The sequence below is a fragment of the Corythoichthys intestinalis genome, chromosome 6 (assembly GCF_030265065.1).
Source record: "Corythoichthys intestinalis isolate RoL2023-P3 chromosome 6, ASM3026506v1, whole genome shotgun sequence".
Taxonomy (NCBI): domain Eukaryota; kingdom Metazoa; phylum Chordata; class Actinopteri; order Syngnathiformes; family Syngnathidae; genus Corythoichthys; species Corythoichthys intestinalis.
Window position 1 is genome coordinate 32,725,227 of NC_080400.1, and position 110,179 is coordinate 32,835,405.

Sequence of the window (110,179 nt, forward strand, 5' to 3'; positions counted from 1 at the left end):
GAAAGGGGAGGGGCATTTGGAGACATTTTAATAATTACTGAGAGAAGGAGCCGGATCAGCCCGTCCAAGTTAAAGTATTTAATTTTCTTGAATGCAAATTTAAAATAAAGCAAGCAGTAGCTTATGTTTGTTAAAATAAAGCAAGGAGTAACTTATGTTTGTTTTGTTGGCTGCTGCTGTTGCAGTTACTACTCACTATTTTTGTTACGATGCAGCATGTTTGTTGTTGAAGTTTTTTTTTTTTGCTTGTTTATTTTTTGGAGCCTTTTTAATGTTCAATAAAATAAGTAAAACCCTTTTCTTTGCTTGATAATTGTTGCTATTTGCAGTCAGTAGAGTGCTATATTTAGTTCACCAAGTCATTTATCAAAATGTATGCTAAATTTGTCATAAATATTTAAAAGAAAAGCTAAAGTTAAAAGAGCCGTTTGAGAGCCAAAAAGAGCCGGCTCTTTTCACTGAGCCGATCCAAATGAACCGGATCACTGAAAAGAGCCAAAAATCCCATCACTACTTGGAAGTCCTCCTGGCGAGTGAGACGAGCTGATTGCTATCGGAGCGTGGCAAACAATTTGGGAGACTCCACTGGGTCCATTTCTGGCAGAAGTGTTCTGTCAGGCTGTGGTGACGAGACTGACTCAGTTTCAGAGTACAGGCAATAAAGCTTATTAATGAAAACTAAGGCAGTGTTGTAGATTTGGAGCTTCATCTTCTGTGAGATGGCTTGGTGCAGCCAGTGTGGTTTCCAGAGAGACTGCACGTGTTGGGCAGTTCTTTTTCTGATCAGTTTCATAACAAAAAGGGGGGTTCCCTTGGGTGGGTTGTTAGCCCTCCACAGGACAGCCGGTTGGCTGGGCTGCCACCTCACAGTGTACCAAAACGTTGGGGTGTTGTTTGTCTAGAACCTACCTGGAGACCGTCCCGCCAAGGGTGACCCTACCAGGAGCGAGCTCCAGACGGTATCGGTCTCTAGGGTCACTAGAACGTGCAAGTCCCCTCACCACATCAATGCCAAGTCCCAGAGGGGGAAACAAACAAAGGCTACTGTACCAAATGTTAACATTCGTTTTCTCAGGTGTTCAAATACTTATTTGCAGCTGTATCACACAAATAAATTATTTTTAAAAATATCATACGTTGTGATTTCTGGATTTTTCTTTTGAGATGATCTTTCTCACAGTGGACATGCATTTAGGATGAAAATTTCAGACCCCTTAAAGATTTGTAAGTGGGAGAAGTTGCAAAATAGCAAGGTGTTCAAATACTTATTTTCTTCACTGTAAGTGTAAAACTTGATTTAAATGTTATAACTGGATGTTTGCGCTGCACTTGGATTATGGATGCAGGTCTAGGCTTGGCGTTCATTGCATACCCTCTGGCAGTGGCCATGATGCCGTGGCCTCAAGTGTGGTCCATCTGCTTCTTTGTCATGCTGATCCTCCTGGGACTAGACACAGAGGTTAGACATACATCTTTGGACTCCCTTTTGCTTTGAAGTAACTTTATGGCTTTGCTCTCTCTGCAGTTTGTTACCATTGAGGTGGTGATGACGTCTGTCTCGGACATATTTCCCAAAGTGATGCGTCAGGCAGGCAAGCGGGAATGGTTCCTTCTACTGTTCTGCATCATGTGTTTTTTTTTGCAGCTCGTCATGATCACCGAGGTAAGAATCTTGTATCTAATATTTCTATCTATGACATTAAAGCATATATTAATTAAGCACCGTGCTAGCTTATTATGAGATGAAATGTTTACTTCCCATGTGCAGTATTTCACAAGCGCACATATGCAAATGAAGAAATGGCTCTTTACGACAATGTGAAGTCAAGTGTACCACTTGTAAAACAGGGTAATTGTACTATGCCCCAAAATAATTTATAAAATATACAAACTAATACTCACATTGGACATTCTAATCTTCACAGGTATATGGGATAAAAGATGTATCCGTTATGTTGCACAGATTTAATTAATATTGTGGCCAATGAGTACCAATAATTCTCCCCGATGTCATCCTTAGGGAGGGATGTACTTTTTCCAGATTTTTGACTACTACGCTTGCAATGGGGCCTGCATCCTCTTTCTTTGTGTGTTTGAAAGCTTGGCAATGGGCTGGATATTTGGTAGGTTAATGTCTGTGCCATTTTCTTATTTTTATGGTCCTTAACATCTTAATTGCAAAAAGGATCTAGTAAACTTTACTCATACTCAACAGGCATTAATTTTTCATGTTAATCAGTATGGTTAAGAACATGAGCGGTAAACAGTGAACTAACTCCATTGTAATTCTCCTGATGGTAAAAGTAAATCAACAGACACACACAAAAAAAAAACTAATTAAGTGAACACCTATTAGCCTGGAACTCCAGGCGACCCTCCGGCGGATCAAATTCCCAGGACTGAACAAGCCAAACAGACAGCCGAGTGGACCAATCAGCAACGGACGGACATGACGTTGGTAAATCGACAAAAAACTAGCCAAGCGGAGAATGGAGAAGTTTATTCAACATGGCTAGTGCGAGAAAGGCTGTTGTCAATGACTTGTGTCGATGTGTTTTTGGTCATTTAAAACTGATTTTACCGCGGATTGGAACATATTCTTGCCTCCCCCGTTCGCCATCTGTGTTGTTGTGGAGACGACGCGCAATAGTGACGTCACGCAAATAATTGAATCTGATTTCGTTCGCCTCGAGAGGCCATTAAGGAGCTGGGTCCCAGACTATTCTCACAGTGTTTGAAAAATACAGGCAGAACAGTCTGGCCGTGCCAGGCAAAACAGCTATTATAGTGGTACCACTACTTACAAAATGAATTAGTTCTGAAAGTAGTTTCGAAAACTGAAAATTCGGTTAGTAGAGACGCGTTTACCATGTAAATGCCTCCATCTTTTCCGAGCTTCCAAAATTGAGACATACAGTAAATCTTTAATAAAGCATAAAAATGAATCAAAACACCTGTTTTGATTCATGTTTATGCTTTATAGAAGACAAAAGATGAGAGTTGTGCATAATGTAAAATAGAAAGAATAGAATAAAAGCTGTTGGAACACGAGGGGCAAATGCAAAGGACGCTGGGATACAACACAAAACTTTGGGAACTTCCATTAGCAGGCCATACTGTATTTTTGCCATTCGTGACCTGAAAATTCTGTATGTAGAGACGTTCGTAAGTAGAGGTACCACCGTATTAACCTTTACTATTATTTTAATTAATTCATTATTCATTTGACTGCTGGAAAGTTTTTGTACTAGTTCCAGCGTTGGCATCAGCATTAACTGAATTTCTCCATTAATTAAGGTGCAGAGCGACTGTGCAGCATCATAGCAGACATGACAGGCGAGCATGCAAATGTGTACTTTAAAGTCTGCTGGCGCTTCCTGACCCCATTTGTTTCACTGGTGAGTGGGATTTCAGTACGGTATATGAATGGTCAAATGTCCATATCCCCCTAAGTTTTTTCCCCTCCATTTTCCCGCAATTTCAATGCATCTGGGTCAGTGGATCAAAAGCATGACCAAACAGCACCCACTGGCCCTGTTGCACTGCGTGAAGCAGAGAAGAAGCACTTGAGATATTGCTGATATTACGTGATCGGATGGGATCTTAACAGATCTCATGTTTCTGTGAGATACTGAATGACATCAGCGTTGTATGCACCCCACAGTGACAACCGCCTTTCAATTCTAATTTTGTTGGATGATTTCTGAATGTTTTCATTGTGCTTTGTCTGTTTTAATTTGCATTTCTTGTACAGTGTTCTAAAGCCTTTTAAAAGATGTTTTGAAATATGATATTATATTCTAACCACCCACAAAACACATCACACTTTTGTTTTAGTAAGATGCATAAATGATTTTTTAAAAAATTTTCTTTTCAGGGCTCTTTTGTATATTTTCTAGTTGAGTACAAGCCACTTACATTCAACCGCAGGTACCGGTTCCCTACCTGGGCCCACGTAATGGGCTGGATGATGGCCCTCTCTTCCATCCTGCTGGTACCAGGTTGGGCGCTGTTCAAGCTAATCACCACAAAGGGAACTCTCAGTCAGGTAAGCTTAGTCATCAATTGGTTAATTAAAAGGAGTATTTTTTGCATGTTTCAGTGAAATAGTGTCATTTATCCAATTGCTAGCGCCTCCATCGTTTGTGCTGGCCCGAGCCAACTGACTGCTTGAGGGACCCAAACAGAGACACAGTGCTGCAACACATCACTGAAGATGAGCCAGAGGAATTCTGACAGAGAAAATAACGCCAACAATTAACAACAACAATTAACAAAAATTATCAATCATCTACAAAAAATGGATAATGACTTGTGAACGTTGCAGTAGTGTTACTGAAAGTAAGGTGAATGATCAACATAATTAGTAGAAATACATTTATTTAAAAAAAAAAAAAAAAAAATTAAAGTCCAATGTAGGCATGAGCTTTTTTACACACATGCCGGCATGATACATAGATGTCACTCCACACCCCACCTTATAATATATTTAGTTTAGTACATGCCACTGACATTCAACCGCTGGTATAGGCCTACGTCATGGCCTCGATGATGGGGCTCTCCTCCATTCTGTTGGTGCTGGGCTGGGCGTTGTACAAACTAATCCCAGCCACAGGAACCCCTAGACATGTACGGTAGTAGTAAATTGACAACATATTGTAAAAGATATTTAAATGATTGTCTATAAATAAATAAATAAATAAATAAAAATGAGTATCTTCAATGTTGCACTTAAATACGACAAAACATATTTGACAATAGACCCCACTCACCAACGTCACACAATGACGTGTCGCTGTATCCGGCCACCATATTGTCCGTCATTGTTTGTCCGTATTCTCAATGGTTTCAATTTGTCGTGCAATTTATAGTGCAATTCATGGAAGCCCCGGTGCTTTCAGACGCTGTGAACTCATTGGATGCGTTGCATAAAAGGCGTTATGTGGAAAAGCTTCAGTCTATCGATATTTTTCGACCCGCTGTCTTCGCCGTCTCTGCCGTCTCTGCCTGACATCTGCTACCCTGATATCTACAACTATCTTGTCCACAGAAACTCAGCCTATTCTCACGAAACTTTGAAAAACTTTAAGAGCAGCACTCTAAGCAACATTACCCCGTGTGACCCTTTACTTTCAATTTTCTAAAATGGCGACAATCAATAAAAAAAAAGTTGACTGCGATGGCCGACGCTTCAAGGATAGGTGGATATTGGACTATTTCTTCAATACAATACGCAACAACTGTGTCTGCCTCATTTGCAAAAAGACAGTCGCTGTTTTCAAAGAGGTCGATGTGAGGCAATATTTCCAAACAAGACACGCTGACATGTACGACAACATTACAAGGAAGATACGCAGCGAGAAATTATAGCAACTTGAAGCTAGTTTAATTTCATAGCAGCAGTATTTCGCAAGAGCCCGAGTGTCGAAAGAGAACGCCACAAAGGCGAGATTGTTCAAATTATGAATATTTAAAAAAAATAATAATAATAAAGCAAATGTAACACACAGAAGGGCTTGCTAAAAATTGTTTAAATATATTGTTCTACGTAAATCAGCCAAGGTAGACCCCCACATTTTTACCACACCAAATCTGGCCCCCTTTGCAAAACGTTTGGACACCCCTGTTTAACTGATGATCCGTAGATGAGGCCAGCTTCTTTCACTTGGTACCAGCTAAATATTACTCAAATAATAATGATGGCGGAAGAAATAAACATCTTGAATTTGAAACTGTATGTTGTCGGCGATTAGCCTCGCAATGATCTTAATCGTGGTTGTCAGCCCAAAACCATCTAAATATATATTAAATGCATCTTACCAGGTATAAAATGACTACTACATAGTCTGTGGTGACCGTTTGGTGCCCAGTTTTCTCGTCGAATTGCAGCAGTCCATCTCACTCTCCTCTCCGGGTCTCTCGGAATACGGGAGAACTTCAAGTCTCTCCGTCTATCTTTTCTGTTACTGTAACCAACCGCCACACACGCCTTCACCATTTTGATTATTAATGTTAACGAGCAGAAAAACACGCCATAATAGGAGGAATTTACGTAGCGGTAATGCGTAAACACGACGAGCTGACGGACAATATGGCGCGGAGGCGTGGTTGTGACGTCATGTGAGTGGGGTCTATAGTTCTTCTGTCCATTTGCATGCGCATCCACTGCCTTGCTGGCCTGAGACACTGCCGGACCCAAAGAGAGATAGTGCTGCAACATAACACTGAAGGATTTGTGAGAAAGCAAATGACAACAACAAAGATGAAATGATCCTAAAATTTACAATATAATCATTTATGTACAGCATAATATACCACTCCATTTTTTTTAAATTAGGGTTTTGTTTTCTAAATGGTAGCTTGCATCCTTCACATCGTAAGAGATATTAGTTACTCAGCAAAGTAACTGATGTTACTTTTCATGTTCTACACGTTATTACTGGGGTTGGGAATCTCTGGCATGAAGCCGATTCGATATGTATCTAGATACACAGGTTACGATTCGATTAAAAAATGATACATTTTTAAGGCCGAGCGATTCGATAAGGTTCGATACAGCTTAAGAACGATACGGTTCGATACAGAGTGAAAACGATACGATAGTAAACATTTGTGTGTGTTCGTACAGTATTTTAAACATATAAAAAAAATTAAAGATTAAATTAAACAACAAAATTTCATACCAATGTTATGTTGAATTTTTTTTTTTTTTTTTAATGAAAAAAAAATAAAGCTTACTATATGACCATCATTTTGTTGGATGGAATTGATAATAAATTAAAACTCCAGTGACAGACAACAATAAAGTTTAATTACTGTATTTCCTGGTGTTTTGAACACAATAGGTAAGTAATTGAAGTGCAAACTTTCAACGTAAACATCTTACAAGAAAAAAATAATTATATGCAGCAGCTCTACAAAAAAAAAGAATTAAACCTGCTTGTGTTATCATAAATAAATAATAAATTATGCTTTACCACTGGTATAACTGGGGGAATAAAAACATGGCATTTTAGACAGACGGGTCTATAATCCTTACTTCAACCGTATACACAGCAAAGTCTTATGCCTGTGCTTCCACATTTTTTTTATTCCTCATCACTGTCTATATCTTTTATGAAGGGCAGATTTTTCTTGAGGAAGATCAACTGATCCGCATGTTCATGTTTAAGTAGACTGCGTTTCGTGGAAACAATATGACGCCCTTTCCACCATTGTAATGGGTTATTTTTCAGGGTTAAAAACTCACGATCTCTGTACCGCTTCACACTTCACAGTAGCTCTGTCCCATGCGAACAGATCTGGCTGCCTTTGTCACTTCAAAGTCCGACTTTTGTTTTCCTGGGTACGTTGAAAATCAATCGCTGCACGTCGCTGGCGTGGTGCGCAAACTGTCAATTGTTTTAGCATGTTGCTTTGTTGCCACTACTAGTTTCGTTTTGGGTTGTGAAGAAAACGCTACGGGGCGTGCGTTTCAGTGGTTTTGTTTTTGTTAGCTCTCGTTGTTATGACACGCCCGTGATGATCGGGTAATAACGGCGACTACTAGCGGTTCTGCCGAAATGAATGGGAAGTTGAGGCAACCAAGACGGTGGTCACAATCTAAGTGGGTTGTGTGGTGAATGACACAAGCGCAGCATGTGAGGTAAAAGCTAAATTATTATCATATTAAGCAATCAATTAAACTAGGCATTAGAAGCCGATTCTTGTGCTCGCGATAGCCGAATTCTATCTCTACTATTGGTTTATTGAATATTTAATGGCTAATTCCTGTCGAATGGTAACTTTATTATCGATACAGCTGTCTCTCTCACCTGTAAAACCGGATATCCGGTTGTAAAGGTTTATCGTTCTCAAGCTTAGTTATTACATGATCCATTCTATATCTTCCACATCAAATATGTTTATATTAACTGATTGAACTTTTTCATTCTCCCTCAAAAAACACAGGTCACCCTTTTTACATTTTCTTAAATTTCACCTATATAAGAGTATAATGGTATATAAACTTTAACTTTTAAATGCTGTGAAAAAAAAAACCTTTTTGTTTTTCCTGTTGTACTGAACCCGCACCAAAGCGTGACCCCTTTCCAGAGGTACTGTACATACTGAACTGTGACTTGTGTGTACCGTCACACCCCAAATACATATATTTTTCAATATGCATGTGAGGGTCTGAATCTCTTCCCTCTTTGCTTTCGTTGTTTTGATTTAAAAAAAAAAAAAAAAAAAAAAAAAAAAAAACCACAAGGTTTATGGATACGTCATTCAAGAAAGGTTTACAGCAAATGACTATTTTATGTTATAAAAAAACAAATTATCATTACCTAGATAGCAGACCGATGTTGAATAAACGTTAATTTTCCATCAAAATCATCAGCAGTGTTGTCAGTAACAGTAACGCGTTACTGTAATCTGATTACTTTCTGTCAGTAACGAGCAATCTAACGCATTAGTTTTTCCAAGCCAGTAATCTGATAAAAGTTAGTTTCCTCAGTAACTGTGCGTTACTATTTTGTTTTAGCCTCATACTGTATGTAGAATGAAGAATACTGTAGTCATGTCCGAAGAGCATTTGAATAGAAAATACCGCATTTGAGTTTGGGAGTGACATCACATCTCACGTTTTCTCATCGGAAAAAAACGGTATGCGCGCCGTCTGCCACATAGCCTGGCTATCAGGATGCTAACAGTAAAGGAGCCGGAGAGATACAACAAACGCCTGCATTTGCTCACTGGAGATACAGCCATTACTTCACATATCCGTCCAGTAAAGATGGCAAAAATATCTCCGTGCGTTGCAAACTCTGCGCTGGCTCAGATGGACTGTCGACCGCTATATACTCGACATCCAATTCAACAAGGAAGCACTTGGAATTACAGCACAACGCGTCGCGAAAAAAACTCATAACAAGACGACAGGTAACGAGACAGCCAGCAACTAGCCTTTATAATATGTGTAATTATGTACATTTTATAGTTAGAGTTTGTAATTGTAGGCGGAGTTTTACATTTGTGGGACTGGGGGGAGAAGCATATTGAAGACTGAAACGAAAGTCAAAAGTTTGGACACACGTCATAATTTTTGCGTTTTATATATTTTCACTGCTATTGTAAATTCTCACTGAAGACGTCAAAACTATGAACGAAAATGTGGAATGGCAAAAAAAGTGAAATAACTGAAAATAGGTTTTGTATTCTACATTCTTCAAAGTATCCACCTTTGAGGTGTCTCCAAACTTTTGGCCAATACTGTAAAGTATATTGTATGTATATATATATATATGTATATACATATACATATATATATATACACACACACACACACACATCTTGATACTGTTCGAGTTCAATCAGCTGTTGAAGTTGTTGTTGCTAGCATTTGAAAGCTTAGGTTTAAAGAAATTCTAAATATCCATCTTGCCTCCTCTGGTGTAGTTTTGGCTAAGCAAAGCAAAGGATAGTCTCAAGGTGCTAGTCACATGATCTGTTCGAAAAATGATTTTGACACATTATGAAAACTGTACGTTGTAGGATTTTTGTTAATTTCATAATTTTTTGTTGTTTTATTGCTTTACAACTTTTATAGACAACATTTTAATGGCTAGGTCTTTATTTCAAAGGGGAAGTTCAGAATTTTTTACATTGGGCTTCATCTTGGAGTTAGCAGGGATTTAATTAGTCGTTGGACTTTATTTAAACAAATTTGGTGCAGTTTGTCAGTTATTTGTTAGTTTTAAGGCTCCGGGATGGCTAAGCTAGGGCGAGTCAATGGTGGTTGAAATCAACTCCATCGACTAATTAAACCCCCGCTAACTCAAAGATTAAGCCTTAGGTGAAAAATCTCAATTACACGTGATGAAATTTTTCTGTTATTTTTATGTTGAAGCAGCAAAAGGAGAAAAAGTGGTAAAAAGTAACTGATAAGTTACTTTTTACCAGTAACTTAGTTACTTTGATAATAAAGTAATCAGTAAAGTAACTAGATAACTTTTTTGAGGTGTAATCAGTAATTAAATTACTTTTTTAAGTAATCCGTGACAACACTGATCGTCAGTATGGTTGGCATTGAAATTTTCGACAATAAACAATGTTGAATCAACACCATAACACCATACTGATGACACCTGACAATGACTTTGAAACAACATTGTTCTATGGCAGGGGTGCCCAAGTCCGGTCCTCGAGAGCCCCTATCCAGCTTGTTTTCCATGTCTCCCTCCTCCAACACACCTGAATCAAATGATCAGCTCATTAGCAAGCTCTGCAGGAGCATGATAACGATCCTGATTATTTGATTCAGATGTGTTGGAGGAGGGAAACATGGAAAACAAGCTGGATAGGGGCTCTCAAGGGCCAGACTTGGGCACTCCTGTTGTATGGTGTGTCAGGTGATGGTGGGGTTAACATTTATTGTATGTTTATTTAATGCTGACAAATAGTTGAGTTTTAATTGACCTGGAAATATGATTGAAAAGTCATCAAATTATGGATGAGCGGGATTTATGGTAAAAAAATTGTGTTCGTGGCAGGAAGACAGCGTAAAACCTCAGACAAACTCCACTGGAAACGCCTTTTTTAAGGATAGCCATATTTAAAGGTAAGCCTGTTGCTTTTCTTCAGAGCCTTTACCAGAGAGAATGTCTTACGGTTGAATAAACTGCGTTTGTCATCAAAGTTGTATATAAAACAGTTTGCCTGACACAATGTGATAAAGTTGCCGAAATTGTAATAAACGGTGCATTTGCTTTGATTGGCATATAAGCGAAGACCTACTTAGCCTGGAAGTTAGCTAAGTAGAACTTAGTTCAGGCAAATGTAATTCTTTTTCTAATTAAAGCGCTAAAATCACTAGATATGACACTATCGAGCCTTGTCTAAACTAATTTATTGAACACCAAGACAGTGCGGTCATTTTTCCATCGTAGTTAGCTAACTAGCTCGCTCTGTTCCCATATGTAGCCCTAATTTGGTTTGGGATTGGTTGAGAAACTCATTTCACCACAAAATACGGAATTATGTTAAACTACTGGTAACCCATGATAACTGCTCGAATTCCTTGATATGAATTAATTGTGAATGCTGTTTTGTTTGTATTTTTCAGATTCACTGAAGAGACAGATATGGATGGACGCCTCGTAATATGCATTTGCTGCTGTTGTGCAGAAGTGGCTACGCTATGCCCCAGACCGCGTTAGTGGAAAAGTTCGCAGTGAAGCTCATCAGACTGAGGAGGAGGCATGCGTTTGAAATAACTTTACTGAGAGTTAATGAAGTTTTCTATTCTTGTGATTAAATTAAATTAATCAGCGTTGTTCCAATATTATTGTAAATGCAGCTAATCTGCCTCCCAACATATTATAATTTGATAATATGTATAAAGTTCAAAAGTTTGTTTTGAATGTAATTATTCATTTATGTCTGCTTGTCATTCTGTAATTTCTTGTAATTCCCATAAGCGCCATAGGGTGGCAACTTTGCGCAAGCTTCCCTCGTTTATCTGCGCGAAGTAGAAGTAGTGGGGAGGAAGGCAAAAGCTTCAGCCTGGTTCAGATTCAGAATGCGGGAGGCACCGCTCGTTGCGGCTGTAAGTTAGACAAGGCGGCAAAAAAAGTTCTAGAGGCGGAAGAAGAGATAAATAATAAACCTATAATAGTTCAAGGTAACCTTATTTAATCAATATAACATATTTTGTTGGTACTGTGTCACATTAGGTGCTCTATTTATTTGTTCAAGTACATTTTTGCCTGCTTTTTGTTTTGTCTAATGGCGCCCATTGTACATTTTCTCAGTGTCAGCTGCAGACCCAGGTCACATTGTTTTTAGCACCCTTGGTCGGCGGAATAAGGTATTAGATAGTGAATTATAATTGAAAATTTTATGTCTTGTTTGTGAATGTATGATTTTGTTTGCTCATAGTATTTTTGTATGTAAAACTGTCTAGCTTTCACGGTGCACCAGGTGCTTACGGTGCGAATGAGAGAGGAGAGAAAAATAAAAAACTGGAGCATCAGTCCAGACTTTGTCTTTTTGGACCGAGGGACAGCTACAATTATTAATAATCAAAATGACGTTTAGGTTTTGTAAGAATTTCAACGTTGAAACAACATTAATCGAGGGTGCAAAACTGATGACAAATAAACGTCCGGTGTCAACGTTGATTCAACGATATAAGATTGACAGCGGAATGTTGATTCAGCATCATTTCAATGTCTGTCTGCTATCTGGGTATATTGTAGCATCTACAACAGGGGTGGGCAAACCGGTCCTCGAGGGCTGCAGTGGGTCCTGGTCTTTGTTCCAACTGACCCAGCACAGATAGTATAACCAATGAGGTTTCAGCAGAAATGAGAAGCACCTGACTGCAATCGACTGATTGCATTTGTAAAACAGCAGATTGGTGAAAATGTGTCCTCTTAATGGGTTGCAACAAAAACCCGCACCCACTGCGGCCCTTTGTGGAATAGTTTGCCCACCCCTGATCTACAAGGACAACGACCACTTGATGATAATGCACACTGAACAGGAGAACAGTCCATTATTTTCCCCACCTGAACGCCACAAACTGAATGTAAAAGAAAAAAAAAAGCTCCCTGAGAGTTTCTCACCACATTAGCAAGAACGCGAATGTTGTGCCAACGCTCCGAGCCACATAGCATCGCGTTTCCAGCGGCGTCACAACCCCCTTCCCTCCTCCAAAGGATGACAAGCAAACTCGCGAAGCATTCCTAATTTTGTCAGACGCTAACACGAAGAACAATGAAGTTTTGAATCAGAAAGTCAGTCGGAGAATCATCACTTACAGGTGCTGGCCAGCAAATTAGAAAATCATCAAAAAGTTGAATTATTTCGATATATATATATATATATATTTTTTTTTTTTACATTGCAGGGGGAGTTGCAGTAAGAAGGAAGGAAGGAGTAGGTAGAAAGTTTTTTTTTTTTTGGGAGTAAGTAGAAAGTTCTCGGTCATGTGCAGATGAGCAAGGTATTTCTTGTGTCGCGTTCAAGAACTGCTCGGATTTCTAGCCATCAGCGACCTTGCTGTCCGCGACAATGTGGACCCCAGCAAGTCTACTGCACATCATTTGGTTAGATTTGTCATGTGTCGATATACTCGAAAGTGTCCGGACACGGCAACACGAACTTTACTCAACTAGCTATCGAGACGAGACTAAACAGCATTAATCCGCTACAAACATAAAAATCTAAGTACATAACACTATTTATTGTAGCTTTAAAGCCTAGGACCTGGGCTATATTATTTAAGCATCGAATGTATCCAATACATCTACTAGTATATCATTCCATAATAAGCAATCCAAACGGCAGCTGGGGTCGAAAAGATAATAGATAGCACACTAGTCAGCCTGCTGTGTCCATAATTCTTGCGCCAGCGTTCGACTGCAATGTACGTCGTTTTGTGGCTTTCCAGGAACTCAGGTGCGAGAATGAGTGAGCATAATTAAAGACACAGATTTTGACAAGATATCGCGCACTTGCCTTGTTTCGATCCAAAAACTCCACATATAAATGGTGGAAAACTAAGACAGGCTGAAAAAACAGTTTCTGCTCTTGCACCCCTCTTTAAAATAAACTGCTGTATTTTTAGCCATTTTCCCTCCAAAATGTCATGTGCCTTGTTACAGGAGTGCTATCAGCATTGCTGCAGAGATTGAAAAAGATGTGGGGTGGGGGGTGGGGGGGGGGGGTCATTCCCACCACCATGCTTGACTGTAGGCATGACACACTTATCTTTGTACTCCTCACCTGGTCACCGCCACACATGCTTGAGACCACAAAAGTGTCACGTTTTGAATAGTGATACAACAGTATAACCTATTTTTGTTAACATCGGTCATTACCTGCTTGGGTACAATATTGTTGATATAGGTGGGCTGAATTGCTTGGTCTTTTAGAATCCATTTAAAATAGCAAAATATTCCTTTTTCACAATCTTGGCTTTGGTCAGACGCAGCAGGCATGTGAGCGCTCTCTCGCATCTGGCATTTATTAATCTGCTGATCAATCTGCTGCTAATCTGAGCCATTGTCTAAAATAAAGGCATTTGGAGAAAAGATAGTATACTTAAGTATTACTGCAAATACATTCAGTGTCATGGTGAGTTGAATTTGTATTCGTTTCTGTGCCAGTCAGAGAAAACGTCACATGAAAACGGTGAGTGGGTTAAAGAAGGTTGGGCATTGCTCACTGCTTTAGATGGATTTCTCCAGTCATCATTCATGAAAAATAGCAATTACTAACAAAACAAAAAAAAAGGCAGGTGATTTAAGTAATCTCAACGGTTCCTATTCTTAACATTTAACTCACCGGAGTAACCAGTCTTTTTCTGAGCTGCAGCGAAAACCACATTCACTGCAGTCATGAGCGTCCTTTGTTTCTCTCATGGCCCTCAGAGTCAAACTGTTGCTCTTTTCTTTGGCATTCTTGTTGATTACAGGATGAGAAATGCACCCACCCAGGTGGAACATCTTTCATCATATTGGCTTCTGATTTACAAAACAGACAAAAAAAACAGTATTTATAAGCCACAATTAATTACTCATTTTCTATATCAAAGGGGCGTGCGTGTGCTAAAGCCCATCCCAGCTGGGCAAGAGGGCACACCATGGTGCATGGTCGCAGGCACACAGGGAACACATTCATCATTATAAATTGTATTCAATGTCCTCCTGATCATAAACTCTTGCGTAAAATATTCAGTATGCTTGGCGATATGAAACAGACTTGCATTTTACCCCTCAACGAACTGGAACAAATTGCCTGCGTTTTTTTCCTTTTACAACAATGTTACTAACAGTGAGATACATTTATAGACAGAAACAATCTGTTAAACCATTTCCTTGCCTCCTCCTACAGTGCATTGGTCAACCTAAGTCTGCATCGATAATGCTTAGGTTTGCAAAAGCACAGTAACCATGGCAGCTGTTACAGGCGTTTACATCATGTACTTAGCAACTCACTGACATGTTAACAAGAAAGTACAAATAGTTTCTTTGCATCACATGTAGCTACTAAAATTATTCCAAGCATTACAAGTTTTTCTCAATTTTCTGGACAGGTGCACCGTCTTGACATAATAGGATAGCACCTATGTATCGTGCATAGTATCGATTCCAGTGGATACTGTATCTTAGCGAGAACACCATGTCCTCATGTGTTCTGTGTAAATGTATTACGAATTGCACAAATCTAGCAATTGTCATGCATGCACCAGTCACAAAATGATGCACAACAGGGCCATGTCATCAGATGGAACAAAACTGCTGCCTCTACCATCTTATTTCCTAATTTAATGGTCAATAATTTTACCAAAGTATATTTATGTGCTTGTAAACTTTGTTACATTTAATGTAACCTTTTTTTTTTTTTTAATCTTGAATATTTGTACTGCAGAGAACCAAGAGGAAGAATTGCAATTCAGACTGTTGAGGTGAAGAGGAAATCTGCCTTTTCAGAATGATTGATTATATGCCTTATCTTCGTGCAATCCCCAACATTGTGGGTATGACAATCTTTTGTTACTATATGATGACCAGTTGGTCATTAAGTAATCTCTGGCTAAACTCAGTGGGGGTAAACAAGATACAACAAACGTAAAACCGGAAACAAGGTTCAAAGCAGCGGTTTTTTCGACAATGATGACAACATGTCGATGTATATTTCATTGAGCTCAAGGCATCCTATCTAAAGATGTGCCAAAGAGCCTTATTCTAACAGCTGCACACACTAGCTACACAGGTACAATGTTTACACCACAGGAGAAAAGGCAATCATGCAAACATGTTGCTGACCCCGAAACGACAGTGTCAGCGATAAAATTAACGTACAAGATATATACTCTGATAGTAGCTTAGCCCATGCTCATACATACTGGAATCCCAGCTGTGTGTGTGCATGCATGAGCGTGTGCGTTTTTCTGTCTTACCTAGTGAAGAAGTAGACACAGCTTTTTTTTTGACCGAATATTCCAGCCAGAATCTGTCCTCAGGTGGTTTTGGCTAAGCAAAGCAAATGGCAGGCTCCAAGGTGCTATTCACATGTGTTCGAAAAATTATTTTGACCCATTATAATTATTTATTTTTGTTCATTTGTTTTATTGCTTTACAACTTTTATGGACATTTCACCAGCAGCCTGAATTTTAAATTCATATATAGGAGTCAATTACATGCAGACATTTTTGCCACCAGGGGCATACCTCCTGCCCCCTCCCCCCCCGATCTTCGTGTTTGCTATTCACGTCCAATTATTTTTAGAATGTCAGGAGAGTAAAGAGATGCGGGAGTCAATCGCTCGTTTCATTGGTCAGTTAAGCAGCCATAAAAAAAATAAAATAAAATAATGAGCTTGCGTTTAAAAACAGTCTGACAATGCGACACTCGATTACAATTTGGTCCTTCCGTTTTTGATGACCAGCCTCTAGTGGTGGTGGTTGTGTAGTGCATATCTTGAAATGACCACGCACTGTCTCTACAAACAAGCCATACATTCATGGGTGAGGTCGTTTGAGGACAGCTGGTTCACCATGCTGCACGGAATCTCGGCAAGACCATTGTTGACTTGTTAGGTCACCGAATGCTTGAGTAACTCCAAAGCTGTTTGCAGCAGACACTTTATTTTTACATTAAAAGTTATACAATTTGACAAACAGCCCACATCCTTTTCATACAAATACAATTCAAATATTTTCTAAATGAGCTGCAATATAAGATCATAAAACAGAGTGCAACATTAGGCTAGTAACAATGTTTGCTATTACATTAATCACAGTTCTTCCTCTCCTACTCAGAGGTTTAAGAGTTAGGACTTGTGTCTAACCATTGTTTAGCATTAAGGACAAATGTCCGTCAAATGCAAATGCCCATCAGAGTAGAGACATTATTAAGACCAGGGTGTCTGCTAACATGCATTGTTTCTCGAGAGGAGAATTTGATAAAAGTAGGACTGGTCTCTCTGGTTTGAGCTCTGGCTGCAGCGCCAGCCAGAATTTGGATTATCCTCAGCAGGACGGTCTCACTATAATAATAGCAAACACCGATTACAATGACAGTGAATGTCAAGAATGCAAAAACAAAATAGCTGCATACCTGCCAGTGTGAATGCCAGAGGCGAGACACCAGGCAGCCTCACCCTCCGGGGTCTGGGGTTCCTTCAGGACATGCCGGGCCAAGCAAAGGGCCGCTCCCGCTAATTGCAAAGGCAGAAACGCCACACAACGGCCCTCCAGGAGCGACAACTCAAGCAGGTAGCGAGCCATCCACACCATCTGGTGGCACAGATCAGCGATGACACGATGCAAAGCTTTGATAATTGAAACGTCATTTTTTTTTTTTTTTTTGTATAACCTCCGTGAAGTTGCCCCCCCCCCTCCCAATCAGACGCAAACCTGTACAAAAATTATGTTAATCGTTTGTGCTGCTATCATTGATATATTTAGAATTCTTTTATAGGTCAATCAGTTCCCCATTTTGATAAAAAACTGGCTAAAAATGGTGTCAATCGTTTGTGCTGGTTTATAAAAACTTTCGTTTGTACTGCAAGGCTTTAGATATTCTCTCAATTTGCAGTGCTGACATTACGCAAATGTGAATTTCAATGGTGCCACGGTTTTACAATTTTCATTTTTTAAATTTTTTTTTTTTTTAAAGAAAATCCACAGTTCACCCAGCGCCCCATACAATGAATTGAAATCAGCATAAACTTATTTGTGGTGCAACTGCATCAGTGAGGTATGTTTAAAGTCTCCGCAAAAATTCAGCTGGGGCATATAAAAAAAATTGATAAGCATGCATGTGCCATTAGAGGCTGAAGGCAATAATTCTGCCCTGCCCTCTACTTGCAAATTCCTAACCAAGAGAAAGCGGCCCTTTACTTGCTAGCTGCTAACTATAATTTCAAAGTTAATCAACCTTGATACAAAATTAAAAAACTTTTTTTTTTTTTTTTTAGATTGGTTCATGAATGATGCAGGAGTAATACTTTAAAGTGCCTGTGACACAAAAAAAGCATGTTTATTTCATAATACATGCGGTGTTTTATGCTCCTGAATGAAATGGACTGCTTGGATGTGTGTGGACTGTGGAAGCGATCGCTATATTTTCAGTATTTAGTTTTTTGAATCCCGCACCATGAAAATGAATGACTTCCGGCAAGAGTCTCGAGTTGAGAAAGAAGGCGCTGTGACGTGTACGGAGGAAGGGGTCCTCTTCACTATATAGCCGTACTGTTGTATGAGAAGGACTAAGAATTCAGCGGATTAATACGTTTATTTTTCGCAAGACGCCAGCCAAACGGCTGCAGAAAAATCTTGCTGTAAGAGGGAGAGGCATGTGCCCTTTTCTGGGGTTTCAAAAGGTACTCATTTAATGGTGGATATTGGCCAAAACAAGCCCTACTACTGTGGGACCATTGGACTTACTAGGAAGTGAGTAAACATTGTGTTTTGTATTATGTCAAATACTGGGATCATTTTAATATGTAGGTGGCTTGCATTTTGTTGCTAACATGGTCCTTGCCCCTTCGGCGGCTTGCTGCACATACCCCCGCCGGGAGAGAGCTATAGACCCTACTCACATGACGTCACAACCACGCCTCCGCGCCATGTTTTCCGTCTACTTGTCGTGTATATGCATTACCATTACGTAAATTCCTCCTATTATGGCGCGTTTTTCTGCTCGTTAACATTAATAATTATAATGGTGAAGGCGTGTGTGGCGGTTGGTTGCAGTAACAGAGAAGATAGACGGAGAGACTTGAAGTTTTACCGTATTCTGAGAGACCCGGAGAGGAGAGGGAGATGGACTGCTGCAATTCGACGAGAAAACTGGGCTCCAAACGATTACCACGGATTATGTAGTAGTCATTTTATATCTGGTAAGATGCATTTAATATATATTTAGAGTGTTTTGGGCTGACAACCACAATTAAGATCATTGCGAGGCAAATCGCCGATTAGCCTCGCCGATTAGCCTGTGGTAAAAATGCGGGGGGCTACCTTGGCTGATTTACATAGAACAATATATTTAAACAAATTTTAGCAAGCCCTTCTGTGTGTCACATTTACTTTACTTTTTTTCATTAATTCATAATTTCAACAATCTCGCCTTTGTGGCGTTCTCTTTTAACACTCGGGCTCTTGCGAAATACTGCTGCTGGGAAATTAAACTAGCTTCTAGTTGCTATAATTTCTCGCTGCGTATCTTCCCTGTAATGTCGTACATGTCAGCGTCTTATTCGGTAATATCGCGTCACATCGAACTCTTTGAAAACAGCGACCGTCTCTTTGCAAATGAGGCAGACACAGTTGTTGCGTGTTATATTGAAGAAATAGTCCAATATCCACCTATCCTTGAAGCGTCGGCCATCGCAGTCAACTTTTTTTTTTTTTTTTTTTTTTTTGATTGTCGCCATTTTAGAAATCACACAGGGTAATGTTGCTTAGAGTGCTGCTCTTAAAGTTTTTCAAACTTTTGTGAGAACAGGCTGATTTTGTGTGGACAAGATATTTGTAGATATCAGGGTAGCAGATGTCAGACACAGAGGGCGAAGACAGCGGGTCGAAAAATATCGATTTAGGCATCAAATATGGATCTGGCGAATGGATAGACTGAAAAGCTTTTCCACATAACGCCTTTTATGCAACGCATCCAATGAGTTTACAGCGTCTGAAAGCACTGGGGCTTCCATGAATTGCTCTATAAACTGAGCGACTAATTGAAATCATTGAGAATAGGGCTAAACAGAGACGGACAATATGGCGGCCAGATACAGCGACACGTCATTCTGTGACGTCAGTGAGTAGGGTCTATACTCAGCTTATTCCCCTCTTCATGCACCCAGTGTTCTGTCAAATTTTCCGATCAGAAATTGCAACTTTGAGTTAAAAATAGCTGCGAATACAGCGATTACAAAGTAAACAGTAGAAACTTTCTTTAAATAAAGTACTTACGTTTGATCATGGATTGACATGTCATTGTCATTGATTGGCAGCGGTCATTGTCTAGCTGATTCCCCTGCGAGCTCCCCTGTCCGTAGTAGCTAGGAACTAGCTGTAAATTGCTCTCCGCCGGGCGGTTTGCCGATCAGCGAAGACAATCGACAAACCAGTCATCATGTGAAATTATCCGGGCTAGTTATGTTTTATTTTCCGCTTCGAAGACTTTGAAACATCACTCAGTTAGGGTTAGCATGTCGGCTAGTTTTCACGCCTCTTGGTTTGTTTACATTCTCAAGCCGGGGAAGGGAAATGACATAAGCCTGATTTAGGTGGCATAAAATATCGTTCGGGAGGTGCAACAGTAAAGGTGAAGTCGACAGTTTTGACCATTATGAAGTAATTTTGCCATGTCGTCTTGAATAAATGCATTTTTATTATTTCATATTCCATTTAGCACAAGACTTATTTGTCATGACCATGCCATTTATTTAGCTATTGGGGAAAAATATTTGGATAAAAATAATATCCTGTAAAAATATTGGAGAGACAAACAATGACATTTTGCGGCTCTCGTCACGTTTTCCTCGTTCTGAATAATCCCCCCTCAACGGGCTGACTGGTCCTTCTCAAGCCATTTATTTAGCTATTTGGGAAAATACTTGGATAAAAAGAATATCCTGTAAAAATATTGGAGTAGAGAGACTGAAACGATGACATTTTGCTGCTCTCTTTGTCGTGTTTTCCTCGTTGTGAATAATTCCCCCTCAGTGGGTAGCATACTAAATCAGATGAAATCGTGACTCCGCCGACGTCGTCCACCTGTTGGGCACGCTAGAGCCCTATAACGGTAGGTGTGGCTAACCTGCAGATTAAAAGACTAATTTCTCGTCATCTGCGCTTTGCTAAATTGTTGTATATAGTCGATTCATTTCAAAATATGATTCTGATTCACATAATAATCCTATTTAGGACTTCGTGTCGTACGCACTTTAAAGTTGGTGTCTACAACAACAACAACCTTCCAGCACTAAATAAAGAAAAATGCCTTCGTGTAGGTACTTTTAGAAGTGGGGTCACTCAATTTTTTGTTATTTTGCCAGCAGCAGTTTGGTACATGAACAACCCCTTTATTTAAAAAAAAAAATTAAACAAAAATAGAACGAACCATTCGTGTTGTCTTTAAGTGATATTTGAAAATTAAAGCTAATCTGCCAAATTTCCACATCTGGAATCTTATGAATCATACTGGCCTCTAGCGGCCAACGCATATAAAGAGCAAGCCAATGCCTACTGAATGAATTTTGTGTGTCATCACAAAAGCTACAGAAAAACAAATTGGCCAACATTTGTTGCATAAGCTTTTTTTTTTTTTAACCGATTGTATCCAATTTTTAGTCACCGATTTCAAATGCCATCACTTTTTTGTCTGCTTTAGTTTTATGCCATTAGCATTTTTAACACAGTTTTCTTAGATTCTTCATACATTTTCACTCAGTACCAGTTCAACTTTAACCTATTCCACATAGGGCCGCAGTGAGCACAGGATTTCATTCCAACCAAACAAGATGACACCTTTTCACCAATCCGGTGTTATAAAAGTACAATCAGTCGTTTGCAGTCAGATGGTGCTTGTTTTAGCAGAAACGTCATTGGTTCAACTATGTGCTGGATCGGTTGGAACAAAAATAAGGGCCCACAACAGGTCTATAGGACCAGTTTGAAGAGTCCTACAGTACAGCACGTCACATTGTCCATTGTTGGTTGTTTCTGTAGGTATTTTTACAACAGTTTCTTTCAAGCTATACACCCACTTGAAAAATATTGCCTCGCAATAATTTTACATCACATGAAAAAGAATCTTGATTTGGAGAGGAAAAACGAATAAATAAACTAGACATTACTAGACATAAAAAACTAAGGTCAGGATTGGATAGGGCACCCCGAAATTATATAAAAAGTTTATGCACCAAATTTTGTCAAACGCGTTATCAGAGTCAACGCTTTGGGGTTTCTGGAGGGTAACCGATAACTTGTGAGTAGCTTCTACATTGACCATTTCTGAGTTTGTGCTTGCCAGGGTAAGAAACAGTGAATGAAACCTTTTTAAAAACAAAATAAATGGATTTTCCAGACGGGTTATTAATGGCCTCTACAAGTGGGAACCAACTAGCACAAACAGGTTTTTTCACCTCATTACCATTTGCTCCATGTAAAGGTCACTGCACAATTTAAGCAGACCAATGAAAAGTATAATTACTTCAAGTGAACTGAAATGGGTGTTTCGATGCATAAATTGATCTTTTTCCACAATGCCGTCAACCAACAAAATCTAAACCTCATGATTTTATCTTAGCAGAGGTAATAAAAAATGAAAATTAACAGTCACCTGAGCACTGCAGCGGGCAATGGAGGAGAGCAGCAGTAGAAAATGCAAAGGCGGACAGTAGGACAAGTTAAACTTCAGGCCGGTGAGGACTTTTCTCTCCATGCGTAGCAGTTGATGCTTAGTGTAGGCATGATCCATTAGGTAGCAAAGTCCAGACACTTCAGGCAGGAGGCACTCTTCTTTCTTAGCTGCCAAGAAGAGACAAACTATACCAAGGAGCTGCAGGTTTGCTGTGGTGACTTTGACCAGACGGAGGGAGCGGTTGAGGAGGTGAATGGCCAGATAGAGAGTCTCCTCCTGGAAGTGCAACATCTCCTGATGGGAAACATGCATATATGGCTGGCATCAATTAAAATGTATGAATTACAATTTAGTGTGGTTTTCGTTTGACAAAAAAGGCCCAGCATTATCTGCTGTTGGCTTTTAATCCCAACTGAAATGTGATTTAGAGGCACTTTTCAAGCAACGGCAACAAAGTGCTGTACATTAACACAACTCAAATATAAGGAGAAACATTTTCAAAAGAAACCAAGTTACTAATAGGAAAAGCCTAAGCCTAGAGCTGCAACCAACCATTTTTTTTTTTTTTTTTTTTTTTAAATAGTTGATTAATCAAATAAATGTTACCTTTTCCAATTACCTTTACAATTTGAAGTTTATTGTTACTTACAACATACCTAAAAGACAAAATGGATGACTATTTTCTTCAAAAATATTTTATTACACCTTCCTGACTTAACTGTACTGAGTCAACAACTGTACCGTTTTAAGTACATAAACTTGCTTTTAGGTGTTTTAAGTTTTTAATAAAAGGTTCCGAGTATTAAAAAAAAATCTCAGTACACAAATCAGACAAAAGTCCTGCTCATTCAAATAAAAATAAAGTGCTGCTGATTGACATTTTTTTCTTCTTGGGCAAAACGCGGATATTAATTTTGTCAACGACTCATTTTCTTTAAACAAACTAAAAAAGTCGAAAAAAGAGGAGGCAGACTAATGAATCAGTTTTCTTCATCTAACAGTTGTTCATAAATACAATCCAAATCCAATTTTAAAGCACACTCTTGGATGACCATTTACAGTTTGTGTTGAAGGGAGACCAAGCTGTTATATGAATCTGTTTATGTGTGGTTTTTGTATAAAAACAAATGAGACAACTTTACTATCTAACAATAACTCAAGTGCTAGTATGGATCTCCAAAACAATACAAACGGACAATTAAGACACTAATTAGCATAATTGCTTGCTAGCTTAGTGCTCTGTGCCAAGTAGTCACATCACATCGGCAAAGAATACAAACAATACAATTGGCTTATTTAATCACCACTGACTGACGTACACTGGCTCAAACAACAACAAAAAATAATCCAATTCTCAACACTTTTGTCAGATAATTGATTCAGCAACCAAACAGCAGCAGTTGCAGTAGTGAACTCCCTCTCTCTTGTTGTAATCATTGACGCGGTTGTGGCCTTACACACAAACAATGACCCAAATGGCACTGCTAATAGCTGCCGGCAAAAAAATCAATTATCAAATTAGTTGGCAACTAATTTTATTAGTCGTTGCTGCCTTACCCAAGACTACACTGTAGTTTAAATTAATCAGGAAGTGTGTTTCTGTGATGAGGAGAGTGGGCTCTGTGGGAGCAGTCCTATAAAGAATGAGGACGCTTGCAAAGCATCCTGAAAAACACAGGGTACCTGCACTGCCCAACTCCGTCTGCTTAGAGGGGCAATCACTGTGACAGGTTGCCTCTCATCGGTGCAGATTCACTCATCAATCATGAAATCATTTGTCCCTGCTGCTATAAGACTGTACAACAGTTCAGACTTGATATGCGCATCTTTTTTTATCATCTTTTACACGATTACTATTGTCAGGAGCTTTTACTTATGCTGAACTGAAAGTTCATTTGTGTAATTGTATGACTGAAGTATCTTTACCTTACACTTTATTGCTATGCCTTCTTAATTTATCATTGAAGTTAAATCATGTAAGAAACAAGCAATGTTTTAACATTGTTCAAATGAAACCAAAATTAACTCACATGCACTTGAATGAGCCAGTCAACCAGTACAGCTCGAGTCACGTCACTGAAGTGTCTTGTCATCTCTGTGTTAGGTAAGGTTTGCCATGTTTGACTTCTCTGCACACATCATAAAGTAAATCTTTAAGAACACATACTAGAAGAAATCTTGTTTAAGTTTATATGCAGAGACTCACAGAAAATTGACTTTTTACTTGCCGTTACATAAACAGACTAGGGCCTGGAGTAAAAGATCAGACATCAGGTGTGCTGTGTAAAATGATCTAATTTCATTAAATGTTTTAGAAAAATAAAACTGACCAACTTAATTAAATTTGATAAACTACGCCAGCGACATGAAAGGCAAAACAGTTCAATTCTCTTCCATTCAATGGAAGTTGGATTTTGAAGAGTAATTGAATTTGAGTACATTTTTGTCAGTGAAGTGAAAATTGGGAAACACTGTACTACATTGTATGAGGCAAATTGACAAAGTCAAACCCAACACCACATTTTTTACCTTGTCAATTTAAACGAGGAACCCAGTGTGTCGCTCATCAGAAGCTGCTAATTGGCAAATGCTGTACTGCGCAAACAACCAAATCTCAATACAACTATGCATAAATCTTATGTTCTGTAAATTTGTTCAACTATTTTGTAACAGTAAAACAAACATCTGGCTATTAATGCATTAAATTCACAGTACGTCTGTTGGGAGTCACTAATGCAGTGTATGAAGTGCAGCCTTCATGAATGCTTTTGTCCTTAACGGTGCAAATAGACGGCAAGTCTACCACTAGTAGTCATTAGAGTTGTCTGACAAAAAGTTTTTAACCAATAACCCGATATTGTCCAAGTCCAAAAATCTGATACAGATATGGATATGTGCGGTCATGCACTTAACGTGTTACTGCTAATAGAGTACCGCACGAGTGCTATTTTTAGACCGCAAGCCAGCGTGACGTCACCATCGTAAACTGGACGCGGGTCAACATAGAAGCTCCCTTGCATACGACCCATGTTAGTACTGCTTGTTTCCTGCCAGTAATCTTTCAATTGTTTTCTTTCAAAAAAATAACATGCCGAGTAAACACTGCTGCTATAGAACTTGTAGAAACGACTAGACATTACTACCGTCCACATATAAAGGATATTTTCTTCATTCGTTTCCCGAAGCCAAAAACTCAGAAGGATAAATGTACGATGGATCAACTTGCCCGAACGTCGAAAAGACCAATTTAACGCCAGCAAGGTGAATTCATTCACCTTAATATGTAGCAAACATTTTTTTGGAGGCGATGGTCCTAAAGATGACAATCTTGATCTATTGCCTGCCCAAAAGAGGTAAGCCATTTTGATAATTTTACGTATTTTTTAGCTTGGTGTTTTGCCGTGCTGCTTCGGTCTGACAATGAATGGCCTGGAAAAAAAAAAAAAAAAAGTGACTGCCACTGTTGTTCTGACCCATGTTGCCAACAGTCAGATTGTTCATAAATATCAAGATTGATGTGTGAGGCAATCTTTTCTATTTAGCTGTTGAGAATTGGGAATTAAGAATTTGTTTTTGAGAACTAAGGCCTCACCTTCAGTGACATGTTTGAGAAGTTGTGTTTTTGTAAAGTTCTGTAAAGAATTTTGGTTTATTGTTGCAGATTGAACGTATTGTAAGGCGCAAGAGAAAAGCACTAACACCACGGCCATTCTCAAGCACTTTATTCTCTAAATTCTTTATTCGGCCAATGTTATCTGGTAGCAAATAATTTGGGACAACTCTAATCGTTATTGTAATAAAATTTCCAAGCAGTGTACAGACAACGGTAAACAGTGGCTCACACGAATGAAGCAGGGATTGGCCCTTATAATGAGTGGATTTCAACACAGAAAAAATGGTGTGTTTATGTAATGTAATTCTTGATCCATGAGTTGTGATTTTCGCATGTCATTTATATATATAAAAAAAGGGGGGAATTGTTTTGTATGGTAAAAGTGAAGTTCAGCCTCACCATCATATCCAAGAACATTTCCCAAGCAAATGTGCGGTCCCATACAAGTTCCAGCTTCTCAAGGGCGAGCTCCACTTCATGGCGCAACAGGCTGGGCACCAGCGCCTGGAGGCTGTGGAGGCCTGGCAGGCTGAGATTGTGACGAAGCAAAGGCTCCTCCAGACATCCATCTGTTACACTCGGATCAAAAGGAGGACACGTAGGGGGAAGTATAAACAAAACAAGCACATTATTCGACAATCGATTGCCTTCATTTTTGTTTCAACACCTTTAGACGGAACGATGGTACCAGAAGAGTATGTCCATGTTTTGTCCATGAACCCTACAAAGACACTGTTGATCATTTTGGCTGATAGTATCCCATCCTACAAGTAGAAAATGTATTAAGGGGTGACTCCCACAATAAAAATTGCACAATTTATGTAGCCATGTACAATAATATTCAGAACAAAATCAGGAAGGAATAGATTTGTAATTTTCCCAACATTTCTGGAGATTCATACATACATAAATACAGCAATGAGGGCTTTTAAAAGTAGTAGGCCATTATGAAAGTGACAGTACACCCAAGTGTTAAAATGCTATTAACTAGTCACCTACTCATTGTTTTGGAACCTTAAATTTAACAGATTTCCCCCCCCTCGTTAAAAAAGTATGATACGAGTTAGATCAAATACATCCAGACTTTCATTTAGTTTTAATTATTTATTTTAAAAGTGATGTTATTTGCCTGAATTTTTTAGATGGGGTCAGTTTGACTAAGTATGAAGTAACATATTGAATATTTTTTCAATTGGAAAAACCTTTTAAAAGACATCACAGGGAACATTGCAGGCATAAAATATGGCTAAAGTACCACATAGCGGGAGGGCAGAACAGGTATCCATCTGGGTTCTGGGTCCTTTTCTGGCACTAGCCTGGACTCAGACTCCTCCACTGGCTGCCAGCGATCAGTGGGCCCACAGGCAACCTGCAAAGTTTTTATGAGCCCTTGCCTGTCGTCCGCCTGAGGGATTTAAAAAAAAAAAAAAAAAAAAAGGCTACAAATAGATTGTTTTTACAATTGTTTAAAACACAAATTGCACTATTGCCAATGTCATCAGTACCGATCCGAATAAGGATTGTTTGGCTTGGTAGGGGTCAATTTAGTGCCACACGCTTGTGTAGTACTATAATTATGTTGTTGTAAAGGTGTTGAATGTCATTAGCCGGTAAGCATAGAAGCATGACGCCATGCCAACATGAACCTGATTCATACACTACTTATAGGACCGTGCTAAAACCAGCCTATTTATACTTATGTTTTATTTATTAACCTTATCAAATAAATATGAAACTAAAGTAAACACATGAGACATAACATTAATGCTTAGATTTGCTAATAAATAATATTTAAACAACAACAAAAAACAGACCACTATTTCGGGGTAAAAAACGCTGATTACATCCATTAAAGTTTTAAGATGTGAAAACCTCTGAGAAAACGCGGTCAATATTCTTAGAAACTCTGACCTTGTGTAAGTCCAGCAGAGGCTTGGTGTCACGGAACCCAGTCCTGGCCATGTTCACAGCCTGAGACGGAGTTACCTGGCGGGCCACTGCAGCTACTTAAGCAAGGCAGGCGACGGAGGCTCGGAAAACAATGAGACGACATGACCCGCTACAACTGGCGCCAATTATGATGAAAAAAACCTCAGGTGGGCCAGCCAGGACTGATTGCTGGGTGTGACGTCGTTTGCCAGTTACCAGAAAACGACTTCCGGGTGACGCTTCGCAAACTCATTTTTATTCATGCATCCATATCTGTATCACTTAACCATAAACATTTTTGCTACATTTTATTTTTATTTTTTTAAGTAAGCATTTAGGTTAATTCCCTTTAGAACAGACATTTTTCTCAACGATTTTATTTTTAGTCCCCCGTGCCTTTTAACAACTGTAGAAGAACACATGGTCCACCAGTTATACAACTATACCCGTGTCCACAATGACAGTCCACCAATCCAGTTTTAGTCTTTTATCTATCTTTTAACCCATAAGAACCCAGAAAATGACTATCTTTTAACCCATAAGAACCCAGACCCATTTTTCCTTGAAGGAAAATTATGTGGACAACATAAAGCACATTTTGATGTTTTTTTTTTTTTCCAAAATAAGAGTTTTTCATACCAAAGATCTGCATTGTTACATATTCGCCACATTTGGCGTTAGTAGTAAAGATGTTCTTAATGGCATACCGCACGCATGCTATTATTTTTAGACCGTGACGTCACATCGTAAAGCGGAAGTAAAGCCGAAGTGGGACATTATAGACCCGCCCTCGCATAGACACAACGTAATTTGTGCTACTTTTCTCCGGTAATCTTTCAAAAACGAACATGCCGATCACGCATTGCTTTTTTGGAACTTGTAGAAACGACTCTAGACATTACGACACATGAAGGATGTTTTCTTCATACGTTTCCGGAAACCAAAAACTCTGGAGGGAAAAAATGTGAAGACCGAATCAACGGACTTTAACACCAGCTCGGTGAATCCATTCACATTTCATATGCAGTAAATATTATGTTGGGTTGGCATGGTCTTTCAGAGGACAAAGAAGTACGCCATTTTTATATTTTTAACTTATTTTTATCGCTTAACGTTGTGCCGTACGGCGTCTGTCTGACAATGAATGACCTGAAAAGAATTATAATGGTATCTGACTGCCACTGTTACCGTTTCTTTTATATATATATATATTAGGCTCGAGCGTATGACGTGGCACTCACGAGGTTTCCGCCCCTATCGCCATGTTGGAAGCAGGAAGTTCGGTGTCAGAACTCCGGGAAACATAAACAGTGAGGCATTTCGACTCAGGTCGCTCTTTAAAAATGATAGGAAATTATTGTTCGACAAAGAATTGCAACAACCGATCGAATAGAAAGGAGAATGTACAGCTCGACGGAACCCCACTGAGTTTCTTCCGGATCCCTACATGGAGAAAAGGCAAGGGAAAGCTCATATTTGAACTTACCCAACGTCGAAGAATGGCATGGGTGGCCTCGATCAGAAGGAAGGGCATAACGTTTGATTCTCCAGTTACACACATAGTTTGCTCTATGCACTTCCACTGTTGTAAGTTAATTTCGTTTGTCTACGCAAATTTCGGTAACTTTATGCCCTAAGTCGGCCTGTTGTTAGCTATAGCTACAGCTAAACAACTAGCATGCATACATGTGCATTGTCTTCATAAGACATAATTCCTGTCGTTTCTAAATGAAAAAGCTATAACTTGTTGCCGTGAGATAGTGGCAAAGAATTTGTACACAGGCTACATTGTCTGCAACAAATCTGTTTTCTAAAATATAGCATAGATTTGTCACTTAACTATCACAGCTCAGCACAGCACAAATTCAGATGTTCATGACAATGAAAATGTAAACACACATTGCCTGCCTTTGAAGAACGATGGTGTTGCCGTTTGCTACGGTCATAATGTGCAGGTCCTGCACCGATCCGCAGCAAAACTGTTCGTAGCTTTGTAGCGATTTGTAGTTTCGGAATTGCTGATGAATGTAGTAACTTATACCAAACAGTAAATACAGCATGATGTCAATTTCGCGTAGTGTTGGAAGCTTGTCGACATCTTTATTCCATTTGTGTTCGGCTTGCTGGTAAGGGTCAACATTGTTCACATCCTTAAGTTTGCCCACATATCTGTCCTTCGCCGTGGTAACAAGTTTGTCTCTGTATCGAACTGGCAAGTTTTCCTTACTTTTTTCCATCTTTGGCACTCGTAGTTGAATTGTATTTGCCGTTAAGTTTATATGTCCCGTGATGCAGACGTGCTTCCAATATGGCTGCGTTGTCGCAAATCTCGCATGATCCCGTGTTGCTGTGACGTAAACGCTCGAGCCTAATAAAAAAACAACTTTAGTAAGGGGTAAGTGTAAATAAATTATAGAATTAAGATGTGTTATCAATGAAAAAATTAAAAGTGTTCATTGGCTCTCACTGAGTAGCATTTGCGATCGCTACACAAAGCTAACTAAATTACCCCCAAGAACGGTAAGAGACGTAGGACAACCAGATGATATATAAGAAAGACAGGGCTGATGGTAAAGGATAGCTTGTTGAAACAGGAGAATGTCATTGTCAGTCGCGTCGATAAAAAAGCTAAAGCTATGCTTAGGTCGGCTCGTTTTTTTCGTCTTTTTCAGCCTTCGACACTAAAGGTGTCTCTCTAACTGAACATTTTTATGTTCTTCCACATCTTTTCCAGTCAATTTGGCACCAGGCACATCATTTTCGGAGAGAATTGGTAGGTTTAGCTCTGTAAACATCTCCTTCGTACACGATTTCCATTCATTTCCTATTAGGGACAAACGGTGTCTTGTCCCTACTTAGCAACAGTAGCTAATGTCATGAAAATTAATGAGCGGAAGTGACGTGTTGCTTGCGGTACGCCATTCTTAGTGCTCAGTAACATGTAAACTGCCCCTTTTATTTGCATTTTAACAACATATAACAAAGCTCTGACTTTAATAACAAGATTTAACATAAAATATTCAGCTTGCTTAGTGTAACAAAATAAATACTGGAATTGTATCAAAAATGAATAATACTGCCTATTTTGGGGCATTTAACAAGCTACCACGGGTACAGAGAACTGAAAACAAATCTGTAAACATTAGTTGTGCAAATAATAAAAAATGCTGAAGAAAAATAGAACCCACATCATCAGCACCATGTCTGAAAAATTTTCAAAGTTCATTTGTCTGTTAAGTATCGGGCAAGCCTTTTAGCATAGGCGGAGTCTGACTTTTAGGGCAAGGGGGGCACAACACGTTGATGACCCCGAAACGCAGTGTCAGCAATAAAATTCAGAATATTATACAGAATATTTATAATAATAAGTTGACAATGAGCATTTTTGTTTCCCATCATTCTAGAGGGGAATTCAAAATCAGGCTGCTTAGGCAATACTTTTCACCAAGATCGTCATCCATTGAATATGGTACGCCCGCCGGTGTCGTGCCAATGTAGTTACCCCAGTCAAAAATTATATCCCCTGGGGGGGAGCCATATGGAGGTAGATTTGTGTCTTTATTATTTGATCAAAAAAAGTTGCTTCAATCAAAATATATATTTTCTACCCAAAAAAGTTGCTTCAGTAAAAAAAAAAAGTTTGAATGCAAAAATGAATGTAAAACTAAAAAAAAAATTTCTTTGATTTTTTTTTTTTTTTTTTTTTTTTTTGATTTATTGAAGCAACTTTTTTGATTGAAGTAATGTTGATTTGGGTTTGGGCCACATTTTGGCTAGGACATATTTGTCTTTATTATTCAATCCAGAAATAAGTTGCTTCAAAAAGTATATTTTCAAAAAGAAAAATCACTTCAATCAAAAAAAAAAAAAATCAATCATGGAAAAACTTTTTGAATGCGAAAAAATATTTGAGATTGAAAAATTTGCATTTGAACACAAAATTTTTCATTGAAAAAGTTTTCTTTGATTGAAGCAATCCTTTATGTGTTTGGGCCATATTATAAGTAGGACATGTGTCTAAATCATTTGTCCCCCCAAAAAGTTGCTTCAATCAAAAAAAAAAAAAAAAATTCAAAGAAAAAAAATCATTTGAAAAATAAAATTGCCCTACCCTAAATTTTTTGTTGTTGAAAATTATATGGATAGCAACTGAGCGTCTAATTTGCTAGTCACATGATCTGTTCGAAAAAATAATTTTGACCCATTATAAATTTTTTTTTTTTTTTTTGTTCACTTCATTTTTTGCAGTTTTATTGCTTTACAACTTTTATATATATAGTAAAGTCAATTACATGCAATCATACTTTTCGGCCATAACGAGGGCCTGCCCCCCCCCCTTAAAATCCGCTGATGCCTTTTAGCCTATGCCAAATAGTAAAACTTGAAACAGTTTCGTTCCTCAGTGAAGCAAAGACGCACATCACATTTCTCACAGAGGGTGGTAGTTGAGTAGACTTTGCAGAGTTTGCAGCGTCCATGTTTTTCACATGTCAGAGGCCAGTGTGCAACTTGATCAGAGCGAACATCATCTGGAACTCCAACACGAACCCTCTTGGTGGGGGGGGGGGGGGGGGTGCTTCGCTAAGTGATGGTCGGCCTCTTCGTGCCTGTGTAAGAATGAGGCTAGTGAAAACCTCCGCCTGGAAGCTCTTTTGTTGCAGTGTATTTTCGACACTGTTTACAGTCACGGCGGTAGATCAACCATGCATTAAGCAGACCTGACATGATGGTGTGGCAGAACAAGTAGGGGTACCACCTCCGTGACCTCATGTGGTACTTGCACCTTGCAATGCATCCATCAAGGAGATCTACTCCTCCCATGAATGTGTTGTACTCCCTCACAATGTGTGGCCTTCTGACCTCTAAAAATTTCTTGTCTGCTTTGCTCCAGCGTCGGGCAGTATCTTGAGGCTCAACTGCACAGTAGGATGAGATCAAGGTAACAGATTTGTTGTCATACCACTTGACAATGGCCAGCCTTTCTTCTTTTTCCACCCTGGCGTCAACAGATCATCTTCCTGTCTTGGCAAGACTTTTCTCATCTTCAAGCTGACACCCAGCCAAGCGATTGCCACGCAGAGTTCCCACAAAGTAGATCTTTTGTTGAAGAAGGTTGAGCACCGGCGGTGCTGAAGAAAAAAAGATTGTCGGCAAACACTTTGTACAGTGCCTTGCAAAAGTATTCGGCCCCCTTGAACTTTGCAACCTTTCGCCACATTTCAGGCTTCAAACATAAAGATATAAAATTTTAATTTTTTGTCAAGAATCAACAACAAGTGGGACACAATCGTGAAGTGGAACAAAATTTATTGGATAATTTAAACTTTTTTAACAAATAAAAAACTGAAAAGTGGGGCGTGCAATATTATTCGGCCCCCTTGCGTTAATACTTTGTAGCGCCACCTTTTGCTCCAGTTACAGCTGCAAGTCGCTTGGGGTATGTTTCTATCAGTTTTGCACATCGAGAGACTGACATTCTTGCCCATTCTTCCTTGCAAAACAGCTCGAGCTCAGTGAGGTTGGATGGAGAGTGTTTGTAAACAGCAGTCTTCAGCTCTTTCCACAGATTCTCGATTGGATTCAGGTCTGGACTTTGACTTGGCCATTCTAACACCTGGATACGTTTATTTTTGAACCATTCCATTGTAGATTTGGCTTTATGTTTTGGATCATTGTCCTGTTGGACGATAAATCTCCGTCCCAGTCTCAGGTCTTGCGCAGATACCAACAGGTTTTCTTCCAGAATGTTCCTGTATTTGGCTGCATCCATCTTCCCGTCAATTTTAACCATCTTCCCTGTCCCTGCTGAAGAAAAGCAGGCCCAAACCATGATGCTGCCACCACCATGTTTGACAGTGGGGATGGTGTGTTCAGGGTGATGAGCTGTGTTGCTTTTACGCCAAACATATTGTTTTGCATTGTGGCCAAAAAGTTCAATTTTGGTTTCATCTGACCAGAGCACCTTCTTCCACATGTTTGGTGTGTCTCCCAGGTGGCTTGTGGCAAACTTTAAACGAGACTTTTTATGGATATCTTTGAGAAATGGCTGTCTTCTTGCCACTCTTCCATAAAGGCCAGATTTGTGCAGTGTACGACTGATTGTTGTCCTATGGACAGACTCTCCAACCTCAGCTGTAGATCTCTGCAGTTCATCCAGAGTGATCATGGGCCTCTTGGCTGCATCTCTGATCAGTTTTCTCCTTGTTTGAGAAGAAAGTTTGGAAGGACGGCCGGGTCTTGGTAGATTTGCAGTGATCTGATGCTCCTTCCATTTCAATATGATGGCTTGCACAGTGCTCCTTGAGATGTTTAAAGCTTGGGAAATCTTTTTGTATCCAAATCCGGCTTTAAACTTCTCCACAACAGTATCTCGGACCTGCCTGGTGTGTTCCTTGGTTTTCATAATGCTCTCTGCACTTTAAACAGAACCCTGAGACTATCACAGAGCAGGTGCATTTATACGGAGACTTGATTACACACAGGTGGATTCTATTTATCATCATCGGTCATTTAGGACAACATTGGATCATTCAGAGATCCTCACTGAACTTCTGGAGTGAGTTTGCTGCACTGAAAGTAAAGGGGCCGAATAATATTGCACGCCCCACTTTTCAGTTTTTTATTTGTTAAAAAAGTTTCAATTATCCAATAAATGTTGTTCCACTTCACGATTGTGTCCCACTTGTTGTTTCTTAACAAAAAAATTAAATTTCATATCTTTATGTTTGAAGCCTGAAATGTGGCGAAAGGTTGCAAGATTCAAGGGGGCCAAATACTTTTGCAAGGCACTGTAATTCTGGTCTGACGGAAGAGTTTCACAAAGCTTGACCACGACATCACCTCCCATGCCAAGTGAGGATTTTTTTCCCATTGCGACTGGTGTGCGCTGGGTGATTGACTATAACAGCCGCGTTTCACTGCGGCATCGATGTTGCACCATAAACGTGCCTGGTGTACTACCAGAGTTACCAGGGATTATACACCGGGCACGTGTCCACCTCACAGTTCTGTGCGCCTACATTTTGTGTTGGTGCTCCTGAACAAAAAAGGCGCAGCAAAAAATAAGGGTGGAGCTTTATCGCAATGTTAATTTTTTCCATTATGATTCAGGCCTAATATATATATATACATATATATATATATATGTATATTCATTCATTCATTCATATATACACATATATATATATATATACACATATATATATATATATTAAAAATACACGATAATATCGGTCGCCAATAATTATCGGCCGATAATGGCAATTATGACATCCCACAGATAATCCAGATAATAAAAAAATTTAACCGATAATGCAATCCGATAATTATATACTTGATTTAGCCTCCAAATGTGCACAACCGAAGAATTCAGCACGCCGCCTCCTCAACCCCTCCCCTCTCTGAAGCCCCTGAGGGAGGAGGGGTTGAGGAGGCGGAGTTACACGACAAGAAATAGTTGAATATTATGGCGGCTGTTACTAAAAAAACGACGCTCTCGCCATCTGCGAATCATGTACCGCAGAAGTTCCACGAAGCCGAAAGAAAGCGTCCTCATTCAAAACTACTAACCCAGCATCCATTTAAAACTGCATCACAAACATTTTTGGAACGAATACGAGGCTGCTGCTAGCGGGAATGCTAAAGCTATTGTAAACACTAAGTTACACTACAGGGCTTGTGACGATACAGAGTCGGGTTGTTTGGGAAAGCAGCCCAAGGCGAGTGGTAAACTCGCATCTATGGCTAAACATTGCACAACTGGAGACCGATAGTCGGCAAGTAGCCGTCTTCTGACGGAGCCCGCCGCTCTGGCCGGTCCGCCAGGCCGCCGCCGCCTCGCCGTTGGCAGGACGGGCAGAGCCCGGTTCCCCGGCTTCAGGACCTCTGGCGAACACCCCGGTTTCTCGAGCGTTCCCTCACAGCGTGTGAGCAGAGCCAGGCCCCGAACACGCTGCGGCGAACCGGCCGGTGCGGGCGGATTATCCGGTACGAACGTAGCCGCCGCCAAGACGAGACACGATTTTTTAAAACCGAAATGACCCTAGAGCCAAAGCCCTGGATAAAAAATAATGCAGTTTATACGACCACCATTCTTCATGAAAAACATGCCAATCACATTTTCACCACATACATTTGGAAAAGTGATGTCCAGTAAGCAAGCTTATCATTACGGCACAGTGGTTAGATGATAATTTAAACATGGAGAAAACGAAGTCAGCCAGTCAATAATGCATTCAGTACGTAAAATGACGAGCGGTCAGTTGACTTTGTAACGCTGCCTTTATTTTCGGCTTAACAAAACTCAGGCACAAAACAACACGCACGGAGATGCGAGCTCCAACTCCATCCAAATAGTACTGCCGTGTATCAGTTTAGCTGCTGTAAAGCAAATGTCGTGAGTGCCGCAAATGTAAACAAAGCGCTGCAGAATGGGTACATGACATCTCGCCCTTTTGAATTAATCATTTTCACAGTGTGCAACAAAGCATATAACATTCAACATAGCAATCACTTTTCAAATTGATTTAACTTATTTGTCTGCTCAATTACAGTCACAGTAGATTATCAAAACTTATTGGCACTTATTAACACTAATCAATTTGAATATGCACATTCCTGTTGTAATGAAATAACAATAATATTCTGTAGCCACAAATATTATTCAAAATCTTTTCTTCTTCCAAGTTTTTTTTTTAGGATGAAGTATAATAATGTATTGCTTAAAATAAGGCTGTTAAGATTATTTTCAGCTAGCTATTTTTCTTCCAAGAAATCTGAAATACATTTGAAGCGCTGGCAGATAATTTCACTTATTTCCAATAGATTTACACTTAAAACTGACTAGTTTTAAGGAGGTGTGTTTTGCAGTGTATTAATGTTATATACAAGGGAAACGCACTGGAAAGCCAGTCTACTTGGAGAGACCCATCCATAAGACGGTCACTTTGATTGAAGTGGGGTAATGCAATCACATTTCCTTGCAATGTTTATGATCATCCATATGTTAGGAATGGCTTACCTTTAAAGGCATTTTTAGGTATTTACTCTGTAAGTAATTGTTGCCAAAAGTTTACCATTACACAATGTCAGACAATCTGTCATTATTTAGATGTTGGAATTGACTTGTTCATATTTTATGTTGAAAAAAAGAGCAATAAATTATATTTTTGCACAGTAATATTTTCTTTTGTGTACACTTTAAAATTTTACATAAATCTTTTAATAGAATTACCGGCTTGACATCGGTTATTGGTTGGAATGAGGAGGAAATTATCGGTTATCGGTATCGGTTGAAAAATGTATTATCGTGCATCACTAATATATATATGTTTTTTTTTTACTTTTTAAGGGCGAAAAAAGCAACAAAATGATCCAGAAATAGACTGGAATTTGCCAAAAAAGATACAAAAAAATTTCCGTTTTATACTCAACACTCCTGGAAATAAAGGAAGTACAGTACAAAGTATGGTACTGTAACATGTTTGGAGCTTAAGTTGGGAAAAAAAAAAAAAAAAAAAAATCGGTATCGGCAGATTTTCAAAATCAAGTGAGACTTCCGCAAAAATATGTGTTCGGGACATCCTTACCAAGGATATACACAGTTGGCCAAAAGTATTGGCACTCCTGCAGTTCTGTCAGATAATGCTTAATTTCTCCCAGAAAATGATTGCAATTACAAACGCTTTTGTAGTAATATCTTCATTTATTTTCTTGTAATGACAAAACACAAAAGAGAACGGATTTTTTTTTTTTTTTAATCATTATCATCTTACACAAAACTCCAAAAATGGGCCGGACAAATGTATTGGCACCCTTTGAAAAATCATGTGCTTCTCTAATTTGCGTAATTAACAGCACCTGTTACTTAACCGTGGCAGATAACAGGTGGTGGCAGTAAATAAATCACACTTCCTGCCAGTTATAATGGATTAAAGTTAGCTCAACCACTGTCCTGTGTCGTGTTTACCAAATTGAGCATGGAGAAAAGAAAGAATACCAAAGAACTGTCTGAGGACTTGAGAGGAAAAATTGTGAGGGGGCATGGTCAATCTCAAGGCTACAAGTCCATCTCCAAAGACCTGAATGTTCCTGTGTCTACCGTGTGCAATGTCATCATCAATAAGTGTAAAGCCCATGGCACTGTGGGTAATCTCCCTAGATGTGGACAAAAAACACAAAAGAGATTTCAACGAAAGATTGTGCGGATGGTGGATAAAGAACCTCGACTAACATCCAAACATGTTCAAGCTGTCCTGCAGTCTGAGGGTACAACAGTGTGAACCCGTACTATCAGTCGGTGTCTGAATGAAAAAGGGACTCTACGGTAGGATACCCAGGAAGACCCCACTTCTGTCCCAGAGACATAAAAAAGCTAGGTTGGAGTTCGCCAAAACTTACCCGAGACAGCCAAAAATGTTTTGGAAGAATATTCTCTGGTCAGATGAAACAAAGGTAGACCTTTTTGTGAAAAAGGCGTCAACAGAGTTTACAGGGAAAAAAACGAGGCTTTCAAAGAAAAGAACACGGTCCCCACAGTCAAACATGGCGGAGATTCCCTGATATATTGGGGTTACTTTCCTGCCTCTGGCACTGGACTGCTTGACTGTGTGCATGACATTATGAAGTCTGAAGACTACCAACAAATTTTGCAGCATATTGTAGGGCCCAGTGTGAGAAAGCTGGGTCTCCCTCAGAGGTCATGGGTCTTCCAGCATCAACATGACCTAAAGCACACTTCAAAAAGCACTAGAAAAACATTTGAGAGAAAGCACTGGAGACTTCTAAAGTGGCCAGCAATGAGTCCAGATCTGAATCCCATAGAAAACCTGTGAAGAGATCTGAAAATGGCAGTTTGGAGAAGGCAACTTTCAAATCTCAGAGACCTGGAGCAGTTGGCCAAAGAAGAATGGTCTAAAACTCCAGCAGAGAATTGTAAGAAACTCACTGATGGATACCAGAAGCGGTTGTTCGCAATTATTTTGTCTAAAGGTTGTGCTACCAAGTATTAGGCTGAGGGTGCCAATACATTCGTCTGGCCCATTGAGTTTTCCATAATTTGATTATATTTTTTCCCATTTCTCTTTTGTTTTTTCATTGCAAGCAAAATAATTGAAGATATTACTACAAAAGCATTTGTAATTGCAATCATTTCCTGGGAAAAATTGAGCATTATCTGACAGAATTCCAAGGGTGCCAATACTTTTGGCCAGAAGTGTATGTAACAATGTTTCATTGAGTAATTATTTCCCCATATGATCCATAATATGGGTCTTAACGAAAAAATGAACTAGCCCAGTATACTAGTACCAGTCCTTCTAAAAAAATTAGTATATTGTGATAATGTTCATTATTTTCTGTAATGTACTGATAAACGTTAGAATTTCATATATTTTAGATTCATTACACACAGCTGAAGTAGTTCAAGCCTTTTATTGTTTTAATATTGATTTTGGCAAAAAAGTCAAGAAAAAAACAAAAATCCCTATCTCAAAAAATTAGCATATCATGAAAAGGTACTCTAAAGAAGCTACTAACCTAATCATCTAAATCAACGAAGCAACTCAAAACCCCTGTGAAAGATTCCTGAGGCTTTTAAAAACTCTCAGCCTGGTTCATTACTCAAAACCGCAATCATGGGCAAGACTGACGACCTGACTGCTGTCCAGAAGGCCATCATTGACACCCTCAAGCAAGAGGCTAAGACACAGAAAGAAATTTCTGAGCGAATAGACTGTTCCCAGAGTGCTGTATCAAGGAACCTCAGTGGGAAGGAAAAAGTGCGACAGGAAACGCTGCACTATCAGAAAAGGGGACCGCACCCTGAGAAAGATTGTAGAGAAGGGCCGATTCCAGACCTTGGGGGACCTGCAGAAACAGTGGACTGAGTCTGGAGTAGAAACATCCAGAGCCACCGTTCACAGGTGTGTGCTGGAAATGGCAGAAGCTCCTGACCTGGGCAACAGAGAAGCAGCACTGGACTGTTGCTCAGTGGTCCAAAGTACTTTTTTCAGATGAAAGCAAATTTTGCATGCCATTCGGAAATCAAGGTGCCAGAGTTTGGAGGAAGACTGGGAAGAAGGAAATGCCAAAATGCCTGAAGTCCAGAGTCAATTACCCACAGTCAGTGATGGTCTGGGGTGCCATGTCAGCTGCTGCTGTTTGTCTACTGTGTTTTATCAAGGGCAGGGTCAATGCAACTAGCTATCAGGAGATTTTGGAGCACTTCATGCTTCCATCTGCTGAAAAGCTTTATTGAGATGATTTCATTTTCCAGCCCGACCTGGCACCTGCTCACAGTGTCAAAACAACTGGTAAATGGTCTACTGACCATGGCAGTACTGTGCTCAATTGGCCTGTCAACTCTCCTGACCTGAACCCCATAGAGCAGGGGTGGGCAAACCGGTCCTCGAGGGCCGCAGTGGGTCCTGGTCTTTATTCCAACTGACCCAGCACAGATAGTATAACCAATGAGGTTTCAGCAGAAATGAGAAGCACCTGACTGCAATCAACTGATTGCACTTCTAAAACAGCTGATTGGTGAAACTGTGTCGTCTTAATGGGTTGCAACAAAAACCCGCACCCACTGCGGCCCTTTGTGGAATAGTTTGCCCACCCCTGCCATAGAGAATCTGTGGGATACTGTGAAGAGGAAGTTGAGAGACACCAGACCCAACACTGTGGATGAGCTTAAGGCCGCTATCGCAGCATCAAGGGCCTCTGTAACACCTCAGAAGTGCCACAGGCTGATTGCCTCCATGCCACACAATTTGAAGCAGTCATTTCTGCTTATTAAGTATTATAAATAATTAAGTATTGAGTGCATAGCTGATATAATTAATTGAAGGTTGACTTTTTTTTGTATTAAAAACCACTTTTTTTGTATTGGTTGGATGAAAAATGCTATTTTTTTTAGATGGGATTTTTGGTTTTTCTTGACTTTTTTGCCAAAATCATTAATATTAAAACAATAAAAGGCTTGAACTATTTAAGTTGTGTGTAATGAATCTAAAATATATGAACGTGTTTATCAGCGCATTACAGAAAATAATGAAACTTTGTCACAATATGCAAATTTTTTTGAGAAGGACTAGTATATGTATTCTGATGCTTAAAATTTTCAAATGTATAATTTATGTCCAATGATTACCTGGTGACTGAGAAATTAGGTCAATTTAAGTAATGAAATTATATTGGACTGTCACTGTACATTTAAATGGTGTGAACGTGTAATTAAAACACATACACAGAGATTGGTTCAGTAAAATGTTTACTGGCACATTTTGAAAATGTCATGAGCTACTGTGCTGTAGCAGGGTGCACCCGTTACATTGTCTTGCAAATAGCAGGCTTGAGCTGTCCAATAGGACAATGACTAGCCATCAAAAAGATTGCTTTTTTTAGTTGCTCTTTGAGCCTTAACTGCAGTAAGCAAAATGAAAGAAACCACAAAATAAGTCTTATTACACCAGCATCAGGTGCCACATTCGTGACAGAGGATCACATTCAAATACCGAGAAGCTAGATAAAGCTGCAAATCATATTTTACAAAATCTGCACACCTCCAAGATCTTTTGGGGGGTATTTACATACGGTAATAATATTGAGGCACTTGTTGTGCCAGTGTATGCCCTACAGGAGGTCCACTTGCATGTTCAGCCATGAAGCATTGCTTTAATAGCGTGACCAGCAGCGAGGTTTAGTGTATGGCTTCACAACCAATACAATAAAAATAAAATGAAATCCAAAAATAATTTCAGCAGTGCCCTCAAATGGCAGCAAATGAAGGCAAATCCACAGTGGAGTCAATCAGTGCAGTGTTTCTGATGTTCAGCTTGTGACCCACTTGAAAGCAGGACACGAGGCTTTAGGCTGCGATGGCGAGGTGCTGCAGTTGTCAACTGGAGACTCAAAGCAATTTGATCACAGAAAGGGTGGGGAACCACTTTCCAATTAGATGCAGTTTCTTTCTATTAAGTCCTTAGTGGGCCAGACTCAGTTATAAAAAATGTTTCCACCCGAAACATTTTGCACTACTGTACAGTATATTATTGTGGATTCAATGTTTTGGGTTTATTTTATATTGTTATAATTATAATAATAATAACAATTTTTTAAACAAAAGTTTCTCTGGGGTTATTTATAGAATTTCAAGGTAAATTATCCTGTAGGCCATATACCTTGGCATGCAAAAAAACTGGACACCCCTGGTCAAATATTCAGCTTTTCAAAATGTTTTGAGTGTAGTCAACCAAGTGGAAGGTCAAAATATTTCATCTTTCAATGACATATTTAAGCAGTGGAAATTGGTATGAGAAATCGCCTTGCTCTCTTGTCCATACTTTTTTTTTTTGTCGACATCAATTTTGTTTAGGTCAAGGTAACTGCTTAGAGGCTCCCCATGTCTGTTGACTGTTGGGATAAGGTCTGGAAAGTCTACTTTTTTTGGAAATAGCTTTTATCTTCCGCTTGCTTAGTTTTACACATTACAAAACTTTGTCCAGAGGTGCTCAAACCTTTTTCATGCCATTGTACAGTATATACAGGCTATAGGTTCCCCACCCCTGGACTATGTCATCATTCGTAGGAAACCGTGGTGCCTCAGGCAGCCACTTAAAAAAATAAAATTAAAAATATATATTCTCTCACTTTAACATCTCACATAATCACAGTCACTCAAAGGGTGAAAGTAAATGAATGAGTCATGAGGATGCCCAGTGATTCATTTGGTTCAGGGTCGAGTGGTGGCTTGGTGGAAAATCCATAAAATGAAAATGAAAAATGAAAGCAGTTTAAAACATTTTAATATATATTTTATAGAATGTATAGTTAAACAGGAAATTTTCCAAATTGTATTTAGAAATATATGGACAAAAAAGGGGGACACACAAAGAATGACAAAAACAGAAAAAAAAATTGATTCAAATTTTAGCCAGCATATTCTCCAGCAATAATAAAATACAAGCACGATTTCATAAAAATCCGTCCAGAACTTGATTGAACTAGACGATCTATACATCAGCCGAAATGAGACCATTTTAAAGGAATACCTCTATATTGCTTCATTAGAACCCAAACAAGATACATTTATCTGCATTTACCTTTTACACAAAACTCAGCGAAGCAGGACATTGCCTGCAAAAGCGCCAGTGTTCGGTATGTTTAATAAAAAGTTTCAGACAGCAGTAATTGCTTTCACTTCCACTGCAGAATGTTCTTACACAAGGAACTCACACATGAATTGGCATTCCTGTCATGGCTCTGATACTATGTCCAAAGGCAGAAAAATTGCTGGGTATACTTGCCCTGCTACCCCATTCCATGCTGGTGATGTTAATAAAGCACAGAGACATGGGAGAAGGGCTTGAATATGGCGGTGTAAAAAGGGTTTATTGATTAATATATACCCCTCTGTTTCAGTTTAAGATTGCTTGAGATGCTCGTGTGTGTCTCATTGTTTTGAAACCGAGTGCTTCAGGCAGGTTTACAGTGCCATGTTAAAATATTCAAGCCCTTCTCCTTTTTTTCTACCCCTGCATTTTACCACTTTAGTGAGAAAAAGTAATTGTCTCCTAAATGTAATAGCTGGTTAGCATCTCTGTTATTCTGGCCCACTCATTCTCACAGAATTATTAAAAAGATATTAATCAATGCTTTGCGCTTCAATTTTCATTTGATTGTGCTCAACAAATTGATAAAGTGGTGAAACTATGCAAAAAAAAATAAATTAAAATAAGTGACATACAGTAGAGTTTTCCACGGCACTATAGATTTAAGTGCTTAGGAGATAATTTCCCAGGAAACACAAGACCAACATCCAACGTGGAATCATTTGAAGTGTTAAACATCCACCTAGTCAGTCAATAAGTTGTCTTTTGGATATATTATAAAGACTTAACACTTTTTGTTCTTGAACAAGGGGACATTCAAAAGACTACTTTTCTAACAAATGAAATATGGAATTACAAACGGAAAGATGGGTAGCTAATCTGAATGAAGCCTGGCAGTGAAGATGAATGGACTGATGGTGGTAAATGGCTGAGGTCAAGTTGTCTCTGACACGTCGGGCAAGTGACCTTAAACTTGTCTTGTTCATGTGACTGTGTTTGTGAAATGCAACTACGCAGAACATACAAGTGTTTGACATTTGCTTTTAAAAAAAAGATTTAAAAAGCCATGCACAAGAAGCCAAACAGCAAATTTAGCGCCAAGTCGCGCACTACAATTTTTTTTTTTTTCAAATATAAATAACACACTTGTTCCCTTTAGGTCATCACTGTGTAGTGTTCATGCTTGCCCATGTTCAGCATCCATGAAAAACAAACAAAATGGATGGTTGCAAAACAAAATTGTTCGAAAGTTCTCTAGCACATTCATTCGGACGTCAACACATATGCAGTGCATACACAGAAATGGCAAACTTGCCCTTCCCCCACTCTCTCCATTGCAGGCACGCGCACACACACAATTGATTTGTAACAGCAAGTTCCAGAAAGAGCACTTATTTAAAAAAAAAAAAAAAGCTGAAATATGGCTTTATATTTAAAACCGTAACAATTGATGAAGCTCAATTGGTCAATTATCACCCAATATCTCATCAAGACGTCTAATTTTTGATTTTAAAAAATGTATCAACAAGGTTTCTATATAAGATGCAGTCTATGCGTCATGTTTTTGTGTCTACGGCTGGTAACGAGCTGGTACTTGCTGGCATAACCTGGTTTTAAAGTGTGCTCAGTGTAGAGCAGCAATAGCCCCCCTGAGAGGATGTACGGAGACTAAGCTGCCCGTCCGTCCACGTAAAACCCGCTGAGGTCCATCACTCGCAAACTTGAAGACTCACAGCCCGCGTGTTAATCGTGTACATTATTTTCTGCTGGTCTATGTGTTTGCAGGGTGAGCAAAGGAGAGGGGGTCAAAGGCTGGATGAGAATGTGTCTTGTGCCAGTTTATTTGTGTGTGTCTTTTGATTTGTCCTCAGCAGTGCAAGTGCGTACGTGAGATTTGGGTTGTGTGTTAGCCTGCCTGTTTGGTCAAAAGTCTGAGCCACTATTCTCGTATGCTGGCAGAGTAAGAGAACTGAGGGAAGTGTGTACGCTGATCTGAGTCCTCTGCGTCTAAACTGTCATCTGTGGAAAAGAAAAAAAATATGCACACACATAAAAAATAAGACAAAGCCAAACAATTGTGACACTAGATTAGCCATGTCTGTTTTATCGCTTATCCGAGCTGGAGTATAACCCAGTTTGTGTATAAACTATTTGTATACAAAGCATTGCGATATATCACCATATCGAGATATTAGTTTCTTAGAAAATCTCATAAGACCAATAAAAAATTATGTCAGCAGATGTCTTACACTTATCTGGTGGGGTTATGGTGATAGTTTGTGCTGTGAACTCGTCGTCGAAATATCTCGTATCCGTTTCTGAAGTTACCTGGGGCTTGAACGGTGGGACAAGCTGGACAGAAGTATAACAAGCAAAGCAATGTTGACGTCCATATCATGCCAACTACAAACGTTAAACTGGTGCCATCCCCTCATAGTGTGTCACCTTCTTCTCCAGGACATCTTGCCAATTCATGGAGGTAAAGAACTTGTGGGTCATCACTTCTTTGGCATCGTCAGGTCCGCCTCCGAGCCTGGAAACAAAAACACATAAAGAACATGTTGTTCTCCACCGACTTTTTCATTGTGAGTAAACAGTGCTCTTAAAATGTGTCTGTTCCCTTGTCCTGACCAATTTGAAACAAATTTGTTCTTGATTTCCTAGCCTGCAGGCAGCACTCCCTTTACACTGTTTTAGTTACTTAAAACATAGAAACACATCTAAAACAACAATCATTGACCTCCTTGCTTATGGCCATTAGCCTCAGACAAAATGAATCAAGGAACACATCTTAAATAATGTGGTTTACTGTGTATGTACTGGCTGAAGGCAAGATGAGAGTGAAGGTCTTCTAAAAACTAATTAAGACCTATTGACAAGCTGCACTGCAGCTCGTGTCTGTGTGGCCAAAACAGAACAATTATCTTGTCTGGAAAATAACAACGATTGGATCAAAAGCTGCCTGTTTACTGCTGTGCTTTTACGGTTTCTCATCCATGTGCCAAGCAGCAGTGTTTTTATCGTCCATCTCAAAAATTACAGAAATTTGTCATATCTGAAAAAACTCACATTTTGAAAGACAAAAGAAGCCTCAGATAGGACATGCTAAAACAAAATGAACAAAACTGCTTTGAGTGTTAACCGTGCAGTTTCTACAGTCATACAAGAAAGCATGATTGACTGAATATATTGTAATAGTATAAAGAGGTAATGAGTGTTTGTAGTCACACTGGAGTATAATGGAGCCTCCAAAGTCATAGTAAGTAATACAAATAAGTCAAACATTTTGGTGAAAAACCTGCATTGAAACCAAAAATAATATGACACAGACGTCTTGTGGAATTTTAAGAGTTTATGATATGCTCCAAATTACTCTAATTTTACTTTTAAGAATATTTTACAGAGGATATATTTCAATTTTAAGTGTTGGTCATAATAAAAGTCTTAACAGCGTATGAAAGAGTCATCAATTTCTGAATTAATTTTCTTTATATCATTTCCCATGCATCAGAGGTTTTAGATTCGCAGTTTGACTCTCACATCCGGCTTTTTTGTGTGGAATCGGGTGAAAAGCATCGGGTTTTTAATTTAAAAAATATATTTATGTTTTTCTGCTTTATGCTCATACAGCCTCTCGCTCTCCCTCCTGCTGCTTTTTAGGTCAGCAATGCCCCTGGAGTTAGCGATTTAAGTTAACAATGATTGACAGGGGTATAGCTTTGATCTTGCCAGAGAGGCTTGGTAGCACTACCATCAAAGGGCCAAATGTGTCAATCATAGTTTAGCTTGTCAAACACTTGCGGTCGTGTGCTGTGGCAACTTTTTGTAGGTGAGAGCCTGTTCTCAGCAGCGTGAGCGTCAAAGCGTAAGTGGATTTAAGTGAACTCACTCAATGAAGCATTTAATAAAGACAAGCATTTTTCTATGTTATTTTTGTTTAAAAATAATTCACATTATGAAGGCGGCACAGTGATAAAGTAACATGTATAAAACTTTGGTTTTGTTTTACACCAGGGGTCCCCATCTGCCGGGCCACGGACCAGTACCGGTCCGTAGCGCATTTGCTACCGGGCCGCACAGAAATAGTAATTTATTACCGACCGCATTCTGGCTGAATTAACCCTGTGCCCCTGCTTAACACACCAATATCCCTGTCTACTCTAGATATGATACTACGGGATAGATTAGAAGGTCGTCACAGAAATCCATTGATTGGACTGCAAGCAGTACATCTTGCTTGTGTATATAATATATCTATGTGCGCTTGTCCTCGATAATCGTATTACTAGGCCGTGGGCGCAGCACATTTGTTCACGGAAATAATTAGCCCCCACACGAGCGAAGATGACGTCTGACGAAAACGGACGTCTTTTGAGGTATTTATCCGGCGAAACGGGCACCTGACGAGCCTGCAACCTCGAAGACCCACAAACTGCGTAGGAGAGGATTCGTGACCCATTTGTGAATAAACCGAGTGATTCGAGCATGTCTATGCAACAGGAGGATCAACTTGTAGAGATCGCAAATGATGGCGACCTTATTCAACGTACATTTGAGACAACAACTCTACCGAGGTTCTGGATTAAAGTCATTCCTGAATATCCTGACAGGGCATTGAAAACCTTGCTACAATTTCCAACATCGTATCTTTGTGAACCGGGCTTCTTAATTAATGCTTAACGACAGGGCAAAGTCGTTAATGGTGAGAGCGGTGTGCAGTTGATGTGTGCAGCTAACATGGCAGGATGTATCCGTGGAGAACTTTTCTACAAGTCCTTCCACGATCAAACGTAATATTCCTTTCTTTCAAGAAAGTTTGTAGTGTTTACTTTGGAATCACTGCATTTGCGCATTTTGCGGCTATGTTTAATGTTACGCGCATGCGCAGAACCGCATAGTTGCAATTTTTGATGGGTTGTAAAATTTGTCAGAACACCGGTCCGTGAAAAAAAGACCCAAATAACACCGGTCCGTGGTGCAAAAAAGGTTGGGGACCCCTGTTTTAAACAACACTTTTTCCCCCTATTGGATCAAGAGTCTTTATCGGCAGATTCTCAAAATCAGGTGACTCGGGTGCAAAAATATGCGATCGGGACATCCCTATTTGGGAGTCCACATTGCTCTTTTCACTCTAACGTGACCACAGTACGTCCCAGAAGAGTTTATTCATTAGCTAACATAGGGTCAGATGTCAGCGTAAACTAAGACAGTCTGAAAGAGTACGGCGGGTGTTTAGGTACGACGGTACTAAACACTAACACACAAACCCAGTTGACGCACATTCACAAAACTCCGGTTGAACACTAACACCCGCTGCAATAGCAAATGCATATGACACAGAGTGGAGGCTTTTCAGAGTGGAAATACATTTTTAAACCTTTTAATTTTTTAAAAAATCGGTTTTATATATAAATACATAAAACATATATATATATATATATATATATATATATATATATGTTTAGTAAAGTAACTTAATGTAGCTACTTTCATAATTGATTGACAAGTAATTACTTTTTCAGAGAATCAACTATAACTCTTGCTCTTCAAAAGTAACTTCAACAACACTGCCCATTGGTGTCAATGTGAGTCGTAAAGGTCGTTTGTCCTCCAACTGAAAGGCGACCAGGCCAGTTTTTAGCCTACTTGTGACTGATAAAAACAAGCTTCATAAAAATTGGATAGCTGGATCAAACTTCACAGAACAAATGTTGTGCAATATGAAAATGACTTATAGTCCCATTAAACAGAATTAAGTATATTTTGTATTATCAAACAACAATCTTTGCCAATTACATACAGGTTATTATTGCTGTCCACCCAAGGTTGGCAACCATCACATTATAAATATCTGTGGCTTGATGCGGTGGAGCTTGTTTTTTTCCTGGTGATTAACATGAGAGTTAGTGACTGAGGCTGTAGCGTTGTTCACTGCTGGCTGTAAACTGGTTAACAGTCTGCACCTCGGGTGCTTTGGCATCAGTTGTGGCCGTAGCAGCAACATGTTCCAGTTAGTACTGTTGAGTTATATTTAATTAGCTAATCCTGTTTTGGCAATTATAGACACATCAATGTGGTACTAAAACTTTTTTAGGTGTGAAACCATTGGTGAAGTTTCAGCAAGGTGGTAATGTCCAAACCTCTTCATCTAAAACATGGAAAATTGTTATTAATTTAAATGTTATGTATTTTCAGCAAAACTATAATGGGGTACATGTCGTCATTGGCATATATAATACCCTGTAACATGAAACAAGATAAAAAAAAAAATGTTCGTATTGCACATCTCTAGCCCAAGTTAAAATGTGAACAATGTACAGGAAATGGAAAATGTAAATGACTAGTCCATTTGCCGCATAACACCAATATAACTGAAGATTATAAATTATTCTATCAGAAATGCACGTTGGTGGCTAAGGTCAAAGCTCAGGACAAACCTCTGCTTAGGATCCTTCTTGAGCAGGCCGGCCAGCAGCGCCTTGGCTTCAGGAGCCAGGTTCTTAGGGAAGCGGATTTCCTCCATAAGAATGAGCTCAAAGAGTCGCTCATGGTCCTGGTTGTAGAAGGGCAAACGGCCACACATCATCTCGTACATGACCACACCCAGTCCCCACCAGTCCACAGCACGACCGTAGTCGTTGTCCTCTAGTACCTGTTGGAGAAAAGTAAAGGAAATGCTTCACACTGACATACAATGGATTTATTTCAAACACTGTTTTAATGCAAAACATCTTGTCGAGGTATGCTCGTCCTTTACCTCAGGTGCCAGATATTCAGGAGTCCCACAGAAGGTTTTCATGGTAGCACCATCTGTGATGCCTTCTTTGCACAGGCCAAAGTCTGTTATCTTTATGTGGCCATCCTTGTCCAACATTAGATTTTCCAGCTGAAAAAAAGAAAGACGTGAAATTAGAGTCGGTGATATATTAATGTAGTGAAGAAAATAATAACAAGGATATCAATACACTGGGTAATGTAGCTAGGTTAAAATGTCAATGTGTGTGTGTGCACAGCATACCTTTTGTCATCATGAGAAATTTGAAATATACCATGATTTTCAGAAAATAAATCAAACATTTTTTCATTGTTTGGCCTGTGACATACTCTGGTAAGTCGACATTTCTATTTATTAAAATGCACAATCTCACATGTTCCTAAACGTTATTTCACAATGACCGACATGGCTAAAGAGTAAATATTACCTTCTGCCAATCAAGGGAAAATTCCCCAGGCTTGTGACAATTATGGCTGTCTACTAATCATATTAATGTGTGGAAAAATACCATTCAAACCATATGGTAAGTCCTAAAAATCTGAAGGATGTGAAGTGCAAAATGAAACAAAAAGGAAATACAACAAATTTAAGAAATGCGAAGTGCAAAATCAAACAAATGACAAAAAAAATAATACAAATTTAAAAAATAATTAAAAAAATAAACGAAGTCCATCAAATAATTTTAGGAGCACAACTGTTTGCTTCTTCTAACTTGAAACCTTTAGTTTATTTATTTTTAAGCGCAGGTATGACAAGAAGAAGTCTAAATGGTGAAGCTGTTCATATAGCTATGTTTTAACTATTTTTTTATTATTTTTTCGGAGAGATTTATACTCCAATAAATATGGTAGTCATGTTCATACAAGTGCATTGTGCATACACAAACAGACACTGAATATTGTTTGATTCACATTACATTTCAGGGTAGGCGCAACAGCCTTCTGAGCATGCACACAGTCAGTGTATTTAAAAAATAAGAAAAGGGTATTATACGTGAGAAACTACAGTATTTGGCAATGAGATACTGTACCTTTAAATCCCTGTAAACAACATTGCATGAGTGTAGGTACTCCAGTGCTGATACAATTTCTGCACCGTAGAATCGGGCCCTGTCTTCTGTGAACACTCGGTCGCGAGATAAGTGAAAGAAAAGCTAGAAAAGAACAAAAACATGACATAATATTTAAAAGGTAATTTTAAATGATTAAAATTAATTCCCACGGATGTTGTTTGTGCTGTACACCAATAACCCACAGTATAAACAAAGTGAGATATTAGAGGTAATAACTTACTTCTCCGCCATTTGCATACTCCATCACAAAGCATAGACGATCATTTGTTTGAAAAGCATACTTTAGTGTCTGTGTGTAAACAGAAAGACACATTAATGCATTATTTTGATTATGAATAGACGTGTGTTGCGGAGATTTTTTACTTACTGTGAGAAAGGGATGCCGCGTATTTTGGAGTACTCTGCTCTCAGTCACTGTGTGCGCCACCTCGTCCTAAAGCAAACACACACATATTGTACATGTAACAAGAGTAAGCACACATGCAAACTACATGTAACAAACTGCCTATAAAGCAAATTAACATAACTAGTTAGCTAAAGGTTACAGCATGGATGACCACTGTGTTTCTGAGATGACGCTTGTGGATTTTCTGGACATTCAAATTGGAGCTGAACAATGAACGTACATTGCATCGACATTTGAGGTTTTTACCACTGTTTTTCGTTATGTTTTGGGAATTGTGGTTGTAATAACATAAGCTGCCCCAACCCTTGCAGCTCACAGATGCAAAAGTGAAAATATAGAATAAATAAATATAGTATCGGCCCGAAGATAAGACAGCCCTCATTATGAGACGACCCCCTCTTTTTCAAGACTCAAGTTTGAAAAAAGACTTTTTGAACACCAAATTAATTTTTATACAGAAAATAATTACAGTACATCTCAAACAAATTATTATACCAATATATTTTGAGAGAAAAAGCATGTTATTTTGCCTCATTCAAATCTTAATATCTGAACAATATAAATATGTAAACTAAAGTGCAATCACATTTGTAAATGAATGGGTTCTGGTTTTTGAAATATAAATAAACCAATCTATTGCGATAAAAACAAAATTGCAATAACTGCATTGACCAAAGTGAGGTCTAACTGTAGTCTTGAAACAAATCTGAATAAGGAAAAACATTACAATAAAATAATGCAAAGTGGTTAAACTTGAGAGTAGCTGAGATCTGTCAAGACAGAACATTACTCCTCAAATTCAGCATTCGCTTAATGTATATCTGGCGCCATCTAGCGTCGTGAATGGGTATAATGTCTAGACCCCGAATATAGACCCTACCCACGTGACGTCACAACTCCGCTCTCCTGACTGGTGCCGCCCACTTGTCCGTCAACACATCGTGTTGACCTGTTACGGCTACGTACATTCCTCCTATTTACGGCGTGTTTTTCTGCTCGTTAACATTAATAATCAAAATGGTGAAGGCGTGTGTGGCGGTCGGTTGCAATAACAGAGAAGATAGACGGAGAGACTTGAAGTTCTACCGGATTCCGAGAGACACGGAGAAGAGAGAGCGAGATGGGCTGCTGCAATTCGACGAGAAAACTGGGCTCCAAACGATTACCACAGATTATGTAGTAGTCATTTTATATCTGGTAAGATGCATTTAATATATATTTAGAGGGTTTTGGGCTGACAACCACAATTAAGATCATTGCTAGGCTAATCGCTGACAACATACACGTATGTATGTCGTGAGAGTGCTATCGCTAAACCATATAAACATTAAAAGCCCTAGCTCCATTGACAAATGACATGAAATACATTAGACTTGACAGTGGATGTTAGCAAGAACAAAAGATTTTGAATTGAACATTTCGTAACTCACCTTCCGAGCACAAGATTCCTGCCGAATTTTCGTGTACGAGGACCTGTTTCACCCAACCAGCAACGTAGCATTTATAAGCCTCCAAGCTCTTAAAGTTTTTCAAACTTTCGTGAGAATAGGCTGATTTTGTGTGGACAAGATAGTTGTAAATATCAGGGTCAGGCAGAGACGGCGAAGGCAGCCGGTCAAAAATCATCGATTTAGGCATCAAATATGGATCTGGCGACTGTATAGAACGAAGCTTTTCCACATAACGCCTTTTATGCAACACATCCAGTGAGTTTACGGCATCAGAAAGCACCGGGTCTTCCATGAAATGCATTTTAAATTCCTCGATCAATTGAAACCAATGCTAATACAGAGACAAAATGACGGACAAGTGGGCGGAACCATACAGCGAGCACGTGGTTTTATGACGTCGGTGGGTAGGGTCTATAAGACGACTTCTACTTTTTCAGTCTTATTTCAATGCAAAAAACACCGTCTAATATTCAGGCCAACACGGTAATTAGAAGACATTTTAATATGACAAGCACTAACTTTTGCAATGATGACTTCTTTGCGGAGGATTTTCATGGCGTAGTACATTCCCGTAGCCTTCTCTTTCACCAGGATCACTTTACCAAAGGTGCCTTTGCCCAGTAACTTCAGGTAGTCGAAATCACTCATGGTCTGCTGAGGCGATGACAGAGAAACCACAATGACCAAAACACATTAGCTCACATTCTTAAGCACCCTGTTTGTATCAAGGGGCTTGAAAACACTAGCTCAATAAAATGTGAGCTGACCACTTTTGAGCGAGATTTGGATATGGCGATCTCCATCTCCTCTGCTCCGCTGCTGTCGCTTGGCGAGCCAAATTTGATCTCCATGGGCTCCTCATCTTGCTGCTGACTCTTCAGGCTGTTTGCCACCGCCTGGATGGAACGCATCCATTCTTCCCTGAAACAACAGGGCACATATATACACTTGAAAGACAATCTTTCCTCATGTTCAAATCAAATTTATTCCTTGCTGGTTTATGAAATTCATTATGGAGTACTATGAAGTGAAAATGAGTGACTAACAGAAGTACAGACCCCCCCTCCAAAAGCTAGAAATGCTCCATCAAGCCATTTAAGTCGACAGAAACAAATAGTGCTTGCTCAATTATAATCTGGTCTAATTTGGACCCAAACTCTATTTTGAGCACAGATGTAATTATCAAAATCTAAAATGGATTACCAAGTCCTGAACAATAGGCCATTCAGGCCCACCGTCTTACTCGACTGTTGAAACTTGAGACTTGCTCAAGATAACGTTGTCAATGTTAAAATGAAAATAGGATCAAGGCTGTAACATAAACAGCTCCATTAGTTTACAATGGCGCTTCAACTCTGAAGTAAATGCCTTTAACAGGGCTCGGGGTTGTTCATAAATATTACTATTTATATATTATTACTTAGTTGTGTCAAGCTATTAAAATTTTTGATTGCAGTTAATGGCATTTTTGCATAGTTAACTCACTTTTTTTTGTAAAATAAAATCCTTGATTTGTCCCATTTGATAAAATATTATTACAAGTGCCGTCAAGCAATTAAAATATCAATCGCATACAGTCCATAGTTAACTCGCGATACATCACATTTCCCCCCATTTTTTTAAAACGCAAAAATGATTATATATTTTAAGTTTTAAATACACCTGTTAGCATTGGAGTTGACCAATGTGCCTACCATACATAATTCAAATCAAGCCTCAATAGAAACAAGAGTTGGCCAAATTTACACTTGTAAAAATGAACATCCATTTTACCCAAATAACTTCAAATAAAAGGGCGGCACGGAGGAAGAGTGGTTAGTGCGTCTGCTCACATTTCTGACATCAAGGGTTCAAAGTGTGCCCTTTAATTTTTTTGGGTATATCTATAACACTTTTATATCTCTTTATTTTATACACTTGACATTTCTATATAGTCTACATGTATACGTTAATGAAACATCATTTGTTGTCATTGGTTTAATATTATTCATGATATAAAATTACCAAAAAAATGGGAAAAATGAGATTATATGATTGAACTCACCAAAACGCTGGTCTTCCAAAGCAATTCTATAGGTCATGTGGGCATTTTAGATGTGTTTGCGCCAGTCAATCCACCTCAGAGTACCACATTTTTAATTAAAACGCCCATTTCCTCGTGCCTGCAAATGGTGAGCTTTGGGCGGCCGTGAGAGGAGCACAAACCGCTCGGAGCCTCCGTGCTGAAAGTTCTCGTGGAACTCAGCCCACGTTTTCTTTCTACATGTTCATTCCCAGTATGTTTGCGTATTGCAGCTCAAAAAATGATAATAAATATCACAATCTGCCTCAGTGTGCCACCATTTGGACTAAAACAGCCAAAGTTAAGTTGCAGCTGACAATGGGAATCCACCCCAATCCTCCGTGTGCTTTTGCCCGCATATAGTCAGTCTATGGCGGCCCGAAAGCTGCGCGTGGCGCCAGGTTCTTCGCTGTATTTTCATCAAAACATGCTCGAAAACACCATGGCGAGTTTACACTCTTTGCGCCGCCTCATTGTGCCCCATATTGGCCATTTAAATCCAAAATTAAGTTTAGTCTGAGAACCAGTATTTCACTCCGATGGCCAATGGGGCGCACGCATTGTCTTGATGGTGTCAAAAGGGATTTGCGCTTAGGCCGTTATTAACGTGTTAACTGACAGCACTAATATTTATATGTTACTTTTAATTGATCAATTCATAAATGTTGTTTCGGGCTTCTCGGGGAAAAAAAACATCATGTTTTTTTGTTTACCTCCTTAGGAGCTTTATTATATTCAAATGTTACTCGAAATATTGCTTGTAGAGTTCATAAACGTGTAATGATGGTGTTGGACTTTTGAAAATTGCAAGGAATTAACGAAAATCTTCTTGATAGGTCATTTGTTTCTGAAACATACCTCTCCTCATTGCTGTCGACATGAAAGGTGCGCTCAATCACTGAGGTCCACTGGAGGCAGCGGATTACAAATGTATTGGGCCTGGGCCTCTCTGTCTTCATTAGCTGGCACTCTACAAAGCACAGAGCCACCGGATAAGAAAATTGGATGAAGGGGTCACCAAAACATGGAAAGAAACCTGTCAAAGCGTAACATGTCATGCAAAAACCAAGATGGAGAACTGACCTGCGACGGAGAAGTTGTTGAGAGGTGGCAGGCTGTGATCACTGGACACTTCAGGCTTCTCTTTGTAGCCGATGAAGGAGCCGTCACTCTTTAAGATGAAATAACGAGGCCTCCAAGTTTTAATGTATTCACCTAGAGACACAAAAATGACCACAGTTAATGTTTGATTGATAAAACATGTTCCGGGATTTAGTATTAACACAATTGTACACTACAATCAATTATTGATGCGACTGACTAATGTGTTGCTCATCACTGAGAGGCCCACACGGTTTCTAAGCGAGCCTGGCATAAATTCACAAAGATTTGGGAAGACACAATAGCAACAGAGACACAGTACCTCTCTTGTGGAGCCATCCCTCTCTCACAACGCTGACTTCATTCATGCTGGGGCAGAAAACTGTGGGGTTGGGAGGGGGTGGCAGGCCGCTGGTGAAAACTATTCAAACTAACTGCTCGAGAGAGTGACAGCAACTCAGATACCACACTTGTCCCAAGGGCCTGGGAAGAGAAAACAACACAAGGTAAAGAATAAGTTACTGCTATCAATGCTGACAGAACATCATGTCTAAGAAGCATGTCTAATACGCATAACAAAAAAAAAGGATGCATAAACATCTAATATGAGAAAATATGGGATTTAAATTACTTGCGAGGTCCAGCCTCCTGTCTTACAAAATGATGTCCCAGAAGTGTTTGGAAAAATTGGCCACTGGATCTTGCTCCCAAGAGTTGAGAAAACACCATTGATACGCCATTCTAATCTGTCCACTTTCTCCATCAAATACTGTAATCCTGTTTAAAGCCTGATTCAAACATGGAATTGGAACAGTATTGAGACATCAATGCGTCACGACGACTGTATGGCAGTGTGTGCATGTGTGTGTGTGAGGGGGTGTTCTAGCACAATCGTTAAGATGTAAACTATGTCTAAAAAAATATTGAGAGGGCAGAAGCAACTTGCATTGTGGAGATCTCTCAAAATCATTGTCCAGTTGGTGTGCTGGGATTCCCACACATAAACTGACGTAGATAAAGCGTACTGCCCCAATACTCCAAATATAAACTTGACGACCACCACGAGGAAAACATGGCGGCTGCCATGTCAGCTGCAGGACCAGTTAGAATAAAAATGAGTTTCAAATTGAAGCAGGCAAACCCTATGAGATGTGTCACTGCCACAATGTCGAGTTCTTCTTAAAAGCCTTTGGTTGTATTGCAGTGAGCAGGAGTATAAGGGCAAAATGGAAACGATACAAACCATTCCACAAGAATGAAATCAAAAACACCTGAGAAACAAAATCATAACTTTTAACCGTTTGTTACTTTGATTTTTTTTATTCATTTTAAGTTTAGGTTGCATTTATTCTTGTACCATTACCTCTTTATTCTCATTATATTACAATTTCTCTGGTTAAAACTTTGACTACTAGGGCTGGGACGATCCGCTTTTGTCACGATCCGATCCGTATCCTGATACCTATGTGGCGATCAGACATGTATTGCGATACTTCAACTATCGCAACATATTACCTTTGATAATTTATAAAACCACAGAGGCATGTATCTCCATATAAACTAGATGCCATTTAACATTCCATTTTTTTTTTTACATTGAAAAGTGCATTAACTGTTCCGTGCAAAATAGAACAAAAAACAATTTAAAACACTTCACATTTTATAGAGTCCCGATCCGATACCGAAAAAAATTGTTCCCCAAAAAATTTGCTATAAACATGTTCCTGTCCCACTGAATTACTTTTAAACAAGAATAAAGTAGAAAAATACGTGTCAAATCCGCTCACGCTGCTGATGACACTTACGCACAATGACTTGCCATAGCACAATACCTCAAGTGTTTAACAAGCTCAACAATGATTGACACATGCGGCTCTTTCGAGTTTAGCGCTCTCAGGCTTCTCTGGAAACATCAAAGCTTCAAGTTTGTCAAGCATCGTTAACTTTAACAAGTAAACTGCAGCTACTGCGGACCAAGAAAAGCAGCAGGACGGAGAGTGATCGGATCATCTCTAGTTTGTTGGCTTGTGGCCGGCGCTGCGTTGGCACAGGACATTAGAAGTATCTACAGTATCGATACTCCGAAAAAGTATCGATACTTGGTATTGGGACATAAAGGATCACGATATATCGCCAGAAGATTTTTTTTCTCAGCTTAAGTGACCGACTACCATTATAAAATTTATGTCACATATTTTATGTTTTCATGTCATTTTAACGACTTTAGTTTACTCTGCAAATATTACACCTTTCAGTGCAATATTACCATTCACAGTTTAAAATATCCTTCATTTCTCATAATATTGTGGATCTTGTGACTCGATACTAATAAGCACAACACTATCAATTCTCTTAATTCTGAAAATACCTCCTTGAATTTTACTTTCTATATAAAATCAAAATCAGTATATAATCTACCGATATCAACTAAAAAATAACTTGCCAAAATTAAAAGTATATCGTCTATAAACTGTCTATTGGTGACTGTATTGTCCAATGCTCTAATAAAAGATACTATTAGATATGAGGGATTAACAAAATGAAGCAAATGCAGTCTACAAGAAATGTGAGCAGTTGATTGTATGGGGCAGGCTTGCCAAAACGAGTTAAAGTTCAGTCAGGGAAGCCCTGCACACGCGCTATGCTGCAATATGCCCTTACCTTTCACATGTTTCACCACCAGCCCGCAACACAGAAAAGTGCTGAAATGTGCACGTCACCTCCTTCCTATCGGAGCATCTGACAATTATGACAACATGATGGGAAAAAGTACACCAGTGATACCGCATCCACTTTTGCTCCCAAGTGTCTTCTCAAGGTACACGTAGGGGGTATCCGTATTAGTGACTTGAGAGCTCAAATGTATTGTTATTATAAAACAAAGATATGTATATTTAATATTTCAATGAAAGTCGATACAAAGTTAATGAATTCAAAAAGATTTGAGTAATGTCATTTCGAGATATTTTATTAAACGAACATACCCTAACTTTAGTGTGGTCACAAGGCTAAAGTTTTTTTTTTTTTTTTACATTATTACCCATATGGGATGCAACAAAATTTGAACCCTTGTCGTGACAAAGCAGGACTTTGCTAAAGGCAGCAAGTATTGTATATGACCATTGGGAAACCCACAGAATCAGTGCGCCGTCTCCTTGTATGGCGACGTGAGCACAATGTGCTTTTTTAAACTTGTGAAAGCCATGCCGCATAACAGTCCCATAACACGTCCTCGTCGTTTAGCGTGGAAGCAAAGCTAGCATTGGTCAGAGAACGGTGTCACACGGGTTCCATAAATCGGAAAATTGCTTCCCATGCTCCACCTAGTTTGGGCACTCAACAACAGGCCTGGCCGTTCACCTCGCAGCCCCGGGGACGGCGAAATTGACATTTAGAAACAAGTCAGCAAACCGCGATAGCCTCCAAGCTAACAGCTAAGCTAACACGCCACCTATCCACTTCACACATCTTCTAATCTATTATTACTACCACGCCGGCTTTTTTTCTCCCCAGCCTTCTTTACGTACCTTCGCTGTGAAATAGTCCCACTCCTCGAAGAGTTTCACGAGTAGGGCCGTACAAGGCTCCCTCTGCCGTTTATCACTCTCCGCTTGTGTGTATTGAACTCTGTCAATGATCACACAAGCTTAGCCGACTAGCTTGTTTTCTTTCTCACAATAACAGCGGCGGCGTGCTCGGTTTGTCACCGAAGCGGGCCAGTGGGAGAGAGAACAAGTCCTCAGGGCCGCTATTCAGTGGGTAAGAGAGCGTAGACAAACGGCAATCAATAATGTTCAACTCGTGGACATATTAAACCGAGTCTCCGATGCTTTGGTGAGGTGAGTGGGTTTACTGCTCCTCTAGCGAAAGCCCTCCGCTCCGTGACTGTCCCCTCCCAACCAGGCAAGCAGCACAGGCAGGCGCCCCGCAGGCACTTCAGTCGGAAGTGACGTACGAAGGGCCAACATGCAAGCCGAGGGGCAAGTTCCGTCCGGGGGTGTAAAAATGAAGACTCGGAAATGTTTTAAAAGCCCGCAAGTACGGAGGATTACCACTGGAGGCTAGAGCCAGCCTGAGCAATCTTCCAGAGATTTTTTTTTTTTTTGGGGGGGGGATACTTTGTCGTCTTGTTACATTGGCATATAAGAATGTGCAGATAGATAATACAGTATACGGTAGTCTTGATTGAAAGTTGGTTGAAAATAAGAAAAAAAAGGAAGTTTTGATTCTAAATTTTACTTATGTTTGAGTTTTATATGGAAGTAGATTTGTGTCTTTATTATTCACTCAAAAAAGGTGCTCCGATAAAAAAAATAGATGCTTCAAACCCAATATTTTCAATCGAAAAAAAGTTACTTCAAGTAAAGTGTTTGAATGCAAACATGAATTTGAGACTAAAAAAGCATTTGAAAACTATTTTTCTTTGATTTAAAACATTTTTTTAATTCGTTTTTTAAAAAAATTTAAACTTTTTTGATTGAAGTAATGTTTTGAGTTTGGGCCACATTTTGGGTAGGACATTTGTGTCTTTATAATTCTATCAGAAAATAAATTGCTTCAAACCAAAAAATTATTTGCAAAAGAAAAATCACTTCCCCCCAAAAAATTCATTCATAGAAAAAAATATCAGACTCAAAAATTTGCATTTGAACACTTAATCTTTCATTGAAAATGTTTTCTTTGATTGACGCAATCCTTTTTGTGTTTGAGACATTATGGGTAGGGCATTTGTGTCTAAGCCATTCAATCACCCTTCACCCCCCTCAAAAAAAAAAAAAAAAACAAAAAAAAAAAAATCAATTAAAGAAAAAAATCATATGCAAAAGTAAAATTGCCCTCCCCTAAAAAAATTTTTTTTTCCTGAAAAGATTTTTTTTGAAAGTATTTTTTTTAATTGAAGTGCGAAGTTTTGAACACTTTTTTAATTTAATAATTTTGACACAAATGTTGCACTTTGCTATTGGTTAGAAATGATTGAGTGACAATTGGCTACACCAATGGTGTATGTCTGAAAAGCTTGAAGAAGCAAGAATTGTCATTGGACGATGTAATATCACATGAAATACAGGTATGCCGATTTCGCTGTCAGAATGCTAAATTTTTTCCTCAAAATTAAAGCAACTGCAGGAGTACAAGTGAATAAGTTTTTGCAGTGGAGTACAGTAATAGCACAGTTTGCGGTTGACCCTTGGGTGTGTGGAAAGAAAGTGAGTGATATGATGGCAGGGCCTCCTATTACTACCGCATCGACACCCACATTGCATCACGTGATGCATTGTGCCACACAGCCCCTCTGCCTCTCATGAATTTATCTCCTGACGAATGAAATAGGCACCTCACAAGTGAATTGATGATAAAGATAGAAAAATTGTTAAAAAGGTATCAAAATATAATATTTATTTATTTTAAAAAAAGAAGAAAAAAAAAAAACATTTTTGGAAATTATGAACCAGGTCCATTATGTCCATCCATAGTGCATATAGCAACCTTTTAGCGCTGGATTGTCCATGTAAGTCTTCGAGACTCAAGGGCTCAACTCAGGGCTAACAGTATCTGTTATGAATGCTGAAATGTCTCTCCATACATGCCCCATGTCCCACTGTCAGAGAACTTTATTCTGCTGTCTTTGCATCTTCCGCTGCAAATAGCGAGCGCGTGCCTCACTGACACTGCCCTCATCGTTTCGCTTCTCCACTTTCTTCAAGGCATCCTCAGCAGAAAGATCTGAAATAAAGCAAATCATCCCAACATTGAGCAACACATGCAAGAAACTGGCAATGACTTCAATTATTGGAGGATGGAAAAACATTCCTAAATACCCGATTGCCTTTTGGAAGCTTCCTTCATTTCCCACCTGGTCACCTCTTCATCAGTGACTTCTTCTCTTGCCACGCTACTCAATTCATAAACGTCTACCTCATGCAGTTTAGGCAGCAGGTCCTTCACCCACTCGTATCTGATAGGACATACAGTCCTGACATACACGCGGGATGTCATCAATACATCATGGAAGAGAATCCAGTCAAGCTCCATCTCCTTTTCAAATAGCTAAGTGCAACAAATGGTTACAAGAAATGTTAACATTTCAAGTGGACTCAGTTCAGGTTCTTAAAGAGAGAAATCTAAATTATCCTACCGATGATGATGGATGAATGTGAACCATGGATCCGTGGCCATCCATTGTGCAAAATACCTTCCCAACAGATCTATGCAAAGTAAAGAAAAAAATATTTGTGTGGTGCTTTCGCAGCGGCCTTCATCATTTTCTAACTTCTGCTAATCGATCGTCTCATAATGTTTGTAAATGATAAGTGCTAAGGTACTGCTTGGTGAGAGAATGTGATTGACTATATCTGAAAAGTAATTTTGTGAAATACATTTTCTTATAGAATGTATGAACCAACCATCCAACCATGTTTGGTTGGATTGTCTTTGAGTAATTTGCTTTACTGATTTCACATTAAAAAGAGCACAAGGACAACTTTTGAAGTTCCACTGAAATAAAATAAATATAAAACATCCATTATATATAAATTATAAGTATTATGTTTGCGTATTACCTTCTGGCAACATTGTTGAAGTATCCTGTGCATAAACACCGTCTAAAGAGCTCATTTCTATTGCCATCAAATTCCTCCACAGGGAAATCTTTCCTCTGGAATCATAAAAATGAGGATAACATGAAGTAACAAGCAGCATGAGTTATAAAAGCCACCAGAAATTAATTAAGGTAAGTGATGTAAAGTACTTGTTGCAGACGGAGGAGGATGTCACGCAGCTGAGTCTCCACATTAAAAGCAGACTTGAGCGCCCTCCAATGGATCCAATTGTCCTTGCACCACACTGATGGTCTTTCACTGCGAATACAATAGCAAGAAATGACTTTTGTGAGGAAAGGGGAAACAAAGAAATGAAAATCCAGTTCTCATTCTAGTAGCAGTGAGCAATACCTAGATTTACATCGTTGAAACACATTAAGAAGAGTGCTGAAGTCATTCATCCCACCGCTGCTCTCTGCTAGTGCTTGATGACTCTGATCCGCCTCTTTCATTTTCTCGGGGTGACCTTGACGAGAAATAAAGCAGACAAATTAATACTTTCCAAGGAAAATATGTCTATAAAGTCACATAAAATCAGAAGCCTCCAATCAGAACTGACAGTAAGTGTCACGCATTAACGAAATAATTTTGGGCATTGGTAAGGTTGACAATAAATAACATTACCTGGTCGAATAAAAATATTCTCTACAGATAACATGGCAGCCACAGGAAGCAGCAAGTCCTCGCAGCTATGTGAGGCGGCTTTGAGTAGCGCTCTGGTTAGGCCTGGTTGTAGGGGGAACTCCACCATCAGCTCCCCCAGGTGAGTTACTCGACCCCTCCTATCGCACAAGATAGCACTCATTTCAACTAACACTGTTGTGCAAACAATACCTACCCCCCCTTAAAAAAAACAGCACAGTCGAACAAACCTGTCAATGGCGTCAAACTGATAGAGTTGTTTCAGGGCCTCCAGGATAAACCTCTCTTCAGGTGGGTCCAGATAAGGAAATCTTCGGAGAGAAACGACCACTATTAAACAATGTAACCTCCAGGTGTGGATAAACTTTTGTTAGATATTTAAAAAAGGACAGATGGTCCGGGTCTTTTGTAAATGCCATTAGGAACAGTTGATTCTCATTTTAAAGTTTATTCAAATATTGAAATCACTAAAGTCTAAGTTTCCACTACCGAAGTGGCTACTGGAGGTGGGCCTTTGCAGGTACCGTGTTGTTTGAATACATTACTTTGGAACTGTATTCCAACAAATTTGAAGCCAAATATAATGATTGTCATGTTGAATTTAAATAAATTTAAAGGTCAATTACTGTCACAGAACAGATTGTAATCGACCAAGGGTAAAATAAAAAAATAAATAGTCTACCTAATGACATCATGTACACCAAGGCACTTGAGCGTGAGGACCACTGAGGTCAGACTTGTCCTCTGGATCTCAGGAATGGTGTATTCAGGCATGCATTCCTCCCAGAATTCCTTGGTATAGATGCGAAAACACTTCCCTGCTGAGGTTCTTCCAGCTCGGCCTGCCCTCTGCTGAGCTTCACTCCTAATGGCGGGAAATCACAGAGTAAATTAAAGTTGCTGACAAAAGAAGAGGCTTAACACATCAAGAAATTGACTCACTTTGAAATGGGTACCACTTCCAAAATGTCCATGCCCACCCTGGAGTTGTGGTTGAGTTGTTTCACAAAGCCGCTGTCGATGATGTACCTGATGGCACAGCACAGTGACTAAGGCTAGGTTCATACTGCAGGTCTTAATGCACGAATCCGATTTTTTTTACTGTGTCACTTTCGTATGTGGTTCAAATCGGATCTGGGTCACATTTGTCCGGAACGTGGGTGGTGGTCTGAACTGTCAAGTCTCCCAAATGGGAATTCATGCAGCAATGACGTCAGCAGAGAACGAAAGCGGCAGGCAGGACGGCAGCAATGTAGCTGTGCATTAGCTTCTAGCTTGAACTCCAAGCAAGAACTTTAAGCACGACGCGGGCTTGATCACAGTCATAAAAAAATAAAATGAAAAAAAGATAAGTCTGACAATTTTTTATTTACATTCTGTGGCCGAATGAGCAATATTTCATTATTGCTTACATTGCCGAGTCTGGGCAAACTGACGCACCCTTGTCATTTCACGCACAGACGTCAAGGCTTATGTGTGTGTGTGTGTGTGTGTGTATGCGTTCTATCAGTCCATACAAACTTTGAATATAAGACTAAACGGGAATTATTAATGTCTGTTATTTGTGTCCTCTTTTTGGAAATCAAAATATGATCACCCTGGAATGAAATACAGCGAGCATGTGTAATTTGTTTTGATGCTTCTGCGCATGTGGGTCATTTTGCTGAACGCATCTCAGACTGCGAATTAGTGCGCATGCGTGATACTTGAACCGGCTCCAGGACAAAGGCAGTCTGAACGGGCATGCCAAAAAAACAGATATGACAAAAAATCGGATTTTTGCTGTAAGACCTGCGGTATGAACCTAACCTAAGTTGCATCTTCCATGGTTGATTACCGTACTAGTGAGGAATGCATCGAAGCAACACACTCACTTTATGCCATTGATGGTGAGAGACGTGGCAGCAATATTGGTGGCGACCACACACTTCCGTATTCCTGGAGGAGGAGGCTGAAATATCTGCCGCTGTTGCTCTGTGAAGTGGACAAACAAGGAACATCGATCGCGATCAAGCTCAGACATCAAATAAGCTTTTCGCACTGAAGTGAATGGAGATCTGATTAAAAATGAAAAAAAAAAAAAAAAAAACTGCACAAAAATGGGAAATGTGATCATAAAACAATAGACTACACAGCAAGTTAACTACGTAAACTGACAGCGCCTGTATGTTGTAAAGCCTGTGCCACCATCAAAGTTTGGCAAATTAGATTAAAAAAAATATACTGAAACACCTATGACTTTTGAGAAGTAAAAAGACCACTGTATTTTCATTACAGAATACACAATTTAATATACTATTAAATAAAAGCATGTGTGACAGTTATTGTATGCATTTACCAGTTGGCATGGAACCATAGAGGGGTAAAATAAGGAGCCCGTCCACTGTCTTGTCCTGTACATCATAGCGATAGTCAATAGACTCAGCTTTTTCAAACAGCATATCACAGGCCCGCTCAATCTCTGACTGACCTGTCAAACAAGGATAGTTCAACATAGATTGATGTGCTTCAGATTTGGACTTCAAGAAAGAATTGTATCTGACCGGTTAAGAACACCAGAATATCGCCAGCCGTCTCACTGGTGTGAACATCCAGGGCCAGAGACACAACCTGTGGAACACGGTACAAGCTTTAGCAGTAATCCTGAGCTTCACAAACACTTTTAAGTGACATTAACAGAAAGGTACAGGTGAACCGGAAAAGCTAAATACAGGTAGTTCCTGGGTTCTGAACGAGATCCGTTTCTACGCTGGCAACGTAACCCAAATTTCCAAGCAAGTCGGAATTAACCATTTAAGTAGCCCTTTATAATCCCCAAATATCAAAATAACTATCCAAAAATATGTATTATACATCACTGTACTGTCCTTGCCAAGACCTTGGAACGAAGTCCTAGCTAGACACTGAGCTAAGCTCCGAAATGACGATGTCAGACGTCCGTGTCGTTTGCTGTCTTTAATCAGCTGCTTATTATATCAACACTTGGAGAATTCAACTAAAATAAAAATGAAACTAAGGCAGCTTCATCTTTGTTTATAACTAGCTGCTGATACAGAAATGACAATCCACACAAACGATTACCATCAGTTAGCGTCCCCACATCATTAAAAACAATCACATTAACCCGCCCCCAGTAAAACACAGAATAAAGTGTACAAAAGGTGTTATATACAGGCATTTCCTCTGTGGATGCTTCACAAGCAACAAATGTGAGCACAGGCTTCCAGCTGTAATCTTTGCCCTTTCTGCTGCGCAACTCGCTTCTTCGTGTGTGCGTTGTTCTTCGAATGCGGTCTTCCTCGTGTGTACGCGTGCCCAATGCGTCGTGTTTGCTCTTCTTTGTGTGTAAATGCTCTCTTACTCGTGTGCGGAAGTACTACCTGCTCTACGCGTCCTGAAAATAAAAGCAGGCATCAGAAAACAAAAGTCAACATTATCTTAAAAAAAAAAAAAAAAAAAAAAAACGACTGGAGACAAAATGGTGGACCAGACACCAGCGTCATAAAGTCGAAATCACGAAAGTTGGGTACGTCGTAACCCGGGGACTACCTACACCCAAAGTGTTAAAATTTGGAATTCAAGCAAAATCTTGTATAACCATATGATTAAAAAGTTGTTTTCCCATTCTTGAAACAGCTCGAAAAAAAAGGGCAAGGTAATATAATTTTTAATTATAAATTCCATTGTACCTCTCTCACATAACTTGTGCTCTGTAAATCTTTCGGACCCACAGCAGTGCCCAATGTGCAGGTGACGGGAAAAGTCCTTCCAGGGATAGCATACACGGGGCAGTCACCGAGAAAGCTTGAAAGTTTGTCTGTTTCCAGGGTTGCAGACATCACCACCACCTTCAGTGGGAAAGCTCGGCCCTTCATAGCTTCAGTTGGATGAGAAAACACCTTCTTCAGTAAACCCAGAAGGATATCCTGGAAATTAAAGACAATCTAGTTAGGAATGTGCATAATTTAAATCCTTGAAATGATCATTATAGATGCCACCAAGCTGAATGTGAAGGAGTCTTAGCACCACACGAAAACAAACAATGAAATATTAGAATATTCAGTCTTACAAATATGACATTTGGATGTTATAAGAGTGGCGTAAGGACATTTGTTCAGAATGAGGTCATGACTGCAAGAGAAAATTTAAATTTCTCCAAAATAATGACATCTATAAGTATGAGATCAGTATATTCTCATAAAATTCAAATTTTAGGAGACAGGTCAAGAAGTTAAATGACTTTTGAAATATAAATAGGACTCACGATAATATCATAATAGAATAAAATTAGTAGTTTTATTACATTGAAGTTGTAATAAGTCATTATGAGTTCGGTTAAATTACGAAATAAAGTCTGAATGTTTTTTTTGTGGAATAACTTAATTATAAACAGAATGGAAGATGAAGGAATGAATGTGACAAGACTCCTCGTAATAGTACAGGGTGTTCCAAAATGTTTGACCCCATTTCGTAGGCCAATAATTTCGACAATTTTCGATGGAATGACCTCAAATTTTCACAGCTTGTGTAGAAACGTTTCAAGTTTTTGTTTGTAACGTTTGGCATTTCTATCATTTCAGGTTAAGAAATGCTGTTCACTTCAAAAGAAAAGGCATTTTGCCTTTTAGAGTATGCTCGGACTTAGTCACTGAAGACAGTGCAGCATGCTTCTTCACAAATTTTGCAAAGAAGGCACCAACTAAAAAACAGATTACGACTTGGCACCAAAAATTTCAAGTTTGAGTTTCGAGCTTGGCACGAGCTGGAATACCGACTAGACAAGTGCAGTCACCGGCGGCGCTCCTATTGAACATTTATGAAAATCTGTCATAGAACCAACAAATAGTAGTCTAAATTTCACCAGAGAAAAAAATCTTATTTATTGAATAACATATTATAAACAGAAATGAATACTCACATTTATGTGAGGACTGTTATAACTTTAAATAGATTTTATAACTAGTTTGGCAAATAATTGCATCTGCAATATTTCGGCACATAATAATACATACTTGTTTAAAATGTAGCGTGACTTAAGAGAGGGACTTTCACTCTATATAACTTTGCTCCTTATTATCAATGTGATCATTAAAGGTGGGAATCTTTGGGCACCTAAAAATTCGATTACAATTATGATTCAGAGGCTACGATTCGATTATAAATCGAATATCCATATCAAGTTAACAGTTCAAAACACTAAATAAAATACTCAAGTCCTCATTCTGTATCAGCGGCTTCAAACTACATTCAATTAATTTAATGTTGTGAATAAACTGTTAAAGTTGTTAAAATTGCTCCATAATTTCCCTTCTGTCTACTTTCGACATGTGAAAGTTATAAAATGGTTTCGTCATTTAAAGATAGACTCAAGTCAAGATTTTGCCGATTTAGGAGTATTTTAGATAAAAAGTTAATTAGGTTTGCTTAGAAGGTTCGCTACAACAGCCTTCCAGGGAAGTCTACTGCTTTAAGATGGCGGCTGTTTACTAACGCCGGCAAGTCTGTCATTTCGCATCTAGTTTTCTATACATGTGCTGCTAACGTCGCCGAGTCTGTCATTTCACATCTAGTTCATTATATATGTGATTATCTACCGTAGCATTATGTGGACTTAGTTTGTAACTGCTGTTGGCAGCAGTCAGGTATTATTGTTTTTTTTATCTAGTGGCATGAGTTGAGTCAGAGCCTTGAGTTGAGCATTGTCATTAGAGCTGAAACTGTTGGTTTGAATGGGGGTGTTTGTGCTCTCATATGTAGACTGTTGGGGCGGGTTGCACTGGGGTGACGTCACTGGGCTTGATTATTTAGGGATTGCACGTGTGTAAATAAAGAGTGGATTCTCTCAAAACGCATGTGTCGTGTCGTTCTTGTCCCACTTCAACTGCATCGGAAATGGCAACGACAACAGGTTATGGGCCCAGACGAGATGCTGGAAGCCGGTGGTTAAGACTGTGTTTTGATGGAGAAGAAACGAATTACGAACTGTGGGAGGAAAAATTTATGGGACACATGCAGCTGCAGGGGCTGAAAGACGCAATCCTGCATGAGCCAGACACATCCGCTGAGGACTTCGACGCAGAAATGTACGAAGAAAAGGTTCAGTGCGCATACGCCGAATTGGTCCAGTTCCTTGACGACAAGAGTCTCTCCCTAGTAATGAGGGACGCCGAAGGAGACGGGCGAAAAGCCTTGGCGATACTGCGGAGTCATTAAGCAGGTAAAGGCAAGCCGCGAGTGATCAGCTTGTATACAGAACTAACTTCCCTCCATAAGGGGATCAATGAGACGGTCACAGACTATGTCCTCAGGGCGGAAAAGGCCATTACAGCACTGCGAAAGGCGGAAGAGACGCTCAGTGACGGACTTCTAATTGCGATGATTCTAAAAGGATTGCCGGAGTCATTCAAACCGTTTAGCGTCTACGTAACCCAGAGTGATGACGTCATGACGTTTGCCGATTTTAAAACCAAGTTGAGAGGTTTTGAAAGTACGGAGAAGTTGGGCTCTAATGAAACCGATGATGGCGTGATGAAAGTGACTGGCTCAAGTCCTGGAGGGGGAAGAGAGAACAGGCAGAACATTGTTTGCTTCACCTGCAACCAAAAAGGGCATATTGCCCGTTTTTGCTCTAGTGACCAGAGACCGAGGCAGTGGTGCAATATTTGCAAAAATGCGAGCCACAGTGATACTACGTGCAGACGAAGGAGGCGTGATGGTGCCAAACGAGCAACTGAGGAGGAAGCGCACGCCTTTTGCTTTAATATTGTTGATGGAGAGCTCAACCAGTCAAGACAACAAGACCTGATGGTGGACACAGGGGCTACTTCTCACATAATCACGGACATCAAAAGATTTAAAAACTTTGATGACACCTTCCAGCCGGAGAAACACGTCCTGGAGCTGGCAGACGGGACCAGAACGAGCGGCGTTGCGTCCAAGAGAGGAGATGCGGAGGTGTACCTGACGAACAGCGAAGGCCAAAGGGTGAAGGCATTGCTGAAGGGAGCACTGTACATACCATCCTATCCGCAGAACATATTCTCCGTTAAGACTGCTACGGCCAACGGAGCATCCGTGACGTTCCAACAGGGATGCGACCAGCTGATCCACAAGGACGGGACCAGATTCAACATTAAAGAGTACAACAGGCTGTATTATCTGGACACCTACAGCACTGGTGAGAATGATCAATGTCACGCTTGTTTTGATGTACAAACATGGCACAAAATTCTAGGACATTGTAACTACGATGATGTGTGTAAACTGCAACATGTTGTGAAGGGTATGGAAATCAAAGGGCCGCAAAATTGGTCAAATCAAAACTGTGAGGTTTGCATAAAAGGGAAGTTTGCTCAGAGTCGGAACCGGTTGCCAGATAAGAGAGCAAAAGCAGCACTTGAGTTGGTACACACTGATCTTTCCGGCCCTATTGAACCTGAGGCAAAGGATGGGTTCAGATATGCTTTATCCTTTACTGATGACTATTCTAGTGTTGTATTTGTGTATTTTCTGAGAGCGAAAAGTGATACTGCTAAAGCTACAGAGAAGTTTATTGCCGACGCTGCCCCGTATGGGACGATCAAGTGTATTAGGTCAGATAATGGCACAGAATACACCGGGAAAGAGTTTCAAGCGCTACTGCAAAGAAATAAAATACGACACGAAACTACTGCCCCTTACTCACCCCATCAAAATGGGACAGCCGAAAGAAATTGGCGAACGCTATTTGAGATGGCTAGGTGTGTTTTAATTGAGAGCAACTTGCCAAAGGAACTATGGGCTTATGCCGTTATGGCTGCCGCAGTAATTCGTAACAGATGTTATAATAACCGCTTTAAACAGACACCTTACTACATGCTTACAGGAAAACAGCCAGACGTGTCAAAAATGAGGCCATTCGGAACAGTGTGTTATGCATACAAGCAAGAAAAAAAGAAGTTAGACCCCAGGTGCGAAAGGGGACTTTTTGTAGGGTTCGATAAGAACAGCCCAGCCCACCTTGTTTACTACCCGAGTACGGGAAAGGTCATAAAGCACAGACTCGTGAAGTTCATTATGAACGATGGTGTTGTGGAACATGAAACTCAGACTGATTTAGATGAGTATGGTAAGAGCGACGTACCACCCATGTCGGGTCAAACCCCAAAACAAAGCCCAGAGTCTGGTCCAAAGGCAGAGGTAGTGCTTATTCCAGACTCTGATAGAAGAGGCGAGGAAGATCATCAGAGTATGCGCTATCCTAGAAGAGAAAGGAAACCTCCAAAATACTTGGAGGACTATGTGTGTGATTTTGATGATGACCAGGTATTAACTAACATTGATTATTGCTACAGGATGGTGTGCGGTGTACCCAAAACTTTTGAGGATGCTATGAGTTCCCCAATGTCCCATAGATGGGCTAAAGCTATGGAGGAAGAGGTAAACTCTCTTCTGGAGAATGACACATTTACGTTAACAACCCTACCACAGGGCAAGACAGCAGTGGGGGGGAAATGGGTCTACACGATGAAAAGTAATGTTGACGGGTCAGATGTATATAAGGCCAGATATGTTGCAAAAGGGTACAATCAAGTGGCAGGAATAGATTATAGGGAGACTTTTTCTCCAACTGCAAACATGGTATCCATACGTACGTTGATACAATTGGCAGCTCAATATGACTACATTCTTCACCAAATGGATGTCAAGACTGCCTATCTGAACGCACCTATTGATTGTGATGTCTATATAGAGCAGCCAAAGGGTTTTCAAATCAAATCAGAAACTGGGGAGGAACTGGTGGGTAAGTTAAACAAATCACTGTATGGGTTAAAACAGTCAGGAAGAAACTGGAATCATGTACTACATGACTACCTTAGTGAAATTGGATTTGAACGAAACTCTGCTGACCACTGTGTCTACAGGAGGGGAGCGGGAGGTCAAAAGGTCATATTGATTGTTTGGGTGGATGACTTACTCATCGCGGCTAAAGATTATGAACAAATTGAGAGTGTGAAGAGGATATTCATGGCAAGATTTAAAATGAAAGATCTGGGGCAACTCACGCATTTCCTGGGCATTGATTTTGAGCAGACAAAAGGGATTGTGAAAATGAGTCAACACCGATATATATTAAAGGTATTAGAAAAATTTGGTATGACTGAGTGTAAGCCCAGACCTAGCCCGTCTTAACAAAAGCTAACACTAGAGGGTGATGGTGAGCTTACAGACCCTAAGAGATATAGGGAAATCATAGGCAGCTTGCTCTATGTGATGACATGTACAAGACCAGACATATGTTTGGTAGTGAGTAGGTTATCTCAATACCTATCACAACCAAAACAACATCACATGGTAGCGGCCAAGCATGTACTTAGATATTTAAAGGGTACAGTCAACTACGAATTAACTTATAAGAAAACTGACGAAGCACTTAAACTTGTAGCCTATAGTGACGCTGACTGGGCAGCGGATCTAAAGGATAGGCGCAGTACCACGGGATATTGTGTGAGTCTAACGGAACAAGGCCCAGCAGTATCGTGGAAATCAAAGAAACAGCCCACTGTTGCGTTATCCACATGTGAGGCAGAATATATGGCTCTAGCGGCGACAACTCAAGAGTGTCTGTATTTCTTACATTTGTTACAGGACATGGACAAGGAATGTAAATATACACCAGCAACAGTCTTAGAAGACAACCAAGGAGCCATTGCTTTGGCTAAAAACCCTGTAAATCACCAGAGGTGTAAACATATTGATATACGTTTTCATTTTGTCCGTTCGTCTGTTAACGATGGTAATGTGACCATCAAATACTGTCCAACAGCAGATATGGTTGCTGATATTATGACCAAGCCTGCAACCAAGGTGAAATTACAGAAGTTTGGAAAGTTTATGTTTGGTTTGTAGTGTAGCAGCCAAATCCCAAATGGCTAATATGTTTAGTCTATTTGACCTGTACATTATGAGAGCAAGTGGGGGTGTTGGTTTGAATGGGGGTGTTTGTGCTCTCATATGTAGACTGTTGGGGCGGGTTGCACTGGGGTGACGTCACTGGGCTTGATTATTTAGGGATTGCACGTGTGTAAATAAAGAGTGGATTCTCTCAAAACGCATGTGTCGTGTCGTTCTTGTCCCACTTCAACTGCATCGGAAATGGCAACGACAACAGAAACGAATACTCGAGCAACTCGAGTTTAAAAACTGATCAGAGTAATTTTATTCACCTCGAGGAATCGTTTAATTTTGCCAGCTCTAAGCATCACGTTTTGCCCAGACTACTTTTCATGCGGGACAACGTGCTGACGTCACGTGCGTAGAGGAAGAAGCAATAAAAAAAAAAAAAAACCTTACTGCAGCCGACAGCCGTCACAAACTACGCCGACGTTGCTAAAAAGTACGCCCGCATGTTGCTCCGGTGGTAGCATGTAGCGTCTGATGCGTGTCATAGATATCACATGTACGTAGAACTGGAGGCGAAATGATCTACTCGGCGGCGTTAATAAAACAGCCGCCATCTTAAAGCAGTACACTTCTCAGCGCTCATAAATAAGATTAACGTTACTGTCATTTGCTCACGTAACGTTATCCCTGCGGAGGGCTAGGTTTCTATTCATTATGACCACTGTCGATGCGTGGCGAACTCTTACATACAGGCTTTATTTAATCTGTGAAAACAGCACTGTAGAGTGATTAGGTTGTAAAATAAAAACTTAATAATGCTAACTGTCAATTTTAGCTCAGTAGTCATTGTTGGAAAAAACACAAAGTAGCACTGGTGCTTCAAAATAAATGCTGTACTCCAATACAGCACAGAATTTATTTTGAACACTGCAAAAACTCAAAATCCTATCAGGACTTACAGTTTAGACTAATTTAAAACTTAACTAGAATTTATAGCTTGACACAAGTGGAAATTCAGTTGAAACACATGGGAAAAACACCTAACTTTTAAAGAGAAAAAAAGTCTTATTTGGCATTATTATGTGAATTAGAATCATATTTTGAGACGATTCGACTATATACAACAATTTAGCAAAGCACAGATGACGAGAAATTAGTCTTTTAATCTGCCGGTTAGCCACGCCTACCATTATAGGGCTTTAGCGTCCCCAACAGGTGGATGACGTCAGCGGTAGACTGGGCTAATCAGTTTTACTATTCAGCCCATTGAGGGGGAATTATTCAGAACGAGGAAAACGCGACGAAGAGAGCCGCAAAATGTCATTAAGTCTCTCTACTCCAATATTTTTACAGAATATTCGTTTTTTTCCAAGTATTTTCCCCCAATAGCTATATAAATGGCTTGAGAAGGACCAGTCAGGCCGTCGAGGGGGAACTATTCACAACGAGGAAAACGCGACGAAGAGAGCGTCAAAATGTCATTGTTTCTGTCTCTTGACTTCAATATTTTAACAGGATATTCTTTTTATCCAAGTATTTTCCCCAATTGCTAAATAAATGGCATTGTCATGACAAATAACAGTCTTGTGCTGAATGGAATATGAAATAATAAAAATGCATTCATTCAGGACGACATGGCAAAATTACTCCATAATGGTCAAAACTGTCGACTTCACCTTTACTGTCGCACCTCCCGAACGATATTTTATGACACCTAAATCGGACATATGTCATTTCCCTTCCCCGGCTTCGGAGAACGTAAACAAACCAGAAGGCGTTACAGCTAGCCGACATGCTAACCCGAACCGAGTGATGTTTCAAAGTCTTCGAAACGGAAAATCACACATAACTATCCTGGATTATTTGACATGACGACCCGGTTGCCGATTGTCTTCGCGGATCGGCAAACCGCCTGGCGGAGAGCAATTTACAGTTCGTTCCCCGGAGGAGGGTGGCTGGAGTTGTTGTACAGCTAATGTGCTGCTGCTAATGAGCATTAGGAGAGCTTTTTACATGCCTATCAATGATCAAACGTAAGTAGTCCTTCATTTAAAGGAAGTTTGTAGTGTTTACTTTGTAATCGCTGTAGTTGTATTTGACATAATACAAAACAAGATGTTTACTTACTTCCTCGTAAGTCCAGTGGTCCCACAGCAAATATCCACGGTGAATGGGAACCTTTTGAAACTCCAAAAAGGCACATACGCCTCTCCCTCATACAGAATGATTTTTCTGCAGCCGTTTGGCTGGCGTGATGCGAAAAATAAACGTATTAATACGCAAAATCAGCTGAATCCTTCGTCCTCATACACAACAGTACACTGTAGCGTGAAGAGGACGTCTTCTACCGTACACGTCACAGCGCCCTCCTCCTCAATGCAAGACCGAAGCCGGTGTAGGTGCACTATCCTAATCCCCTCACTATCCACTCGCGGGGGCCTGCGCTTGTCAGTGACGTTCCTTATTCTCGCTATATGTTTATACAACTTTAACATTTGTTAATAATACGCTTTGTGTGGAGTATCATCCATCGCTTTTGCTTTTTAAATGGGCACTTTTAAGCGAACGAAAGAAGTAACAACGGGAACATTTTTAAACAGGCATTTCACGGGACAGCATTACACGGGACAGCATTTCGACTCTTCAGCCAATCATATAGCGAGAGCGGGCGAGAGCGAGTGGATAGTGAGGGGATTAGGATAGTGAACCTACACCGGAAGTCACTCATTTTCATGGCGCGGGATTAAAAAAACTAAATAAAAATAGCCATCGCTTCCACACACATCCAAGCGGCCCATATCATTCAGGGGCATAAAATACCGCGTATATTGTGAAATAAACATGCTTTTTCGTGTCACAGGCACTTTAAGTGATGTGTGTTATCAAGCATAATGACATTTTTAGGTAAGAATTTTTTTATAAGATCTAAAAGTTTTTTGAGTGAAAGCAGTGAATTAGTCTTTTTTTTTTTTTTTTTTTTTTTAAGTCACATTTGAGATGCAATTGTTGGCTGTTTTCAACAATGTACATCGAAAATAAAGACATTGATTGACTGAAAAGGGTTCATTATTAGATGAAATGTCTTGTTTTCTCATCTATATTTATAGTTGCTCTTTACTGAAAAAAAAAAAAATGTTTTCTCCAATTACTCCATTAATCGATAGGATTTTCAGTCGATTACTCGATTACTAAAATATTCGATAGCTGCAGCCCTAATTGTCATTACCCGGGTAATGACAAGCATGATGTTTACTCTCGGTCCGTTCCTTATTGCGTCCCAAAGACAGCGCTGACTGTGTTTTAGTTCTGCCTTACGTGGCATATTTCAATAATCGGAAATTGGATGTTTGTGAATCGTTCTCGAACCTTCCACGGCCGAATCCCGAAAAAATCTGACAATCGGAAATTTCGCACACCTCTTGTGATCATATCTAATAATAATAATAATACATTTTATTTCTAGAGTGCTTGACAAGCCACGAAAAGACGCTTAACAAGAAAGATGGAATCACAATAACAACAAAACAATCATAAAAAAGATTAAAAGCCCGATGAAGGGACGTAAAGATACAACAGAGCTAGGGATCATGGTGGGTAAGAAAGAGTAAACAGGTGTGTTTTGAGTCTGGATTTGAAAAGTAAAAGGGTAGATATATTGTGAAGATCTCTTTCATTGGTGAAGATGTTGTGGTGACTCACAGTGTTAAGGCTTCGTTCGTGGACCTCATCCAAAACCACAACGCTGTAACGAGAAAGTCCAGGATCTGCCAGGACCTCTCTGAGCAAGCAGCCATCTGTCATGTATTTTACCTCTGTATCCTGTCTCAATCAAATCATAACATTACTACACTTTGACTCACCACACTTTCTTCAAGCCCTGCCTCTTTGGTGGTCTCTTACCTGTGTTGTGAAGTCGTCAAACCGTACCTGGTAGCCCACTTCTCTTCCCAGAATGCACTGCATCTCATGGGCAACCCTCTGAGCCACCGTGATGGCAGCCACCCGGCGGGGCTGGGTAACGCAAATTTTGCCATTTTTACAAAAGCCTGCCAACAAAATATGAAATTATACGCCATACAACCTAAGTGTCTCGGATTTGCGTTTACAGTATCATATACTGCCAAAATGAGCAATAGGAAGTCGTGTACCTGCTTCGTACAAATATTGTGGAAGCTGTGTCGTTTTCCCACTGCCAGTCTCACCGGTGACCACCAAAAACGTGTTCTCGTTCACTGCCTGCACCAGTTTAGCTTTATGCTTGTAGATTGGCAACTGTTTTGACTCCCTATTTTTCAAGTGTAACTTCGTCGATTTGGACATTACTACTCCGTAGGTTATTACAACAACTAATGGTGCTACTTGTAACTACGGCGCCCTAAACTAACCTCGTAATGATGAAATAAAGAAGCTTGTCTTGACCACACTTTCCTTCGTTTTGAGAACGAAATACAGTACTGTTGATTTACTTCCGCACACCATTACGGTGTGTGTTCCTATTGGTCAATCAGTGGATGCGTCACCCCAAATAGGCGGAGCTTAAACTATTATTTAAAAAAATGTTTTAATTTAGAAATGAATTACAGGAACAAAACATATTAATATTTATGAACAAACTATAAACTATTTTATTGAGTGGTACAAGTAAAAAATGAAATAAATCAATAAACGCATGCCTGCCTTTGATTATTTTCGGTGATGTCGCACCCTCCAAAAGAGCGCATGATAACAAAACAAAAGTGCAGTGCAGGCAAGTGCAGGTGGTTGTGACTGAATGCGTCGAAACCAGGAGCCAATGAGGCACGGGCGAATTGTTGACTTCTTAAGAGGAGCGCTGCTTCACTTTTCACGTGAGCAAAGTGGGAGCAAAAGTTCGCAGGATGGCCGCTGTTGGATGTAAAGGAAGATTTTTATCTTTTTTTAACTATAAAACGGAAAAATACATTGTAGCTAAAAATAAAAAAGTTGGAATCTTGTACAGAATATTCCAGTTATCCATCATCGGTTACATTATAGGGTAAGTAAGATATTGTTTCTTTTCGTATGGGCAGGGTGTTTCCATTCAGGCGCGTAGAAATGTTAAGAACTTGTTAAAAAATTGAATAAGAGAAGAAAAGAAAAAAAACAAAGAAAAATAAAAACGCAAGCCCACCTTTTTTGTATTAATGTTCAAACATGAAAAAAACATGACATGAATAATTATCGAACATTGCAAGCTGACATCCATATTTTGTTCACCTATGTCCTACATGCCTCATGAGTAATTCTAGTTCATTATACTGGGGAAAAAAAACAAACAAAGAAAAATAAAAACGCAAGCCCACCTTTTTTGTATTAATGTTCAAACATTAAAAAAACATGACATGAATAATTATCGAACATTGCAAGCTGACATCCATATTTTGTTCACCTATGTCCTACATGCCTCATGAGTAATTCTAGTTCATTAGATGAGATAGATTAGGTGTATCAGTAAATATGTTCAGGCTAAAGAAAAACTGTAAGACTATAAATGATTAATATTATAATACAGTACCATGCAAAATTATTCACCCCCTTCTCAAGTTCTCATATATTTTGCAGTTTCCACTCTGATGATTAAGATAATCAAATGTATTCAGACAGAGATAACACATGAGACCAGCCACTGTAAATACTATAGAGATCGATTGATACGGTTAATTTGGGACTGATACCGATAGCAATACCAATTATTAGGAGTTAGAGGGACCAATAACCGATTTTTGGAGCGAATATTCATTTGCAGTTAAAGTTTAAAAAATGGCGTAAAAAATTTGAATAATGCAAACACTGAACTTCATTGAAATGCCTAAAACATGTTTATTGAATTGAATACAGTACACAAATGTAAAATAATAGCTCCAGAAATGGCTGAATTCGAATTTTCTATTCGGTTGGCGTAAAAATAAATAATGGAAACACTGAACAGTCGGATTAAAAAAAAAAAGGCCGATACCAATATACGTCAAATTTCCAAATATTGACACCAATAATCGGCCCGGCTGAAAATCGGTCTATCGCTAATAAATACATGATTTTACAAGGAGGTTGGGGCAGTTATAAATTTTTTTCCCTTGTTGAATAAAAATCATAATTTAAAACTGCATTTTATGTTTACTTAGTTTATGTGTTGACTGGTATTCAGATTTGTTTGATGATCGTAAAGGTTAAAATGGAGGAAAATTGCAAATAACAATTTGAGCAAATTTACTTGTATAGCACAATTCAACACAAGGCAATTCAAAGTGCTTTACACCACGTGAAGATCCACGAGCAGAGGTAAAATAATTTGTAAAAATCACATGAAATCAAAAGAAAGTTAAAACAAAGACAATATAAAATGGAAATAAAAATATACATAAAAATCACATTAAATCATGAAATGAATTACAAAACTAAGAATAGTTTAAATCAGAAATAAAAAATAAAGCACAAACAGAATAAAAAGCAAAAAGCTTGAAATTTGAAATATATAGATAGTTGTGAATATGCTTTGGTAACAAATGCGTTTTTAGCCCTGATTTAAAGCTAACAGTTTGAGCACACTTAAGACCTTCAGGGAACTTGTTCCAGAGGTGACGAGCATAAAAACTAAATGCTGCCTCACCCTGCTTGGTTCTTGTTCTTGGAACATACAATAGACCGGTTCCATACGACCTTAGGCATCTAATTGCTTAATTGGGATTCCAACTAATCAAGCATGTATTTTGGTCCAAGGTTTTGTAGATGAGCAGTAGTATTTTAGTCTATCCTTTGACTCACTAGAAGCCAGTGTAACCATTTCAAAACCGATGTGATGTGGTCCAGTTTCCTTGTATTTTTAAGGCCTCTGGCAGCAGCATTCTATAATAGATGTAGCTTCCTGACTAAGTTTTTATTTAGCCCTGTAAATATACCGTTGCAATAGTCCAATCTACTGAAAATGAATGCACGCATACGTTTTTCCAAGTCTTATTTAGTCTGAGGCCCCTTAATTCTGGTTGTATTTTTTAGGCAGTAATAAGGAGATTAAGTGACAAACTTTAGATAGCTATCAAATTTTAGGTCTGAGTCAATAATTACGCCAAGGTTTCTGACTTGATATGTAGCTGTAAGTGGCATTGTGCTAAGGGGCCTGCGTATCTTTGACATTTCCTTTTTTGGCCCACAAATGATAACTTCTGTCTTCTCCACATTTAACTGTAGAAAATTCTGGCACATTCATTCTTTGATTTGATGAATGCAATTACTCAGGGAGACGAAGGGACTATAATCATGTGGGGGACACAGAAATGTAGAGTTGTGTGTCATCTGCATAGGTGTGATAGGAGATGTCATACTGTTCCATAATCAGAGCTAGGGGAAGCATATAGATGTTAAATAAGAGTGGTCCAAGAATTGACCCTTGATGGACTCCACACGTGAATTTGGTTCGTTCTGACTGATGGTTTCCGATTGACACAAAGAATATGTAAATCATGTAAATAAGATGTGAAGCCCGTCTCATCAAAATCAAAGAAGGTCGCGCCCTCCAAAAGAGCGCATGATAACAACACAAAAGTGCAGTGCAGGCATGTGCAGGCAAGTGCAGGTGGTTGTGACTGAATGCGTCGAAACCAGGAGCTAATGAGGCACGGGCGAATTGTTGACTTCTGAAGAGGAGCGCTGCTTCAGTTTTCACGTGAGCAAAGTGGGAGCAAAAGTTCGCAGGATGGCCGCGGTTGGATGTAAAGGAAGATTTTTATCTTTTTTTAACTACAAAACGGAAAAATACATTGTAACTAAAAATAAAAAAGTTGGAATCCTGTACAGAATCTTCCAGTTATCCATCATCGGTTACATTATAGGGTGAGTAAGACATTGTTTCTTTTCGGATGGGCAGGGTGTTTCCATTCACAGACGTAGAAATGTTAAAAACGTGTTTAAAAAAAATAAAAAAGAGAAAAACAACAAAGAAAAATAAAACGTAAGGCTCACCTTTTTCGTATTAATGTTCAAACATGAAAAACATGACATGAATACAGTAGTTATAAAACATTGCAAGCTGACATCCATATTTTGTTCACCTATGCTACACATGCCTCATGAGTAATTCTAGTTCATTAGATGAGCTAGATTAGGGGTACCGGTAAATATGTTCAGGCTAAAGAAAAAATGTAAGACAAAAATTATAAAAATTTTACATACAGTACCATGCAAAATTATTTACCAGCTTCTCAAATTCTGATATATTTTGCAGTTTCCACTTTGATGATTAAGATAATTAAATGCATTCAGACAGAGACACATGAGACCAGCCATGGTAAATACTAAAGATGCACCGATACCGATACTAGTATCGGCAGGGGGCGCCGATCTGGCCTGAAATGGTGGTATCGGTATCGGCGAGTACCAACAAAGACGGCGCCGATACCAGTTACTCCATTTTCACCATATTTACCATTTTCTCCTGGCGCTCACTACACTCTTGTCTCTGTGTTGTGTGATGACACGTGAACACCAAGCAGCTATCGCTATTGGCCTGCTCCAGACCAATGAGAACGGGCCAATAGCCACTCCTGACCAATGACAAGGCCGCTTTTTCATATGAAGGAAAAATAAACCAGGAGAAATGGCGGCGGTCGGGAAATATTTCAAAATAGAAATCCCGTCGATTAAAATCAATGGCTGCATGCAAGATTTGCGGCCTGAAAGTTTCGAGACGTGGAGTCAAATCGGCCAGTTTCAACACCTAGAACCTGATAAAACATTTGAAGACGAAACGTGAACGAACACAACGAGTTTGAGCCTGCAAGAGCAGGACTGCTATCCAGAGGAAGGGCGCTGGACCGGTGCAACAATTTCTGGTCAGTTCACTACTTTACTTTGTCTTTTACTTAAAGAAATGCTGCAGTAATTTGGGAACTGTTTCCAAAGTAGGGTTGCCACCTTTCAGAAATAGAAATAAGGGACTCCCCCCCCCTCCCGAAAAAAGGAGGCTAATAGAGAGACGGAATGCTGTGGTCAATTATTATTACTTATGATTGTTAGCGTCCGCAAATGCGGAAACAAGGTTGGACCTCGAAGCGGACAACAAGCGTAGGATACGTACAAGGGTTTAATGACTGCAAACAAAAAATAACACGCGATCGCGGGATAGTAGAAATAACAAAAGGAGTCCGTGACAGCTGGTCGACGGAGCTCAATACTACAAAACTCGAAGGTTAACTAAGACGATAGGCAGTGAGCCAAAAAGCCAAAATAAAAATGCTCAAATACCTGCACAGGGTAGAGGTTACAAACGAGTGCAGCACACTAACAGAAAAAAAACAATGCAAAAAAACAAATGCAGGGGCGTAACAAGCAAATGTAGCGAGACCATAGTGCGAGATGTCAAATGGCGATCAGCAAGGCAAATATCTCGGCAGCCTTCTCTGAGATCACCCGTGCATAAATGCTGCGTTGATGAGACTGCATTGGATTCAGGTGCGACGTCAGGAACGCCCCCACTAACAGCCCAGCAACAAAACACAATCTAACCAGCAGCAGAATGTGACAATAATTTCATGAAAGTTGCACTGTTTGGCCTTTGAGAGGTTTAAAAAAGTTTACTCTGTTCATTCAGAGTTTATAATTATGAATTTATTTTTACTTTCTTACTGTTGGGCTAGTATTATACTTTGTACTAGTCTTTTTCCTATTTTGCAAAGGTAAGCAACAGCCTGACAAAGCCTTGATAGCAATGATTTCACATCCAATTATGTAGCTCTTTGGGGGGGTGTATGTGTATATGTATATATATATATATATATATATATATATATATATATATATATATATATATATAAACGGGGTGGTATCGGTATGGTATCGGTATCGGCCGATACTGCACAGCCAGGTATCGGTATCGGGGCCAAAAAATTGTATCGGTGCAACACTAGTAAATACTAGAGATCAACTGATACGGTAATTCGGGACTGATGCCGATACCAATACCAATTATTAGTAGTAAGAGGGACCAATAACCGATTTTTGGAGCCAATATTTATATGCAGTGAAAGTGTAAAAAATGGCGTAAAAAGATTGAATAATGCAAACACTGAATTTCATTGAAATGCCTAAAACATGTTTATTGAATCACAGTACACAAACGGAAAATAATAGCTCCAGAAGTGTCTGAATTTGAGTTTTCTATTCGGTTGGCTTAAAAATACATTAAAAAAAATTAATAATGGAAACACTGAACAGTCAGATTTATAAAAAAAAAAAAAAAAAAACGCAGATACGTCAAATTTCCAAATATTGACGGCGATAATCGGCCCGGCTGAAAATCGGTCTATCTCTAGTAAATAATGATAATAGTAAATCGGGACAGTTATAAATTCTTTTCCTTTGCTGAATAAAAATCACAATTTAAAACTGCATTTTATTTTTACTTAGTTTATGTGTTATTCTGGTATTCAGATTTGTTTGATGATCGTAAAGATTAAAATGGAGGAAAATTGCTAACAACAATTTGAGCAAATTTACTTGTACAGCACAATTCAACACAAGGCAATTCAAACGTTTTTCATGTCTTGCTAGTCAGAAGCCCCTTAATTCTGGCTATATTTTTTAGGCGGTAATAAGCAGATTGAGTGACAAACTTTAGATGGCTGTCAAATTTTAGGTCTGAGTCAATAATTACGCCAAGATTTCTGACTTGATTTGTAGCTGTGAGTGACATTGTGCCAAGATGCTTGCTTATCTTTGCCCTTTCCTTTTTTTGGCCCAAAAATGATCACTTCTGTCTTCCCGACATTTAGCTGGAGACATTTCTGGCACATCCATTCAATGATTTAATGAATGCATTTACTCAGGGAGCGTAAGGGACTATAATCATGTGGGTACACAGAAATGTAGAGTTGTGTGTCATCTGTATAGGTGTGATAGGAGATGTCATACTGTTCCATGATCTGAGCTAGGGGAAGCATATGGATGTTAAATAAAAGTGGTCCAAGAATGGACCCTTGAGGAACCCCACATTTGAATTTGCTTCATTCTGAGTGATGGTTTCTGATTGACACAAAGAAATCCCTATCATGTAAATAAGATGTGAACCACTGAAGAACCGTGTCAATGAGCCGTTCCAATCTGTTGAGTAGTATGTTGTGATCAGACGTGTCGAATGCGGCACTGAGATCTAATAGTAAAAGAACAGATGATTTGCCTGCGTCAGTATTCCGACTGCGTCAGTATTCCGACGAATATCATTTAGGACTTTGATAAGCATGGACTCTTTTCTCTAATCCTCGGCAGTATGGTGAACAAGTGGTTAGCAAATCTGCCTCACAGTCAAGTATTCCTCTGTTTGACTAAATGAAGACTTAAAAAAAAAAGAAGACTTAATGACATGTTTAATTGCTTGGATGAGTTACAGTATTTGTATTTTTGTCCCCACCCACAGATGGGTTTTCTTAACCAAGAAGGGCTACCAGGAGAAAGACGAGGCCATCCAGAGCACAGTGATCACGAAACTGAAGGGGGTCTCGGTGACAAACACCTCAGAGTCTGGTGTGCTAGTGTGGGGGCCGGAGGACTATGTCATCCCACCACAGGTAAAAACAAATGCAGCCTCAGGTGAAATGGAGCTCATCATACGCCTAGGCAAACATGACAGTTTACATAAACTAACAAAGGTGTCTATGTTAATCATAAATGACTTTACCTGCTTTTCACTTTATATACAGGGTGAAGCTGTTCTTTTTGTCGTCACTAATTTCCTAGAGACCCCCAATCAGAAGCTTGGGTACTGTGCTGAGGTATGAATATTTCTGCATAAAAATATTGACTTCTAGTATTTTTGTTAAATTCCGTTTTTTTCACGCAAAAGTATATTGAGCAGGCCCAAAGCACAAGCAAGGAAGAGGTTTCAATCTTTGACTCTTCATACAGGTGTGCATTTATATATCAATATCGCAGATTTTTCTCCATTAGTCCAATTCAAATAGTCAAACTCATATCGTCACTCTCGGTTGGAATCTTCATGTCTCAAAAGTACGACTTTTGCAACTAGGAAAAAGGTAATCTTTCTTGAGTTACCTGACACCATGTCGTTAAAGTTGGTATATTTCCTTAAATTGCTATTGCTACTTTGCTTAGCCAAATCAAAATAATATATTTATTTTCTACCTGTGATGAGAATGTTACAGAAACATTGCCTTAGCCAGCCCTACACATTAACATTTACTCTTGCCCTGAGAACGCAGCGAGAGAAAAGGCTGTATTAACACCGTTTTCTGACTACTGCAGTGGTTTTTAACCTTGCTAAATGTCCCGAACACCACGAGATTCACATGTGCATTCACCGAACCCTTTCGAAATTTAATAATGAAGCTTTTTTTTTTTTTTTTTTTCAAATTCAAAACCGATATAGCTAAGCTAGCAAGCAAAATCTTGTTGAAATGTATTCAAATTTACTACAAATAAATTTAGTGTTTTGCAGTTTGCGGATAAATTTCATGTCTACATTATTTTATTTATCTATTTATTTTACTTTTAACCTGCCCTATTCAGCTGCTAAGACACGGAAAGTAGGAATCTGAGTGTCCTTATGCTCTGAACAGCTTTAACGTATCACATGAGTTTGAAACACCATAATTTTCGGACTATAAGCCACCACCCACCAAATTTGACACAAAAGCGGCATTTGTCCATAGATAAGCCGCACTGGACTATAAACCACAGCTGTCCTCACTGTTGTCAGGGATATTCCCCCCACAGATATTAACCGGGAACACTTTATTTGACATCGACATTATAAGACTGTCATAAGACCTAATGAACCACCATGAAGCTTTGAACCAATTGGCTGCAAAGCTCCATTGCTTCAAGAAGCTTCACTTGGCCATCACTGCTCCCACTGGGGAGACAGTCAACCTCTGCTGCCACCCGCTGTCAACACTGTTGCCGTCCAACGTGGCTCCTGGCATGTATTGCAGTGCTACGGATGTAAATAACAATTAAAAATTCATGTTCTGTGCTAATTACTGTTTCAGCTACTGTTCCAGTTGTTTTATTAATTGCTAGTTATGGTATTTGGTAAAACTTTATTTGACAGTGGCACCATAAGACTGTCATAAGACCATCATAATTATTGCATGACACTGCCATGAGCATTAATGATTGCTTATGACAGATGTTATTTTGGGTCACCTGGCAAACTATTTGACTTTTGAATGGATGTAAAAGGTCCAAGCTGTACATAAATGGAGTAAGTGACATAATTTGCCAGATGACACTTAATGACATCTGTCATAAGCATTCATTAATGTCCATCATAGTGTCATGTCATAATTATGACAGTTTTATGACAATGTTATGACGCCGCTGTCAAATAAAGTGATACCCATTAACCCAAATAAATCAACAAACAAGCCGCACTGGACTATAAGCCGTATGATTCAAAATGAGGGGAAAAAGTAGAGGATTATAGTCCAAAAAATACGGTATTCCCATTGTGGTTTGTCATCATGTCTACATTTTCATTATATGGCCGCATCCTTGCATCACATACTATTTTCGTAAAATGTAACGCAAATGTTTTTTTTTTTTTTCAATTATCTGCACAGTGCACACTCCCTATAGGTCCGTTCCATTTCCTCATCATGAGTCAACCTTCCACTGAGCAAACTCTTTCCTCTACCCATTAGATGTAGGGCTCGGAGTTGAAAGAAAGGGAATAAAGCCTGTAAATTGGAGGCAACCCAGTCCAAAACTGAGTCTAAAACGCCACTTGGCCTTTAGACAGAGCATGAAAACAGGGCCCTGTGTGTCTTAACCCTTACCCAACCCCTTAGAATTACTATAGAAACCCTGGGTTTCAATCGAACCCAGGTTAGGAACCACTGGACTAGTGACTACGGTATCTCTCCAACCTGTTTCAAAGGTCTAAAGGCCAAAGTATACCGGACATGGTTGCGGCGCGTGTTGGGCAAAATATAGTGCCAGAACATATCCGTTTCCATTCTATCCTATTGTTCAAAGTATACCGGCCGCGTCAGTGCTCCGGATTGACTGCGGACCATCTCCGACGTGCCGGAGCCCGCCGGATGGTTTGGACTATTTTCTATTTTTGCGGAGATGCATCCGTCAAAATGGGTGGAGCCAGGCCTAGAGTCATCAGGCCAGGTGCTTAAACACAGTTTGAACACCAGCGAACATGGACGAAGAATGCTTCATCATGGAGGTGGAAAGTCACAAAGTAATTTATGATGCAGCAGATCATTATTATAAGGACAATATTTATAAGAAAGCTGCATTCTGTCTTATTTTGTGTGTTTTTTCTGGCAAAGATATCAAACACATGACCTGCTGACAACTTTGTTTTTTACAATTATTAACATACGGCACTAACAACACTTCCACAACCTGTGGCTCTCGACAGGCTGCGTCTCTCTCATACTCCCGTGTCACATGAACAAAACAACATCACTGTTGCGTGCACTTCAGGGTGCCTCAGAAAACATTCAATTAGAATATTACACATGAAACACCATAGCAGAAGCTATGAGGATGGAGAGTGAATTTTTATGCAAGTTATGTAATTTAAAACAGTGATTACATAGTAGAGGATGTGTTGTTGGCGTGATCAGGGTTTCACAAACAAAACACAACAAAACGTCAGCAGCTGATGGGGTAGGCTACAGACTAGAAGGACAAAAAGAGCGAAAAAATGGTCGCCAACGGGCTTACACTCATAAGAGATTGACACGATTACTGGGTTCTAGATCACAGAACTGATTTGTGTACACTCTACCCCTTTCAATCACTTAGCTTATAGTGTTATAGACACCCCCACCCCCATTCTCCTCTTTCACTGGCCAATTGGCCCCCACATGGTGTAAACCGGAAATACATCTCGCTGACGATAGCACCAGCATATTAGTAACTAGTTTAGATGTTCAATGTATTTCTTGTTGTTCTTGTTGTTTATGTGTTTCTTTTCTTTCTTCTCTTGTATTTCTTTTCTTCTGTCCCCCCATGATCCCTTCCTGTTCGCTGCTTTGTCATAATAAAAAGGTATTTTGAAGGATCACAATGGGAGTATGTCAGACTCTCCATGTGAAACATTAAAACTGTTCAGAATCCGGGCACTTAGACTTCCATTCTCTGTGTCAAACAGCTGAACAGGACAGGTTTAAAAAAAAAAAAAAAAAAAAGCGAAAAAATGCAGCGTATTTGGAAGTGGTTCCTCAGCAGAAATTCTCGTGCCCAGTGCGCACACAATGTTGGTTTATATACAGAGAGTCAAGGGGAAAAGTACGAAAGATTTCCTACATTTTACTTTGACTTTTCATTGAAAAACGAACAGAGCATGCGAATCTCTGCAGAGACACCAACTATAAATCGCTATCCATTTCATGATTATACATGTTAGGTAATCTGTAATAACAGCTCTATGAGATGTTATTTGCCATGAAATTTTTAAATGTGCACATAACATTATATAAATATATATATATATATATATATATATATATATATATATATATATATATATATATATATATATATATATACAGTGCCTTGCAAAAGTATTCGGCCCCCTTGAAGATATGAAATTTAATTTTTTGTCAAGAATCAACAACAAGTGGGACACAATCGTGAAGTGGAACAACATTTATTGGATAATTTAAACTTTTTTAACAAATAAAAAACTGAAAAGTGGGGTGTGCAATATTATTGTGGCCAAAAAGTTCAATTTTGGTTTCATCTGACCAGAGCACCTTCTTCCACATGTTTGGTGTGTCTCCCAGGTGGCTTGTGGCAAACTTTAAATGAGACTTTTGATGGATATCTTTGAGAAACGGCTTTCTTCTTGCCACTCTTCCATAAAGGCCAGATTTGTGCAGTGTACGACTGATTGTTGTCCTATGGACAGACTCTCCCACCTCAGCTGTAGATCTCTGCAGTTCATCCAGAGTGATCATGGGCCTCTTGGCTGCATCTCTGATCAGTTTTCTCCTTGTTTGAGAAGAAAGTTTGGAAGGACGGCCGGGTCTTGGTAGATTTGCAGTGGTCTGATGCTCCTTCCATTTCAATATGATGGCTTGCACAGTGCTCCTTGAGATGTTTAAAGCTTGGGAAATCTTTTTGTATCCAAATCCGGCTTCAAACTTCTCCACAACAGTATCTCGGACCTGCCTGGTGTGTTCCTTGGTTTTCATAATGCTCTCTGCACTTTAAACAGAACCCTGAGACTATCACAGAGCAGGTGCATTTATACGAAGACTTGATTACACACAGGTGGATTCTATTTATCATCATCGGTCATTTAGGACAACATTGGATCATTCAGAGATCCTCACTGAACTTCTGGAGTGAGTTTGCTGCACTGAAAGTAAAGGGGCCGAATAATATTGCACGCCCCACTTTTCAGTTTTTTATTTGTTAAAAAAGTTTCAATTATCCAATAAATGTTGTTCCACTTCACGATTGTGTCCCACTTGTTGTTGACTCTTGACAAAAAAATTAAATTTCATATCTTTATGTTTGAAGCCTGAAATGTGGCGAAAGGTTGCAAGATTCAAGGGGGCCGAATACTTTTGCAAGGCACTGTATATATATATATATATATATATATATATATATATATATATATATATATATACACACACACATATATATATATATACACACACACATATATATATATATATACATATATATATATACATACATATATGTATATATATATATGTATGTATGTATATATATATATATATATATATATATATATATATATATGTACACACATATATTAGGGCTGTCAAAATTATCGCGTTAATGGGCGGTAATTAATTTTTGAAATTAATCACGTTAAAATATTCTACGCAATTAACGCACATGCCGCGCTCAAACAAATTAAAATGAAAGCACAGTGCAATGCCAACTTGTTACTTGTGTTTTTTGGAGTTTTGTCACACTCTGCTGGCGCTTGGGTGCGACTGATTTTATGGGCTTCAGCACCCAGAACATTGTGTAATTATTGACATCAACAATGGCGGGCTACTAGTTTATTTTTTGATTGAACATTTTACAAATTTTATTAAAACGAAAACATTAAGAGGAGTTTTAATATAAAATGTCTATAACTTGTACTAACATTTATCTTTTAAGAACTACAAGTCTTTCTATCCATGGATCGCTTTAACAGAATGTTAATAATGTTAATGCAAACTTGTTGATTTATTGTTATAATCAGGGGTGCACATAAGTGGTCCGCATGCGCGCATGCGTACTGGAGGTAGACAAACGCGCGGGCACTTAACGGATTCCATACGCTTTTGCGTACCGATGGCTGACCACTGTATTTGCGGCGGACACGAGAAAATCACTTCTCAAAATGTCAAAGAGGCAGGCCCCACTGAGTACCGGTAATTATTTCCGTGTTCCCCCACCCCCGTCAAAAGACAGACAGATGAGAGAGACGTCACCGGAGCTACCGAAAAAAAGGACATTTGCTGAAAAGTGGCTGCAGGAGGTAGGTACCATGGCTAGAAGCAAATGATGCTTGCACGGAAATGTGGTACAAAATTTGCCGTGAGAATTCCAATGTCGCTAATAGAAGCAGCGCATTTTATGTAGTAGGGTCAAAGAATTTCAGCCATCCAAACTTTGAAAAGCACGAAAAAAACAGAGCATGTGGCACTTAAGCAAACTATCGATGTCAGACAGCACCCCACTCGCCCTGCACAGCGCTATGCACTGACAAACGTGTTTTTGCTCGCATTTCACAAAGCTACGTTCAATGAGCTCTTATGAGGAGGAGGGCATCCCACTTTTACAAAGGCTTGGAGTTAATGTGGGAGCCGCATGATGCCTTTATTTTGAATTGGTGCTTTTATGTTTATTTCTTTACATTTCACTTCGAAGTAATGGCAATTTTGTTGTGCCAGTTGATGTTAATCGAGCATTAATTGTTAATATAATTAATTAAAGGTAATTGTCTCTAAGTAAAGCTTGTCATAATTTTATCGCATCAGGCGGGTCGGCTCTCAAGCTCAATGAGGACCAAGTCACATATCCAGGTCCTCCTCTGACAACCTGGGCAAAAAAATTATGTGCACCCCTGGTTATAATAAACAAATACAGTACTTATGTACCGTATGTTGAATGTATATATCCATCCTGTGTCTTATCATTCCATTCCAACACTAATTTACAGAAAAATATGGCATATTTTATAGACTGTTTGAATTGTGATTAATTATGATTAATTAATTTTTAAGCTGTAATTAACTCGATTAAAAATTTTAATCGTGTGACAGCCCTAATATATAAATATATAAGGCCATAGCAGGCTCCAAACTGACCCCAAACACACACATACGGAGCCCTGAGCTCAACACGATGTAGTCATTTTGGAATTAAGAGACAGGCACAACTAAAATACCAAAATGCAAAGACAAAAATGTGGCAACTTATTCCCTAGTGCTTTGAAAATAAAGGGTGCCAAGAAATTGTAAAAAGTGACCCTGGAGAACAACTGCAAAGATAATCACACCAGATAATGATAATGACAAATCCGGGGAAAAAATGTTCAGTTAAATCTAGTCCACCTCTCTCTCTGCTTCTTTGTTGAGTACAGGCTTCGTGTGTTTGTTGTTGTTTTTAATTCCACGTTATCGCGCGCGATCACGCGAGAGCTCACGACGGGACGGAGTTGCCGGACCGCAGCTGTGTGCAGCCAGTATGTTTTGTCCTATTTTTGACGCACTGCGGGGCACGCAGTCAACACAGAGCTGTGCCGCAACCGCGTCCAGTATACTTTGCCCTTAAGAGCTATTAGTGAGTGGCACAACATAAAAAAGATAGCTTTCTGGACAGTGTAGTAACCTTGAGGCAGATCGGCTATCTTTGAAAAAAAAAAAACAAAAAACAATTAATGTTTGAAATAATTAATGCAGGCATGGAGAAAGGAAGGATTTCTAAGAGCAAGTTGATCTCATGCATCATGTTTTTCATAAAAGGGTTTAAAAAGCAAAAGAAGTACTGTTACTTTAGGATAGAAACCTAAGCACAGAAATACTGTAAATCCACTTTCTGAGAGGTGAGTCTTCATAATTACAGTAGACCGAAGTGATGGTTTACAATCAGAACTTTTATTAGTGACATCAACTTACTGTTATTTTGGAGAAATTGTTTTTAAATTTCTCATTCCCGTTCCGTTTTTTTCTCCACCTTTACTAGCGAATGTCTGTAGTAGGTATGAGGACACAGTTATTCTTAATATGGACAGGCAGATTCCGACTATGCTAGTTTTTCAACAACTTAGAAGTAAGTACATGTATTTCTTTACTTATTCTAATGGCTCAAGTGTCTCCATTCAACTGTGTAGGTCAGCGCATCAGGAAGTCACTGTGTACTTTCTCCAAAACTCTTCAGAGCTCATGCGTGTGCCGAGCTGTCACAGAATGTTTACTTTCAAGATGCTTTATTTGCTCTCTTGACATTTGATCATCTGGAAACTATTCACAGCAGCCTTGTGCGTTGCACATCCATATACTCTTGCTAGGCAGTGGTGGGCAAATATGGCACATACAGCCTGCCTTGTTTCATACACAACCTCTCCCTCTAAAAGTCACCACCAAAAAAATAAGGTCATAAACTTTCATATTTCGTTGGACCGCCTTTAGCCTTGATTATAGCACACATTCTTATGACCCTTCTTATTTCTCCCAACAACAAACCACCAGCCCACTGGAGAAATTCCTGGTATCCCTGCATGCAAGCCACATTCGCTGTGGCATTGTTTCAAAAGTTTCTGCAATGACACAAGATTGATTTCATGCGCCTTGAACCGGTCTGTCACAATTTGAGCCCGAGGAATCCCCATATTTTCATCTTGGAACATTGCTACAGTAGCGCAGAAAAAAAAATCAATTGATGGAATAGCTATTAATGAAATAATTCAGTATATTTAGTTAGTCATCTTATCTAATTCTTTGAGCACATACTGTTGCTGAGCCTACACCTGACCAACTGCAGCAACCAAGATCATAACACAGCCCCCACAGGCTTGTACAGAAGGCACTAGGCATGATAGGTGCATCACTTCATCTGTCTTTCTAGTTACCCTAAAGCGCCCATCACTCTGGAACAGGGCAAATCTAGACTCCTCATACAACATCACCTTATTCCATTGCTCCAGAGTCCAATCTCTAACCCAATTGAGAATCTTTTGGATGTGCTGGAGAAGGCTTTGCGCTGTGGTCCAACTGTTATGTGTTATGTAGCTGGAGGGAGTGACCCAAAAGCACAGCAACGAGGAGTCAGAGATGACAAGGAGCCTGAGGGTGTGTTTATTAAACAAAGTAAAAAAGTAAATTGGTGAAGAGTGGTGGCACCGCAGTTGCCTGGACAGAATTGGGAGGCTGAGATGGCTTGGAGGTGCTGTGAACAAGCCTTGGCATTGTTGGAACTGTTAACATATCAAAAGGGAAGGAACAGGATTCTGGAGAGAATCTACCATTCAGATTCAAACCCGAAGCAGAATAACCATCACATGGCGCAAGCAATGAGTCCAACACGGCAACATTAGCTTTAGCTCCATTTCCGTTGGATCTCGGGCGCCCACAGAATACTGAATGGCAAATATCTTACATTTATGCCTTGTGACTCTACACAACAGCAAACATAGCTATTGACAAACGAAAAAATTATCATTAAAAAAATATTAAAATCTGATTATTTTTACTGGTACACTTTTGGCAGCGAGCCAACAATGCCGACTAATGCTTTGTTGTTTCAGTTCCAATGTCATTCTCAAGAACTCTTCATGGGAAGACTTCATGTGTCACTTGATCAAAGCCGTCTTTCGTAAAATGTTTTGATTAAACAACAGAATACTTTCCTTGTCCAATCCAGTTTGTTGATCCACTCGGCTCTCACAGCTTGGTCGGATGGAAATTTATAGAGACTTAAATCCGCAGTGTACGTGTTGATGCAATTTCCGATACAAAATGTATTAATCATTGTTCCGATAATAACAATTTAATTCTTTGGAGAAAAAAAAACTAAAACGCTGGCTGCCACAAAAATAATAATAAGCAAATGAGGAAGCTGTGCGCGAAAAAGACTCTTCTCATACCTCACTTCTGGTTACTGAGTCTGGCATCACTGGCCAACAGCAGGAGATTCAAACTTCAAAACTGTGTGGCACTTCTTGGGTTTATTATACAGACAAAACAACTATGGGTAGTGAGTCTCAATGAAGTCAAATTGATCTAATTCAGTAAAGTACCCTCTGAGGTGACAGTAGGACTTTAAAGTAAATGAAACTTTTGGTGCTTGTTCCGTTTGTTCCCAGAGCCCCAAAGTGCTGGATGGACACTGTCAGAAAGACGAGGATTGCGTAGAGGGAAAACTAGTGAAGGCTGGTCATGGTAGGACATTTACTTAATAAACTGTCTAATCCAACATTGCATTAAAATTACATGTGATGCATGTAGATTGAAAAAAACACTACCACACAAATGTCGCCCCCCCCCTCAAAGACACCGATAAAAAAATACATGACCATTCACACAGATATAGTTTCAAACAAAATCCAGTATATAAGGTACATGTGACACGATAAATTCTAAATGTTAGTCAATCAGAATGACGATGCCCGATAAAGAAACTCCATCAATGTCAATGCTGACACACATATCAAGGGGGTAAAAAGATACATACCCGATATAATGTCAGGTAAGACAGTGAAAATGATTACTAAGTCACACAGTAGAACACTCATACGGCTATTCAACTCAGTTATGAGTACTAAACGTTTAATCAAAATAAGTGTCATTTCCTAATTGAATTGAATTGAACTGAATTGAACCGAATGCTGGTCAACATTTGATTACCTCCAGTAAGCATGTGCCGTATGAGATTCTGACGGTATGATTGTTACGGTCCGCGAACGCGGAAAACGAGCAGACAGCAATGGAGGGTATAGTACAAGGGTTTTTTAATACAACCAAAAAGCACGCGATCTGGGAAAAAGGGAGAATAACAAAAGGAGTCCGTGACAAGAGGTCGACGGGGATCGAATAGAACTAAACTAAGCGGTGGGCAGCGAGCCAAAAAGATAACAAAAATAATAACACTCAATACCTGCACAAGGTAGAGGAATCACCAAACGAAAAAACAGCTGACGAATAAACTAGCAAATCCACGAGCCTCGAAAGTACCGGTGTCAAATGGCAAACAGCAAGCAAATATCTCGGCAGCGTTGGCTTGGATCGCCGGCGCTATATTCTAATGTTGATTTGTTGATTTGCTGGAATTAGCCGCAGGTGCGTTGATGGGAACGCCCACACTGCTGGCTCTGTAACAGAACAAAATCTAACCAGCAGCAGAATGTGACAATGATAACCTTAAGCCAAAATACCGCGGTTTCATGGTATCACGGTATTGCAATTTCATGTCTAAAATGTGTTACTTTGAGATATCTGGGTTAAAAAAAAGACTTTTTTCCATTGAACAGGATTTTTATTTTTCAAAACATATTAGCAAATTGGAACATAAGTATAATGTTAAGTTAAAATGAATTGTGCATTTTTAGCACATAGAAGATAGCTAATACCATAGGGACGGTATGACGGAATTTTTTTGTGGTTTTGCGGTTTTGAAACCGTGACTTTTTCATATCATTGGTATACGTTGAAACCGGTAATTGGCACATGTTTACCCTCCAGTAAATTATGCTAATTCAGGGATAGTTGGCCTCTGGAGGTAGCACTACAACAATTCTGATCTTCTGTATTTTTTCAAAGGAATCAGAAGTGGACGATGCTTATGGAGGGATGAAAACACCAATGGAACCTGTGAAATATTTGGATGGTGTCCTGTTGAAAGAAGCTTAAAACCACAGTAAGGAGCCATATTATTGGAATTGGATTATGTTCAGTTGGCACCACTATATTTAATTTTTGGTAGCGCTAATCCTCATTCGGTTAGGCAGGTGATAGTTGAGAGACTGGCCCAGCTGACTGTAGGCATGAGGCAGGGGCCAGACTAATAACCAGTTAATCAAAGTATATCCCTTTTACTTTAAATGAACCAGGGTGCTCGTTTGGTGTTAGTGCTTGTGCTCTGTTGGCTCGAATAACGTTGCCAATCCCCGTGTTGAATCACATTAAGCAGTAGGGCACCGTACCATCGCGGGTACTCCGGTGAGATGCCGATGTCACACCCCCGTACCGGTGCGCTATTTTCGGCTTGGACTCAAGGCCGATGGCTGGATGGAGCCCTGGTGGCCATTATTCTTGCTTCATACTTTTATGCCATTGGCGTAGTCACCTGCCACTCAAACATGTCGGAAGTTGGATCTTTGTGTCAAAATGATTCAATCGAAAAAAAGTGCCTTCAAAACTTTTTCCACTTCAAAAAAAAAAAGTGCGTTCAAAACTTTTTCCACTTAAAAAAAAAAAGAGTTTAAAACTTTTTGCTTTTCAAAAAAGTGACACTTCAATAAAAAACATAGATATTTTAAATTTAAAAATTTTTTTTTTAAAATATATATATTTTTGCAAATGATTTTGACATGAAATAGTTTTTTTGATTGAAGGAACTTTTATCGGGATTGAATGATTTAGACACAAATGTCCTACCGATAATATTGCTCAAACACAAAAAGAATTGCTTCAATCAAAGAAAACAGTTTCAAATGTTCAAATGCAAATTTCTGAGTCTCGAATATTTTTTCACATTCAAACCTTTTTTTCCACGATTGAATTTTTTAAACATTTTTGATTGAAGTGATTTTTCTTTTGAAAATACATATTTTTTTTGTTTGAAGCAACTTATTTTTTGATTGAATAATAAAGACACAAATGTCCTAGGCAAAATGTGGTCCAAACGCAAAATTACATTACTTCAATTAAAAATATCGTTTCAATAAAAAAAAAAAACTTGACTTAAATTTAAAAAAAAAATGTTTTCAAATACATTTTTTGAGTTTCAAATTTATTTTTGCATTCAAACACATTTTTTTTGATTGAAGTGACTTTTTCTTCGCTTGTTCGCTTGTTGTTGATTGAAGCGACTTTTTATTTGATTGAAGCAACTTTTTTTTTTTTTTGATTGAATAATAAAGACACAAATCTACCTCCATAAGACAAGGACCCTTCGCGTGAGCCAAGCCGAAAATGTTGAGCGCTCGGCATCAACGAGAGTTAAACGTACTGTGGGTGTAAGCGTAAATGGCACCACTTAGAACATTCAAGCAGAATAAAAGGAAAAAGCTCAAACATCAAACAGAATTCATATCAATGTCTGCAGCATGGGGTGCTATTTGTTAGCGGGGAATATGTAACAAGTTGCCATGGGCAAACGTGAGCATGTAGGAAGAAGCCCCTGCTGGTATCCCAGCTCAACATGTCTTATGGTTCACATAATGTGATGCCGAGTAATTACGTCGAATGGGAGCTGCAAGTGGACTTGGAGTTGGGTGCTCATGCACGAGTCATTGACTGCTGCCGTTGAACTGCCGTTCACATAAGCTCCCCCGCCTCCAGACATCACGATTACCCCACCACTTACGTAGATAGTGCTTTGCTGGCCCTTGTTTGGCTCGGCAAGAAATTGGTACCTGCTAAGCACTCATTTTCAGCCTCTGGAACTAGTACTTGGTTTGTGGAAACAGAAAGAACCGGCGGAAACCTGAGCACAAGCCACCTGATCAAGATAAATCAAGACAAACCAAAACACAATCAAATGTTTGGATGCTCATAACACTTTCTCTTTTGTAATAGATCTGCTCTGCTGACGAACGCAGAAAACTTCACCATCTACATCAAGAATTTTATACAATTTCCCAAATTCAAATTTTCAAAGTAAGCTTTAATTACACAAGATGAACACAAAGCATCTGAAACTGTACACATTGTACCACTGTGCTTGCTTTGCTGTCAAAGGTCTAATATTCTGGAGACAACGAATGTGTCCTATCTGAAATGCCGATATGATGAAAAGCTGCATCCTTATTGCCCCATCTTTCGCCTGGGCGATATCACTGCACGAGCTGGATACAACTTCAATGACATGGCAAAATTTGTTAGTGGCATCATTATTATATCATGTAATAAGACCCGCGGCTTTAAAAAGACCTTATTTTTTTACACTAGGGTGGCTCCATCGGGATCCAGATCCAGTGGGACTGTGACCTTGACAAGGGTTTCTCCGAATGCCACCCACGCTATGAATTCAGTCGCCAGGATGTAGCCACCTCCAACAATACCATTGCAAAGGGATTCAACTTTAGGTTTTTTAAGATTAGAGAAAAATATTTCTTCTTCTGAATTTGTGTTAACATTGTGATTCCTACTTTCAAACAGACACACTCGTTATTATAAAAATGCAGCAGGTGAGAGCTACCGATCCCTATTCAAAGTCTATGGTGTCCGATTTAACATCATGGTGAATGGAAGGGTAAGCAAAATATGAAATACAGTACTATGTGTACACTACACTGCATTTCTGTGTTACCCATTCAGTGATAAGTTGCTGTCTTACCTTGTTATGGCTTGGCTTTGAATTCAACAAAAAATGATACCCCCGCACCTGACCCAAGAAATACAATGTTTAAATATACTGTTAAAAAGCAATTTCTGCATGTATTTCCATTTTTAAATATAAAGCATAGCAGTCTTATACCATGATGTCAAAACATCTTGATAACACATTTAAAATATAAAATAAGAAAAAATAAAAATGAAAACATTAAGGCAGAAGAGTGGATAGCACGTCCGCTCCACAGATCTGTGATCAGGGGTTCAATACCAGTCTTCGGCCTTCCTGTGTGGAGTTTGCATGTTCTCCCTGTGCCTGCATGGGTTTTTTACGGGTATTCTGATTTCGTCCCACATCCCCTTTAAAGAAACATCCATGGTAGGCTGATCGAACACTCCAAATTGTCCCAAGGTATGAGTGTGCTTGAATGCAAGGTTGTTCGTCTCCTTGTGCTCTGCAACTGGCTGGCAACCAATAAAGAATGTACCCTGCCTAATACCCATACTTAGCTCAGATAGGGTCCAACACCCCTGCGGGGGCCAAGACGCTCATGAGGTTGATATAGACGAACAATGAATGAATTTAAAAAAAAAAATTCTAAATTTATTCAACAAACTTCTGTTTATGTGGTAGGCTTTTGAGGCATTAGTCGAGATCAAGAGAATTGAGAACATTTTAACCCTTAAATACCTGCAACATGAAGCAATTATTGGAGAATCCCAAAATTTGAAAAATAAGGTCCTAATGAAACCTTTTCAAAGCTTGAAGCTTTGAAAAATAAGGTCCTTATGAAACCTTTTTTTCAAATTTGGAAAAAGAAAAGTCAAAATGAATATGTGTAATAAGCACTCTAATATCCATAATCCTTGCTAAATCCCGTTTTTTTTTCCCTCATGGAACCTGCAGATGCATGTGTTGACTTATCTCCATCATTTTTTTTTTTTTTTTAATGTCAAAATTCTGAATTAGTCTCAAAATCATGAAATTTTAGGTGTATCAAATCTGATACATTTGGCAATAAAGGGTTAAAATACCTTTAATGTGAGGGGGGAAAGTAGTAATAAGAAATTAAGCTTTTTTGAGGCACCGAGCCACTTAGTGTATTTTTTAAATGGGTGCTTAACTTGAAGCATTAGTTACAGTGTCCTCTCCTGGTGAAAAGTAAGACTGCAGTGAATTTTAAATCGTTGTTGAATGGAGCCCATTTCTTTTTCCATAATTGGAAATAATCGCTCACTAAAAACCCTATGATCGTGGTACCATAAAATTGTCTCCTGACATACACAAATCTCTACCTACCCCCCTCCCTACCTGCTTGCCGGTTTGTGTATCTGTCAGTCACCTTATTGATTAAAACAAGTCAAGTTGTTATATCAGACAAGGAAGCAGCAGCACACACACCTTTTAATAAATAGAATGCATTGAAGTTATGAGTCTTTAGATTCAGTAAAGCAGAAAAAAGAAAATGAAAGGAGGGGAGCTGAAAAGAAACAACAGGTGTCCCAGTGCAGATTTGACCATGGAAGATTTGCCAAAGACAATGAGCTACTCCCTTTTCACTATGTCAAGGGACTTTGAAAGCAATGTCCTGGGGAATTGCAACTAAAACTTGAAAGCATGTATTGAAGCTTTATTGTGTTGAACTGTCATAACTGCAAAAACCCTTCAGGCCTCCACTTTTTAGGCAAAAAAAGTCTTCTACATCTCAACTAACCAGAATAATCAGAGACACTTTCAATGTCAAATAAGTGTTTGTTGACATCCTTTTAATATCCATTGTGTATTCTAAATCATTTTTCACGAGCAATTGAGCTCAAAATAATGGTGTGATGTAGGGGTGTCAAACGATTAAAATTTTTAATCGAGTTAATTACAGCTTAAAAATTAATTAATCGTGATTAATCGCAATTAATCGCAATTCAAACCATCTAGAAAATATGCCATATTTTTCTGCAAATTATTGTTGGAATGGAAAGATAAGACACAAGATGGATATATACATTCAACATATGGTACATAAGTACTGTATTTCTTTATTATAACAATAAATCAACAAGATGGCATTACCATTATTGACATTCTGTTAAAGCGATCCATGGATAGAAAGACTTGTAGTTCTTAAAAGATCAATTTTAGTACAAGTTATGGTAATTTTGTATTGAAACGCCTCTTCATGTTTTCATTTTAATAAAATTTGTAAAATTTTCAATCAAAAAAATAAACTAGTAGCCCGCCATTGTTGATGTCAATAATTACTTACACAATGCTCATGGGTGCTGTAGCCTATAAAATCAGTCGCACCCAAGCGCCAGCAGAGGGCGGCAAAACTCCGAAAAACACAACAAGTACAGCTTTCACTGTGCTGTCATTTTAATCTGTTTGAGCAGGGCATTTGTGCGTTAATTGCGTCAAATATTTTAACGGGATTAATTAAAAAAATTAATTACCGCTCGTTAAAGCGATAATTTGGACAGCCCTAGTGTGATGTTAATGTGGGACTTTTTGTAAAAGAATTCTTGTGTCGTTCTCAGGCTGGAATGTTCAATATTGTCCCTACTGCCATCAGTATTGGTTCAGGGTTAGCTTTAATGGGCGCAGTAAGTAACAGCATTTTCTTTCTAAGTTATTAGTTTGAGATGCGTGACACAATGCTGCTTATGAATAAACAGGGAGTATTCTTCTGTGACATGATCCTTCTCTACATCATGAAGAATGGCACCACCTACAGGGAGAGGAAGTTTGAAAGATCCCAGTATGTGATATGTATTCTCTCAGGACCACCCACTCACACAACTGATGCTATGCTGGTGTGTATTTGTTATCCACAGGGAGTCATCAGCTGAAGGCAACCATGAGAAAACCAGTCTGGCATCTTAGTTTTTATTTCCTGATTAACTCTCTTTCATTACGTATCAGAAATAAAAATAAATAAATAAATAAATAAAAACAATAATTTTACCTAACTGTCTGGTAGGTCTGCTCATACTTTGTCATGCCAACAGCATGATCACCTTCCGCTGAGCAAATCAGTTTAATTGTCTGTCAGGCAGAGGACGAGTGGCGCACAGAAAAGTGGCATTATTTAAAGGGAATATAAAGCTTACTAATTGGTGTGAAAGGGTCACAAATTTTCATATCTCTAATGACGCATCCCTCCAACTCCCTAAAGTGCGCACTTGCGCCTGTCCTTGAAATCTCCAAAACATGGTCTCAAACGTCCCTTTGTTTTAGAACACATACGAAAATAAAGTCTGTGCGTATATTACAAGTGTGAGACTTATAAATAAAAAGATGTCTTGTGTTCCCACATTCTTTATCAAGTAAACGATATTTAACATAGGGCTGTCAAACTATTAAGATTTTTAATCGAGTTAATTACAGCTTAAAAATTAATTCATCGTAATTAATCGCAATTAATCGCAATTCAAACCATCTATAAAATATGCCATATTTTTCTGTAAATTATTGTTGGAATGGAAAGATAAGACACAAGATGGATATATACATTCAACATACGGTACATAGGGACTGTATTTGTTTATTATAATAATAAATCAACAAGATGGCATTAACATTATTAACGTTCTGTTAAAGCGTTCCATGGATAGAAAGACGTCTAGTAGTTCTTAAAAGATAAATGTTAGTACAATTTATAGAAATTTTATATTAAAACCCCTCTTAATGCTTTCGTTTTAATAAAATCTGTAAAAATTTCAATCAAAAAATAAACTAGTAGCTCGCCATTGTTGATGTCAATAATTACTTACACAATGCTCATGGGTGCTAAAGCCTATAAAATCAGTCGCACCCAAGCGCCAGCAGAGGGCAGCAAAACTCCATAAAACACAATTAACATGTGGGCATTTCACTGTACGGTCATTTAAATCTGTCTGAGCGGGGCATGTGCGTTAATTGCGTCAAATGTTTTAACGTGATTAATTAAAAAAATCAATTACCGCCCGTTAACGCGATAATTTTGACAGCCCTAATTTAACAGTAAAAATATGATCATATACTGAAATATCATACAGCCAAATATATTGCGTAATGTGTCATTATATGGAAGTGTGCTACACACATACCAATAATATGGTCTAATTTGAGCACCCCCCCCCTCCCCTTACTTCCAAAAATATGAATCATCCTAACTGATTCTGATCCTCTTGTCTGGCGTGTTTCGAAAATGCTCGGAAAAACATTCAGATGAATGTTAAACGTGTGAAATACCACACCTACTTTAAAATCCTGGTTGCAGTTGTTGTGGTAATGTGGAAGTAGCACACAGCAGTAATATAAAAAGTAAAATTGTTGATCTATAATTACATACGGTAAATTTTTAGTAACTGTCAGCTAACGCAGATATTTTAGCTGCAGGAAACAACAGGCATGATAACATACAACGCACCTAATATCTTGTTTTTCTTTCTTCATTCCATTAAAAAAACATGCACCAAAGCTCCATATCTGATTACAGATTCCAATCAGTTGACCGTAGGATTTAAAAAAAGCAAGTACAGTGACAGAACTGAGCAGACAGGAAAGTGAAGTAGGGATTTATAGGGTGATATGACAGTATAAAGGTGCTTCAGCTCCATTGGTTTTTACACATCAAGTCATCGTCAAGACAGTATGAAGGTTGTGCCGGTCTTAACACTGCTGTTCCTGCTGCTGTGTAGCACTCAAGGTGAGACACAAGGATTTAATTGTTTAAGGGGCAGAGGAAAAATCACAACACTGTACTTTGAAATTTTATACGATTATGTGACCTTTCTGAACTATTTCTAACCAGATAGTTTAACTTTATTTTTGGTGCACTTTTAAAGATTTTTTAAAAACATAAAAAAAAAAAAAAGTTGAATATTTTATTTACAGTATAATAGGTGAATATTCAGAAAGAACACTTTTTTTTTTTGTAAAATGTTTTTTGAAACACTCAAATTCCACTGAAGTATCCTTAGTCAATTGGCTAGTGTAGTCACACCTTGGTTCTAATTCTACATTGACTTGAAACGTGACAAAAATATAAGGTCTTGCGATATAAAGGACGTTTAAAAGAAACATAATTATGGCATGGAGGGGGTAGTAGACTATACTAGTAGAGTAAGTCCTGTAGTGATTAACTGTAGCTTAGATGACATTGCATTTGCATCTTTCATGGCACATTGATAGATTTCAGAAATGTCTAGAATAAACACATCTAAGGAAAACCTTAATCTATGTACAAACAACTATTATAAACCACTGCTACATTAACCAACCCAGGCTGCAGCCATACAAATTTAAATCCCACCCTTGCACAATGACAAAAAATATATATATCTCACTCTAGTTTTCAGTCTATATTTGATAAATATGAAAAGAGGTTAATTCATATGCTCTGTGTTCCCACCAGTGCTCACGCTCGAGTGCTATTCCTGTGTGGGAAGTGATGAAAATGAATGCAATGATGTGAAGACATGCAAAGAAAACGAATTGTACTGCAAGACTACTGGCTCTGGTTTGATGATGCTCTTCTCTGAAAAGTCCTAGAAGCAGACCCACACATTTAATGGTTTGTCATTTTTACAGGAAGTGAAGTCCATATGGACTGCTCGGAGACGTGTGTCGAAAGCTCTACAACTACCTGCTGTCAAACAAACCTGTGCTGAAGAGGAGGCATAGTCTTACTCTTGCATTCAGTTTCTCATTAATGAAAGCAAAAAATGCAGAAAATTGTATAATCAGAGTGGACAATCAAATTAAGTTTCACTAATAGTATGTGAACAAATAATATGTTTGATTGAGCATCTCCTGAGCTTCTGTACAACACTCAATGGACAAGAGCTGTGATTTATTTTGTACAAACACAAACAGTTAATCCCTCCCTTGTTGGTTTGTGGGTCAGTGATTTCTATGTGGGTCGCTGTCTGTCAACTCTGATGTCATAATAAAAAGACGTCTTCCAATCTCATTATTGTCTTTCAATTGTCCTATGATAACATGCGATGTAAAAGATTGAATGTTATGAGAGGATTTTTTTTTTTTTTAATTCATTTGAGCTTGTACAACATACTAATACATAGAAATATTGGAGCGAAAGTGAAAATTGTGTAGTCTACAGTGGAGCTTTAGAACATTCTTAATAGTTTAGCATATTTCAGCTACACTTATTTTGCTTTAACATTATGTGCTACGACACCCTTTATTCTATTGTTTTATTCTTATAAAGTCCATTTTTCAATTTCTTGTATTATTATAATGTTACACTTTCACAATAACAGGTTTAAATTCGTAAAATTTCAATGTAATAAAACATTTTTCAATTTTTTTGCCAAAATTATGTGCATTTTCAAGCTATTTTACATATTCTAACATTATAAATGAACATAACAAACTTAACGATACATGTTATTTGTATTCTTGGGAGGGTGTGGCGGTTAGTTTAGTAAAACTGTCTCTTCTCTTATGACAATACAACCTTATTCTTGTATCACTTGTATTTGTATGATGTTTATTCTTTTAGTATTACAACTGAAATTGACAATAATTACTATTTTCTTCCAAAATGTATTTTTTGTAATAGTTTTACCCTCTCATTCTCGCTCCCTAACCCTCCAATCCTTCTTTCTTTCTTTCTTTCTTTCTTTCTTTCTTTCTTTCTTTCTTTCTACCAAAACGCTGTAGGTGGAAAAACAACTAAGAAAGCAAACTTTAAAACCAGTTAAACATTTTTTTCTTGATCCTTTGTTTGCTATACACTATACAAACAGTTGTGTGCTTTTACTTTCGTATAAAGAGAAAAACCATTCTACTGTAAAATGTTCAAGTAAATATGTCAGGAATACGGATGTACTGCACTTAGTATCAACTGTGGCACGATCTAGCTAACTAACCAACCTAGTTTCACCTCATGTGACTGGACCTTCTCTGACAGCATTCCAAACACATTAATTGTTTTCAGAGAAGTGTGGCACACTATGACAGGTACAGCACAGCATACAGTGATCCCTCGCTACTTCGCTGGTCAACTTTCACGCCCTCAGTGTATCACAGATTTTTAAATCTTGTTATAACTATCTAGTTATAAAATTAAAAGCTCTAAAAACATGTTTGTGTCCACTTTATTTATATCTACGTATGTACACTACTGTTAAAAAGTTTGGGGTTGCTTTGACCCCAGACTTTTGAACCGGAGTGTACATAATGAAAACTCCCATATGATACATTACGGTTCAAAAGTTTACACTTACACACCCACACACATTTAATATAAGAGAGAATGAGAGAATGAATGTGTGGTGGTCCTAGCCCACACTCCCCCCTACTGGCTTTTATTGTTGTTACACTTCCTGTTTTATGTGGCATGAGCTCAACCTTGGCAGACCTAGGAGTGCACCTGCAGATCATCACAATCAACACTGCTTTTAAGGAGCGGCCTGGGCAGCAAGCAGGTGCCAGATGGTTCTGCCAGACACCAGTGGTACATCGGCCAACTACGCTTGTAGTATTTGACAATCGTCTAACAAACTTTTAAGTAATTCTTGTTTTTTGCCATCAGGAAAACCACCCATCAAGCCCTCGCAGCCACAGCCGCAGCCACAGCCGCAGCCACAGCCGCAGCCACAGCCTGAGCAAATGTTCAATAAAAACCCTTCACTTCAGTTTTCTGGTTGCAGTTTGGTCCACATCAACCTTGCTAACTTTGCCCTGACATAATCATCTGGCCACTAAAAATGGACCAAGCGACCGCTGACACCTTCCAGGAGGCCCTCGGACACCAGGGAGTCATGCTGGGCAAGCATGAGCAGGTGCTATGTAGCCTTGGGGAAACATTCAGGACAATTGCCATGGACTTGCAGTAGGTCAAGACACAGCTCTCCCCCCCATCCAGGGCCGGTTTTACTGAATCCGTGAGTAGTCCGACTGGTGGCCTACCGACCCCCCTCAGCCGAACGTGTTCATTCCAACCCTTGAATGTTATTCGGGGGAGTTGGGCTCTTGCAGTCGTTTTTTGCTCAATTGGAATCTAGTGTTTAATATGCAGCCTTCTAGTTATACCTCTGATGCCGCCAGGGTTGCTTTTTGCATTAATCTGTTAAGGGGAAAGGCTGGTCAGTGGCCGACGGCACTTTGGGAGAAAAACTCATCTATGTTAAATACTTTTGAGGCCATTTCCGGGGAACTCCGCAGGGTATTTGATCACCCTGTTCGTGGGAGAGACGCCAGAAACCCTCTTCTCCCTCCAGCAGGGTTCTAAATCAGTGGCAGACTTTTCAATCGCTTTTCGTATTATGGCCGCAGAAAGTGGCTGGGACGAGCTTGCCATGGTCTCAATTTTCTCACGCAATTTGGTAGACGATATCAAGGACGTACTAGCAACATGGGATGAACCTTCCACCCTAGAAGAGCTAATTACCCTAGCTATAAAAATAGATCATCGCCTCAGGGATTGTAGGAGGGAGAAAGCAACCAAATCACGTCCATTCCCGCCACTCATGTCACCATCGGCTGGTGCAGTCAACCCACCCCCTGATGCTACTCCGACACTGACACTCCCTTCTCCTTTGGAGGAGCCCACACACCTTGGGCGAACAGAGTTAGCTCCGGACGAGCGCCGCCAAGATAACCTTTGCTCTTACTGCAGACAAACCGGACACTATGCGATCTCCTGCTCAGCGCGGCCAAAAGACAGGGCTCACCAGGGAAAGAGCACGTTAGTAGCCAAAACTCCTCAGATCCTCGCCTTCTGTCACGACTCGTACTCCCTGCTAGCATCTCCCATGATTTTGACGCTAAGCCACTTCAGGTTCTCATTGATTCAGATGCTGACGACAGTTTCATGGACGAAAGCTTTGCAAACAAAGCCAAAATCCCTCTCGAACCCTTCAGGGCCCCGAAAGTAGTAGAAGCCGTGGACGGTAGAAAGCTGTTTTCGGTAACCCATCGCACCATCCCTCTCATGCTCAAGGTCTCGGTAAATCATCATGAATTAATACAATTTTTTTATTATCTCCTCACCAGTAGCACATGTAATCCTTGGTCTCCCCTGGCTTAAACACCACAACCCAAACATCAACTGGACGCAGGGAAAGATCGTGGGATGGAGCAATCGCTGCCACTTGGAATGTCTTGGCTCGTCGCACCCACTTGGTAGACCTGTAAGAAAGCCAACCAGTCTGCCAGTGCCTCCTGACCTCACCAATGTGCCCTCTGAATACCATGACCTGGCGACAGTGTTCAGCAAGGACCTCGCCCACACTCTGCCTCCCCATTGCCCCTATAACTGTGCAATTGATCTCCTGCCAGGGGCCCCCTTCCATCAAGCAGACTCTACAACATATCCGGTCCTAAAAGAGCAGCCATGGAAGAATACATCAGAGACTCTTTGGCTTCTGGTATCATACGCCCCTCTTCCTCTCCGGTCGGTGCCGTTTTTTTCTTTGTGGAGAAAAAGGATTCCACTCTCCGCCCCTGCATTAATTACCACAGCCTAAACCAAATAACAATAAAGATAAGTACCCTTTGCCTCTAATTGACCCTTCTTTTGAGCCCTTCAGTCATGCCAGGTTCTTTACCAAGCTGGATCTCCGAACTGCATATCACCTCGTCCGAATCCGTGAGGGGGACGAGTGGAAGACTGCGTTCAACACTCAGCTTGGTCATTTTGAATACCTAGTAATGCCCTTTGGTCTAACAAAGCTATCTTTCAAAGACTCATGAACGACCTGTTCATAGACGTTCTGGATCGTTTTGTGTTTATCTACCTTGACAACATACTTGTTTTCCTGTTCTGTAGAGAACCATCACCATCACGTCAGGATGGTCCTGCAGCGACTTTTGGAGAACCGACTTTTCGTTAAACCGGTGAAGTGCGAGTTCCACGTCTCAACAGTGATCTTTTTGGGCTACATCATCGCCCCAGATCGAGGGTGATTATCAGTGGTCTTGTATGTCTTCTATTTTCTAATAATTTCTCCCACAGTCGATTTCTTTACATCAAGCGTTTTACCTATTGCAGATTCAGTCTTCCCAGCCTGGTGCAGGTCTACAATTTTGTCTCTGGTGTCCGTCGACAGCTCTTTGATCTTGGCCATAGTGGAGTGTGACTGACTGAGGTTGTGGCCAGGTGCCTTTTATACCGATAATGAGTTAAAACAGGTGCCATTAATACAGGTAACGAGTGGAGCCTCGTTAGACCTCGTTAGAAGAAGTTAGACCTCTTTGACAGCCAGTAATCTTGCTTGTTTGTAGTTGACCAAATACTTATTTTCCACTCTAATTTGGAAATATTATTATTTTTTTTTTTAACCATGTTGACATCTACAGGCCTCTCTAATCTTTTCAAGTAGAACTTGCACAATTGGTGGTTGACTAAATACTTATTTGCCCTACTGTATTTAAAGGGTTTTCTATAGACCCTACTCACCTACGTCACAAAATGACTTGTCGCTGTATCCGGCCGCCATATTGTCTGTGTTTTTTAGACCTATTCTCATTGTTTTCAATTAGTCGTGTAAGTTATAGAGCAATTCATGGAAGCCCCAGTGTTATCTGACGCTGTAAACTCATTGGATGCGTTGCATAAAAGGCATTATGTGGAAAAGCTTCAGTTTATCCATTCGCCAGATCCATATTTGATGCCTAAATCGGTGTTTTTCGACCCGCTGTCTTCGCCGTCTTTGCCTGACATCTGCTACCCTGATATTTACAACTATCTTGTCCACACAAAATCAGCCTATTCTCACGAAAGTTTGAAAAACTTTAAGAGCTTGGAGGCTTATAAATACTTCGTTGCTGGTTGGGTGAAACAGGTCCTCGTCCACGAAAATTCAGTAAGAATCTATCATGTGCTCGGGAAGGTGAGTTACGAAATTTTCAATTCAAAATCTTTTGTTCTTGCTAACATCCACTGTCAAGTCTAATGTATTTCATGTCATTTGTCAATGGAGCTAGGGCTTTTAATGTTTATATGGTTTAGCAATGGCACTCTCACTACATACATATATAATATGTGATAAATATGAAGTGCGATAGCACTACTCCAGATTGTCCCTAGTTGAATTTATTTTTTGGCTTTTGACCTCAATAGTGAAATTGACAACTGTCTTATTATCCCCTTATAATTATATATTTTCAGGTAGTTCATTCACAACGTCTGAGTGTATGTTGTCGGCGATTAGCCTAGCAATGTTAATTGTGGTTTCAGCCCAAAACCCTCTAAATATATATTAAATGCATCTTACCAGATATAAAATGACTACTACATAATCTGTGGTAGTCGTTTGGAGCCCAGTTTTCTCGTCGAATTGCAGCAGTCCATCTCGCTCTCCTCTCCGGGTCTCTCGGAATACGGTAGAACTTCAAGTCTCTCCATCTATCTTCTGTGTTTTTGCAACCGAACGCCACACACGACTTCACCATTTTGATTATGAATGTTAACGAGCAGAAAAACACGCCATAATAGGAGGAATTTACGAAGCGCTAATGCATTAACATGACGAGTAGACGGACAACATGGCGCGGGGGCGTGGCTATGACGTCACGTGAGTATGGTCTATACACTTATCGATATTGTACTATATACACACACACAAAAAAAAATTGTAAAAAATGGTTGGGGGGGTGACACCACTTCGCAGTTTTTCACTTTACACGGTCGGTCAGTTCTGATACTCATT

At 39.3% G+C, this 110,179-nt stretch overlaps 6 protein-coding genes across 12 annotated transcripts in view; 3 read left to right on the forward strand and 3 right to left on the reverse strand.

Moving 5' to 3' along the window:
- The window catches only part of LOC130917942 (sodium- and chloride-dependent GABA transporter 2-like), a 13,670-nt gene extending 9,026 nt beyond the window's left edge, over positions 1-4,644 (forward strand). Inside the window, exons 8-13 of the mRNA XM_057839737.1 lie at positions 1,347-1,459; positions 1,526-1,663; positions 2,021-2,123; positions 3,298-3,398; positions 3,931-4,048; positions 4,132-4,644. Of these exons, the coding sequence (XP_057695720.1) occupies positions 1,347-1,459; positions 1,526-1,663; positions 2,021-2,123; positions 3,298-3,398; positions 3,931-4,048; positions 4,132-4,166 (608 nt within the window). The 3' untranslated portion in view covers positions 4,167-4,644. The remainder of the gene's footprint in view (positions 1-1,346; positions 1,460-1,525; positions 1,664-2,020; positions 2,124-3,297; positions 3,399-3,930; positions 4,049-4,131) is intronic.
- Positions 4,645-16,617: 11,973 nt separating this feature from the next.
- ccnp (cyclin P) lies at positions 16,618-28,087 on the reverse strand. Of its 5 annotated transcripts, none has more exons than XM_057839164.1 (8): positions 27,890-28,087; positions 27,234-27,347; positions 26,646-26,742; positions 26,378-26,547; positions 24,396-24,494; positions 22,345-22,659; positions 17,110-17,288; positions 16,618-17,038 (listed from the first exon to the last, which is right to left on the reverse strand). In XM_057839164.1, exons 1-8 carry the CDS (start codon positions 27,938-27,940, stop codon positions 16,870-16,872), a joined length of 1,194 nt encoding a protein of 397 aa, XP_057695147.1. In that variant the 5' UTR covers positions 27,941-28,087; the 3' UTR covers positions 16,618-16,869. The 5 variants fall into 5 exon arrangements, with proteins under 5 accessions (XP_057695147.1, XP_057695151.1, XP_057695150.1 ...); XM_057839168.1 differs by having other exon boundaries at positions 26,667-26,742; positions 27,234-27,383; XM_057839167.1 differs by having other exon boundaries at positions 27,234-27,383; positions 27,890-28,083.
- Positions 28,088-42,691: 14,604 nt separating this feature from the next.
- akt2 (v-akt murine thymoma viral oncogene homolog 2) lies at positions 42,692-59,841 on the reverse strand. Of its 2 annotated transcripts, none has more exons than XM_057839565.1 (14): positions 59,409-59,841; positions 56,204-56,364; positions 55,864-55,995; positions 55,639-55,750; positions 53,486-53,639; positions 53,238-53,369; positions 51,229-51,294; positions 51,082-51,150; positions 50,820-50,942; positions 49,772-49,900; positions 49,452-49,666; positions 45,460-45,547; positions 45,264-45,366; positions 42,692-45,033 (listed from the first exon to the last, which is right to left on the reverse strand). In XM_057839565.1, exons 2-14 carry the CDS (start codon positions 56,247-56,249, stop codon positions 44,954-44,956), a joined length of 1,449 nt encoding a protein of 482 aa, XP_057695548.1. In that variant the 5' UTR covers positions 56,250-56,364; positions 59,409-59,841; the 3' UTR covers positions 42,692-44,953. The 2 variants fall into 2 exon arrangements, with proteins under 2 accessions (XP_057695548.1, XP_057695546.1); XM_057839563.1 differs by having other exon boundaries at positions 53,238-53,372; positions 59,409-59,840.
- Positions 59,842-61,083: 1,242 nt separating this feature from the next.
- dhx40 (DEAH (Asp-Glu-Ala-His) box polypeptide 40) lies at positions 61,084-77,486 on the reverse strand. The gene is made up of 17 exons (XM_057840005.1): positions 77,153-77,486; positions 76,905-77,050; positions 76,704-76,823; positions 66,812-67,048; positions 65,666-65,732; positions 65,461-65,592; positions 64,997-65,096; positions 64,065-64,151; positions 63,805-63,987; positions 63,353-63,433; positions 63,105-63,262; positions 62,832-62,946; positions 62,630-62,738; positions 62,442-62,536; positions 62,018-62,087; positions 61,701-61,929; positions 61,084-61,605 (listed from the first exon to the last, which is right to left on the reverse strand). The coding sequence occupies exons 1-17, from the start codon at positions 77,322-77,324 to the stop codon at positions 61,484-61,486; spliced, it is 2,223 nt and encodes a 740-aa protein (XP_057695988.1). The 5' UTR covers positions 77,325-77,486; the 3' UTR covers positions 61,084-61,483.
- A 296-nt stretch (positions 77,487-77,782) lies between these two features.
- Positions 77,783-101,430, forward strand: LOC130917575 (P2X purinoceptor 5-like). 2 transcript variants are annotated; one of them, XM_057839141.1, is made up of 12 exons: positions 77,783-78,018; positions 84,427-84,577; positions 84,710-84,781; positions 94,333-94,408; positions 95,786-95,882; positions 97,766-97,846; positions 97,928-98,066; positions 98,138-98,274; positions 98,348-98,441; positions 101,054-101,119; positions 101,192-101,274; positions 101,351-101,430. In XM_057839141.1, exons 1-12 carry the CDS (start codon positions 77,882-77,884, stop codon positions 101,397-101,399), a joined length of 1,182 nt encoding a protein of 393 aa, XP_057695124.1. In that variant the 5' UTR covers positions 77,783-77,881; the 3' UTR covers positions 101,400-101,430. The 2 variants fall into 2 exon arrangements, with proteins under 2 accessions (XP_057695124.1, XP_057695125.1); XM_057839142.1 differs by lacking the exon at positions 77,783-78,018 and adding an exon at positions 80,652-80,849.
- Positions 101,431-103,039: 1,609 nt separating this feature from the next.
- Positions 103,040-104,472, forward strand: ly6d (lymphocyte antigen 6 family member D). The gene is made up of 3 exons (XM_057839601.1): positions 103,040-103,206; positions 103,915-104,019; positions 104,091-104,472. Exons 1-3 carry the CDS (start codon positions 103,152-103,154, stop codon positions 104,168-104,170), a joined length of 240 nt encoding a protein of 79 aa, XP_057695584.1. The 5' UTR covers positions 103,040-103,151; the 3' UTR covers positions 104,171-104,472.
- Positions 104,473-110,179: the final 5,707 nt, after the last annotated feature.

Excerpts from the sequence above, each read along its gene's own strand:
- ccnp (XM_057839167.1), bottom strand. The coding sequence starts at position 27,940 with ATGGCCAGGACTGGGTTCCGTGACACCAAGCCTCTGCTGGACTTACAC. Across the intron at positions 26,743-27,233 it reads TTCTGCCCTCCCGCTATGTG|GATGGGATACTATCAGCCAA; the intron begins GTACTTTAGCCA and ends TTCTACTTGTAG. Across the intron at positions 17,289-22,344 it reads TTGCCCGCTGCAGTGCTCAG|ATGGTGTGGATGGCTCGCTA; the intron begins GTGACTGTTAAT and ends CTGTGCCACCAG.
- akt2 (XM_057839563.1), bottom strand. The coding sequence starts at position 56,249 with ATGAATGAAGTCAGCGTTGTGAGAGAGGGATGGCTCCACAAGAGAG. Across the intron at positions 55,751-55,863 it reads CAACAACTTCTCCGTCGCAG|AGTGCCAGCTAATGAAGACA; the intron begins GTCAGTTCTCCA and ends TGTGCTTTGTAG. Across the intron at positions 51,295-53,237 it reads AAGAAGTCATCATTGCAAAA|GACGAGGTGGCGCACACAGT; the intron begins GTTAGTGCTTGT and ends TGTTTGCTTTAG.
- dhx40 (XM_057840005.1), bottom strand. The coding sequence starts at position 77,324 with ATGTCCAAATCGACGAAGTTACACTTGAAAAATAGGGAGTCAAAACAG. Across the intron at positions 77,051-77,152 it reads ACAATATTTGTACGAAGCAG|GCTTTTGTAAAAATGGCAAA; the intron begins GTACACGACTTC and ends TTTTGTTGGCAG. Across the intron at positions 61,606-61,700 it reads AGCTTCCAAAAGGCAATCGG|ATCTTTCTGCTGAGGATGCC; the intron begins GTATTTAGGAAT and ends GCTTTATTTCAG.
- LOC130917575 (XM_057839141.1), top strand. The coding sequence starts at position 77,882 with ATGGCCGCTGTTGGATGTAAAGGAAGATTTTTATCTTTTTTTAACTAT. Across the intron at positions 98,067-98,137 it reads TCAATGACATGGCAAAATTT|GGTGGCTCCATCGGGATCCA; the intron begins GTTAGTGGCATC and ends TTTTTACACTAG. Across the intron at positions 101,120-101,191 it reads GGTTAGCTTTAATGGGCGCA|GGAGTATTCTTCTGTGACAT; the intron begins GTAAGTAACAGC and ends ATGAATAAACAG.
- ly6d (XM_057839601.1), top strand. The coding sequence starts at position 103,152 with ATGAAGGTTGTGCCGGTCTTAACACTGCTGTTCCTGCTGCTGTGTAGC. Across the intron at positions 103,207-103,914 it reads GCTGCTGTGTAGCACTCAAG|TGCTCACGCTCGAGTGCTAT; the intron begins GTGAGACACAAG and ends TGTTCCCACCAG. Across the intron at positions 104,020-104,090 it reads CTGCAAGACTACTGGCTCTG|GAAGTGAAGTCCATATGGAC; the intron begins GTTTGATGATGC and ends TCATTTTTACAG.